The sequence below is a fragment of the Salvia miltiorrhiza genome, chromosome 7, assembly GCF_028751815.1.
Source record: "Salvia miltiorrhiza cultivar Shanhuang (shh) chromosome 7, IMPLAD_Smil_shh, whole genome shotgun sequence".
Taxonomy (NCBI): Eukaryota; Viridiplantae; Streptophyta; class Magnoliopsida; order Lamiales; family Lamiaceae; genus Salvia; species Salvia miltiorrhiza.
In genome coordinates, this window is record NC_080393.1 from 57,709,345 (window position 1) to 57,843,605 (window position 134,261).

Sequence of the window (134,261 nt, forward strand, 5' to 3'; positions counted from 1 at the left end):
TGAATTTAACTTTTCTACTTTTGGGATGCTAGAATTCATTACGAAGATTTGTTTGTGTTAGGAGGATGATTTTATTACACTAATGAAATTGATATCCATATATTGTATGAAAACACAGTTCTAACGGTAATATTTTCTGGCAATTTTTTTTACAATTTTCTTCCCAAAAATTTAGGCATGTTCAAAAGGACGTGTGTTTATTTTTTTGATGAATCGACACTTTCTCTCACTCTTCCAAACGTTCTCTCTCAATGCTTCTATAATTTTGATTTTCGGAGACTGAAAAATGGATGAAGATATTTTGATACAAACCTAATAGTTTGAGGGTTTTAAAAATATTTCTTATAGTTCATGACATTTTTGATAAAGCGGGTATAGTTTGAGGTATAATATGATATATATTTACCCTTAACTAAAAGGGAAGGATCAGAGGATTTCCAACTACTCTCCATGTTCTTTTATGCTTTCGACGGGTGCAAGGACAACATGGAAGGTGCAAATAGAGATGCGAATAACCGTAAAGAGGGAGATGAACAATTTTAGTGGGTGAAGAAGGAGAGATGACACTACAAGAAAAACGCTCATAAATAACGGATATTCTCCGTTATCTATACCTCGAAAAAATCGTTATATATAGTGGTATTGTCTATGATACGCTCATGCGTAACGGTAAAAAAACCGTTATCTATTATATTAGATAACAATAGGATAACGTCATATATAACGGTAAATTACCGTTATCTATAGCAGTATATATAACAGTTTAATTTGCTCATACGTAACGGTGGGGAACAGTTATCTATAGAAGTATATATAACAGTTTGATTTGCTGATACGTAACGGTGGGGAACCGTTATCTTTATTATAGAAGATAACGGTATGTTGAGCTATGCATAACGCTTACCACTGTTACCTATAGTGTAATAGATAACAGTTTCGTGCATAAATTCATAACGATTGAGTACCGTTGTCTATAATAGTGATAGATAACGGTTCTTTACGTTATCATAGATTATTTCTACTGTTATCGAATGTATTTCAATTATTAATATTTTATTATAGTTAATGGAATTTTTTTAAATATATAACGGTATATACTGTTATCTTTGTTATAATATGTAACGGTTCTTTGTTCTCATATATAACAATTTTATCGTTATATTTGTTAGAATACATAACGGTTTTTTATTATAAAATTCGTTGTTAATGATTTTAAAAATCGTTATGTATTCATAATATATATATATATATATATATATATATATATATATATATATATTACTCCCTCCGTCCCACTTCAATAGGCTCATTTTCCTTTTTGGGATGTCCCATTCCAATAGGCTCATTTTCCATTTTGGGTAAAAAAGTTGTACTTAATTGATGTGGACCACACCAATTTATTACCACTTTCCTACTAAAAAGTAATTTTTTTTAATCTCCGTGCCCAAAAGAAGTGAGTCTATTTGAGTGGGACGGAGGGAGTACAATTTTCGCTTTTTTTCTCTGAATTTCCTTAATATCCATGGCTAAAAAATAAATAAATAAATTTGAAATAACCAAAATAATATTAAAACCCATAACATACATTATATAACATTCAAGCATTCAAAATACCTATTCTTATAGATCTGGTGTAGGGATGTACTCAGATATTCGATATTAGATTTTTTTTTTGAACCATAAAAATTATTCGATTAATCTATCACACAATATATAATATCATATCATTTCATGATAAACACATACTAGCATACTTAAAATTCAATTAATCATACTTCATTTAATAAAGTTATCTAACATAAATAAATCTCTAACAAATTCATACTTAAAATTAATCATGCTTTATAATTAATCAAACTTTAATTTAAAATTAATCAAACTCCAACAATTATTAATTAGATTCTAATTAACAAAATAATAGTAAAAACAAATTTAAAATTAATCTAACTAATTAAAATTAATCATACTTCACATATTATAAATTAATTAAAATTAATCAAATTAACATTAATTAGATTCTAACAAAATAATAGTAAAAATAAATTTAAAATTAATCATACTTCACATATTATAAATTAATTAAAATTAATCTAATTAACATTAATTTTAATCTAACAAAATAATTAATAAATAAATAAAATAGCGAGAACGAAAGCGTACGGTAGTGGTCGGCGGTGGCGATGGCGGTGGCGGCAGCGGCGTCGTTGAACTGAAATGTTAGAGAAATAAAATGAGATGTGAAAGTGAGAGATAAAGAGAAAGAGAGAGAAATAAGACTTGCAGGGGTGGCTGGCCGGCGGCGGTGGACTGACGGCGGTGGTGGCTCGGCGGTGGCGGCTGGGGCTCGACGGCGACTGAGGGGTGGAGGCGTGGCAGGGAGCGGGGGGGGGGGGGGGGGGGTGAGGGGAAAGGGCTGTGATGTGCGTGAAAAGGGGATCTGGGTGAACTTTAATTACACACTTACCAACGGCAATGCCGTCGGTAATGTGTACCGGCGGCGACAATGCCGCCGGTAATGCTGTCGGTAAATGTCAAAAACGACCCGCCTTGTTTGCCGTCGTTGGGCCGCCGGTAATTACCGGCGGGAGCTCCGCCGCCGGTAATTCCACCGGTATTTCGGTGTTTTTTTGTAGTGAATTATTTCGAATATTCGGGTTCGATGTTTTTGTATGGGATTTGTATGAATTAGATAGAGAGAAAATAATTAAGAACTACAAAAAAGGATAAGAACTAGGCAAAGGAGGTGGTGGTTGGATAAACTGAAGGAGATCCCTTTAGAAGTTGGAGACCAACGTGAAATCAATTTATTTGGAAAGTTGCAGTGAATCAGCGGTAGAGTCAGCTAAAAAGATAGCAGAAGAACAAGAGGATTTATATGGAGACCAACTAGACCTTCATGTTCGAGCGAGCAAAACTTTGAGATTTTGTTGCTTCATTAGTGTAAGGTCTACAACTCTTTCTATTTAAATAACTCATTTAGTTTTTCTTCCTTTTGGAAAGTTTTGTGCTTAAACTTTCTTGCAGTAGATCATCAATTGTTGTTGCTTGCTCATTTGGATAGTGTTAATACAATTTTTTTTTGGAGTAAATGCATATTAATTATTAGTTAAGAATTGGAATAAAATTAAAGTAGAATTTATAGATAAATAAGATATAATATTAGTTCAAAAATAAAGTGAATTTTTTAGCGTAGACAAATAAAAAAGAGTAATTGGAACTCTTACATGGACGGAGAAATTAAATACAACATAATGTGTAATGTACTGAGTATTGGGAGTTTAAAAGATTGGTTATTTATTATATATTGGGTTAAATGCATATGTAAATTTATGAACTTTAGTCAAAATTCATTTTTAATACGAACTTTCAAAGATTCATTTGTATACACTATCTTCGGGACTCTATTCAATTTTAATAATGAATTCATTTCAGACGATTAAAAAACATACATGGCACGGGCGAGTAGACTCACTATTCTTTATCTTCCAACCTATCAGTCTTTCCGTGTGTTCTGGGGAGGGTAGTAAGCTTACCCAAAGTGTCACGTATGTTTTCTTCCGGAAACGGAACATTTCATTTAATTCCGAAAATTAATGGTTTGAAAAATTGAACATTGCCAATTTGCCGTGTTGAAAAATTGTGGGGCTTATTTAATTCTGGAGACCAATCCACATCGTTTCTTACTCATTATCAAGATTCTAGTTTATCAAGTCAATGAATTGATGAGTTGATTGAGAAGTGTAATTGACGCAAGTCCTTTTTAACAGAAGTTTAAATTCCGAAATTACAAAGAAGTTCTAAGTTACTGGCTACTGCGATGCTGCCTATGAATAAAGCAGAGAGGACTTTCTCAAGTCTTATCTTGAAGAGATCCCCTAAGCAGCCCTCGCGGTCTTCATACCAAGGTCTTAGGCTCTCTTCTCCAGATAGAGAATCTGGTCCCGAATTTCATCCTCATCATAAGGAAAGTAGTCAAAATTTTCTAGATTCTTAATTTTGAGCTTTTATTAGGTATTCTTTTTCCTCATTTGCAGAATTCTTACTTAATTATATATTTAATACTTTAAATTCCTTCGTCTACGAAAGATCTTTTTACTTTTCATTTTTTGCTACATCCATAAAAGAACTTTCTAACTATTTTTAGGCTATACCACACCACTTATAATATACTTTAATCTTATTTTTCACTTTTTAAATTACAATACATTTTCACCACTTCCAATATACTCAAAAAAAAAAATCTTAAAACTTGAGCCACTCCCTTTGAGAAAGTTCTTTCGTGGACGGATAGAATATTATTTTTGTTATGTTATTAAAATACAAACTACTATAATTTTTATTTAATACTCCCTCCGTCCGCGATATCGTTTCCACATTGTGGACGGCGCGGGTTTTAAGAAAAGTGGTGGATAGTAGTGAATATGTAGTGAGTGGAGTTTGGGTCCCACAATTGTTGTGAGTGAAAGTTTGTGGACCCTACTTCTATAAATGGAAGTGGAAACGATATCGCGGACGGACCGAAATGGCAAATGTGGAAACGATATTGCGGACGGAGGGAGTAAGTGTTATGCGTTGTGTATTATTATTATTATTATTATTATTATCATTATTATTATTATTATTATTGTTGTTGTTGTTGTTGTTGTTGTTGTTGTTAATTTTATTTAAAATAAATATAAGAAAATCTGAATTTAATTTTAGAATAATGAATCATATTATAATTAATCTCAATAATGTACATGTTGTAGCTAAAAAAAATTGATTAGAGAAATTTTTTATGCATGTTAATTAATTTAAGTTTCAAGTTAAAAAATATACTCTCTCGATCCACCAAATGAGTACTCATATTTTCGTTTTGGTCCGTCCACCAAATGAATATTAATTTTTATTTTTTTTTGGTAAATGTACCCCCACACAAGGGTAACTCTATTCATAGCCCCAAATTTCTCTTTATAGCCTCTTATTTAAAAATATATGTAAAATTACTGTTTTATTTGTGTAGCCCTAACTTAAATTCTTCACTTTCTAGTCCAAAAATCATGAACAGAATAAAACGTGTATAGCCTCCACAAAAACTCTAGGAATCGATGCTCCTCTATTGTAGAATTAATTGAACATTGCATTTAATTCCCACAACTAATCGATCTACAAACAATTAATGCTTTGGAGAATTAAATATTGCCGTGTTGAAAAATTGTGAGGTTGATTTAATTCTGGAGACCAATTGACATAATTGCTTACTCATGAAGCAAGATTCTAGTTTATCAAGTCAAAAAACACGAACTTGGGCTAAAAGAAATAAGTTTCTAAATTGAAAGAAATAAGTCTCTAAACAGAAGTTTAAATTCAAAAATTACAAAGAAGTTCGATGATGCTGCCTATGAATTAAATTGCAAGTATCAGTCAAGATCTGATCGTTTTTGATTCATTATTATAATGAAATAATTATAAAGAATAATCGTTGTTATAATACGATTTGAAATTTATGCATTCTTCATAATTCAATCTCCTACGTTGTTTTATTAGAAATTTTCATGTTTACTAGTATTTATTTGCAATTCTACATCGTCAAACTAAACATAGAAATTTCTCATAAATGATAATATTCACTACAAAAAAACGCGTGTTTACCGGCGTAAACTACCGGCGGCGCTTTTGCCGTCGGTACCTAACGGCGGCACGGCGGCGGCATTTCAGGCGACCCGAACCTTCGAAATTACCGGCCAGTTACCGACGGCAAACCCGCCGCCGTTAACTAGCGACGGCGTCGCCGCCGTTAAGTTTTGAATATTCAATAAAACATTATTTTAACACAATTACCGACGGCGTTTGTGCCGTCGCTAGCTAGCGGCGGCACTTGCCCTCGGTAATGTCTAATATTAGGGCACGCGTAACCTCCTTTTTTCAGTTCTGCGCAAAACAGATCCCCCCACCCCCCGCCGCTTCTGCTGCTGCCTGCTGCTGCCACCAGCCGACCACCGCCGCCGCCGACCGCCGCCGTGCCCAGCCGCCCGGTAACTCTCTTTCTCTCTCTCTCTCTCTGGATATCATTTAATTTTAATTATATATATATATATAATTTTTAAATTTAATTTGACTTATATTCTTTATTTTAGTTCGACGATTTCGTTTCGCCGCTTTCTTCACGACACCCGCCGGAAACCACCACCGTACGTACGCTTCTCTTGTTTAATTATTTATTTATGAATTTTTTTATGTATTTATATGTTAATTAAATAGATTTATTTGTTATATATAGTTAATAATTAATTTATAATTAGCTTTGTTTATAAATAAATTATATGAAGCATGAATAATTTTAAATTATATCAATTGAAGCATGATTAATTTTAAATTATATATATTAATCAATTAGTATATGTTGTTAGTTTAATTTTAAATTATGAAGCATGATTAATTTTAAATTATATTGTAAGTTGTTAATTTGTTAGAATAATTTATATATGTTGGATAATTTTGTTAAATTAAATGTTATGTGCTATGTGTTTATGAAATGTTATATTATTATATATATATATATTGTGGGATAGATTTAATCAATTTCTTAAGGATCTTCTCCCTTTGGGATAGAAATTGATTATTTCTTAAGGATCTTCTCCCTACAAATGATTGTTTTTAATTTAATTACCATGATTTTTATTGCTTTTATTTGTATTGTATTATTGCTTCGACATTGGGGGGTCGGGTAGACCTAGTATAGGCTTAGTAAATTAGGACCACTATGGTCACTATAGTTGCTGGTAGAGTCGAGCACTTGGTAGTTAGGATAGTGGGGTTATGCTGTCGAAATTTTGTTAGATTTCAAGTAATTTATTATGTTTTATTTGTTTTTTTCAATTAGAATTTGCAAGAATGAGTGATAATCGTACGTGGATGTACGCGAGATACAATGATCGTACCGCATTTGAAACGGGGCTTGAGTTTTTCCTTGAGTGGGCGTTCAATCAAACGGCGTACACAGATGGACAAGGTAACATTAGGTGCCCGTGTAAGAAGTGCAAGAATCAAGCGTATTTAGATGTACCTACGGTCAGAGAACATGTTAGTAGGCGTGGATTTGTCCTGAATTACAAAGTTTGGGTTTGTCACGGGGAAGCACCGCTGTCTATGCCGAGAGAACATGCTATAATGAATGAGGATGATGGATTATACAATAACTACGAAAGGATGGTGCATGACCATGCTGGACCTAGTAATTATCAAGATCCTCCAAATCTGGAGCAGCCGCCCAATAATGACGCTCAACAGATTTATAACATGTTGGATGCAGCAGATACTCCATTGTACGCAGGATGTGACACGTACTCACAATTAAGTTGGATGACTCAATTCATGAGCATAAAGACTGAAAGCCACATGTCAGAGAGGACTTACAATCAGATGTCTTCGATGATGAAAGCTGCTTTACCAGAGGGTAACAACTGTCCAGAAGACTTCTATAGTACGAAAAGAAATCTACGTGGTTTGGGTTTGCCAGTAGAGAAGATCGATTGCTGTGTTAATAACTGCATGTTGTATTGGGGGGAAACTAGTGAGCTACATAGTTGTATGTTCTGTGACCAATCACGATATAAGGACAGCTTGCGTGCATCTGGGAGTCGCAGAAAGAAACAAGTGCCCGCTAAACAGATGCACTATTTTCCCTTGACGCCCCGATTGCAGAGATTGTTTGCATCTCCTGCAACTGCTGAACATATGCGGTGGCATGCGACCTCCACAGACGATGGGATAATGCGCCACCCGGCCGACTCTCCGGCATGGAAACATTTGAATTCAGTCTTTCCTGGATTCGCCGATGAGATTAGAAATGTGAGGTTGGGCCTCTCTACAGATGGTTTTGCCCCATTTGCACAATCAGGGCGTCAATATTCTTCTTGGCCAGTTATTGTCACGCCGTATAACCTGCCTCCGTGGTTGTGCATGAAAGAACAATTCATGTTCCTCACAGTCCTCGTGCCTGGCCCATCAAACCCAAAGATGAAGTTGGACGTATTCTTACAGCCATTGATACACGAGTTAAAATCTCTGTGGGAGGTTGGTGTGAACACTTACGACATATCGTTGAAGCAAAATTTCCAGATGCGAGCAGCTCTGATATGGACTATCAGTGATTTTCCAGCGTACGCTATGTTGTCTGGGTGGGGTACAGCTGGGAAATTGGCATGTCCACATTGCATGGAGAATACAGAAGCATTCACTTTGCCGATGAGTGGAAAACAATCGTGGTTTGATAATCATCGGAAGTTCTTACCTCCTAACCATGTGTTTAGGAGAAACAAAACTTCATTCTTGAGGAATAAGACATGCAATGTTGGTCCACCAGAACAAAGATCAGGAATACAAATCTTGAATCAAATCGAGGGGTTAGGCTTCGTGAAGGTTACCGAAGACTTCGATGGCAGGAACGCTCAACTCGCCAAATATCAAGATGTAGGGTGGAAAAAGAAAAGCATATTTTGGGATCTACCCTATTGGAGATATCTTTTGATTCGACATAATCTGGATGTCATGCACATTGAGAAAAATGTGTTTGATAACGTGTTTAATACTGTCCTGAACTCGAGGGTATCCGAAAGCATGAAAGAGTTGAAGAAAGTGGATGGAACTCGAGGGTATCCGAAAGCATGTTATACGCTTGACAGGGAAGAGAAGAAGATCTTACTCCAATGGATCAAGAGTCTTAAGTTTCCCGATGGGTACGTGTCAAATATTAGTAGATGCGTTGACATGAACGCCCTGAAGATGCACAACATGAAAAGTCACGACTGTCACGTGTTCATGCAAATCCTTCTGCCTGTTGCATTTAAAGAACTTCTTCCTAAGAATGTTTGGGAGGCAATTACAGAGTTAAGTTTCTTCTTCAGAGAATTAACATCCCGCAACGTGGCCATATATGACATGAGAATACTGAGTGAGAAGATAGCTGTTACTCTTTGCAAACTTGAGCGTATCTTCCCGCCTAGTTTATTTGATTCAATGGAGCACCTACCAGTTGCATACAAAGTGGACAACTTTGCCTCGCAATATTGAGATGCCCGTTGCTGAAAATGATGATCCTCTTTGTCTCGCCATATTCAAACCTATTGGGCGTTCACTTGGCCGAGGGACGAAGAGATACATGGATGAGCGCGAATGGCATGCTGCACACATGTATATTTTGAGCAATTGTGCAGAGGTTACAGAGACATATAGCAAGTGAGTATTCTCGTTCAATTTACGTATAAGAAGTGTTCATCATATATAGGTGTTAACATATTTATTTGATTCTTTGTATCCAAGGATCTTCAAGGAGGAAAAACGATATGCAAATCCTTACATGACTGATGCAGAGTTTGAAGTCGCGTTTCACAACGAGTTTATTCTGTGGTTTAACCATTACGTAAGAGACGATAAATTTATGTTAAATATACATTTACTTACTCTAAAATTGGCTAGCAAACTTAAATGATATTTGTGTGAAACAGGTTTGTCGTCCTTGTAACGACGAGTTGAACCCTTATATTAGGTCGCTTGCAGCTGGACCATTAAGGGAGATTGAAACATACTCCGGCTATTTCGTGAATGGCTACAGGTTTCACACAACTGATCATGATAGAGAGAGTGCGACTGTGAACAGTGGCGTTTGCATAAAAGGTTCGGTCTATGGTAGTGATAGAGATGTGCTAGACTTTTATGGGCGTCTGCAAGAGGTTTGCGTGCTGGAGTATCCGGGGTATCCAATTAAGCAGACAGTCTTGTTCAACTGTGAATGGTTTGACTTGTCGGCTCAGGGAACTTCTATTGATACAGACTTCAAGTTAGTTTCACTGAACCACACACGAAGATATAAGAAGTATGATCCCTTTGTTTTGGCGAGTCAAGTAGTTCAAGTGTTTTACTGTCCCTATCCCAGTACGAACCAATCAAAGAAAAATTGGTGGTCAGCATGCAAAGTCAACGTAAGATCTAAGGTTGAAGTGTCTACTGCAGCATCTACATCAACATTAGATCAACCATTTCAAGAAGAAGTGGTTACTATTATGCCTACTCACACAAGTGTAGGCATTGAACAACCACTTCTCCTTCATCCCCTCGGTGGAGTCGTTGAGATTGAAGATGACGATGAAGCAGAAGACGATGATTCCCCGTTGACATCTAACGATAGTGATGATGATAGTAGTGATGCTTATGAATAAATGTAAATGCACATTTTGGTTGAATTTGATTGCAAATTTGTTATGTTTGTTAGTTACTGTTAATGTTACGTTTCGCTATATATTTGTTAATTTAATTGTATGCAACAGGCATCATGTCTACCTCTCGAGGTTTGTTGGGATTTGGGAGGCGATCTGGCGTTAATGCGCCAGAAGCTACAGCAGATACATCTGATGGGTCTGGGACGCATATTTCTAGGACTCCCGAGACTCCCAATGCTTCTAGTAGGTCACGGGCTAGAAGGCCTAGGGGCCCTACAGCTGCCGCTATCAGAGAGAGAGAGGTTAAGGCACCTGATGGGAGGACGGTATTTCAGAGGCATCCTGAGACTGAGTAAGTACATTAGTTAAAATTACTGTTTCTCGTACACCATGATTAAGTGACAAAATTACTTGTACACAGTGTTTTGTTGGAGCCCACTGGCCTGTCCAAAGCTTGCACGTGCACATTTAAGATGTTTGAAAACCCAGGCGGGTACACATGGAAGTTGACGCCCCCGGCGATGAAGGATAAATTTTTTGATGAATTACAGGTACAATTAAATTTATAATACATATAAATATATCATATTAAATTGTTAAAATGTTTGATATTAAATTAATTCTCTTTCTTTCAACAGAAAGAGTTTACGTGGAAGCCCGATGATGAGCATGACGTGAGGATCATGTGGGAGACAAAAGCCCGCAAAAGGTACTCCGACATGATGAGCGACTACAAGACAACTCTCAAGCAGTGTATCAGCCAAGGGAGAGAGATGTCTAGGCCCGTCTGGATGACTCCCGATTTCTGGACTGGACTCCGGGATTACTGGCATCAGCCCGAGGTTGAGGCTGTTTCAACTCGAGCTCGTGCCAACCGGATGTCCGAGCCCGATGGGGAGGGTACAGGGATCAGTAGGCACGTGGGCGGGTCCCAGTCGACTCGTATCCTGCAGCAGTATATGGTATGTAATTAACAAATAATTAAGTATATAAATTAAATTAATATATTGACTAATATAACTTATTTATCTTATATAAATGCATCTACAGAGCTTGGATCCTGGTACTCCCCAGGATGCACCGAACTATGCCACCTTCCTCCGCCTCCACACGTACGCCGACGGAAGTTATACGTCGGAGAGAGATGCTAGAATTGACGTAAGTGTTTAAGTTTATTCAAATATTTAGTGAATGTATTTATTTTCTAACAATTATGCATTGTTATGTATGTATTAGGTCGAGGTTCATCGACTGGCCGCTGCCACAGGACGACAGGAGCGGCTAGACGAGGTGTATTTGGAGGTGGTGCAAATTGATAGGTCACGGATCTACGGCGTCGGGAGTGCCGGGCAGAGTCAGGCTAGTAGGGGGTCTATCCGCAGCACGGGCAGTTCTGCGGTGTCTCAGCAGCTTTATGAGACACGGATCTCCACGCTGGAGGAGCAATTGGCGGCAGAGCAAGCACAACGCCAACAGATGCAGGACCGCATGGCTCAAATGGAGGCGTTTATGAGGATGTATAATACTCAGCCACCTCCACACCCTGATGCCGATGATGATGATGATGCTTAGACTTATGTTTATGTTTTCAAACAAAATTACATTTGCACTTTCTTTTCAAATTTATGTTTTTATTGAACTATATATTTCAAGTGCTTTAATTATTAAAACTATAAATGTTTTATATATTTATGGCAATGATGATGATGATTGCATTTAACATAAACAAATAAATTCAAATCACATTATAATAACCAAATTAAAACACTTTTGGTGTATTAATGTTAAAAAAAAAAATTAATTAATTAATTAATTAATTAATTAATTATTAAATATTAATTAAATATTTTACCGACGATAAAAATAAGGACCGAAACGAACTCGCTCACTAATTAACAACATATTTAAGGTATTATCTCCACATATTCAAAGATTATAATTATATGAGTGAGTATATAGCATTTAAATGAATTAATAGATGTAGATATATCAATAATACGAGTGTTCTGTACTGGTAATCACTCGAAAAGAATTTCAAAGTTAAGCGTGCTTGACACATAGCACAAGCAAGATGGGTGACCCACTGGGAAGTCGGGTCGCCGACTGGGAAGTTCGTCTAAAGTATGCAATACCGTATAAATACGGAAATAAATTGTGGATATACAATATACAATAAAATAAATAAATAAATAAATAAATAAAATAAAATAAAATAAAATAAAATAAAAAAATAAAAAAAAAACATTACCGTGGGCAAAACGCCGTCGCTAGTTACCGACGGCAATTTCCCCTCGGTAAATACCCGGCCATCCTCCGGCATGATCCACCGGCCGGCGGTAGCTTGTTACCGACGGCGACTCGCCGCCGCTGGTTAGCGGCGGTAAGCGCCGTCGGTAGTTTTCCGGCAGGGTCAGCCGGACTCCGGTGGCTCTCTATACCGACGGCAAAATAGCCCTCGGTAACTAGCGGCGGTGACTGCCGCCGCTAATTCTCCGGCTAGGCTCCGCCGTTTAACGGCGACAATTCCGGCGGCATCGCCGCCGTTAACTGCCGACGGCGGATGTTCGCCGCCGTTATTGTCGTTGCCGACGAACCGTTTAGCGGCGGGAGTTTGCCGCCGTTATCGCCGCCTCCACACCCTGATGCCGATGATGATGATGATGCTTAGACTTATGTTTATGTTTTCAAACAAAATTACATTTGCACTTTCTTTTCAAATTTATGTTTTATTGAACTATATATTTCAAGTGCTTTAATTATTAAAACTATAAATGTTTTATATATTTATGGCAATGATGATGATGATTGCATTTAACATAAACAAATAAATTCAAATCACATTATAATAACCAAATTAAAACACTTTTGGTGTATTAATGTTTAAAAAAAAAAATTAATTAATTAATTAATTAATTAATTAATTATTAAATATTAATTAAATATTTTACCGACGATAAAAATAAGGACCGAAACGAACTCGCTCACTAATTAACAACATATTTAAGGTATTATCTCCACATATTCAAAGATTATAATTATATGAGTGAGTATATAGCATTTAAATGAATTAATAGATGTAGATATATCAATAATACGAGTGTTCTGTACTGGTAATCACTCGAAAAGAATTTCAAAGTTAAGCGTGCTTGACACATAGCACAAGCAAGATGGGTGACCCACTGGGAAGTCGGGTCGCCGACTGGGAAGTTCGTCTAAAGTATGCAATACCGTATAAATACGGAAATAAATTGTGGATATACAATATACAATAAAATAAATAAATAAATAAATAAATAAAATAATAAAAAAAAAAACATTACCGTGGGCAAAACGCCGTCGCTAGTTACCGACGGCAATTTCCCCTCGGTAAATACCCGGCCATCCTCCGGCATGATCCACCGGCCGGCGGTAGCTTGTTACCGACGGCGACTCGCCGCCGCTAGTTAGCGGCGGTAAGCGCCGTCGGTAGTTTTCCGGCAGGGTCAGCCGGACTCCGGTGGCTCTCTATACCGACGGCAAAATAGCCCTCGGTAACTAGCGGCGGTGACTGCCGCCGCTAATTCTCCGGCTAGGCTCCGCCGTTTAACGGCGACAATTCCGGCGGCATCGCCGCCGTTAACTGCCGACGGCGGATGTTCGCCGCCGTTATTGTCGTTGCCGACGAACCGTTTAGCGGCGGGAGTTTGCCGCCGTTATCGCCGCCGGTAACACTATTTACCGGCGGCCGTCTTTTTTTACCGACGGCATTTAGCCGTCGGTAATCAACGCTTTTTTTGTAGTGATTTTCTTTATTTCTTTTTTTCCTTTTCTTTTTATTCTCATTTTTGTTCTTCTTTTTCTAAAAAATATGCATTTTAATTGATAATAAAATATTCAATATATATAGTAAATTAAAGATCGTTACAAGAGCTTCTATCTTTATAGTTTATATATAATATGTAAATAATAACAGATCTGATATAATATTTAAATAATAGATCTGAAATAAGAATGTTACATAAGATAGAAGTTTCAAAATAAAATATTTCTCTCTCTTACTTTACACAATATTGTTATTATTGCATTCGAAAAAATTGTATATACATGTAATTATTTAATCTATGGAATTTTAGGACTTGGTGAAAGTAAAATCAAGATAATTATTCAAAAAATAAACTAGGATTTAGTATTATAACTTTCTTTAAATGTATGCTATAACTTTTCTATTTCAACAATATTAACAATCTTAACCTTAAATTTAAAATAGAAAAACGATTATAGTATATGATATTTTTATAACTTGATATTCAAGCGTTTTAATTTGCACTTCTATCATTCTACGTTCCTTTCTCATATAGTATAATGGGTGGATGAAGCTCATAATTATCTTTAATAAATAAGTAGAATTTAATTTGTATGGCTTCCTAAGTTCCTATTATATTGTTTACATTATCATGACATTATATTATGCTGGATGATGCAAATAAATTATGTTTTAAAGAATTTCGTAGCACTTAAGTTAGTCAATATTTCTACGTGATATTTTCATTATTTATTAATGTTTTGATATTAATTTATAGTTTATTTAATTAAATTCAACCAACTAAATAGTTTTTTAATTTAATTTGATCAAATTGGTTATCCATAAATGGATCCAATAACATAATTGTATAAAATATATACCAATGAAATACAATTTGGAAACATGACCTCGACGTGGGGTGTAAATTCCTAGAAAATGAGCATATATGAATTATCTAACTTAAAAAAATGTAATTCTTATTTATCACACAATTGTGTACGTGCAAAAATAAATTAATTTTCAATTACATTTTCTTTTCAATTACTTAAATTTTATCTGGTCTTGTGCCTAAATTTTTGGATGATCAAGGCCACCAAAAATTACTATAATAAAATTTGTATTATTATTAAATTCAAAGTAAATTTGTAGAAATTATATATCCCTCCTGTTGGGAACTTTGCTACAAAATAAAATGGTTCCTATAAAACATCATTTGGAGTATCGAAGGCTCACCTTCGCTGCAATCTTCTTTGCTGGGATAACACAAGCAACACTTGGCATTCTTACTATGGGGTCTCACTGAAGCGCTCCCCTAATTTCCACTAGTTATATACGTGAAGACTAAAAAGGGCTATATGTGATAATTCCCACTATTTATAAAGGGGTTCTCTACAAATTATAATTTTATTAGAATTGATGACGTTTTTGAATTAGGCTATGTTCGAGACATGAGAAATTTATTAATTTATAGAGTATTATTTTAAAGAGGTTTTATTATAGTTGTAGAATTATATAAACCAAATTGCTAACTAAAAAAAATCAAATAATATATTTATTGATTTTTATTAAATAAAATAACATTAATTACAAGTGAACAAAAGGTCTTTTTGCTAATTATATTAGTGGTACGGACAATTGAATGCTGTACAGAAAAGTCTACATAAAACAACTGCAGCTTGTTTAATTGATTTCAAGTTTCAATAGTGCTGCATTTAACTTGTTCATCTATATCTGCTATAAAAAGTTTCAAATCTCAATTGTGGAATCATAATATATAGTACCAGATTGGTTGCCTTTTTTCACCTCTCAAATATTATCTCATATATTTTCAATCACACATTCACACTTCCCATAAATATATACATTATTCAAAGAGTTAATCACGGCGGCTTATGGAGCTCTGGTTTCTCTTATGCATATCATAGATCGCATCAAAAATCATCCTTCCCCTCCAATTTCTATCGATAAAAAGCAAGTTGAATCTCTCACTAAAAATGTTACCTTCTTGCAGGATTTTTTATGTTTTACAAAAATCACTTAACTATAATTTTTTATTTTCGTCATAGTTCATTATAATTTCATGTTTTTTCGATTTTCTCTCTCTAACAAAAATTTTCTCTCACTAACTAAAAATTCCATCTTTAACTTATAAACTCAATTACCCAAACACTTTGAAAACTTATAAGCTAATAAGAAACTACTACATCTTATAAGCTTTTGAAACATCATATAAGCTCCAAGAACTTATAAGCTCTTTTATAAGGTTAGCCAAACACCCTCTAAGTTTTTCTTCATATTTTTTTTAGCCCATAACTGAAATTATAAAGCTGCAAAATAAATGAAATATATTATCTCAAAAATAATAAAAATTGATAATATATATATTAAAAAGGTAACTTCTAATTTGAAATAAATTTCAAGATTAAGTGGCAATTTTTTAATTATAATAAATTGAAGATTTATTTGTAAAACTATAAATTTCTTTTTTATTTCCTTTTTATTTGTTTGTTTTATTTATTTCTAAAATTGTAAAATTCGACTAATTATGAAGTATGATAATTGAGTTGGTATCAATTTTATATAAATATAAAAATATTATATTTCTCCTGCTTTGCGCGGGGTGCACATGCTAACTTATTTTAATGAAGAAGACAAAATATATAAATAAAATCGGAAATTAAATAGAGTAAAATAACTCTAACAGTGACGGTTAGTTAGATCTTGGATGGAATTTTCTTTTGAATCAACCTTACTTATATACGGTTTTTTCTTTAACATTTGCGACGAAGTAGTGAGAAAATTAAGTAGAAGCTACGCAGAATTTTCTTTTGAGTCAACGTAATTAATATGTGATCCTTTCTTTAACAGTAGCGAGGAAATTAAGTAGAATCTTCATTCACAAAAGAAAAAGAAAGAAAAAAGAAAAAAGAAGAAAAAGGAAAAAGCATAAATAATAATATACCAGATTAGCTAATTGCCTTCTTCACGTCTCAAATATAATCTCATATATTTTCATTCTCACTTCCCATAAACATATACATTATTCAAGGAGTTAATCATGGCGGCTTATGGAGCTCTGGTTTCTCTTATGCATTTCATAGATCGGCTTGAAAAACATCCTTCCCCTCCAATTTCTATCCACAAACAGCAAGTTGAATCTCTTACTGAAATTGTTACCTTCTTGCAAGATTTTCTTGATGCTTATATTTCCCCAGTTGTGGATGACCATGAAGCAGATCCATTGGAGCGTCGCATTGCTGATGCAGTTTATGCAGCTGAGGATGTCATCGAATCCCAAATTGTGCTTCAAATTGAAAACCAATCCACAGTTATTGGAAGAAGTCCAGTTTATAACCGATCCACAATTCGTAGGAAGATGTCCAGTTTTATCAACTTGTTTCGAGATCTGTGTAAATGGGCAACTATTGTGGAGTGGGAAGATGTAAATGCAGCTGACGACTTCGTGGGAAGATGTCCAGTTGATAGAAATGAATTCTATCTCGATCTGCAACAAGTGATAGAAGAAATGAATTTGATCAAGAAGGAAGCCATGGAGATTGCTGCCGCTGCTCAACTGCAGAGAAAGGTCTCCTCACCTCATACTGCCTCCTCTTCCACTGTGAAGGAAATCGTGATGGTGGGCTTCAAGGAGGTGATAGTTGAAGTGCTGGATAAGCTCACCGGAGGCCAACGCAGTCGTCAAATCATCTCAATTATGGGTATGGGCGGCATTGGTAAGACCACTCTTGCCCGACATCTATTTGAACATGCGCTTGTTAAACATCGTTTTGATATTTGCGCTTGGACTACAATTTCTCAAACTTATAATGTGAAAGAAACACTTAGAGAAGTTCTTTTCCAAGCAAGTGGAAATTCAGGTAGTGATCTGAGTGAGGACGAATTGGGATTAAAACTATACCAGTATTTATGGGGTAGGAGGTATCTCATAATTATGGATGATATGTGGAGTGTAGAGCTATGGGATGAGATCAAGTTTTTCTTTCCTGATGGCAATGATGGGAGTCGAATAATTGTAACAACAAGGATGTCAAACTTGACTTCGCAGTTGGGTGAGTCTTATGGTGTTGATATGAAATTTCTAGATGAGGCTAGTAGTTGGGATTTGTTCACCCAGACTGTGTTTGGGGGAGAAAGTTTCCCTCATGAGTTGGAGGATATTGGAAAGAATATTGTAGCAAATTGTAAAGGGCTTCCTTTATCAATTGCTACAATTGGAGGTCTTTTGGCGAAATCTGAGCGCACTAGAGAATATTGGATGCATATAGAGCACAATTTAAATTCAATTGTCATTACGAATAATGATGAATTTTGCTTGAAAATTTTACGATTGAGCTATACCTATCTGCCCAACTATTTGAAGCCATGTTTTTTGTATATGGGTGTTTTTGAGGAAGATCGTTCAATTCGTGCCTCAGCTTTGAGGAAGCTATGGGTTTCAGAAGGATTTTTAAAACCCGTGAGTGGAAAATGTTTGGAAACAATAGCAAAAGAGTACTTAAAGGAGTTGGTAGATAGAAATCTGATTTTAGTTGATAAGTTGGGGTTTAGTGGAAATGTAAAGTTTTGTAAGATTCATGATTTGTTGAGGGACGTGTGCTTGAAAGAAGTTGAAAAGGACAGGTTTTATCGTATCATAGGAAAGCCTCCTTCAGTCATACAAAACGAACGTCGGGTTGTTTTTAAAAATGCTGGAAGTTGGGTAATAAGTGAAGTCTCGAGATCTTGGTCACATGCTCGTTCGATAATATGTGATGGCGAGGGGAGAAACTTTGAAAGGCCTCACAATCTTAGATTGTTGAGAACATTCAAATCATGTGCTAGAGATACAGCTGGAGTTTTTTCAAAAGAGGATACTGAGGGACATGGTTTTAATTTCCTAGACAATGTTTTTCAACTGGTGAACTCACGGCTCCTTGCTGTTAGACTTCATCAGGAGTCCAAATTCCCTTCTTCAATCAAATTGCTTTGGAATCTACATACGTTAATAGTTTATTGTTGGCATGAAGTTGTTGCACCGATTGAGATTTGGAAATTACATCAACTTAGGCATCTCAAGTTTAGGTTAGCAGGATTGATTCTACCAGATCCTCCGAGTGAGATGGTTGTCATGGAGAATCTACAAACGCTCGTAGGAGCGAAGAATTTGTGCTTGAATGAGGAGGTGGTTCAAAGAATTCCCAAACTCAAGAAATTGCATCTATTTTACAATTCCAAAGATATGGAGAGTTTGAGAAAATTGAAACAAATGGAGAGAGCAAACTGTTTGAGCTATCTTGAGTGTCTGAGTAAATTGGAAAACTTGTACTGCATATTTAGAGGTGGATGTGATGATGAGTATTTGCACAGGATTAGTTTCCCACACTCCCTCAAGAAGTTGAAGTTAACTCTCTCTACTGGTCATCTGGAGTTGGTAGAGATGTTGGAAAAGATAGGGACATTGCCCCTTCTTCAGAAGTTAGTATTACATCATGGTAGATTCAAAACAGGCAAATGGGACACTATTGAGGGCCAATTCCAGAGCCTCAAGCTACTACAATTGGATGAGTGTGAAGGTCTTAAAAATTGGACGATGGCAGACAGCTCCCACTTTCCACTTCTCCAGGAGCTTCGTCTTCAAGGTTTGCGACAATTGGAGGAGATCCCTTCCGAAGTTGGAGAGATAGCAACGCTGAAATCAATTACTTTGGAAGATTGCAGTGAATCAGCGGTAGAGTCAGCTAAAAAGATAGTAGAAGAACAGCAGGATATATATGGAGACCAACTAGACCTTCATGTTCGAGCTATACTTCGGTACAGAGACGAAAGACTGCAGAGCTTGGCCAATCCCAACTTTGAAGTTACAGTAAGAGGTTATTAGAATCATCCAAGATTTCTAGTTACAAGTTCAGTTGTTTTCTAAGCTTATAAAACTTTGAGCTTTTGTTACTTCATTCATTACTATAAGCTAGCTCCACAAGTCTTTCTATTATTCCTTTTGTTCTAATACATAAATGCTTTATCAATTGATGTTTTCTAATTCCAGTTTCTTTAATAACCTTAATTTTTGCTTTTGTAGGAATAACCTTATTAGAGAAACACTTAGAGAAGTTCTTTAATTTTCAAGCAAGTGGGGATTCAGATAGTGATGATTTGAGTGAGGGAGAATTGGGATTAAAACTACACCAGTATTTATGGGGTAGAAGGTATCTCATAATCATGGATGATATGTGGAGTATAGAGGTGTGGGACAAGATCAGGTTTTCCTTTCCTGGTTGCAAAAATGGGAGTCGAATAATTGTAACAACTAGGCAGTCAAACTTGAATTTGCAGTTGGATGAGTATTATGGCATTAGTATGAAATTTCTAGATGAGGCTAGTAGTTGGGATTTGTTTTGCAAGACTGTGTTTTGGGGAGAAAGTTTTTCTCATGAGTTGGGAGGATATTGGAAAGAATATTGTAGCAAATTGTAAAGGGCTCCCTTTATCAATTGCTACGATTGAAGGTCTTTTGGCAAAATCTAAGTGCACTAGGGAATATTGGCGCGTATAAAGCAAAATTTGAATTCAATTGTTATTACGAATAATGATGAATTTTGCTTGAAAATATTGCGAATGAACTATACATATCTGCCCAACTATTTGAAGCCATGGTTTTTGTATATGGGTGTTTTTGAGGAAGATGCAGAATTCGTGCCTCAATGTTGAATAAGCTATGAGTAAAGGTAATATTAAAAAAGAATGAAAAAATTTAAAAAGTATTGAAAATAATAAATTAAACAAAAAAATAAAGGAGCTAACAAAAAAAAAGTAAAAACGAAAAAGACAAAAAAGTTAAAATAAAAAAAAAGCAAAAAAACTGAAAATAAGCAAAAAGGAAGAAGAAACAAAAAAAACAAATAAAAGGAATAAAAAAAGAAGCAAAATGAAAAAGGAAACAAATAAAAGGAACAAAAAAAGAAGCAAAATGAAAAATAATAAGTGGGGAGCAAAGGGTTTGAACCCTGAACCTTTGAGAAAAGGGACATGCTTCAGCCAACTACACCACACGACATTTTCGTTTTATTTAGCGAAATATAGAATATGAATCATGAAAACTGTAGTATAAATGTGCACCACCGCATACTATGCGGTGCTCGCACACAAGACTAGCTCAATAAATAAAAGCAAACATAATTAATAATCGAATGAAACAAAAATAAATAAAACTGTCACCGAAAATTCAAACTGAAATCAAACGCTAATCCACTATCTCCAATCAAAATCAATCTAACAAATAACAGAAGTCCAAGGCATTATAAAGGTAACACCTAATCTAAGCCACAATGCGCATGGGCCAAAAATAAATCAATTAAAGCCCATTTATCCCAAGTTAAAATCATGGCAGACACTTATTAGGATTAGTAATTAAAGGGTAATTTTATAGCCTCCAAATTTATCACTACAGCCGCTCGTTAAAAAATATAACTAAACTATTAGCAAATATCCATTTTTACCCCACAGCCTCAAATTTAACTTTTAATACTCCCTCCGTCCACGAATTAAAGCCCTACTTGCACTTAAATTTTTGTCGACCAATTAAAGCCCTATTGTGCTTTATGTACCTTTTTACTTTTCTTCTTTTCCTATATTTACTACTCTTTGCCCCTAATGGACCCACCTTACAACAACTTTATCATTTTTATATTCTATATTTATTACACTTTATCACTAGTGGACCCACCACACAACACCTTTAACACTTTAGTCAACTACTTTATCATTTTAGTCAACTACCCTTATATTTCATCCACAACACCTTTTTCAGCTTTCTTAGTCTCCATGCCCACCCTCAAATGGGGCTTTAATTCGTGGACGGAGGGAGTAATTAATTCCAAAAATGTTAGGCAAACTACAGCATAAACGCTTTTCACAGGTTCGAGAACTCTCGGCCACAATAATCACTAGGTGGGGTGTGTGTGTGGTTTGTATTATTTATAATGTAATTTCATCAAAAAAAAAAATAATCCATGAGAAAAGAAAGAATAGAAAGAAAATTTGGGTGAATGGCTACTGCCGAGCCAGAGAGACGAAGGGGGGCGACTGGACGCCATCCTCGGGCGCTACATGTGCCACAGCGGTCGATGGAGAGGAAGCAGGAGCGACATCAACGCTAGATTAGGAAAAGGGAGACAGCGGTTGGGTGGTGCTGCTATCTACGCGTAGGCGGCGGTGGCGGCCGTTCCTGCCAGCCGAAAGAGAAAGGGTGAAGGGCGTTGACACGGCGGCTGCTCGCGGAGTAGCGAGGCGGTTCATGGCTGAGCGGCGAGGGGCGGTGAATTCCAACAGAGGGTCAAAAAGGGAGAGAGATATTAAGGGAGAAACATGGTGTCGACCTCCATCAACGGCGGCGCCGTCGATGCGACGACAGCGAAGAGGCTGAGAAAGAGAATGCATCTTAAGCTAACTACAACAAATGTATAGCCCCCTTCCAAAAAATTATGTATCGCCCAATTTTAGTAAAATAAGACACAAAGTTATAATTAATCGTAAACTTTTCTTTAAAAACGCTTAAAGAAAATCAGAAGTTATGAAAAAAAACTATAGTCCTTAACTCCTTATCCTTCCCAGATAGAAGAATCTCAGACATCTGCATAGCATTGCACTATCAAAATAATTCAGAATTAAGTGGATTCCCCGGCGACGATGGAGTATAACTGAAAGTGGCAAAGAACCTTATGCGATATTTGGAAAAACAGGCACTGCTATCAGACTTCGCCACGCTATCCTCCTTCTCCTTCTCCTTGCCAGTGGCGCCGCCTCCACCTCCCGACTATCTGATCTGACGATTAAGTTTTAAATCAAATTGAAGTCACAGCTTTTTTTTTTTTTTTTCTTTTGTTTCTCCCTTCATATGTGGGGGCTATACAATTTCTTTTAGGAAACGTGGCTATGCATATTTGCTGTAGTAATGTTTGTGGGATTAGTTATTGAAATTTTAAATTTAGAGATGTAGGGGTAAAAATGTATATTTATTAATATTTTAATTATATTTTTTAATAAGGGGCTATGATAAGAAATTTGGGGGCAATGTATAAAATTACCCGTAATTAAATTCATGCATCTTTTGGATCTTCATGTGAATTTGCATCAAAATCCCTTCACCTTTTATCTCCTTTCCCTCGACTCCATCAATAGCAATTTCTTTAATTTCTGCACAAAAAAAAAAAATCACCAAATTATATATATTAAATTTAATTAAAGCACGAAATAATTAAAGAATATGAACAAGTAAAATACATACATAGACACCAACTTGATGTATGAAATATTTTGAATGCTTGCAAAAGAAATAGTTGACAAACAAGTGGAATTACAAGGGAACGGTCTCTTTCATGTGGTGCACATATTAAGATATATTTATTTATTTTTAAAATTTTAAATTATATAAAATTATTAAAATATCATTATTTATGAGTTAGCTTAATTTGTAACAAAAAATTATATTAATTTAAATATTAGTATTTTATTTAAAAAAGTGTATAATGACAATATTACCAACTTAATGAGTATATATAATATTAAACTTAATTAGTATTGTATACTAATAATAATTAAATTTATATTTTAATATAACTATTAGCCCACTAAAGTATGACATCAACATCTCATATAAAATGAAAATTTGTTTCTATTTTGCAATCATAAAATATAAGCTTTTTTCTTCCAAACTTCCAAGGCTTTCTCCTGCAACTCTCAATTTTGCATTTATAAAAATCTTCGAAATTTCCATAAAAATTACGTATCTTCTGTTTTCTTCCATCCGCCTCCATCCATATTAGACTCTTCAATTCTTGCACCAAAGATTACTTAATTGTATTTATTAAATTTTATTGAAGTATAAAATAATCCAAGAATTAATATTAACAATTAAAATATATACACACATCAACGTCCTGGCCGGCCATGAGAGATTAATTAAACATTGCTTTACCCGATTAGTAAGAAATTAGTTAGAATTTTGTTTTGAGTTACCATTTCTTTAATGTGAGGTCCTTTCCTGAACAATGCGATCAAGTAGTGAGGAAATTAGGTAGAAACGTATTTGGGTCAACCTTGTCATGCGAGATCCTTTTTTAAACGTAGTTGGCTCTGTGTGAGTGTGAATATAAGAATAAGAAAAAGAAAAAGAAAAAGAAAAAGAGAAAGCAGAGAAAGAAATAAAGAAAAGAATTGGCTGCAGAAGCAGTAGAAAAGAAACTCTATGATGCTGTATCAAAAGGGGATGTAACAAAATTTCGAGAACTAGTTGAACAAGATCCATATCTTGTTGATGAAGCATCATTTTCATGTTCAAGAAATGTTCTACACATAGCAACCATGCGGGGACAGACAGCCATCGTGGAAGAGGTGCTGAAGATGAATCCGTCGCTTGCTCGGATTTTAGACTCCCAACAATCATCGCCTCTGCACATTGCAGCAGCGCAAGGGCACGTCGAGATCTCGAGAAAATTGTTATCAGTAGCCCCGGTGACTCGCTGGTGGCAAGACTGTCATGACATGAACCCGGTTCATATCGCGGCCATAAATGGGCATGTTGAGATGTTGGGACATCTCCTTGTAGAGAGTCTTTTGCCTGCTATGGAGAGGGTGGGTCGCGGACAGACTGTGTTGCACTTGTGCGTCAAGCACGGCCAGCTTACGACGTTGCAGGTTTTGGGGGAGAAGTTGTGGGAGCTTATGGATGAAGTCGATGAGGATGGGGAGACCCTATTGCATTTGGCTGTTAGGTCCAATCAACTTGAGGTAACAACCATACTTAATTTGATCAATTAGTCATATTGTACCACAATTTTGTATATGTCACTTTGTACTACCGTTTTTATGAAATGATTTTGAATTTTATCAACATACAACTCCCCCTGTCCCATTAAAGATGGCTTGTTTTTCATTTTGGGTTGTCCTACTTAACAGAAAAGAGAATTTTGCAGAAGGGAAAAACTTGCATTATATTCGGATGAAATGATTACAAGGCAAAGAAGCTATATTTATACTACAGCTGATAACAAACACACGCACAAAGTGTGATGCCAGCTCAGTAACAAAAAGCAAGTAAAACTAATTAATAAAGGAAAAAGCTATCTTATTATGTGTGCATACAACACGAGCATGTGTATCCACATCCTCTTTATTTCTTCATTCCAACACGCCCCCTCAAGATGGAAGATAGATGCTCTCAAATCCCATCTTGCTCATAATACTTCGCAAAGCTGGTGCTGGCAAGGCCTTAGTTAAAACATCCGCGAGCTGCAGAGTGTTTTTAACGTGAAGAGGTTTCACTATCCCTGCCAAATACTTGTCTCTAACTGTGTGACAATCAATCTCTATATGCTTTGTGCGCTCATGAAAAACTGGGTTGCAACAAATGTATACAGCAGCTTGATTGTCACAATACAACGGCGAAGCTCTTGTCTGCTCAATCCCAAATTCTAGTAACAAATTCCTGATCCAAGTAACCTCGCAACTTACTTGCGCCATGGCCCTATATTCTGCCTCGGCAGAGGATCGAGAGATGGTGCTTTGCTTCTTGGATTTCCATGAAATAAGAGAAGAACCAAGAAAAACAGCAAATCCTGTGACTGATCTTCGAGTAGTAGGACAAGATGCATAGTCCGCATCTGAAAAAGCTGATAGATGCAAGCTTGAATTTTTGTCAAAGAACAGGCCATGCCCAGCTGTGCCTTTCAAATATTTGAGTACCCGCTCTGCAGCAACCATATGTCCCTCGCAAGGTTTTGACACAAACTGACTTAAGTTGTTCACTGCAAAGGTTATGTCTGGCCTCGTTAAACTGAGATAAAGCAATCTCCCAATCAACCGTCTATAGGAAGTAGAATCAGTTAATGGAGAGCCTTCCTCAAGACTTAAATGTTTACCAGACTCCATTGGAGTAGCAGCTGGTCTGCAATTCATCAATCCAGTATCTTTAAGTAGATCTAGAACATACTTCCTTTGGCATAAGTAAATCCCTTTATCACTGCGGGCTATCTCCAAACCAAGAAAGTAAGATGGTTTGCCCAAGTCTTTATACTTGAAAGTTTTTCCCAAAAATTCCTTAAAAGATGAAACTAAACCATCATCATTACTGGCCAGTAGAATATCATCAACATACACCACTAAGCCAAGAAACTTACTCCCTTCCTTTTTATAGAAGAATGAGTGATCACAAGCAGACTGTTGTAAGGGGTATGATGGACTTTTACCAAACAATATCTCAAAAGGGGTAACACTATTAGGCAAAACAGAAGATGGTATGCGATTGATGAGATAGGAGGCAGTGTGTATACATTCCCCCCAATAAGAGATAGGTAAATGAGATTGAAACAGAAGGCTACGAGCAACATTCAGCAAATGCTGATGTTTCCTCTCAACTCGAGCATTCTGCTGTGGAGTGGACACACAAGAGTGATGGACTATAGTCCCATGCTGAGTCTCCTGCTCCTGTTGAGCTTCCCTTGCAACCTCCTTCTACTCTTCCTGTTGTTCCTCCGACAGACAACACTACTCAGGAAAGGTCAGTCCAACCTCCTCCTATTCCTCCTGCTCCTACCACTAAATCTGGCAGAACAGTTAAACCTCCTTCACATCTTTCTGACTATGTCTGTAATGCACTCACTTGTTCTCCTTATCCCATTCACCAATATATTTCTTATTCTAGACTATCCTCAGCCTATTTTAGGCTCATTTGTTCCCTCTCTTCTATTCCCGAACCTTCCTCTTATCACCAAGCTTCTAAGTATGCTGAATGGAGGAAGGCAATGCAGGCTGAATTAGAAGCACTCATTAAGAATAATACTTGGTTTGTTACACTCTTACCTCCTGATAAGATTGCCATAGGGTGTAAATGGGTCTTCAGGACCAAGTATTTTACCAATGGTACTCTGGACAGGTACAAGGCCAGGCTTGTAGCCAAGGGTTACACCCAACAGGCCGGTGTCGACTTTCTTGATACTTTCTCACCAGTTGCCAAGCTTGTTACTGTTAAGCTCATGTTGTCTTTGGCTGCTATATCTGGTTGGACTCTTACTCATCTCGACATCAACAACGCTTTTTTATATGGTGATCTAGAGGAGGATATCTATATGGAATTGCCTCCTGGCTTGCTTGATCAGGGGGGCAATGCTTATCCAGCTGGTTCAGTATGCAAGCTTACTAAGTCTCTGTATGGGCTCAAGCAAGCATCGCGGCAATGGTACTTAAAGTTTTCTGAGGCCTTGAGTGCTTTTGGCTGGTGAACAATCAATAAAAAGTGTGGAGTTGTTACAGACATGGTGTGTAGCACCTGTGTCCAGTAACCATAGGCAGGAACTCAAAGTAGAACAAACAAGGGGTTGGAGAGAAATAGTACCACTGAATGGAGGAGAGGCAATAACTGAAGGAGAAACACCTCCAAAATTGTAGACATCAGCTTTGGTAGGAGCAGAGATCTGCTGTGCAGGTGCTGGAGAAGAGGACACCTGCATTTGAGTTTGCAAATATGATATCATTTTAGCCATATCTGAAGTAGATAAAGCAGGAGATCCTTGAGGGAAAACCGCAGCTTCAGGAGCACTCATTTGATTAATGGATCTGTTTCCCTCAGTAGAATACCCTTGAGATTTTCCTCTACCTCTACCATATCCAGGAGGATAACCAATAAGCTCAAAACACTTATCTACAGTATGACTGGTTTTACCGCAATTTGTACAAAGGAATTTTCCTTTTCCTCCTCTACCACGAGCAGTACCAGTCGCATTGATCATAGATCCCTGAATTTCAGTACTTATCACAGGCGATTGTTGCTCAATAGACCTCTGTCTCTCTTCCTGTAACACTAACGCAAAGATCTTTTGCAAAGAAGGAAGAGGAGTAGTAGATATTATCTGAGATCTGATCTGCGAGTAAGAAGGATTCAAACCAATAAGGAATTGCATAGAACATTCCTGCATTTGAAATTCACTCCACTTGCGAGAGCTATGGCATCGGCAGCTATCACAAGTGCACCACCGTGCTGGTTGAAAATCTTTGTATTCATCCCATAGAATGCGCAATTTCGTAAAATAAGCGCCTACATCCTCTGATCCTTGCTTCAAAGTGAGCAATTGTTGTTTTAACTGGCAAATTCGAGCAAAATTGCCCTGAGAGAAACGATCTCTTAGATCGCTCCAAATAAGAGAAGCATCATCAATGTACATGATGCTCGAGCTGATCTCTGGTACAACAGAGTTGCGAAGCCACGAAACGACCATGCTGTTGCATCGAAGCCACTGAGCATACAGCAGATCGGAATGAAGAGGTCGCTGGATTGAACCGTCGACAAAAGCGAGCTTGTTCTTCGCCATAAGTGCTGTGATCATCGAGCGATTCCAGTTGATGTAGTTGGATCCATTTAGCTGCTGCGTAACCAGCTGAACGCCAGGATTATCGCTGCTAGGCAAAAAATAAGGGCTAGTCTGGTCCTCATAGGGAGGCGGAGAATGAAGTTTGGATGATGAAGGTGTGTGGGGTGCCATTGAAGGAGAAGAAAAAAAAAAATCAGCGGAAGATTATTGCTCTGGATACCATAACAGAAAAGAGAATTTTGCAGAAGGGAAAAACTTGCATTATATTCGGATGAAATGATTACAAGGCAAAGAAGCTATATTTATACTACAGCTGATAACAAACACACGCACAAAGTGTGATGCCAGCTCAGTAACAAAAAGCAAGTAAAACTAATTAATAAAGGAAAAAGCTATCTTATTATGTGTGCATACAACACGAGCATGTGTATCCACATCCTCTTTATTTCTTCATTCCAACACTACTAAAGATGACTCGCTCATTCCATAAAAAAACAATATTTAACTCTTGAAAATGTGTGAGTCCTATACCACGTACGTTTATTCAATTTACACCTTATCCTTAATCTCCGAACCGAAAAGAAATGAGTCGTCTTTAATGAGACAAATGGAGTATTAACTAATAAAAGTGTAATGAAATGATAAAATATAATCAAATACGAACGAAAATTATAGAAAGATCACACTTATCGTGGACGGGCATAGGTTAGATTGAAATTGATGAGGAGTAAATTAGATGTCTACGGTTGATTCGTAACCCTGTTGGATGAATTTGTGATCCTGAGTTCGAATCTCAAAGGTAACAAAAATTTATTTTTCGCAATTCGTAACTCTGTTGGATAAATTCATACGTGTTCTACATAAAATTCGTACATTAAGAAACGTTTATATTTTATACACTTAAGAGTGTTCTTATTCTAGCCCACCCCTATATAGATATATATATATATATATATATATATATATATATATATATATTAATAGAGTATATATATAAATCTCAGATTCTCCAATACTTGGGGGAAAGCAACAAAATAAGAAGGAGAAAGCGGAATTGCGTGGGCAAAACAGCGCTGCAAATCTTGAATCAGAGCCCTCCAGCTACAATTGCTAGCTATTCAGAAATGAGGAGAATCTTAAGAACTTTGTTAGGACCACCATCGGTCAAAATCCTGCCCAAGATCAACGACGCCGCCATGGTGGTGGTGGTCCTGATAGCAACAATGGCGTTCCAGAACACCGTCAACCCACCCGGCGGCGTGTGGCAGGACAACACATCCTCACACGAGGCTGGCAATGCTGTGATAGCATACACTCATCCCTACATCTACAAACATATGCTACGTGCTAACACCGTAGCATTTGTTTCATCTCTCGTCACAATCTTCCTCATCACCACCGGATTGCCATCCATGAGCTTCACCTTCTTGATGACCGCCTTGTGTGCTATGTGGGCGTCGATGACGGCTATTGCAGTGAGTTACGGAGCTTCGATACTGGCGATCACCCCCAACGCGGACACGGAATCACCCGCTGCCGGCGTTGTTGTTAGGATTGTAGTTTCTCTTTCCCTTTCCATCCTCGTACTCATATTCTTGTTTGCTCGAATAACACGGTGGTACTTCATGTGGATGAGAAGAACACGGCATCAGGAAGATCTTACAACTGACCCTCTACCCTTACGCCTCCTCTACTGGATTTTTCAACATTTAAGACGAACAGATGTTTCAGAGAACAATGTTAACCGTTGAGGAGGCGTTTAGTTTGAAAGACATGATTGATAAAATAACTCACTCTAATCAAGTGTTTGCAATAATTCAAATGAGTGATTATTTACCACTTTAAAATTGGCTAGATTAATTATTTTGTTGGAGTTGACTTATCTAACTCCATAAATATCTCACTTGTTAGTGTGTTTTTTGTAAATAATTAGCTCTTGAATCCAGTTTGTGTTTGTTAGTGAGAGTGTCTAGAGTTTAATACCTAGTTCATTGTAAAGGTATTGAACGTGAGTGTCATTCTCCCTTTAGTCATTTTGCCATAAGGCGTTCTTCAAGTTATTTTATAACTTGAAGAAATTTTTCCAAAAATTGTGTTCGTTTATTTCCGCTGCAAAGATTTACTCTGTGCTGTTTGGTGTGTTACTTTAACACAAGATTTCCGTTTGGTTTCGTGTGGAGCAACACTTTCATATTTAATCGCCCCTCTAATCCTATGAATCTTATCTATTTCATCCACCAAACCAAACGCCTCTCGAGTGATCTATATCTTTTTTATTTTTGAGTGAGATGAAAATATAATTACATAAACATTGTTCAATTTTAAATCTAATTTGTTCTTAATTCACCAAACTAAACGCCCGGCGTTGTTGTTAGGATTGTAGTTTCTCTGCCCCTTTTCATCTTTATATTCATGTTCTTGTTTGCTCGAATAACAGGCATCATGAGGAAGAGAATAACACGGCATCACGAAGATCTTACAACTGTGTCCCTCTATCCTTACGCCTCCTCTACTGGATTTTTCAACATTTAAGACGAAGGGATGTTGCGTCATCTCCCACGCTCTCTTCGTTAACTCCTTGATGAACACCTCACACGCCTTGGAGAAGACGATGGGGGCCTCGTATGAATTAAATGGAGGAAAAATTCCAGAATTCCAACGAGTTTGACAACCAGGGTCACCACTAAAAAATCATATTCCAAATCACCGCAAATCCCAATCCACGAAAAATCCAAGGAAATTCTAGCGATTCCTCGCAGTTCCCTGCGTCTCCCAGAAATTCTCCAAATCAGATCCAAAACTGCTATCTTCTTCCACAAAATTGGAAAAGTTCATATCCACAACTGCTATCATCGTCGTAGTAAAATCCGTGTGGTTATCTATTTTTCTCCGCACCGCTACCACTTGCAGCCGCCTCAAGGTCACCGACGACCAGCTAGTTTGGGAGATGGAGAAGATGCTGGTGAAGATGAGGGGTTCCACCTTTTGCAAAATAAAAAAATTTAAAAAATTAAAATAGTTAACGGTGTTAAACGGCCGCTAGGGTGGAGGGTGTAATTGCACCAAATTAAGGACTTCGGGGGTTTAGTTGAATCCAAATCAAGTATAAGGTGTTATACGTGATAAGGGTCTCTATGTTAGAAGCGTATTTGACACTTAACGCTTATTTTGAATTGATTTAACTATGGCATTTGGAACTTACTTATGAATGAAGTCAGCTTTTTGAAATTAGAATCTACTTTGGATCTTATCTATGAATCAAGTAATGAAGCTACTTCGGATCTTTTGTCACTCCGCTAAGAATGAAAACCAGGATACATATGACCATCAATTTCATACATGTTTACAATTATTTTTACTGATTTATTTGATAATCTTGCTGAAGATGTTAATGACGCTTCTTTGTGCTTCACTTGAATTGAATATTTTAGATAATCTTGGGGTTAAATGCTTCTTCTTGCAATTTATTTTAATTAGTTAATTGTTGATGTACCAACTTTGGGAAAATAATTTGCAATAATTTGATAAATGAGTTTACTTATAAATGTTTTTTTTTTTTTTGTGATACTCCCTCTGTCCCATGAATCTTGACACGTTTGGTTTCGGCACGGGAATTAAGAAGTTGTAGATTAGTGTTTTAAGTTTGTAATCAATAAAGTATAAAAGTGATAAAGTAGGAGAAAGAAGGTAATAAATTAAAGTAATAAAGTAAGAGATAGAAAGTGATAAAGGTGATAAAGTAGGAGAGAGAATGTAATAATTATTACCCAAAATAGAAATTTGTCAAGATTCGTGGGACGGCCCAAAAAGAAAAACGTGTCAAGATTCGTGGGACGGAGGGAGTATATTTAATTAGTTGATACCTATAATTTATACGTAGAAATAATTTGCTATAATTTATAATTTTGTCTTGCTATCATGACTCTGATTTACTTGAATATTATTTTAGTTAATCGAATGTTTTGAAATTTCATGTTTTTTTAGTTTTTTAGAGACACGATGAGGACGTATGCTGCTTTTGAGTCTAGAAGCTTTGTATGTGTATCTATTTCATGTATATATTTATTATGCAAAATTTACAGAATATATCAACATTTGTATATAGATATATATCTGTATATATCTATTTTTTTTTTAATATAAATCATCTAGTTACCTTTTTTTGTTTCAGTTGCTTTTTTCAGCTAATTCAACTTCTTTCTTTTTTCTCTAATAGAAAATTTTCTGCTAAAGAGATTTCTTCCTTCTTTCAGTTTCTTTGGTCTTCGACATCAAGAGACTTTACTTACCTGTAACCTTCAGTCTAGCTAAAAGATTGAACTCTAACAGTTGAGTTCAAACAAGAGTTCTAGTCTAGAGAAAGTAAAGCTAGGGATTTGGGGATCATCAAAACTGGGATAAAATATTTCTTCTATTTTCCAACATTCAATTTTGTACAAATGTGAAACCATTTTAGATTCGTTAGGTACATCACTAAAGACACTAAAGACATTTCCTATTTACGATTGATAATGTATGATTGAGTTTTTGTTATTTTAGTTATCAGGATTTTCTTCAATAATTATCTCTTTCGATTAAATATGTATAAATCAAATAAGCTAGCTTATATTATAAAAATTATAAAGGAATATTCCAAAATTACAGTTAATTTAAATAACATTAGATCTTGATCAGCTTATACTATATATCTTTTACTTGCTAATCTTTAATATTAAATTATATGCTAATGCAAAGCAGTCTTTATTCTTTAACAAAACAATTGATTAATGTGCGGTACAGATAGATAGAAGAACCATCTAATAAGCATTTGGTCCATAGAAATTGCCCCTCTCTCTCCGTCATTTTCCTTTTGTTTTTCTTTTCTTGACAAACCTATAGAATAGAGTCGACTTTTGTTTGATAGTGCATAGAAGTCAATATAAATTATGCAATATAATAATAATACTAGTCGGTAACCCGTCGAAAATCGACGGGAATAAATGAAAATATATAAATATTTGTAATTATTTATTACATTTTTTATTTGATGATTTTTTTCACTAAAATAAAGCATTAAATAAGTTTGTTTTAAAGTAAAAGATGTTAACTAAATATATTTTTAGTCAAACAATTCTCTGAACTCAGAAACTAATTTTAGACACTTCCACCAATCCAATCTGATTATGATGATTTTAGAATTTTTCGATGCTTAAAAATCAACTTCTGTCTCCTCCTCCAAACAAAAACAAAAAAAGAAGAAGCAAATACCAAAGTCTGAAGCCGAAACATGATACAGTAAAAGACGAAATATATCCATCCTCATGCTATTATGTATAAAAGAAAAGAAAAACCTAAGAAACCCTTGAATGTACAAAAGAAACAGACTACGGGCCGAGCCTCATTAAAACCCTTTTACGGAAAATCCGGTAGGAAAAATCGTAGAAGGAAAAAAGAGTACTCGTCTAAAACGAAAACAAAAAGGGTTGGAAAGAAGATTGAAAACTGGTTTCGGTAGGTATAATCCTACATTTGAAAGAGATTGTCCCTGGCTTTTATTTATTGTCATAGCAAAACAAACACTCACAGGAAATTGCCTTCTCTGAAACCGAATTGGAAATTTAGCGAAATCTGATGGACTCATAATCATTCTAGCTATGGGAAACTTCTTGCCCGAGCGCGATCTCCAAACCTCATAGCTACCTCGACTTTAAAGATACACTTTCTTTCCAACATGGTGCCAAGTAATTCAGGCGTGTCATTCCTACTATTTGTCTAATAACAAAAAAATGAATAATATTAATATTGTAATGCAAAACTTCAAAATAAATTAGATATTAAGTTAATAATCTGTTCTTCCATCTCTTCCATTACTTGGGCAGCAATTTTTTTAAGAAAATAAAGTGCAGTATCCTCAAAAAATGTAAAGTATATTTCCTCGTCTTCATCTTCTACAAGAACCTTCAGCAAAAATCTGAGTATAATAGGAAACCAAAAATATAATTAGTTGGATTTTATTTCTAACCAAAATACTATATGTAATATTTTTTATATATAGATTAAAATTTAGAAAACCAGTTACCTTATATTTATAGATCCAATCGGCTTTTTGCATTTTTTGCAATAATCTCCGATTTTGCTTCCTTTAGGAACACCTTTGTAGCATTTGTCATTTCCACATGACTCATAATACCATGATTCTTCAGGGTGAAAGTCAATTATTGTGCCCTTGCAGATATAGTTTCCACTCTATAAATTGAAAGATAATTAGTTTCTAATTCTGAATATATTTTAAAATATGTATAGCAAATTATAAATTACCTCAGAGTTTTTCATCTCTTTAATTGTTTTCACTAAAGCAGGTTTCAACCATTCTTCACTTTTTACTTCTCGGCTAACGTTGGAAATATTAGCTACTGTGTTATTGTTGGAATCTTTCGTAAGACCGCGCCTGAAATTATTATAAACATGAAGAATATGTGAGAAACGGGTTATTAACAAAAAAAAAAAAAATGACATCATAATTTTGACCTCAATATCCATGTGATATCGTTTTGGGACAAATACTATGTGACTTAGGACTTAAAAATAGATGTAATATGCTAGCATGGAAAAAAAATCATGTAGTAAAAAGTCGATGCATGAATAAATGTTTAATCAAAATTTGTTTGTAAATACATCTATATATAATATATATATATAAACCTTAATATAAAATCTTTAACTTCTTGAATATCAGGGCTGATAAAAAATCTGGTTGCGTGCTTCATTGTGGAAACTTTGGTTACACCTAAAATAACATTTAAATTATTAGTAACGCTGCTCAAAGTGTATTTAGTTATATTTTAATAAATGAGTATTGTAAATGATTAATAACATATGAACCTCTGAATGTTGATAACATAGCAAATTGTAAAGCTATCATTACTGGTTCTTTATCCTCGCTTGATCTGCTTTCCATGAATATTTTGAGTTCATCGGCATATGATTCCCACAATACGCAAATTACTTGTGTGCCACTGTTACATATATAATTAAAAACATAAATTAAAATAAAATTAGAAATATTAATCATTATTCAACGAAAATTTTAGAAACTTACTCTGCATCAGCCAATGTTATGTCACACTTCTTAGCTTTGCCATGCTTCATTTCAACACAATCTATGGTAATATTTTCAGTTTTTACCTCCCCAAGAATATCTACAAAAAAAATGTAATTTAAATACACAATCAAAACTAATATTAGGAAATTGTATAATAAAATATTTTTTTTCTATAATATGGTATACTTACCCAATACCAATTCTGGATCATGTGAATGAATATTTCGAAAATGGATGAAATCAAATCCATTTTCAGTAATATTCGGGCGTTCAGTTGATTCAGAAACAATTAATGGTTCTAAAGCTAAAACTGATTTTCCACTCATGATTGATTTTTGCACGCTGAAAGTTAGGATTGTTTTGCACTACTTGGAAGTTTTTAATAACTGTTATTTGTCCCTCTTTAAGTAACTCATGAAACTTTTTCTTGTTCCCTATTGAGACGGATGCTTGAATTTTGTTGCTCTACATAATAAAAAGGGTTAATTGCCGCTAAATTCAAAAGCTTTCTAAAATTTCGCGATATTCTCACCAACTTCAAAATCGGCGTATGAATACACGAATTGAGATTCCGTTCTTAATGTTCCCAAAATTAAAAAATCCCCAAAATTTGAAGCTGACATGGATGACCGTAGTTACAGCGTGGCATAGTCGGCGGCGTAAGGAAACGACGTCGTTTTTAAAAATCAAAACGACGTCGTTTTGATTTCCAACAACATTAAAAAAAAAGAAAAAAAAATGCAGAATTCTCTCTCTCTCTCGAACACCACCACCGCCGCCGAGATCTGAACTTCCAGCCATCGTCGCCGCCGAGTTCTGGACTTCCAGCCACCACCATCGCCGAGATCTGAACTTCCAACCACCAGACCGCCACCGCCGCCGAGCTCTGGACTCCCACCGTCTCCCTTACTCATCTCTGCCAGAGTTCTGGACTTCCACCAGACCACCACCACCGCCCATCTCCGCCTGCTCTCAACTGTCAACAACAACACACACACTCACCTACAACTGCCGCCGGTCCATCTCTCTCTCGCCTTTCACCGCCGCTCTGCAAATCGCCTCACCAAATCGAGGCCTCCCTCCTTCAAATCGTCACCCCAAATCCCTCTGCAAATCGCAGCTCTGGGTGTTTGGGGATGGGGTAGATGGAGGAGTCGAAGGGTGAGAAAATCTGTGTACTGATTTGGGCGGCCTTCTTCTTCTCGCGGTGTTGGTCGGGGTGGCGCCGGGGGTTTGGGAGGTGGTGGACGGGGTGGCGCCGAGGGTTTGGATTTGGGAGGTGGTGGTCGGGGGGTTGGGGAAGGGGGTGTTTGGGGTTGGGGGTAGGTATTTTCTATTTTTTTTTATAAATTAATTTATTAACATTTTATTAAAATAAGATTAATTAAAAAAATTAAAAAATGACATGTCATGTCTATTTGGCATTTAATTGACATGTCACATGTGTTTGCCATGTCAACTCGCCGGATTTTTTAATTTTGGGAACATTAAGAACGAATTCTCAATTCGTGTATTTATACGCCGATTTTGAAGTTGGTGAGAAAATCGCGAAATTTTAGAAAGCTTTTGAATTTAGCGGCAATTAACCCTAATAAAAATATGTTATTAGATAGCATAAATTGAAAATTAATAATTTTACAAAACTATTTATTAAATAAAATTGTGATAAGACTTACCCATTCATCAATCACGATCATTTCAAGTGCTTCCTTGCCCAATTTATCTTTTTGAACCCATAAGCGCAAAATTCTGACAACCACATATTTATTTCGTATTTTTTCCTTGATGGCATTAAAAGGAATAGCTTCATTATTCGTCGACATTTCCTATATTTAGAGTAAGTAAATAAATTATTATGCTATTATTCACATGATTGGCAAGAAAATTATTTTGCAAAGGAAAAAGACAGACATTGAAATAGGTAACACAGATAGAGACATTGATCTCACGCAACACAACCCTCAAACAGAAATACAGCAAAGATGAAACCTCCCTATTAAAAAAAGCGCCTTTCTTGATTTCTTTACATAGCCAATTTAAAAAAGAAAAGGAAAAAAGAATGTAGTGTACAGTACACTTTCTGGAGAGAGAGTAGGATACCTCTGCACGAACCTGAAATAAATGTCACTTAATGATGTAATTATACAATGTAAAATACTCCTATCTTTTAATACTGTATGTTCAAAAGGAGAAGTACAAAACCCAAAAACCACATATTTGCATGTTTTTACTGAAGACAGCAGATGTAAGATGCACGTAGCAAAACTAATACATTTCACACCCACAAATAAGGCAAGCATATACAATGAAAAATAACGTACGGGTTGTGACATTAATTATATCCCAATCATATATATCTAAAATCATATCATATATATCTAAAATGAGTATTACAGTCCAATGAACCAGAAAAGCACGCAGCACACCAAGTGCTCGACGGAAAGACTGAATCGAAACAATAATCTTTATCTCTTTCTCTTAATATCTCTTTCTCTTAATTTTAATTATTAATATGTATTTGATCAACATCACAATTATTAACAAATTATAGATAGATTCAAATTCTTAGATAAATCCTATCAAAGGTAGAATTCTTTGTCGACTTCACGATCAGAAACTTGCTGAGTCACCTCCTCGCGGCCTGAATTTTCACAATCAATACAATCACAAATTAAAACACATTATAAACTAATCAAAAATAAAGTGTTTACTATAAATATTGAAACTCTTAGCAAATAGGAAGTCCGGAGGGAGAACTAAGAGAAAGAGCTAACCCGTACTAATATAGATTATTCGATTCAATGAATACCATTACATATACTAATAAATAGATAATCTATATTAGTAAGAACAATAGATTTAGAGATATGTTGGTAGAAAAATGCAAGTAAAGAATAGCTCTGATTCATAAAAATATTTATATAATACGCAGCTCCTTATTTATAAAACCAATTCGATTGAATGAATATCATTACGTAGACTAATAAATAGATAATCTATATTAGTAAGAACAATAGATTTTGCTGCCTCCAGAAATCAACAAAATATACTTGTTTCCATTAAAACCAGATTCACACAATTCTACGCACTTTATAAATACATCAACGAATTTCGACGGGCTAAATAAATACCTCTACGTAGAAAGAGAGCAGAAACTTCAACTTACCAACCGGTAGAGCGGTGGAGAAAGAAAGCAGAACAGGAGAAAGAAAGCAGAACCGATCCTTTTTATAGATGAAATATAAGATTGTGAATTTGACAAAGAATTCTACCTTTGATAGGATTTATCTAAGAATTTGAATCTATCTATAATTTGTTAATAATTGTGATGTTGATCAAATACATATTAATAATTAAAATTAAGAGAAAGAGATATTAAGAGAAAGAGATAAAGATTATAGTTTCGATTCAGTCTTTCCGTCGAGCACTTGGTGTGCTGCGTGCTTTTCTGGTTCATTGGACTGTAATACTCATTTTAGATATATATGATATGATTTTAGATATATATGATTGGGATATAATTAATGTATAAGAAATTAGATATAGAAATTTGTTGATGATAGGTTTGAAATTAGATATATAGAAATTTAAATATCTTGTTCTTTTTTTGCTATATTTTTAATTAAAATATATCATGTTGTCATATATTCTAACGAAAATAGTTTTTCCTGTTTTAGTTTCACATTTTTAGTTAGAATATGTTGTCATATTTACAATTGTATGAATAAATATAGATTTTTAGTTAGAATATGTTGTCATATTTACAATTGTATGAATAAATATAGATTACATGTTTAAATTAATTGAGGAAAATATTAATATTAGTTTGTTTCATGTTTTTGGCAATAATTTCAGTTTCACATTTTTAGTTAGAATGTGTTGTTAAATAGCATTTACAATTGTACTCATATTTAGATTCCTTCTAACGAAGTAATATATAAATTTTCATGATTGGGATATAATTAATGTATAAGAAATTAGATATAGAAATTTGTTGATGATAGGTTTGAAATTAGATATATAGAAATTTATTGATTAAAAATTTAGAAAAAATAAGAATGAATGAGAATGGAGGAAAATTAGAATAAAGTGATTATATTACGCCACGTAGGATAGATCTTATATTACTTTTATATATATATAGATATGGTTGTTACAGTATAATGCATACAATAATTTATTATTTATGTGTTATGCAATATAAAGTATTATATGGTTGTTACAGAAAACATAGATCGAGTAACAGTACTATGATGAATATAATAATATATTATGCAATATAATAATAATATATGGTTGTTACAGTATAATGCATACAATAATTTAATATAAAGTATAATATATGGTTGTTACAGAAAATATAGCTCGAGTAACAGTACTATGATGAATATAATAATATATTATAAACAATATTGCACACTTTTTAGGATTTTTTTAATGGATGCAACTTTCCTATTGGACCGTGTATCTCCCGCCTCCTTCTTTCTCTTCTTCGTGCCTGTTAAACCATAAGCTAAACTCTATGAAGATATGAATTTGTGAATCTGAAACTATTTCATTGATATGTGTTTCTTCCTTTTATAAGGGAGTTACAAAGAGATTACAATCTACCGCTCTAATGCGGTTAATTTAACTTTTAACAGAAAGTTTAACTAACTTTGACTGAGCTAACAACTGTTGACTTTAACTAATTCTGTTTATATTTAATACAGCCCCAACACAAAAGGAACTACCCATGTTCCAGTGGAAATTTTGTAATAAGATACTGAAATCTGGATATAGAAAGAGGCTTGGTGAAAATGTCAGCGATCTGTTCTTCAGTTGGCACATATCGAACATCAAGTTCTTTCTTCAAGACGTTATCACGCACAAAATGAGTATCTATCTCGATATGCTTCGTGCGAACGTGTAACACTGGATTTGAAGCGATGGCAGCCGCGCTTTTATTATCACACCATATAATAGGTGTATGCGGAATGGGAAAACCAAGCTCATGAAGAAGAGATTGAATCCAAGTGACTTCAGCGGAGGAATTGGCAAGTGATCTGTACTCAGATTCAGTGGAACTTCTGAATACGACATTCTGTTTCTTGGAGCTCCAGGAGAGAAGGTTTGAGCCATGAAAAACAAAAAATCCTCCAGTGGATTTTCTATCTTCAATAGAACCGGCCCAGTCAGCATCTGAAAACACTTTAAGATGAAGATAAGATGATGGTGAGAATGTAAGGCTATAGTGTAGAGTTCCTTTGAGGTATCTGAGCAATCTTTTGCAAGCTTTCCACTGATTTTCAGTAGGAGTTTGCAAGTATTGGCTAAGTTTGTTAACCATGAAGGCGATATCTGGTCTGGTTAGGGTAAGATATTGGAGAGCGCCTACTGTGCTGCGGTATAAGGTAGGATTGGGAAAGGGAGGGCTGTCATTTAAGGAGAGTTTGGAACTGATATCATATGGGGAAGGTTGAGGTTTGCAATCTGCAAGATTAGTTTTGGTGAGGAGGTCATTTATGTATTTGGATTGATTGAGGAGATATGAATGAGAAGATGTTTTGAAGACATGAATTCCTAGGAAGAAATTTACTGTGCCAAGGGTTTTGAGAGCAAATTTTTGAGAGAGTGTGTGAATGATTTGGGTAATGAGAGTGGAGTCTTCTCCTGTGATGAGAATATCATCAACATAAACTAGGAACAAGATGAGCTTACCATTCTTTCGCATGTGGAATAGTGAGTGATCTGAAGTAGCACTACTAAAAAAAACGCTCATACGTAACGGTAAATTTCCGTTATGTATGTACCAAAACTACCGTTGTATATAGTGGTGTTATGTATGAGGGCACTCATACATAACGGTCATATACCGTTACCTATACTATGTATACATAACGGTAAATGAGATATACATAACACTTTAATTACCGTTCTATATAAATGTAATACATAACGGTAAAATCTGTTATAAAATGTATTTTTTCCATTATGTATTGTAACTATACATAACGGTTTTTTATATTTTACATAACGGTTAATTACCGTTTTCTTATGATAGCAAACATAACAATTTTTCACCGTTATAAAATTTATTTTTTCCGTTATAAAATATATTTCTTACGTATTGTGTGTAGTTGTTATACATAACGTTTTTTTGAATTTTACATAACGATCATTTCTGTTATCTTTTGTTATGAAACTTAACAGTTGTTTTTTTCACCTATTTTTATAATTTCCCAAATATAAATTATACAATAGCCTCAAACACAACAAATACTACAATCTAAAACATATATTATATAAATAATTAATCATCCAAACATTGTACTAAAATAAACATTGTAATAAAATTCTTATCCGAAGATAATCAAAATGCTAAGTACAATAGTTCTATCTAAAGTCAAAAGAAAACAAAAATAACATTTAAAAAAAAAAAAAAAACTACCATAAACCAATATGCCCATACAACACCTTACGAAACTAACTCTGTCCATGTCAACATCACTCAATAGATCCATGTACAGCAAGAGTACCTGAGATTGAGAGTCATTCACGATAGCTTTCAAGTTTCAACTAATAGCAAACATGAACAAACAAGCAGACAACATTATAATTTTATAATCCAGTTATGCCATCAATTTTGCTGTTGTAGGAAGAAACTTAGAACTTTTAACTCATATTAAAACACTAATAATTGATATCTTCAATAACTTACAAAGTAGGTGGATGTAAATAGACTTACTTAGGAGATTCTTGTACAGAAGGTTTTTATATCTGCAATCATCAATTTTTGACACTCAAAACCAAATGTACCAAAAAAGAATGAGCAAGATTTTGAAGGCCAATGTCGATCCATACCTAGCAACAAAATTGTCTGAGATTGAACCATAGCTTAATTGTGTGTCATAACACGAAAGCATAAATCCCACATGCCCATTCTGCACATCAAAAAATTACAAAAATCAGAAAAATGTTTACATCAAGAAAATTCCATACATAAGTTTTGAAAAATTACCCAATTTACCTCTCTGTTGAAAACCTGAGCTGGAAACCAGAATTTTCCACTTTCAAGAGCGAGATAGCAAGACATGAGTGAGTTATGTGGTAAAGAAGTATTTTTTTTATCCTTCATCTCTGATTTAGACCTAGACCTGAAAAGGGTTGAGAAGGGCAAGAATTTGCTTATTTTTTTAGTGAAATGCAAGAATTGAAGAGCCCTCTGTGAAGGAATCTGAGATTGCCATTCTCTGTAAGCAACATCACCAATGGCTTCACCCCATTTCCGTTTCAAGAGCTTCTGCCATAGATGGTCACTTGTGCACCTCCTAAACAAGCCTTTTTATCAGCAAGAATCTCCTTAACAAGCCTATTATGCAAGAATCTCTTAAACAAACCTTCTATACAAGAATCTCCTAAACAAGCTTATTATGGAAGAATCTCCTAGGTATGTCTATTATGTATACAAGAATCTCCAAATAGAATTTTAGTTGTTACACCCAAATAACATACTAATTAGTTTAGATTACATCGGGGGTACTGGAATAATAGTAATTCAACATTGAAACCATTTGTAATGCTTAACATATTGCTAGTCTAGATTACAAGTATGACAAGTCAATTATGACACAAAACCAGCTAGAGTAAACTTATTTAGTCTTCTTAAGAAAACAAATCCGACAAACCTGGTTTCACAAAATCTGATAATCCAAAATCTATGGCCTTCAATGTTGAGTCTTCTTCTTTGGATGTAAACAAGAAATTCTGATCAAGAGGCATGCAACAGTTAAATAATAATACTATAAATAATATCAGCAAATCAAACTGTTTCTTGACACACTAATTCGTGCTTTAACTAACACAAGACAAGGTGACTTAGGCTTCTAATAAACCATTTGTAACTCAAGACACGCCGTAGAAGCTCCTACCTCAGGTTTAAGATCCCGATGTACCACACCCTGGAGATGGCAGAACGAAACAACATTCAGTATTTGTATCATCACTAATTTCGCATCGTCTTCTGTATACTAGCCACCCCTGAACACATTAGGAAACATAAGCTATTATAGATTAGTTATGCATCTCACGTGACTATTCAAGCTTAAAATATCGAAAGATACAGGTTATCACCCTCTCAAAACACAAGAAAACAAAATCATACCGAAAAACCCCAAATTGATATACCTCGAAAGTATTTTGTCTAAAAGTTTGCCTCATTCGCATAGTCTGAGAAATGAAGTCAGAATCAATGGTTAGAAACTCAAGATCATGCCAATTTGTACAGATTATAAGCAAAAAAGGAGTTGGATCATAAGAGAACAATTCAAGAACAAAAAGGCAAGCAATGCATAACTTACTCCATGACTACATAAACATTGTCATGATCTTCATAAGCATCATAAAATTGGATGAGATTGGTGTGGCCTGTCAAAGCTCTCAATATCTTCACTTCCTTCCTTACATCTTCAATAGCTATAGCATTTGTCATCTAGTAACACAAACAGCGACCATAATCAGACAAAAACACATCGGAAAAAAGATCAATAACACTATCATAAAAGTCTCCGACAGATTGAACGGCAAGCAAGATCTGGACATTTATGTTTCAATGAGCATTTTTTTTGTCTCTATATTAGCAACCTACATAAAAAGAATCACATCATTCTCATGCTTGAATCTTAGTAATGAAAAAGCCATACAGTCAGTACTACCTGCACGTTTCCGTGAGGGTCTCTTTCCAGTAGCAATTGTGCCTGAATTGCTTGTGGTACAAGTTCAAAAAGCTGGAGAGATTGGCTACTGAGTTTCTTCTTCCACATTCCACTTTCATTGATAACATCAAAAATTAAGCAAATTCAGCCACTGCCACTAAGGCCTAATTCAACAAATAAATCAAGCCACAAATTTATATTTTCCAAAAACAGCAAGCTCAATTCAGCCATTACAAAACAAGGTTTGTTAACATTTTCTTTATAAAATGAATGATGCATCACAATTCACAAACTCAATTCAGCCATTACTCGAAATTTTCTGTTTCTACTTTTTCGAACATAGCCAGGTTGCCAGGTATGAGAACTTCAACAAGCTCCAATAAATCAGCAAAAACATATTTTCTGTTTTATGTGGGCAAACTCAAATAAATCAGCAAACTTAACCAATCAAAAACAACAAACTAGTCTAAATACTTACATTTTCTATTTTTCGAACATAGCCAGGTATGAGAACTCCAAAATTAAACAAACAAGGAAGAGAAATAGAGGACTCACCGAGGCTGGAGCGACGGCGAGGCAGCTTGGGCGACGTCGAGGGTCGGCTGGGCCTAGGCGACGGTGTCGCGACGCGGCTGGGAGCCTGGGACCTGGGGAGCGAGGAGGGGAGGGGAGGCGCGGAGGGCGGCTCGGCGCAGAGAAGCAGCATCGGCAGAGGGTGGCGAGTCTGCGACTGCGAGCGAGGATGTGAGGGAGGGGAGGCGCAGAGGGCGGCACCGGCAGGGGCCTCGGGGCGGCGGGTGTGGGTGGGGAATGGGGGATGAATGGCAGAATGGGTGGGAGCGGCGGGAAGTCTTAGGGGAGAACCAGAAACGCTAGGTCTAAATTCTAAATTTAGTTTGGAAAAATTGAAAAAAAAAATTTAGAAAAAAAAAAACTCATAGATAACAGTAGGGAATAACGGTTGGAACTACCGTTATAAATCACGCTTATATATAACGGTATTCTTAACACTCAAACAACCGTTGTTGTATAGATGCTCATACATAACGAATGGGTTAACGGTTCAGTAATACCGTTATATATATCACTAATAGATAACGCTAATGCGTAACGGTTAATTTGATACTGTTATAAATACATTTGGATAACAGTACATACATAACAGAGCTTTGTAAAACCGTTATGTATTATTAAAAGTGCGCTCATACATAACGGTTTTTGACCAAAACCGTTATGTATGAACCGTTATCCCTATTTTGGTTTTTAGTAGTGTAGAGTACTTAAAGCCACAATCAAGTAGATGAAGTTTGAGCTTTTCATACCAAGCTCTAGGTGCCTGCTTCAAGCCATATAAGGATTTGTTGAGCTTGCATACATGATGAGAATCGTAAAGTTGAGGCACTCAAATATTCTCATTTGTGAGAAGTTTTCATTTCGATGACAATGAAGGAGGAGATGTTGAACACCAAGATGTAGGAATAGCGTGTCCCCAGCCGTCAAAATACACATACTAATAAAATAAGATATTTATATTTGTAACCTTTGTAATTATCATAATAAATGCATATGTACAACTAATTATTATACTCATACAAGTATTAAATAAAGATAAAATAGGAAGAATGTCATAATTATACTCTCAAATTTTGAAATGAGACACTTATTAAGAAACAAGAAAATTTGTAAAATAGAACACTTAAAAAAAACGGAGGGAGTAACTTTTATCAGAAATTAATCAAAGGGAGTCTCAAGCGTGATCGATTGAGCTCGGGAGTTTCGTGTTCTCTTCTAACGTGATAGTAATACGAGGCGTATTAGATGTAGAGGTCTTTATATAGTATAGTTGTGCCTTCGTGCCATCTACGTAGTGACTTATTTAATTACATACTAGTATATAAATACATTTTGTAATTCAAAAAAAAAAAAAAAAAAAGAGGAGCAGACAACCAATCCGATATACTAATATTTATTTTATTTTATTAGCAATTTAGTCTACTTCTACAAACCTCTTTAAAATAATACTCTAAATTAATAAATTCTATAAACTGGTAAATGATTTCATATTTACTGATCATAAATTTGCGTGCCATCAAATTTAAGGCCCGTAGAATTGTTGGTTATAGATAGTGACCACTCAACTTTTTTTCTCGATCGAATTTATTTTTCCTGTCGAGCTATTTTAGGTTTTGCATAAATTAAACCGTATACAATTCAAGAGTCCCATCACGTGTGGTTGCATCTAACTTTCCATTTTAGAGTCTAGCACGTTGCTAGTCACCAAAACCAAAAGTCTTTGTAAAACAATGTTCTCTTATTTAGAGCATGAGTAACGGTATACTCGATGCCTTACTCGAACTCGAGTATTGCACTCGAGTAGGCGTTGCAAGTGAGTGCTACTCGAGTTATCGAGTATGCACGAGTAATTTTTTTTTTTTAATTCTCTTCTCCTCTTTAAAAATTTCTCTCTCATCTTTAAAAACTAAAAAAATCAAGTAGGCTATCAAGGAACCCCAATGCAGCACTACCTACTCAATAACACAACCACTATCAAGTAAGCTATCAAGGAACCCCATTGCGGATGCTCTTATACGAGTGGAGATGACATGTGTCCGCACATAAAATTGAATTATTTTAATGAATATTTTTTATGTGCGTAAATTTATATTTTATTTTATAATATTATCTCCGTCCACTGAAAATGGGGCATATTGTTTGGGAACGAGTTTTAATAAAATGAACTTTAGTAAAATGAACGGTTTCTGGAGAAAAAGAGTCCCACCATTATTTGAAATGAGTGGTTGATATTGAAATAAAGTTGGTTTTTTTTGCAAATAAGAGATATTTATAAAGATAAAATATAAAGAAAAGTGGTGGGACCATGTTCTAGAAGGGAAAGTGCAAAAATGGGGCACATTGTTTGGGCACGGGTTTTAATAAAATGAACGGTTTCTGGAGAAAAAGAGTCCCACCATTATTTGAAATGAGTGGTTGATATTATAATAAAGTTGGCTTTTTTTTTGCAAATAAGAGGTATTTATAAAGATAAAATATAAGGAAAAGTGGTGGGACCATGTTCTAGAAGGGAAAGTGTCACAGCCCGACCTAAGCTAACAACAGTTAAGCCGGGGAAAATGTGACTGGGGAAATGGAAAAAGAAAATGGAAAATAAAAGAGGTTTCAATAAAAATAATCATCTTGCTTAAACAATAATTTACCTAAATATTTGGTAATCATAAACAATCTTTTCTAAAACTCAAAGCAGACAACTCACAATACATAACGACAAGTTGTCAAATTTTCAAGTGACATAATTCTCAAAGCTATTGTTTTAAAATCTGTACAACACATCAATAAAGTAAAATACACTAAGTGTTGCAGCGGAATAACTTAAGTGGATTACATGTATGAAGACATGAAATCCTGAGCCTAATTTAATACTTATACTTCAAAAGCTTTGCTCTGCTCGCCTCCATCTGCATCACAGCTTAACCTGCACATTTAGAAACATATGCAGGGCTGAGTACTAAAAAGGTACTCAATGGTCACATGCCGAAATAACTTTAAAGTTTGCTCTTAGAGCTATATATTGAACTTGCCATCTCAAGCATCACACAGGAGTTTTATTTAAAAATAACCTGTGCACGCCAAAACTGTAAAACTTCTATATATATATATATATATCATCATAACATCATATACGTCTGCAGACAATTAACATGTATGTACCATAACTACGCATCATGTAACCTTGTGTTGAGAAGTAGGCCTCCTTCTCAAACACAGTGATCGGCCCGAAGGCTCCCGATCACAGTGACCGGCCAACCCGCTCGATGGCTCACGGTCACAACTATGTGCACAAACCCTTACTGACATCTCGCTTCAGCATAGGGCCGATATCGTCTATCTCTCGTAGATGGTAACATACAAGCTCATAAAAGTTTTGGCAAGTCAATAACTTTAATATAACATCATTCATATAATAAAACATAATTAAATAGTGTGCACTTCACATTTTGAGTTTAGAAAGCCCACCTGATACGCTTAACGGTGTAGGAACTCTTGCTCACTTATCTATCATTGCTACTGTCACCTTCATAATAGCAAGATTCTAAAATAAGATTGGATAACTAGATAAGAAGAATTAGCTATAAATAACATCCCAATAAACTGCTAGGGTTGCATCAACTAAACTAACCAATATACTAACTCTATGAACTTTAAGAAAGTATAAACTAATATTCCTATCTTATAGGAATTCCTCTACTTGAGAAAGTTTAGAAGTAAACAAATCCATTCCATAGAGATCAGTTTACAACTAATCATACATGTAAAACACAAAATTCTGAAGTAATTAATCATATAAGTATAATTATGTCCATCACTATCATATCAACAAGCTTTAGTAATCAATAATCCTCAATAGGTAATTAGAACAATAAAACCTCAATTCAAGTTTAGTAGTGTAGGATCTCAATTAACTACCAATCACAAGTTTAATCAAGACACATACACATTTGAATCCTAACTTTGGAAAATCATATAAAATCAATCACTTTAAGGAAAAATACGAGCTTTACCTTTTTAGAAAGCTATTAACGTCTATATTTCTCTGAAATTTACAAAAACACAATATCTCAAGTGTATAAGAAGTTATATGACCAAAGACAGAATCTGCAACTGAATTCTGCTGCTCTGTGCAGTACATTTCAGAAAATAATTTGACATGTCTATTGGTCTCGGATTTAGCTGAAATTTTGCAGAGAACGACTACACATGATGAAGTTATTACAGTAAAAATTTCAAGTTATTTAGACTACGAGAACACCATCAGAAGCACCTCGAAACATACTGCCCTGTCAAGCCGAAAACTGACAGCAAAGCCCCTTTGTTTCAACTTAACATATAATTCATACGTTTGCCAAATACAAACCATAGGAACTCAATTACATCATCTTACTACACATTAGCTTGCTTTAGCTTGAAATTTAACTCATGTTTAACTCATCAACATATAACAAGCATGCTTGATATCCTCCAATTATTATCATATAATCTCATTTTACAATTCAAGGAGTACAATTACACAAGCATCAAACATGATGCTAGCTTATTCCAAGAACTCCCAAATTCACTTAAACTAAACTATTAGGGAATCATGTTTTCTTGTGAATAAATACCCAAATACATCGTCTTCATATACCCAACAGAACACAAGATCAGTTATATAGAAATGCTGGATAAAGAGATAAATAGCATAATCGATTTACTTCCTATAAAATCAACAGACTATGATTACCACACTTCTTAATGCATGCCCAGTCGCATAGAAATGCAGAGGATCTGTACTTAATGTATCCATATTATCTATACAAAACTCTTAAATACACACAGCTTCATTTATAGGAAATTCGGATATGCAAACTTTGTTAAAGAAATTGGCAACCCTATGTTTCATATCACTTATGAACAAGCAAGGAGAACCACAACTCCACTAGGGTTAACTAGTACACCACAACATCATTCGAATTTATCCCATAGAAGAGAAATAGGAAAATAGGAAAAGGGCTTAGCTTTTAGGTAATTAAGGAAAGGCAGCGGTCCCTGTTCCATCGGTGTGAGCTGTGGATCGACGCCGAGCGACGAGAAGGTGGGAATTGCCAGGAATAGCGGCGGCGTAACCTTCGCTGCTAGAATCCAGAACACGGCGATGGCGATTAACGAGGAAGTGCAGCTAGGGCTCAGCTTAGAAGAAGACCCCACCCTCCCTTGGGGTTGTAAAGAGAGAGAACCGAGGAGGGAGTAACGCTGGCGCGTCGATTCCCGGCCAAGAAAGACGCAGCGTCATGGAACCAGAGCAACGGCAACTTCCGCTTTGCCGGGAGAGATGAGACGTCGCGGCACGTCGAGCAAGCTCCGAGCAGTGGCGTTATTGGATAACCTCTTGTATAATTGGAGTGCCTCTTGAAATCAAAGGAAATAAAAAAAAACAAACTAAGGGTTTTGCAGAGGAAAGGGGACGACTTGGTTGGAAGATAAGGAGGAGAAAATCTTCCTTCATAAGCTAACCTTGTAAATATCCCTTCACTATATAATACTAAACAAATAGCAGATAATGCAATACTCTATTTATATCAAATTCATAATAGAATCAAGTTGATAGAATTTAAACCCATCAACTCAAACGTAAATTGTGATAAAATCCCAAATAAATTTTCACTTAATACTAAAATGAGATTTTCATTCCTAATACTAGAAAATGAATCTGTTAATATAAAATTCTTGCTATTAAAAACATAATCTCAATAATTAAGAAATAATAATAAATCTCAATCTCATGGTTCAAAAATAAATCATCAATATTAAAATAAGAAAGCTCTTAGATAAATAATTAAATAACATCCATCACTTCAATTAGTCGAGCAATAAGTCGACTAATAAAATCTCGTATTTATCACCATTCTCATCTCCAAAAGAAAATAAAATAATCCCTTTAACTAGGAATTATAAACTTGCTTCCAAAAATAAAATTAATAAAAGATGCAAGAACACTTAATTATTCAAATTATGCAATCACTGAATTAAAAGCTCAGGGTATAATAATAATAATATCTCATCTCAGTGATTCTACTTCTCTTTCTTCTTTTAGATAATAGAAAATAGAAAATAATATTAATAATATATATATACTGTAGTCAAAATGCTGGGTGTTACATCCTCTCCCCCTTAAATAAATTTCGTCCTCGAAATTTGAAGTGTATGTCGCTCTTCAGGTTCCTTGAGCAGTTGTCGAATTTGTCGGATAAGCGTAATCATTTCTTCAAGTGCATCAGGTGCTATCACTTTCTTTCACCCACTTTGTGTCAATAAAGTGGAGATCGGTATTTCTTCCCACAAAGAGCTCCATATGATGCCATATCAACTGTTACTCGAAAACAAATATTGTAGGCAAAATCAATGAGTAGCAAAGCTTTTTCCCAATTCAATCTTGTGCATAATGCAGCTTCTGAGTACGCGTGATGCACCTTGAGATGGCCGTCTCCTGCCATGTTGGCGGGGAATTCGCTCCTTTTGAAAAGTCATTTTTGAAATGCGAGTTTTGGAACCCGAAATCACTCACGATTGCTAATGTTCCCACCGCTAAAGCAGCCACTTCTTCGCTCTAGTACAATAGTCTATATCATAGCTTCCAATGACTAAATAGTTCGTTCAGATTGCCCATCTATTTGTGGATGCATGAAAGGCTATTTTAAAATTTGGCTGAATTCCCAAAGTTGGAAGACCATATGAAATCGGTCCTGTGTATCAAAAATAGATGTGGTTGAGCATTGTTGCAAAGTGAAAGAATTATTGTTAATGGGTCATGAAAACTTAACCGCAAGAAATGAATTGCTCAACACAACTTGGAGCTAGCAACAATAGTATTCTGAAACGAGATGTGGAATTGATACACCTCATAAAAGTTTAAAACACTTATCCGAGCATAAAGATCTAAGTATAAGGCAAAGAATATAGCTCGAATTAATAAGGGACTATGATTGTAGAATAAATTATCACCCACAGAAAGCCAAAACAATAGTTGATGCTTTGAGTAGGAAAATCAACTTAGGATTTCTCCTTACCCATGAAGAAAAATTCATCGAGGTTTGAAAAGGTTGAATTTAGAAGTGGTTCTACCACCGCAAACCAGAGAAGCAGTAATTGCAATGTTAACAATAACTCATGATTTGAGAATCAAAATCCTTACAGTAACAAGAGAAGATGAAAGTTAGAAAAATTACGGGTAAGGAATAGAAGAGATTGATAATTACCAAGAAGCTCGGGGTAAAGCTATCTTGTTTGAGAAAAGATTATGTATACTCAACAAAGAATAGTTGAGAAATGAAATCATAAGTAAAGCTTATGTATGCTAGATACTGCATACCCAGGAAACACAAAAATATATCAAGTTCTCAAACAAAACTTTTGGTGGAAAGAAATGGAATTGAAATATAGCTTTAGTTGTAGAAAAATGTTTGGCTTGCCAACAAGTAAAGGTGCTACCCCGAAAACCTTATGAGAAGTTACAACTATTATCTATGGAATGTCTCCATGCATGTCTCGACTGCACCGTTGACGTTGCCGTTCAGGTTGAGCGAGAACAGAGGCGAGAGATCTTTCTGCACCACGACGTCATCATCGAGAAACACCATCTTCTTCAGAGCAGGAAAGACTTCAGGAATGTAGAACCTGAGGTGATTGAGCATAGATAAGTATTTAGGGTTCCTGAACTTGATCGGAGTCCGATTGTCGCCGCCGCTGCCGGAGAAGTAGTAGCTCTGGGTTTCGGAGTCTTGGAGCTGTTTGAGAACAGGAACGTAGGACGCGTTCAGCCAGCTGAAGTCTTCGATCTTCTGAACATCAACCGTCACTCCTCCGAAAGTATTCATGGTGAACCAGGCCTTCATTGCTGCGTAATTGACTTCATCGGTCACAAGGTGGAAGACGACCTCCTCGGGATTGTTGGAATTCAAAGATGTAGAATTCACGACGACTGAAGCCGCAATGATGTTGTCGGAGAAGACGCAAAAATGATACAAGCTGTTATCTTTGAGCTTCAAAGCAGTTTGTCTGTTCTCTTTGAGCTTCCTCTGCAAATTTGCATTCCTAAACCATTGACCGGTTAGTCGAACACCGAGACAATACAGACTCTTCAGGACTTCTTCAGCTGCTATTTGCCCATACTTTGCACTCTTCTCGTTGATCGAGCTCATTTGTTCTTCGAGACCTTGTATCTTGGCCTTCAGTCTCATGATCATATTCAGCTACGGTCTTCTTTCCTTGCTTTAAATTGCTAAATTTCGTCTTATTTTTACTAACGATAGCTTCTGGAAACAAATTCTTCAAAAATACCTCTGTGAACTAGCCCCAAAAATGATTATCTAATCGCCGAGAATATATATCTTCTGCTTCACCATCCACTACTAATAATTAGTCGATCCTTGGAGTTGAAATAACATACAAAGAGGGCATTCTTGATCATTGCATCTAAGAAAGCGAGACCCACGAAACTCTACTATAAATAAGGGAACTCTAACGATGAATAACTTCCGCAATTCTTCTTTCAAGTTGATGGGAAGGAGAAGGTCTCTAAATTAGCCTCATGGCAGATGACTGATTTTCATTTCCTCTTTGAGACATCATGTCGAGTAAATACATAATATCCCCAAAATTAAGCTTTCATCACATCAATAAGGTCAAACTACTACTTAACTATAAATCAACTAAGTTATAAAACTCATACACAAAAATTCAACCATCTAAGCAATTAAAGCTCAACGGCCTAGTAAATGACTACTTTGATCATTTCATATCATGGGAAAATTTGCCTCAATGAGTTCTCATACGAAAGATAGGAATATATGTTGCAAAAAGCTCTTAGTACTAATGTGGTGCCCTAACTGTATAACATCACTACTAGTACTAGGTTACATCGCGACTGATATACGTCATTATTGTATCATCAAACTTTCTATATCTCCATCCACATATCAAAACACAAATATTAAAATATGAATAACACTTTTATCCATTCAAATCTCAAAAGTTCGTATAGGCAGAGGATACTCATAAATAACTCATGTTGTCCATGCTCATTTTAAAATATATAAGTTTCCATCATACTAATACTTGCAAAACTGCAACTCATATCTCAAACTTGTTTAAAAATGTAACATGCTACTTCAAAACTCTGAAAATCCGTACCTGGCTAAGTTGGATGAGATGGAGAGCAGAGCTTTTACTATATTACTCACACTAGTCCAAAGATTCAAATTTAGACTAGACTCAAAGGAATATTTAGGCTCAGAGCAAACGACCTGCTCTGATACCACTCTGTCACAGCCCGACCTAAGCTAACAACAGTTAAGCCGGGGAAAATGTGACTGGGGAAATGGAAAAAGAAAATGGAAAATAAAAGAGGTTTCAATAAAAATAATCATCTTGCTTAAACAATAATTTACCTAAATATTTGGTAATCATAAACAATCTTTTCTAAAACTCAAAGCAGACAACTCACAATACATAACGACAAGTTGTCAAATTTTCAAGTGACATAATTCTCAAAGCTATTGTTTTAAAATCTGTACAACACATCAATAAAGTAAAATACACTAAGTGTTGCAGCGGAATAACTTAAGTGGATTACATGTATGAAGACATGAAATCCTGAGCCTAATTTAATACTTATACTTCAAAAGCTTTGCTCTGCTCGCCTCCATCTGCATCACAGCTTAACCTGCACATTTAGAAACATATGCAGGGCTGAGTACTAAAAAGGTACTCAATGGTCACATGCCGAAATAACTTTAAAGTTTGCTCTTAGAGCTATATATTGAACTTGCCATCTCAAGCATCACACAGGAGTTTTATTTAAAAATAACCTGTGCACGCCAAAACTGTAAAACTTCTATATATATATATATATATCATCATAACATCATATACGTCCGCAGACAATTAACATGTATGTACCATAACTACGCATCATGTAACCTTGTGTTGAGAAGTAGGCCTCCTTCTCAAACACAGTGATCGGCCCGAAGGCTCCCGATCACAGTGACCGGCCAACCCGCTCGATGGCTCACGGTCACAACTATGTGCACAAACCCTTACTGACATCTCGCTTCAGCATAGGGCCGATATCGTCTATCTCTCGTAGATGGTAACATACAAGCTCATAAAAGTTTTGGCAAGTCAATAACTTTAATATAACATCATTCATATAATAAAACATAATTAAATAGTGTGCACTTCACATTTTGAGTTTAGAAAGCCCACCTGATACGCTTAACGGTGTAGGAACTCTTGCTCACTTATCTATCATTGCTACTGTCACCTTCATAATAGCAAGATTCTAAAATAAGATTGGATAACTAGATAAGAAGAATTAGCTATAAATAACATCCCAATAAACTGCTAGGGTTGCATCAACTAAACTAACCAATATACTAACTCTATGAACTTTAAGAAAGTATAAACTAATATTCCTATCTTATAGGAATTCCTCTACTTGAGAAAGTTTAGAAGTAAACAAATCCATTCCATAGAGATCAGTTTACAACTAATCATACATGTAAAACACAAAATTCTGAAGTAATTAATCATATAAGTATAATTATGTCCATCACTATCATATCAACAAGCTTTAGTAATCAATAATCCTCAATAGGTAATTAGAACAATAAAACCTCAATTCAAGTTTAGTAGTGTAGGATCTCAATTAACTACCAATCACAAGTTTAATCAAGACACATACACATTTGAATCCTAACTTTGGAAAATCATATAAAATCAATCACTTTAAGGAAAAATACGAGCTTTACCTTTTTAGAAAGCTATTAACGTCTATATTTCTCTGAAATTTACAAAAACACAATATCTCAAGTGTATAAGAAGTTATATGACCAAAGACAGAATCTGCAACTGAATTCTGCTGCTCTGTGCAGTACATTTCAGAAAATAATTTGACATGTCTATTGGTCTCGGATTTAGCTGAAATTTTGCAGAGAACGACTACACATGATGAAGTTATTACAGTAAAAATTTCAAGTTATTTAGACTACGAGAACACCATCAGAAGCACCTCGAAACATACTGCCCTGTCAAGCCGAAAACTGACAGCAAAGCCCCTTTGTTTCAACTTAACATATAATTCATACGTTTGCCAAATACAAACCATAGGAACTCAATTACATCATCTTACTACACATTAGCTTGCTTTAGCTTGAAATTTAACTCATGTTTAACTCATCAACATATAACAAGCATGCTTGATATCCTCCAATTATTATCATATAATCTCATTTTACAATTCAAGGAGTACAATTACACAAGCATCAAACATGATGCTAGCTTATTCCAAGAACTCCCAAATTCACTTAAACTAAACTATTAGGGAATCATGTTTTCTTGTGAATAAATACCCAAATACATCGTCTTCATATACCCAACAGAACACAAGATCAGTTATATAGAAATGCTGGATAAAGAGATAAATAGCATAATCGATTTACTTCCTATAAAATCAACAGACTATGATTACCACACTTCTTAATGCATGCCCAGTCGCATAGAAATGCAGAGGATCTGTACTTAATGTATCCATATTATCTATACAAAACTCTTAAATACACACAGCTTCATTTATAGGAAATTCGGATATGCAAACTTTGTTAAAGAAATTGGCAACCCTATGTTTCATATCACTTATGAACAAGCAAGGAGAACCACAACTCCACTAGGGTTAACTAGTACACCACAACATCATTCGAATTTATCCCATAGAAGAGAAATAGGAAAATAGGAAAAGGGCTTAGCTTTTAGGTAATTAAGGAAAGGCAGCGGTCCCTGTTCCATCGGTGTGAGCTGTGGATCGACGCCGAGCGACGAGAAGGTGGGAATTGCCAGGAATAGCGGCGGCGTAACCTTCGCTGCTAGAATCCAGAACACGGCGATGGCGATTAACGAGGAAGTGCAGCTAGGGCTCAGCTTAGAAGAAGACCCCACCCTCCCTTGGGGTTGTAAAGAGAGAGAACCGAGGAGGGAGTAACGCTGGCGCGTCGATTCCCGGCCAAGAAAGACGCAGCGTCATGGAACCAGAGCAACGGCAACTTCCGCTTTGCCGGGAGAGATGAGACGTCGCGGCACGTCGAGCAAGCTCCGAGCAGTGGCGTTATTGGATAACCTCTTGTATAATTGGAGTGCCTCTTGAAATCAAAGGAAATAAAAAAAAACAAACTAAGGGTTTTGCAGAGGAAAGGGGACGACTTGGTTGGAAGATAAGGAGGAGAAAATCTTCCTTCATAAGCTAACCTTGTAAATATCCCTTCACTATATAATACTAAACAAATAGCAGATAATGCAATACTCTATTTATATCAAATTCATAATAGAATCAAGTTGATAGAATTTAAACCCATCAACTCAAACGTAAATTGTGATAAAATCCCAAATAAATTTTCACTTAATACTAAAATGAGATTTTCATTCCTAATACTAGAAAATGAATCTGTTAATATAAAATTCTTGCTATTAAAAACATAATCTCAATAATTAAGAAATAATAATAAATCTCAATCTCATGGTTCAAAAATAAATCATCAATATTAAAATAAGAAAGCTCTTAGATAAATAATTAAATAACATCCATCACTTCAATTAGTCGAGCAATAAGTCGACTAATAAAATCTCGTATTTATCACCATTCTCATCTCCAAAAGAAAATAAAATAATCCCTTTAACTAGGAATTATAAACTTGCTTCCAAAAATAAAATTAATAAAAGATGCAAGAACACTTAATTATTCAAATTATGCAATCACTGAATTAAAAGCTCAGGGTATAATAATAATAATATCTCATCTCAGTGATTCTACTTCTCTTTCTTCTTTTAGATAATAGAAAATAGAAAATAATATTAATAATATATATATATACTGTAGTCAAAATGCTGGGTGTTACAGAAAGTGCACCCATTTTTTTGTGGACGCTAAATATAGTAATTGTGTCCCATTTTTTGTGAACGGATGGAGTAATATTAATTTATATTTTAATATATTTTTTGAACTAAATATTGGAATTTTTTTTGAAAGTATAATTCTATAGAACTCATAAAATTGATAAAAGAAAATCATGTAAATTTAGTATAAAAACTAATTTTAATAATTAAATATCACCTAATTTTTTCGTCATGTTTATTTATAGGTTTCATCTTTACATAATTAATTTAAATTTCGGCAATTATTGCAAATTAACTTAAACTTTTAATAAACCTATTAAGTAATCATTTGTATTGTAATTCTAAATTATTAAATTACATAATAAAGAATAATAACTTATATGGATGAAGAGTATTAATGGATACTACAATTTAAATAACTCTATTAAAATATAAAAGATAAATCATAATATATTAAATTATATAATTGGCCTTAAATTAAGTAAACTCTATAAATTAGTAAATGATTTCATATTTACTGATCATAAATTTGGGTGCCAGCAGAATTGTTGGTTATAGATATTAGATAGTGACCACTCAACTTTTATTTTTCCTGTCCAGCAACTTTTGATTTTGCATAAAACCGTACACAAATTTAAGAGTTCCATCACGTGTTGTTGCATTTATTTTTCCATTTTACTACCTCGATCTTTTATTAAATGTCCTATTTTACTATTTTCCTTGTTTCTTAATAAATGTCCCATTTTAAAATTTGAGAGTATAATTATGACATTCTTCCTATTTTATTCTTATTTAATACTTGTATGAATATAATAATTAATTATACATATGCATTTATTATGATAATTACTAAGATTACAAATGTAAATATCTTATTTTATTCGTATGCGTATTTTGACGGCTGGGGACACTTAATAAAAAATGGAGGGTGTAGAATGTAGCAACTGGCGTTGCTGACCAAGACCAAAAGTCTTTGTAAAACAATGTTCTCTTATTTATACTAGTGCAGATGACATGCTTGTAAATTTATAACGTTTATTTGTTTTCAAATTGGATGTCTTATCACCTCGTAACTAAAAAATATGCATGAGATGTTTTACGACTCGATATCTATATATAAAGAGAGCACAATATTTGGCAACTAATTGAAAAAACACAAAATTTGGATATTTATTAGTACATGTTAAGACTGGTGGATCAGATTCGGGTCGAATTCGGGTTTGCGCACGGATAGTACCATATGTGGATCTTCAATGCATTTAACCTTTCACTGGTTCATATTTTTCCTTTTCGTCACATGGAAATTATTATTTTTTATTTTGTATTGTTTATGATTTGTCCACGTCATATTTCCGGCATTCCACGTCAGGTTAAATTTGGGCACAATTTGAAATTGTGGGAATAAAGTTCGTGTATTTTTTGACAACATACAAAGTTTGTGGGAAAAACCAAAATGGGCCTAAAGTTCATGTACTTAGGAGCTAATAACCCTTCAAAATATGACACTTGTTTATGGATGGAGGAAGTTTAGACACAACTTTTTAGATTAAATTTGAAAACTTATAATCAAATTTTAATTCAACAAATCATCCAAATCCCTAAATTTGAAGCCCTAACTTTCTTCTCTAATTGTGAATCACAATTGTTGAGATGTTGATTAGTATGGATTATTAAATAATTATTATCTTTATTAGTAAAATTAAAATTAAAACAAAAAAGGAAGAAACAAGCGAAAAATCGACAAACACTCAGTTCTTGATTTGGTTATGTTAGTTTCTCTTAATTATTTCAATTCAATAGTTTCCTTAATAGTTTGAGTGATAAGACATGATAAAATAACTCAGTTTAGTTAAATATTGGATTTGCATGATTCAAGCGGTGATGATTATTCATCACCTCAAAGTTAGATTAATTATTTAACCATCTTAATCCATAATGCAAAATTTCAAACATATTTTTTAGCAATTTTGGAGGATTGTAAAAAAGAACCCTAATTTTTATTGTAAACTCTCTCAGAGAGGGCCCATCATTTTCAGGGCCCAAAATTTTTTATATCCTCTTATATATACTACTCCCTCCGTCCACGATATCGTTTTCACATTGTGGACGGCGCGGGTTTTAAGAAAAGTACGTAGTGGATAGTAGTAGATAATGGTGGATATTGTAGTGAGTTGAGTTTGGGTCCCACTATTGTTGTGAGTGAAAGTTTGTGGACCATACTTCTATAAATGAAAGTGAAAACGATATCGCGGATGGACCAAAATGGCAAATGTGGAAATGATATCGCGGACGGAGGGAGTATTATTATTACAAGTCCAAAAAATTACATCCCAAAAGAATTTTGGAGCCCAAAACATTACATCCCTAAATATTTTTGGATAATAGTGTGATTGCGTGAAAATCTTTAATTATTTTTCTGTTGCGACTCTTCAATAGAATCATAGTCCCGCGTGCATTGCTACACAAAGAAGGTGTGAAATCATGTAAAAAAATCGAAACAGATCTCTACTAATTTTTACTGTAAACCGAATCGTTATCACCCCTTAATTTCGATAAATACAGTACATATATTGTAATTAGGTTTTTGAAATAGGTGTGACCAAGTCGTCGCTCTTGTGAAACAAATAAATCATGTATAAACAGGTTTTTGATTTTTGTACTTGTTCAGTTAAGTTATTCAATTTTACATTATATTCGAATAAAGTTTAATTATGAGTAGTCATTTAGTAATATGGTAATAGCATTGCAAAATTTCAGCATTTTTTTCTTTTTCAGAATTCAACAACTTAACTGAACCACACTAGAAAATTCAATTACAATATATGTACTGTATTTATCGAATTTTAGGGGCGATAAACGGTTTGGTTAACAATAAAAAATCAGTAGAAGTTTATTTCGATTTCTTGACATGATTTCCCACCTTCTTTGTATAGCAATGCATGCGCTACTATGATTCTATTGAAATCTTAAAAGGGGGAGAAGAAATCTCTTTTTTCCACCGAAATGTTATAATGTGATTTAAAAGAAAATGTTATCTTGTGTTTTAATAATGGTGGAATGGCGCCCCGAGCCCATTTTTGATCAAAAACGGCCCTGCTATGTCTACTCACATTTTAATCATAAATCTTTCAATTTATCCTACACCACAATCAATCAAACCAAATACTACTATACTAATTAAAATAATCCAAATAGTATATCTAATCCTACGTTATCACACCTCCCTTTCCAATATCATGTCCCAAAATAGACAAGAAATCGAAGAACTCCAAAGGGCAGACGCCACTAAAACTCCTCAAGCACATCATTTCCCACTCTGCAGGATCCGACAAAACAACCAAAAAAATCAAAGAAAATCCTCAAATCTCGATCCACCAACCAGTCCTCCCAAACCCCACCGGTGGAGTGGCTCACCATGGTGTTCCAGGCTGCCGTCAGCCCCGCCGGTGGCGTGTGGCAGGACTCCGGGGGGCCGTACGTGATGGCCTACGCTCCAACATGGTGGCGTTTGTGACGTCACTCAGCACGATATTGCTATTGATTAGTGGTTGGTGAGAAATGAAACTAGAATTCAATGAAGATAGTACATCAGATTGATTATATGATCAGAAAGTAGATAGTAGTTGAAATTAAATAGAGTTAGGTGATGTACTTTCTGATATAACTATGTGTTTGTTTCGATTATAAAACACCATATTTTTCATGTGGCCATTCAAACTATTTTAATAATCTTCTAAGCCAAGTTGCATGATAAACACTATATGTGGCAGCCACGTATTCAACTTCACATGGTGATAGCGTGAATATGAGTTGCTTCTTCGACATTCAGGTGAACGCAATATCTCCATATATAAACTTTTCTAATCATCATTACCTCTAGAGGTGAGCAGAAATCGAACCGACACTGAAAACCGAACCGAATTGGATTGGTGCGGTTCGGTCCCAATTCTATTAGTTCGGTTTTCGGTTCGGTTTTGAAAAGTAAAAATCGAAAATTTTCGGTTTTGTGTCAATTTTTATTTTTTGGTTCGGTTTTAAACTGAACCGAACCGATACATATTAATATTTTATTATATATAATTATTTTATAATATATAATTATTTTCTAATTTTTTAACCTAAAACTAAAACCCTAATTCACAATTATAATAGAGTAAAATTTTGAAGTAGCCAAAATGAAGCATAAAACACAATTTATGGCCACACATTGAAAAAACACAAATTTTGGTCATTTTTATTGATTTGGATGTTTTTACCCTTAATGAGGCGGACCGGGTAGGATCAGGCACGCGGGTCGCGTGCCGGGTCGGGTTAGGCACTTATGGCACTATTAGTGTCATAAGTGCCAAGATTTTACTTTGGTTTTATTTTGGATTTCCGTTGGCACTTATGGCACTAATAGTGCCATAAGTGCCAACGGAAATCCAAAATAAAACCAAGTAAAATAATCATTTTGGGCACTTATGGCACTAATAGTGCCATAAGTGTCATACGTGCAGCACAAATACATAAACAACATCATTTAAACCCTAAATGGAACATTTAAACCCTAAATGGATAATCTAAACCTCAAATAGATAATCTAAACCCTAAATGGAATATCTAAACCCTAGGGGGAAGTGTGCACTTATGGCACTAATAGTGCCATAAGTGCCATACGTGCAGCACACAGATCAGATCAGATCTGCCATGGCTGAAATCGAAGGAGGCGGAGATCAGATCTGCCGATGGAGAAGGCGGCGCAACGATCAGATCAGATCCACCGCCGCCGCCTCATCAGACCAGATCTGCCGCCGCCGCGCGCTGGAGAGAGAGAGAGAGAGGGAGATGAGAAAGAGAGAGGAGAGAGCGGCAGCCGCTGGAGAGAGAGAGAGGGAGGATCTCCTCCATCACCGCCGCGAGAGCTCCGACGAATTCTCCAAGCTCAGCGGCGCTGCCGCGCAGCCGTTGGAGAGAGAGAGAGAGGGAGATGAGAAAGAGAGAGGAGAGAGAGAAGGGTAGAATAGTCATGACATACAAAAAATTGCCAAAATTTATGTTTTTTCAAATGGTGGACAAAATTTGATGTTGTATGTTGAATAGGGTCATTCGGCCCTATTGTTTCATTATAATATATAATTATTTATCATGTTCATGTTGTGGGGATTTGACATTTAAAATTTGTGTATTTTACATTATTTTACAATTTTTAATTGGTATTTTCGAAAAAAATAAAATAAAAAAAATTACATTGTTCGGTTCGGTGAACCGAACCGAAACCAATGGTTTTATTGATTCGGTTCCGAACCCCTAATTGGTGCGATTCGGTTCCAATTTTAACCATCGGTTGTGTGAGGATATGCTTCTATCCAACTCTTCACACGTGCATGCATGGGAGTGCTCTTCTACGGTTAAGCTTACTAGTCTTTATTTGATTAGTTAATGCGTGTAATCTGAGCCGTTGATGTATGTTGGTTGTGGTTAGAGATAGATAGATGTATTGGCTGTTTTCTCCTAGAATTCAGTTAGAAGCTTTCTCATTCCAAGATAGAGTCTGAGAGAGGCGTGAGATACTTTTTGCGTGAGTTAAGCGTAGCTGAGAGGAGTGGAGCTCGAAGCTCACTACTGTATCATCTTCTCTACTTTCTTCATCAATAATACATTGCTCTTGATCTGCCGTGGACGTAGGTGTTATCACCGAACCACGTAAACATCGTGTCATTCTTCTTGTTTGGTTTTCTTGATTCTAAAATTGTTGCGAGAGAGATAAGTGTGCGCGATTTCCGGCGACAATCTTACAATTGGCGCCGTCTGTGGGAACCTGTTGATCGCGAGGATTCGGACGCACACAATCGCAACTGATCGGAATTCTCTCATCGATCGATCGGAGCAGATTTCGATTGGAGCAGATTCAATTCGCAGATATGAATTCTGCGAGATTTGAAACAGAGAAGTTTAATGGCAAAAATGATTTTGCCTTATGGCAAATCAAGATGGAAGCGCTGCTCATTCAGCAAGGCCTCGATGATGCGTTGGCATCAAGATCAAAGGCGAAGTTTGAAGATCTGAAGGATGATGAGAAAGTCAAGATCGAGCAACTTGACAGAAAGGCGCGGAGCGCAATCCTTCTGAATCTTGGAGATAAGGTCCTAAGGGAAGTCTCCAAAGAAAGGACTGCAGCAGCGGTTTGGCAGAAGCTTGAGTCATTGTATATGACTAAGTCCCTAGCAAACAGATTGTACATGAAGCAAAAGGTTTACTCCATGAGATTCAATGAGGAGAAAGATCTTGATGAACAGATGGATGATTTCTGCAAATCTGTTGATGATTTGGAAAATGTTGATGAACCAATCAGAGATGAAGATAAGGCAATTCTCCTCCTGAATGCCTTACCAAAGAACTATGAGCACATGAAAGATGCTATAATCTTTGGTAGAGAAACCCCCATTTCCCTTGAAGAAGTACTCACTGCTCTGAGGGCAAAACAACTCCAGAAGAAAAGTGATGGAAAGACTGATTCCATCTCTGAAAGTCTCCACATCAAGAAGGCAAAGGGAAAGGGGAAGAAACCACACGATGAATCCAAGAAGGGTAATCAACCAAAGGGAAAGGGTGCTGATGGAAAAGAGACCAGAAAGTGTTTTGAATGTCAGAAACCAGGACATTTGAAGAAGAACTGCTATATCTGGAAGAAGAAAATGCAAGAGTTGAAGGGGCAGCAGAAAACAGCTGACAATGTTCAAGAAAATCCAGATGCAGAGGTCCTAAATGTCATGCAACAAAAGGCTGGAGATCAGTGGATTCTTGACTCGGCCTGCACTTTCCACATGTGCCCAAGAAAGGATTGGTTCCAAGATTTGAAGTTTGAGGCAGGAGGATCTGTGCTATTAGGGAATGATCATGTCTGCCAAGTGAAAGGGATTGGTACAATCAAATTAAGGATGTTTGATGGATCTATGAAAGTTATATCTGATGTCAGATATATACCAGACCTAAAGAGAAATTTGATCTCTCTAGGTACTCTGGAGTCAAAAGGGTGCAGCTGGAAATCTGAGAATGGGGAACTTTTTGTTATGAAAAATGGAAAGGTGGTCATGAAAGCAACGAGGAAGCACAGTCTCTACTACTTGAATGCAGAACTTATGACTGGAAGCAGCCATGTCAGCCAACAGGATCAATCAATGCAGTGGCATGCCAGATTGGGCCACATAGGAGAGAAAGCTATGAATGAGCTGTTGAAACGAGATATCCTGAGAAATCCCAGTAAGTTCTCAATCCCACATTGTGAAACTTGTATTTTGGGAAAGTGTACAAAATTACCTTATCCCAAAGGCATCCATACATCCAAAGCAACATTGGATTATGCACATGCTGACCTATGGGGACCTGCAAGCTCACCAACTATGGGTGGAGCTAGATATTTTCTCAGCATTATTGATGATTTCAGCAGGAAGGTCTGGGTGTACCTGCTAAAGAATAAATCAGATGCCTTCTCACAATTCAAAATCTGGTGCACTGAGGTAGAGAATCAGAAAAGGGTTACTCTCAAGTGTTTGAGGACAGATAATGGGTTAGAATTTTTGTCAAATGAGTTTGATCAGTTCTGCAAGAGTAAGGGCATTAAGAGACATAGGACTGTTGCTTCCAATCCACAACAAAATGGAGTTGTGGAGAGGATGAACAGGACTTTACTGGAAAGGATGAGATGCATGATGATCAGTTCAGGAGTTTCAGAGAAGTTCTGGGGAGAAGCTCTGTCCACTGCAGCCTTCTTGATCAACAAAGCCCCTTCATCAGCTATTGAGTTCAAAACTCCTGATGAGGTTTGGAATGGGTATATCTCTGATTACTCAGTTATTAAAACTTTTGGATGCCAAGCTTATACCCATGTCAAACAAGACAAGTTGGCACCAAGAGCTTTCAAATGCATTATGCTTGGATATCCTGTTGGAATAAAAGGGTATAGGTTATGGTGCACTGAAAAGGGTATGAACAAGATTATTATCAGCAGAGATGTTGTTTTCAGAGAAGATATTATGCCATTCAAGAAAGAAAAAGGCCAACCAGACACTGAGCAGAAGGACATCAGTAATGAGAGTATCACAGAGGTTGAGGTGGAGCCACAATTTTCAGAAGCTGATTCAGAATCTGAAGATGAAGAGCAAGCTCAGGGTGTTGATACTTCTCAAAGCTCAGACACTGGATGGATCCAAGATTATCAACTAACACGAGACAGGGAAAAGAGAACCATCAGGGCTCCTACAAGATATGGTCAAGCTGACTTGATTGCTTATGCTCTCAATGTGGCTGAAGATATTGAGTATCAGGAACCATCCAATTACAAGGAAGCTGTTGCAAGTAAGGAAAGAGTATTTTGGATGCAGGCCATGAAGGAGGAGCTTGAATCACTACACAAAAACAGAACCTGGGTGTTAGTTGACAGACCAAAGCATCAAAAGCCTGTGGGATGCAAGTGGATATTCAAAAGGAAATTTGAAATAATAGCAGGTGAGGAAACTATAAGATACAAAGCAAGATTGGTGGCTAAGGGTTTTACTCAGAAAGAGGGAATAGACTTTAATGAAGTCTTTTCTCCAGTGGTGAAGCATGTATCCATAAGAATTCTTCTATCACTGGTGGTACAGCAGGATATGTACCTTGAGCAACTGGATGTTAAAACGGCTTTCTTGAATGGAAGCCTAGAGGAGACTATATATATGGAGCAACCAGAGGGTTTTCAGGAGCTGGGACAAGGAGATAAAGTCTGCTTGTTGAAGAGATCTCTATACGGTCTAAAACAGAGTTCTAGACAATGGTACATCAGATTTGATCAGTTTATGGATAAGTCTGGTTTTATTAAGTCAAGGCATGACAGCTGTGTCTACTTCAAGGGAGATGGAAGAAAGCCTGATGTATATCTACTGCTCTATGTAGATGACATCCTAATTGCTAGCAGAGATGAGAGGCAGATCAGACTGATGAAACTTAAGTTGAAATCTGCATTTGAGATGAAAGAATTGGGTGAAGCCAGGAGGATCTTGGGGATGGATATCATAAGAAATAAAAAAAAAGGAAGCTTGTGTTTGCTGCAGAAGGATTATATCCTCAAGGTTTTGAAGAGATTCAATATGAATAACTCCAATCCTGAAGCTATTCCTATGGTTCAACAACTCAAGCTAAATGCTAAGCAGGCTCCACAAACCAGTGAAGATATTAAGAACATGAAGGTTATACCATACTCCAATGCCATAGGGAGCATCATGTACTTAATGATCTGTACCAGACCTGATTTAGCATATTCTATTAGTGTGTTAAGTAGATTTATGGCAAACCCGGGGAGGCCTCATTGGGAGGCATTAAAGCATGTTTTCAAATACCTTAAAGGGTCAGCTAATTTGGGAATCTTATTTGAAAGGAAGCATGGATATGAGGGAAATCCTTTAATAGGATATGTGGATGCTGGATATGCTGCGAACACAGATTGTAGAAGATCACAATCAGGTTATATTTTCACTATCTATGGTTCTGCAGTATCATGGAAATCTATGCTGCAACATGTTGTTACTTTATCCACCACAGAGGCGGAGTATATGGCGATGACAGAAGCTGTAAAGGAGGGTGTTTGGCTGAAAGGAATTTTGTGTGATTTTGGGATATCACAGAAACAGGTGGAGATATTTTGTGACAATCAAAGTGCCTTGCACCTTGCAAAGCACCAAGTTTTTCACGAACGTTCAAAGCACATAGATGTGCGCTATCATTTTGTTCGTGACTTGGTTAATAAAGGTGTAATTCAAATGTCAAAGGTACCTACTGAAGAGAATGCAGCTGATAGTTTAACTAAGGCTTTACCAAGGTTGAAGTTCGAGCATTGCCTCGAGCTGGTAAAGCTGTTGTGACTGTTAAAGTGGTGGTGAGCAGATTGCTATGTTTGAGTTGATGAAGCAAGGTGGAGATTTGTGAGGATATGCTTCTATCCAACTCTTCACACGTGCATGCATGGGAGTGCTCTTCTACGGTTAAGCTTACTAGTCTTTATTTGATTAGTTAATGCGTGTAATCTGAGCCGTTGATGTATGTTGGTTGTGGTTAGAGATAGATAGATGTATTGGCTGTTTTCTCCTAGAATTCAGTTAGAAGCTTTCTCATTCCAAGATAGAGTCTGAGAGAGGCGTGAGATACTTTTTGCGTGAGTTAAGCGTAGCTGAGAGGAGTGGAGCTCGAAGCTCACTACTGTATCATCTTCTCTACTTTCTTCATCAATAATACATTGCTCTTGATCTGCCGTGGACGTAGGTGTTATCACCGAACCACGTAAACATCGTGTCATTCTTCTTGTTTGGTTTTCTTGATTCTAAAATTGTTGCGAGAGAGATAAGTGTGCGCGATTTCCGGCGACAATCTTACAGGTTGGGTTTTTGATTTTGAGTTTTTGGTTCGGTTTTGCACCGAACCGAACCGAACCGATGCTCACCCCTACATTCTTCAGATTATAAAGATTAGTTTCTTTTCTTTCCCTTTCATTTGTTTTTTTGTTAGATTAAAAATGAAGAATATATATCCGGATTCCATTGATCCGGTCGTGTAATGAAAGTCAACCTTAATAGTGAGTCATTTTTTAAACATTTCCAGTCTGTCTTAACAAGGGTCGTCTAGTGTGTGTGTGTGTCAATATACGTATATAATTATATATATGTGTGTGTGAGAGTTCACAAAATCACAAGCTTGTGTGGAAATTAAAAAAGGCATTAGTTGAATAGGAAATCAAGAATGGCTGGAGAATCAGCGGAAAAGAAACTGTATGATGCTGCAACAATTGGGGATGTAGCAGCGTTCCAACAACTGCTCCAAGTAAACCCACATCTCCTTGATGTAGTTTCATTTCCATGTCATAGAAATGTATTACACATAGCAATAAAGCAGGGACAAGAAAGCATCATGGAAGAGGTGTTGCAGATCAACCAAGAGCTAGCTCGAGATCTGGACTCCAAGAATTCTTCATCTCTTCACCTTGCAGCTGCGAAAGGGAACGTCGGAATTGCCAAAAGATTGTTACCAATAGCCCCAGAGATGTGCTGGTGGAGAGACTGCCATGATATGAACCCAATTCATGTTGCAGCCATGAAAGGGCATGATGAGGTGTTGAAGGAGCTGCTTCAAATGGATTTATTTCCTGCTATGGAGAGACTGCATCGCGGCCAGACCGCGCTGCACTTGTGTGTGAAACATCGTCAGCTTAGCACATTGAAGCTTTTGGTGGAGAAGTTGGGCCACCTTGTTAATGCACAGGATGATGATGGGGAGACAATCTTGCATTTTGCTGTGAAGTCCAGTCAAGTTGAGGTAATTAACCACCAACTCTTTTTGTTTGTGTTCTCCATTTGATCAATATAATAAAGGTCAATTGTAGTTCATAGTCAGGAACTTTTAGCATATTTCAGTATATAGTTTTGACTTTGATTTTTTTTTTTTTTTGGTATATCTTGAACCTTCAGAAATTGTTACAATTATACAATCATAGCATTAGTTGTCCTTTAGTGAAACTACACACTAAACAATGAGCAAGCGTCATAAATCATAGTCTAATGAATTTTACACTGAAGGAGATTTCTATTAATGACCACTAGTGTAGTCAGAATCGTGCCTGCTGAAAGTTAATGCAACATCGTCAACTTTCCGACTACACCAATATTGGACATTGGTTGATGAGGATGGAAACAAGAGAAATTGATGAAATGAGATAGTATGCCTAATTCGACTTCTAAGTTGAAAAAAACAAGAAATTGAGAACTGTATTCTCAAACTTTATATAATCAAATTATCATAAACTCAAGTCTCCCTATTATCTTTATAGGACAATCTATTTATAGATCTCAAAACTTAAACAAGTTCATAAATGAAAAAGACTCTTAGATATAGAAACATTAATTAAAACAAAGAATCTTCAACTTAAGTGCCCACTGAAACTTTCATAACTCTTTGAATATTTAGAATCTGAAGTTCCATAATATATCGATGGAAAGGTAATTGAACTGGCTTTCCAATGCCACGGGCCGTTCATCATTTGGAGTTGAAATTCGAAAATTATGACTGAAACATTGAAGGATGGTCAAGCTGGCAGACTCATCATTGGTGGTGCAACGATGATGAACTAACTACAGTTGTAAGTTGTAAAGTTTCTGTAGTGGTATGGCGATTGGTCATTGTTTTAGGTTTATGTTTTGGTGTGATTTGACTAAAATTAAACAATTCCTCAAAATTCAAGCTACAAAAAAAAAAAGCATAGTTAACGCTATAAATTAAAATTAAATTAGCTGAAAGTTCATACTATAAATTGATAATCAAAGTAATTATTAGGTCCAACTAATGAAGCTAATTGTATCAAAATTTCAGATTGTACGGTACTTGGTGGAAAGCAACTGTACACGACGAATTCCATGGGCAAAACAGCACTTGATATCTTAGATGAGAGCTTTCAAGACACAGCTACATATTCAGAAATTAGAAAAATCTTGCCAAGCGGAGATCGGTCAATATTCGAAAGCATGGCCAAGTATACCGACATGATGATGGTGGTGTCGGTCCTGATAGCAACGATGGCATTCCAGGCAGCGGTCAGCCCTCCGGGTGGCATGTGGCAGGACGACACGCCATCACACAGTGCCGGCAGAGCAGTGATGGCATCTGCTCATCCTAAGATATACAAACACTTCCTTCGTGCTAACAACACAGCTTTCATTTCATCTCTCCTCACAATCTTCCTCATCACCATCCTAGGGCTATTCGAGAACCGCAGCTCAATCGCGATCGGTATATATGGAACGTGGGTGTCGCTGACATCTATTTCAGTGAGTTATGGAGCTTCGTTAATGATGACTAATCCCATGGAAACACTATCAATTGGCCATTTTGCTGCCATAGTAGTATCTGTGTTCTTCATGGTCTTTGTATTTGTAGCCGTCTTCAATCAGTACGTAGAGCTTCAAGAATGGAAGCAAAACAATTATCTTGCCAGCTTGGACGAATCTGAGTCTAGAACAAGGCTTAAGTACTTGCTCAAGTTGTTAGTAAGGTCGGACTCAGTTCCGTCACGAGACACCAGCGGCACCGTACAGGCTGCTTGAACTCGGAAGGTTGCAAATCAGCAGCAGAATGTTACAAACACAATCACCTTTGTTTTTGCGATCATAAGTCTATACTTATACAAATTGGTGTTAGATTATCAATGAAGAATTGTGTTTCATTACTTTGTATCGTGGATTTTGTTGTCTATTTTCGTGTTTCAACTACTATGGTTGATTGTAATTTACAATTATTTTTACTGATTTATTTGATAATCTTGCTGAAGATGTTAATGACGCTTCTTTAATTTGTGCTTCACTTGAATTGAATATTTTAGATAATCTTGGTGTTAAATGCTTCTTCTTGCAATTTATTTTAATTAGTTAATCGTTGATGTACCAACTTTGAGAAAATAATTTGCAATAATTTGATAAAAGAGTTTGCTTATAAATGATTTTTTTTTTTTTGTGATACTCCCTTCGTCCCATGAATCTTGACACGTTTGGTTTCGGCACGGGAATTAATTAAGAAGTTGTAGATTAGTGTTTTAAGTGTGTAATTAATAAAATATAAAAGTGATAAAATAAGAGAAAGAAGGTAATAAAAGTAATAAAGTAAGAGAGATAAGGTACTAAAGGTGATAAAGTAGGAGAGATAATATAATTATTACCCAAAATAGAAACGTGTCAAGATTCGTGAGACGGTCCAAAAAGGAAAACGTGTCAAGATTCGTGGGACGGAGGTAGTATATTTAATTAGTTGATACCTATAATTTATACGTATTGCTATAATTTATAAGTTTGTCTTGCTATCATGAATCTGATTCACTTGAATATTATTTTAGTTAATCGAATGTTTTGAAATTTCATGTTTTTTTTAGTTTTTTAGAGACACGATGAGGACGCATGTTGCTTTTGAGTCTAGAAGCTTTGTGTGTATCTATTTCATGTGTATATTTATTCTGTAAAATTTACAGAACATATCAACATTTGTATGCAGATATATATTTGTATATATCTATTTTTTTAATATAAATCACCTGGTTACCTTTTTTTGATTCAGTTGCTTTTTTCGGCTGATTCAACTTCTTTCTTTTTTTCTCTAATAGAAAATTTTCTGCTAAAGAGACTTCTTTCTTCTTTTAGTTTCTTTGGTCTTCGACATCAAGAGACTTCACTTACCTGTAACCTTCAGTCTAGCTAGAAAATTGAACTCTAACAGTTGAGTTCAAACAAGAGTTCTAGTCTAGAGAAAGTAAAGCTAGGGGTTTGGGGATCATCAAAACTGGGATAAAATATTTCTTCTATTTTCCAACATTCAATTTTGTACAAATGTGAAACCATTTTAGATTCGTTAGGTACATCACTAAAGACATTTCCTATTTACGATTGATAATGTACACTACAAGAAAACTGGTCGGACACCGACGGATATCACCGACGGACTATTTTCCGTCGGTATTTACCGACGGATCACCGACGGACCGTCATCCGGCAACATCGCCGGATCCGGCATCTATTTCCGATGAAAATACCGACGGAATACCGACGGACAATATCCGTCGGTAAATTCGATATTTTCGATTTTAATAATTATTTTTATTTTTTACCGACGGAATATCTATCGACGGATTAAACTCCGTCGGAAAATTGGGTAATTTCGAATTTAATAATTATTTTTATGTTTTACCGACGGATTACCGACGGAATTTTCCGTCGGTAATTTCAATAAAAATTTATTTGTTTTTTTATTTGTTTTTTTTATTTTTTATTTATTTTAAATTATTTTTAAAATTAGTACCAACGGATAAAGTCCGTCGGTAAATTATTTTATTATTATTTTTTTATTTTATTTTTTATTATTTTTTATTTATTTATTTTATTTATTTTAAATTATTTTTAATTAATTTTCTATATTATTATTATATTTAAATTATTAAAAATATTTTAAAATTGATAGTTATTTTTAGCAATAATAAACGATAATATTAATTTTTTTTATTATCTTAAATTCGATCATATATTTACCGTCATTCTTTCGCCGGCACCATAAGTCTTAGATATCATCTCGACATATTATAAGGTTATGAATAAATGATATTGAAATAGAGTTTAAATGAATTAATAGGTGCTAGTTATATCAATAATACGCGTGTTCTCTACTGGCGACCACTCGAAAGAAACTTCAAGGTTAAGCGTGCTTGACTCAGAGCACTAGTAAGATGGGTGACCCACTGGGAAGTTGGCCAAATCATATGCAATTAAGTTCAAAATACATTAGAAATACGAAATACTTGTAGAATATGAAGATAGGTTGATAAAAAAAATGAAAATTAATAATTAAAAATAATAATTAATTTACCGACGGAATTTTCCGTCGGTAAACGCGCCACCTACCACGGCCAACGCCGGCGTCGGAGACTTACCGACGGAATTTTCCGTCGGTACTCACCGACGGACAGAAAAAATCCGTCGGTAAATCATTTACCGACGAGCGTTTCAACGACGGGTAAAATCCGTCGGTAATCCGTCGGTATCTCCATTTACCGACGGAATTTTGATGATTACCAACGGAATTTTCCGTCGGTGTTCGGCCAGATTCTGGTTGTGGTATGATTCAGTTTTTGTTATTTTAGTTATCAGGATTTTCTTCATTATCTCTTTCGATTAAATATGTATAAATCAAATAAGCTAGCTTATATTATAAAAATTATAAAGGAATATTCCAAAATTACAGTTCATTTAATTAACATTAGATCTTGATCAGCTTATACTATATATCTTTTACTTGCTAATCTTTAATATTAAATTATATGCTAATGCAAAGCCGTCTTTATTCTTTAACAAAACAATTGATTAATGTGCTGTTAGTCAAAAAGAGGTAGGTAGCCACCTACGACCTCCACCATTTGCCTATAAATGATCATCGCAGCAACATCCCAAGATACACCCAACACAACCATCAAAGCATTCTCTAGAGAGAGAGATAGAGAGAAAAATCTTGTGAGAGAAAACTTCAGTGTGGAAGTTATACACGAGTGATAAAAGTGAGTCGAGAGATAGCCTCTGTGTAGGCAAGATACAAAATACAGTGTGGTATTGTTGTACTCCTCATTTTGTGAGATTCTCTAATATATTGGGGTGGGTCCGTGGACGTAGGCAGTTTGGCCGAACCACGTTAAATATCGGTGTCATTATTTTTCCCATCTTAGATAATTTATATCTTTGATATTGCTTTCGATTTGATAATGGGCGGAAGTATTTGTGTATATTTCTTGTGCTGTTACTATTAATCGTGAATAGTGATTTCGTTGTGAACAGTGATTGTTCTTTTGTAATTCTTAGTATGCTCTGTGGTTGCAGTAATTACTGAACCTCCACACCAGAAAAGAATTACTTTGAGAAAATTATCTTGTTTATCAATTGGGAGCAGTTACGATGGGCGACGGAAAGATTACGATTGAGAAGTTCGATGGTGCGGATTTCGGTTTCTGGAAGATGCAGATCGAGGATTACCTTTATGGAAAAGATCTACATCAGCCCCTCAAAGAAAAACCAGATAAGATGGATCCGGACGAGTGGGAGCTGCTGGACAGAAAGGCGATGAGTGCAATACGTTTATCGTTGTCCAGGAACGTTGCCTACCACACGACTGGAGCAAAGTCAAGAAAGGAGATGTTGGCGATTCTGGCAGAAATGTACCAGAAACCATCAACTGCAAACAAAGTACATTTGATGAGACGATTGTTCAATCTAAAAATGTCCGAGAGCACACCAGTGCAGAATCATTTGAACGAGTTCAACATGATCACCACACAGCTGAGCTCGGTGGAGATCGAGTTTGATGATGAAGTTCGTGCCCTAATAATGTTATCTTCTTTGCCAGAAAGTTGGGCCGGAACAGTGACAGCAGTTAGCGCTTCATCGGCAAAGGCAAAGTTGCGCTTTGACGAAGTAAGAGATCTGATGATCAGCGAGGAGATTCGCAGGAAAGAATCTCCATCTATTTCAGGGTCAGGGTCTGCATTGAACACGGAAGATCGAAAGGAAAGCAGAACAGGGGAAGGTCAAAGTCCAGAGGAAAGAGCCAATCCAGGACGGATAAGGGTTCAATCCAGTGCTGGAACTGTGAAGAGTTCGGGCACTTTAAGAATCAGTGTAAAGCGCCACCGAAGAAAAAGGATCACAAAAAGACAGCGAACGCAGCCACAACAGAAGATGTAGGCGAGGCGTTGGTCCTGAGCGTGACCAGTCCGATGGAGTCGTGGGTGCTGGATTCTGGAGCGTCTTTCCATTCATGCAGTAATGAAGATATAATTCAAAATTATGTCTCTGGCGATTTTGGACAGGTGTATCTTGCTGATGATGAGCCCCTGAAAATCGTGGGAAAGGGAGACGTGCGAGTTGTGACATCCAACGGATCCGAGTTGAAGCTGAATCAAGTCAGACATATTCCTGGACTGAAAAGGAACTTACTTTCAATTGGGCAGCTTGATGCAGAAGGCTACACAGTGACATTTGGCTGCAGTAATTGGAAGATAATCAAGGGAGCTATGATTGAAGCTCGTGGAAAGAAGGAGGGCACGTTGTATATGACAACTAACTCCAAAGATTGCATTGATCTTGCAGGAGGAGTGAACAATGCAGATTTGTGGCATTGTCGGCTTGGCCACATGAGCGAAAAGGGAATGAAGATAATGTGTTCGAAGGGTAGGCTGCCTGGCCTGGAAACTGTTGAAGTTGGCCTGTGCGAGGATTGCGTGTTCGGAAAGCAGAAAAGGGTAAGCTTCTCGAGAGGCGGCAGAACCTTGAAGACGCAGAAGCTGGAGCTGGTCCATATTGATCTATGGGGACCGACGCCTGTAAAATCCATTGGTGGCTCAGAATACTACATAACCTTCATTGATGATTCCACTCGAAAGGTATAAGTTTATTTTCTTAAAAATAAATCCGATGCATTTGATACTTTCAGGAAGTGGAAAGCCCTTGTAGAAACTGAAACAGGGCTGAAAGTAAAGTGTCTACGATCCGACAATGGAGGAGAATATGAACTTAAGGAGTTCAAAGACTATTGTGCTGAGAATGGGATTCGCATGGAGAAAACCGTGAGAGGAACTCCCCAGCAGAATGGTGTAGCAAAACGGATGAACAGAACACTAAATGAGCGAGCAAGATGCATGAGGCTGAAAAGTGGGTTGCCTAAGATGTTTTGGGCAGATGCAGTTAACACAGCTGCATTCCTAATCAATAGAGGTCCATCAGTTCCATTGGAGTTTCGGATACCTGAGGAAGAATGGACAGGAAAAGAGGTAAACCTATCTTTTCTACGCATCTTTGGATGTGTTGCTTATGCTCATATTGATCATGTTAATAGAAGCAAGTTAGATGCTAAATCTCTTAAGTGTACGTTCATTGGTTATGGTGGAGATGAGTTCGGTTATAGGCTCTGGGATGAGCAGAACCGAAAGGTTATTCGAAGTAGAGATGTGGTTTTCAATGAACAGGTGTTGTACAAGGAAAGAGTGAAAGCATCTAGCCCTGGCAATTCTGATTCCCAAGTAGTCGAGTTAGACATCTCAAACTCGAGTGGGAGCAAGGAGAGCCAGAATTTTGAAGAGGTTCCAGATGAGGAGCCAAGAACCCCACCACCAAACAATCCGCTGCCAAGACCGGTTAGAGAGCGACGTGCACCTGATAGGTACTCGCCCTCTAACTTTTATTTACTACTTACTGATGGTGGTGAGCCTGAATGCTATGCAGAGGCAGATACTGGTAGTAATAAGTGGATGTGGAGAGTTGCTATGGATGATGAGATTGCATCTCTTATCCTAAACGGCACTTGGGAACTTGTAGAGCTCCCGAAGGGGAAGAAGGCATTGCATTGCAAGTGGATCTATCGAATCAAGATTGAAGCTGATGGTAGCAAACGCTACAAGGCAAGGCTGGTTGTCAAAGGGTTTGAGCAACGATACGGTATTGATTATACCGATGTGTTTACTCCTATTGTGAAACTGACCACTATTCGTTTAGTGTTGAGCATGGTAGTTGCAGAAAACTTGTTGTTACATCAGATGGATGTAAAGACAGCGTTCCTTCATGGTGATTTGGAGGAAAACTTGTACATGACACAGCCCGAGGGATTCGTGGTGAAAGGAAAAGAAAATCTTGTGTGCAAGTTGAAAAAGAGCTTGTATGGCCTGAAGCAAGCTCCGAAGCAGTGGTATAAGAAGTTTGACAGTTTTATGTTGGAGATTGGCTACGCGAGATGCCACGTTGATCATTGTTGCTACTACAAGAGGTTCGACAAAAGTTATCTTATTCTTTTGCTATACGTTGACGATATGTTGATCGCAGGAGCTGATGCAAAGGAAATGGATAAGTTGAAGAAGCAATTGTCTGAACGATTCTCCATGAAAGATCTTGGAGAGGCCAATCAGATTCTTGGCATGAGGATAAAAAGAGACAAGGCGGCAGAAAAGTTGTATCTTTCACAAGCCAACTACATTGAGAAGGTATTGGAAAGATTTAACATGCAGAATTCGAAGCCGGTGAACATCCCGTTGGGTTGTCACTTCAAGCTGTCGAAGAAGGAGTCGCCATGTACAAAGGAGGAACGTGCCGAGATGATAAAAGTTCCTTATGCATCGGCAATAGGCAGCATTATGTACGCCATGGTGTGTACAAGGCCAGATATTGCGCATGCAGTGGGAGTAGTGAGCCGATTCATGGGTGATCCGGGCAAGCAACATTGGGAAGCAGTCAAGTGGATTCTTCGTTACTTAAAAGGTACCACGGACAAGGCTTTATGTTTTGATGGCAAGAGTGCCAAGTTGGTTGGCTATGTTGATGCAGATTTGGCATCAAATGACCTGGAAGGTCGGAAGAGTACAACCGGGTATGTATTTACTTTTGGTGGTACTGCTATTTCTTGGTCTTCTAAGTTGCAGAAGATTGTCACGTTGTCTACTACGGAAGCTGAGTATGTAGCCGTGACGGAAGCAAGCAAGGAGATGGTATGGTTGCAGAATTTCTTGGGAGAACTTGGGAAGAAGCATGAGAATAGTACACTCTTTAGTGACAGTCAAAGTGCTATTTTCTTGGCTAAGAATCCAGCGTTTCACTCAAGGACAAAGCACATTGAGTTGAAGTATCACTACATCCGTCACCTGCTGGAGATGAAGATCTTACAACTTGAGAAGATCCAGGGAAGCAAGAACTGTTACAAAGGCAGTAACCATTGATAAATTGAAGTTGTGCTCAGCTTCAATTGGTTTGCTAGAATAACAAAGACAGAAAGGCTGCTGCGTTGATCGAGGTGTGAAGACAGATTGAAATCAGTCTTCAAGTGGGAGATTGTTAGTCAAAAAGAGGTAGGTAGCCACCTACCACCTCCACCATTTGCCACCTACCACCTCCACCATTTGCCTATAAATGATCCTCGCAGCAACATCTCCCAAGATACACCCAACACAACCATCAAAGCATTCTCTAGAGAGAGAGATAGAGAGAGAGATAGAGAGAAAAATCTTGTGAGAGAAAACTTGAGTGTGGAAGTTATACACGAGTGATAAAAGTGAGTCGAGAGATAGCCTCTGTGTAGGCAAGATACAAAATACAGTGTGGTATTGTTGTACTCCTCATTTTGTGAGATTCTCTAATATATTGGGGTGGGTCCGTGGACGTAGGCAGTTTGGCCGAACCACGTTAAATATCGGTGTCATTATTTTTCCGTCTTAGATAATTTATATCTTTGATATTGCTTTCGATTTGATAATGTAATACGAGTTGTATTAATAATCACGTTAATGAGAACGTGAAACTCCCAAACAAACTCTCACGATCACGCAAGAATCAGTTCACAACTAAAATATTCATAACATAACTTCAAAGACAAACCCTAGCCTTATATATAAGGCGACGCAACAATTGAAGAAAAAAGGAAATATGAAATAATAAGAAAACCTAATTCTAATGGGCTTCAAGTATTGAAGCGAGTGGGCCTCTTAATCTCCCGACGTGTCCGGCGTTGGGCCAAGCTCGACTCCTCTTCTTCATGTATCTCATCCTGCTCTTCCTCTACTATGCTGGTACTGGCTGGGGTCATATCAACTCCCCCATCCTCAAGAACCACCTTGTCCTCAAGGTGAAAAGTCGGAAAAGAAGCGCGAAAAGAATCAAGAGATTCCCAAGTGGCAGCATCCGGTGGAAGGCCCTTCCATTGGACCAAGACTTGGGGAATAGGGCTGCCGTTCTGGAAAATAGTCCGGGACGAGACGATGACGACAAGCACTAATGAAGGCAAACCAGACGAGTCAATAGGAATCGGATTGACTGGACCCGCGGTTGTTCCGACGAATGGCTTGAGTAGAGAGATGTGAAAAACTGGGTGGATACGACTACCCGCAGGTAAGTCCAAGCGATAAGCTACAGCTCCGATTTTCTCCACAATCGGATAAGGCCCAAAATAACGCTTGGCAAGTTTAGGGGAAGGGCGACGAGCAACAGAAGCTTGGCGGTATAATTGTAACTTGACCCACACCAAGTCACCAACTTCAAACGTGAGATCACGGCGATGTTTGTTGGCTTGCTGCTGCATGCGGTGTTGCGCCGAAGACAAAGCTGTTTTCAAGACCTGCAAAATACGATCACGTTCCACTGGCATCGCATCCAAGGCGTCTACCGAAGTGTCACCTGGAATATAGCGAGGAATAACAGCCGGAAGACGACCATAAACGGCCTGGAAAGGACTCATAGAGATACTGGAATGATAAGATGTGTTGTAATGAAATTCAGCCCACCCTAAATAGTCGGCCCAGCGATTGGGGTGGTCAGATGTCATAGCACGTAAATACTGTTCCAAGCAGCGATTCACAACTTCGGATTGGCCATCCGTTTGAGGGTGATACGCCGAACTATGCTTGAGAGTCGTCCCACTAAGCTTGAAGAGTTCTTCCCAAAAGCGGCTCATGAAAATCGGGTCGCGGTCAGAGATTATTGATGATGGAAAACCATGTAACTTAACCACCATGTCAGTAAAAAGGCGGGCCACTTTACTGGCCGTAAAACCCGCGGACAGAGGGCCAAAGTGAGCGGCCTTGGTGAGGCGATCCACGACGACGAGAATAACGGAATGGCCGTGAGAGATGGGAAGGTGGGTGATAAAATCCATAGTGAGCTCATTCCATACCAAAGCAGGGATAGGTAACGGTTGTAGAAGACCGGCAGGAGCGGTAGTCAAAGTCTTGACTTGTTGGCAGGTCGTGCAAGCGCGCACGAAATCTTCTACATCACGTCGCATGCGAGGCCAGTGAAAGAGAGTTGAAAGGCCAACCAAGGTCTTTTTTATGCCGCCATGACCGCCGACGGGGGAACAATGGTACTCCTGGAGCAGTTGTTGCTTGAAGGGGGATGAAGGAGTAATGAAATACTTGTGCTGATAAGTGAGAAAACCATTAACCACATCATAATCGGGGGAGAGTTCCCCATTCTGAAAACGCTGATGATAGGAGATGAAGTCGACATCTGCTGAATTGGCAAGGCGTAACTGATCAAGAAAAGTGGAGATCGGTGTACTCTGAATGGTGAAGCACGAAGGTGTGAGCACAGTATCTTCGTCTGATGGCTCGGGTGCGTGGTGGGGAAGACGCGAAAGGGCGTCGGCAACAACATTATGCTTTCCGGGTTTGTACTTAATGGAAAAGTCGTAGCCTAAGAGCTTTCGGATGTACCGATGTTGATCAGGAGTGTGAAGTTGCTGGCGAAGGAGCTCCTTTAGGCTATGATGGTCAGTGCGGATGACAAATCGGCGACCGAGGAGATATTGTCGCCATTTACCAATGGCTTCACTAATAGCATGAAGTTCCTTGACGTAGGTAGAGGCACCACGGAGACGGACACCAATCTTGCGACTGTGATAAGCAATGGGAAGATTCTCTTGAAGGAGCACTGCACCGAAACCCACATCCGACGCATCTGTCTCGACGGTGAAGGTTTTGGAGAAATCGGGTAACCTTAGGACAGGTGCGGAAACCATGGCTTGTTTGAGCGCATCAAATGCCGAGGAGGCAGCGGCGGTCCATGTGAAATTATCTTTGCGGAGAAGCAATAGAAGCATAATCGCGAACGAACTTGCGATAATATCCTGTTAAACCGAGGAACCCACGAAGCTGCGTGACAGTAGTAGGCTGCGGCCAAGCAAGCATGGCGGCGATTTTTGCTGGGTCAGCGCGGAGCTCGCCTGTACTGACGATATGTCCCAAGTATTCGACTGACGGCGTGCCGAAGGTGCACTTAGAGAACTTAACGGAGAGGCAGTTATCCTTGAGGCATTGGAGAACTTCTCGTAGATGAGCAATATGCTCCGTTTCATTGCGGCTGTAGATGAGGATGTCGTCGAAAAATACGACAACAAAGCGGCGCAGGAAAGTTTTGAGAAGATAATTCATGGTCGCTTGGAAGGTGGACGGTGCATTCGTCAATCCGAAGGGCATGACGAGAAACTCATAATGGCCGTCATGAGTTCGAAAGGCTGTCTTGAAGATATCCTTCTCATGGAGGCGAATTTGGTGAAAACCCGCGCGCAGATCGAGCTTAGAGAAGAGTCGGGAGCAGCCAAGTTCATCAATGAGTTCGTCCACCGTAGGGATAGGGAACTTATCTTTGATAGTAACCGCGTTCAAAGCACGGTAGTCAACACAGAATCGATAAGTACCGTCCTTCTTCTTAACCAGGAGCACCGGAGAGGAGAACGGGCTATGGCTAGGGCGGATTATGCCTTGCTCAAGCATGTCGCGAACCAATCGTTCCATTTCGGTTTTCTGAAAATGAGGATAACGGTATGGCCGAACATTGACGGGTTTAGCACCCTGTTCTAGATGAATGCGGTGATCAAATAGGCGACGGGGAGGGAGGTCGCAGGGCTCGGCAAAAACATCAGAGAATTGGAGTAGCACACTGTGGAATGGCGAAGGAACACCGGTCAGATCAAGTGGAGCGGCGGTAGTGTCAGCAAGGACCAGCCATATCTCAAAAATAGAGTCAACTTCTGAGGAGTGAAGGAACGATTGAAGCATTGATAAGTTGAGTTGGCGACAATCCAGGGAAGCATCACCTTCCAAAATAACTTGTTTGCCGTGCCAAGTAAATTCCATGCTGCTGCGACTATAGTCATGAGTGACGCGGCCCAACTCTTGGAGCCATTGAACGCCCAGAATGATATCCGGTCCTTTGATAGATAATACGAATAAATCCAGCGTGAAAGGAGTTCCTTGAAGATCAATTGTGACACCCGTGCACTTGTGTTGGCATACAATGGAGTCGCCGTTACCAATAGAGACTCGGAACTTTGGAATTGGCGTGAGAGGAAGCTGTAGGCGTTCTGCAAGAGCGGGGTTAATAAAATTATGAGTACTGCCGTTGTCGATCATTACCTGAAACCGGTGATGATTCATGTGGCCCCAAAGGCGAAGAGAACGAGGCTGAGTGATGCCAAATAGTGAGTGGAGGCTGGAGATATCGCCCATAATAAGACTCGTGTCTGGATCGGAGTCCGGGGAAATAGGATTGTCGTCGTCAGATGGGGAATCATCGCCCTCAAGAAGCATGACCGTGCCTTTATTCTTGCAACGATGGGATGGATTCCATTTTTGGTCGCAATGGAAGCATAATCCGCGCTCGCGTTTCTCACGAGTTTCAGCAGGAGTGAGCCGCCGAACTGGAAGTGGTGTAGTACCCTCGCGCCGAGGAACGGACGCGGATGCAGCCGCTGGTACGTGGGTCGAGCCTGAGAAGGGAGACGGCGGCGTCGTGGATGATTGTGGCACCACAGGCGGCGTGGATGTAGGGCGAGAGAAGGACCGAGAAAAGCTACGAGTCTCCGTGTGTTTGCTCTCAAAAATACGGGCGAGAGAAAAAGTCTCGTCCAAAGTATGAGGGCGGTTCATCTGTAACTCTCTACGGATTGATGGTTGAAGACCCGAAATATAGAAGGAGATCAATAAGGGCTCTGAGATGCCGTGAGTGCGGCCCATAAGAGCCTCGAATGAGGACTGGTAGTCCGCGACAGATCCGTGCTGTGACAGCTTGGCGAGCATACCCTCGGGGTCCTCAAACTGAGAAGGCCCGAAACGAGAGCGAACGCGAGATAAAAAATCCGACCATGAGGAGAGAATACCTTGGGATTTCAGCCACTGAAACCATGTGGAAGCTCGGCCATCCAGATGAAAGGCAATAATTTGAAGGCGTTGGGCGTCCGGAATATTGTGATATTGAAAATATTCTTCGATTTTGAAAATCCAGGAGTGAGGATCGTCGCCGTCGAAGCGAGGAACATCGAGGCGGAGCAGTGGACCGCGAGGTGGATGAGAGTCGCCGGGGTTGGAAGAGTGCGACTGGTGGGATATCTTGAATAGGGCGACCAGTTCATCGATCTGTTTTTGCACAGCGGTGAGCGGCGCTTGCCATTCGGGAACGTCGGGGGCCATGAGAACGGCAATGAAAGCACCAATTAATACGAGTTGTATTAATAATCACGTTAATGAGAACGTGAAACTCCCAAACAAACTCTCACGATCACGCAAGAATCAGTTCACAACTAAAATATTCATAACATAACTTCAAAGACAAACCCTAGCCTTATATATAAGGCGACGCAGCAACTGAAGAAAAAAGGAAATATGAAATAATAAGAAAACCTAATTCTAATGGGCTTCAAGTATTGAAGCGAGTGGGCCTCTTAATCTCCCGACGTGTCCGGCGTTGGGCCAAGCTCGACTCCTCTTCTTCATGTATCTCATCCTGCTCTTCCTCTACTATGCTGGTACTGGCTGGGGTCATATCATAATGGGCGGAAGCATTTGTGTATATTTCCCAACAATGTGCTGTACAGATAGATACAAGAACCATATAATAAGCATTTGGTCCATAGAAATTGCCCCTCTCTCTCCGTACGTCATTTTCCTTTTGTTTTTCTTTTCTTGACGAACCTATAGAATAGAGTCGACTTTTGTTTGATAGTGCATAGAAGTCAATATAAATTATGCAATATAATAATAATATATGGTTGTTACAGTATAATGCATACAATAATTTGATATAAAGTATAATATATGGTTGTTACAGAAAATATAGCTCGAGTAACAGTACTATGACGAATATAATAATATATTATGCAATATAAACAATATTGCAGACTTTTCAGGATTTTTTTAATGGATGCAACTTTCCTATTGGACCGTGTATCTCCCGCCTCCTTCTTTCTCCTCTTCGTGCCTGGCGCGCCAAATCTCGCCGCATTATTGGAGATCGTAATGATGATCAAGTTGAAGTTGATTTGACAATAAATTCATATTTTAACAAGTTATCATAATATTCATAATTATTATATTATTTTAATAATTATTATTCTATTCGTCCCAATGAAAGCGATGCACTTCTTTTCAGCACGAGATTTAAGGATAATAAGATTATAGTGTAAAAGTGTGTAAAGGTGTGTGAGGCCACATTGTTTGTAGTGTAAAATTATTATCAAAAAAGGAAATGCACCACTTTTGTTGGGATGACTCAAAAATGAATACGTACCGCTTTCGTTGGGACGGAGGGAGCAATTTATAATATTAAAAAGACCTATATATTATAATAGAATTCTTTAAAAAATATTATTTTATTAAAATTGATGATTTTTTAAAACTGACCTAAGTTTAGGGCCAAAGAAATTTATTAATTTATAATTAATTTATTTGAGTATCATTTTAAAGAGGTTTTTCTATAGTTACAGAATCAAATAGTCCAAATTTCTAATTAAAAATTTAAATATAATTAATACATATTTATATTCTTTGCTTTTATCAAATAGAATAATATTGATTATATGTACAATGTAGGCTCTTTCTGCTAGCATGTAGAAAAATTAATAGGATGAGCTGGTATATTAGCGATTGAAATATTAATAAAAGTTACCCAGCTATGATCTCACGTCATGTTTCTATTTACCTAACCATTCTTCAGATTATAAAGATTAGTTTCTTTTCTTTCCCTTTCATTTGTTTTTTTGTTAGATTAAAAATGAAGAATATATATCCGGACTCCATGGATCCGGTCGTGTAATGTTAAAGTCAACCTTAATAGTTAGTCATTTTTTAAACATTTCCAGTCTGTCTTAACAAGGCTCGTCTAGTGTGTGTGTGTGTGTCAATATACGTATATAATTATATATATATATGTGTGTGTGAGAGTTCACAAAATCACAAGCTTGTGTGGAAATTAAAAAAGGCATTAGTTGAATAGGAAATTAAGAATGGCTGGAGAATCAGCGGAAAAGAAACTGTATGATGCTGCAACAATTGGGGATGTAGCAACGTTCCAACAACTGCTCCAAGAAAACCCACATCTTCTTGATGTAGTTTCATTTCCATGTCTCAGAAATGTATTACACATAGCAATAAAGCAGGGACAAGAAAGCATCATGGAAGAGGTGTTGCAGATCAACCAAGAGCTAGCTCGAGATCTGGACTCCAAGAATTCTTCATCTCTTCACCTTGCAGCTGCGAAAGGGAACGTCGGAATTGCCAAAAGATTGTTAGCAATAGCCCCAGAGATGTGCTGGTGGAGAGACTGCCATGATATGAACCCAATTCATGTTGCAGCCATAAAAGGGCATGATGAGGTGTTGAAGGAGCTGCTTCAAATGGATTTATTTCCTGCTATGGAGAGACATCGCGGCCAGACCGTGCTGCACTTGTGCGTGAAACATCGTCAGCTTACCACATTGAAGGTTTTGGCGGAGAAGTTGGGAGACCTTGTGAATGCAAAGGATGATGATGGGGAGACGCTCTTGCATTTGGCTGTGAGGTCCAATCAAGATCAGGTAATTAACATCCAACTCTTTTTGTTTGTGTTCGTCATTTGATCAATATTATAATTAGGGTTGTCGATCGGTTCGGGTTCGGTTATCCATACCCGAATTTTCGGTTACCCGAACCCGAAATTGCCATATTTCACTAACCGTTCCCGAACCGTTTTAGGTGTTCGGTTACCCAATATCCGCTTCGGTTACCCGATTCGGTTATTTGGGTATCCGAAATCTATATAATATATAAAAGATGAGTTTTCTCCCTCCATTTTCTCTCTCTCTTCTCCGCCCATCAATTTTTTAAATAATTTTTTATATATTTTTTTATATATAATTTTAATTATTTTCTAAATATCGCCAAATTCGATTTATGAAGATATATTCAATATGCATATTAAGTTTAAGTTCGTAACAAGATCTTTAATATAGTATAAAAATAATCAAAAATGAATATAAAATGAATATGTTATTAAAATTTTAAAATAATTTATTTTCTTTCCCTTCCTTAAAATTTTACAATTTTTTTTATTTATGTTTGTCTATAAAAATATTATTTATTTATTATTATGTGGAATAATCTATAATAATAATTATCATTACATTTTATACATAGTTGAAAATTATATTTTTAAATTTGGGATTTTATTGAGCAATTGATATTTTATGTTTAAATCATATTTTGCATTTATTTATATTTTGATTCTGTTTAATATTTATATTCATTTATTTAAAATATTATTTAATTTTAATTTCACCGTGCATAGCAGGGATGGTCGTACTAGTACCCATTTAAAAAATTAAAATTCAAATAATTTGCTAGATAGAGGATTTGAACCTTTAGTCTCTAGAAAATACACAAAGCAACTTATCCACCAGACTAAAGCTTATTCTTAAACTTTAAACATACCATAATTTTATTTTAGCTACGACTAAATAAAAAATAAATAAATTAATGAATTAATAATTAAAAAATATATAATATATATATTAAATAATTTATTAAATAATTTTTGGTTATTTCGGTTAACCCGTTTCGGTTATTGGGTTAACCGATACCCAAAATTTTTCTAAAAATGATACTCGAAACCGAACCGATACCCAAAAAATTCGATTATTGGATACCCAACCGGAAATTTCGATTCGGTTAACGGATTATCCAAAACCCGATAACCAATTAGACAACCCTAATTATAATAAGGGTTAATTGTTAGCCGGGAACCTTTCAGTGAATTTCAATTTTTAGCGTTGATTGTAATTTGATTTATTTTTTTGTATATATAGCATGAACATTGAATTATTTAATTATAAATACAATCACATCAATAGTTATCCTTTATCGAAACTACACCTAAAACTATATTTTACATTGAAGGAGATTTCTAATGGTATGTAGCCCTTGTGATCGGACCATTAGTGTGGTCAGAATCATCCTGAAAGTTAATGCAACATCGCCAACTTTCAAACTACTTTGGTGGTCCGATGACGATAGGCTAACTACTATTGTAATTCTCCTTTAGTGTACGTAGAATACATGATTCTCTGGTTTGGTGACCATTGGTCATCATTTCAGGTTTAATTTTAATAATTTTGATCATGTGATTGTGACTATAATTAAACAATTCCTCAAAATTCAGACTAAAAAAACAAAATCAAAGTAAAGACTATAAACTGAAATTCACTGAAGGTTCAGACTATAAACTATAATTAACCCATATAATAAATCATATCAATTTGGAAGCGTAATTGTTTGATAATCAAAATAATTAGTTCCAACTAATGAAGCTAATTGTATCAAAATTTCAGGTTGTACGGTACTTGGTGGAAAGTAATAAAATGAAGAAGTTATCTATGAATTCCATGGGCAAAACAGCACTTGATATCTTAAATGAGAGCTTTCGAGACACAGCTACATATTCAGAAATTAAAGAATTCTTGAGAAGTTTATCTGATCAGTCAATGCTCGAAGTCTTCCCCAAGTTGACCGACGTCACAATGGTGGTGGTGGTCCTGATTGTTGAAAATACTCAATAACAAAGTCAAGAAAAACCACAAGTAAAGTCAAAAGAAATATATTGTAGGACTTTAGTACCTTAATTATAGGGATTTGCATGACTTTGATCATTCTTAAACCTATAAATTGAGTATCATTGTAATACGGAAATATTAAGCAATACAATAACAATCATTTGCTTCTCTTTACTTTTCTCTGCATTATGATATGCATTATGATAATACCATATTTTAACATGGTATCAGAGCAAGTTCAATCCTAGCAACTTCAATCCTAGGAACTCAGAAACAAATCATCATCGTTCATAATCCCAAACCAAAACCTTTCTTAGCCAATTCACCAAATCAAGGCAGCCTCTGTTCTTCATTTCCTGAAAAAAAAAATGCCAGGAGAGATTGAAACCATAAACCAAACAGATTCAAATAACCCAAATCCAAACAGAATCCACAGAATGGGTCGAAGAGACCCAAATCCAATCAACTGCAATGAAGAAGGGATTAATAAGCACCGAAAATTAATCGGAAATTGCCGATTATTTCAGTTCCTCCCTGGATTAGATGGCAGATATGATAAACTTTGTCGGGACATTCTCAAGAAAGTTCCCGTTACCTCAGTCGAGTCGGCGTTCTCAAAAGTGAAAAGGGAGGCCGCCCGACTACAAAACTTGCAGCCGGCAACCAATCGCTCCGACATCGACGCCTCATCATCGGGAGGGGTCGGAGCCGGAATCACCGCCACCCACCGCCCTACTCAGCGGCCTGAGGTCCGACCGCCACACACCGCCACCGGCAGAGGCAACCCACCAGAGTGGTGGGAAAACAATTCCAAGGTTGCGAAAGGGAAAATGGCGGACGGAAGTGGAGGAAATTCGGAACAGATCGGAGCAACACCGACTGGATCGGCGGTGGCCGAGAACCGACCGGCGTGGGCCGCAAGAGCGGCGGCCATGGCTGTCGACCGACTGGCAGCCTCTAGACCGTGGGGTGCGAGGGAGATGTCGGCGGCTGGAGATCAGTCGCCGCTGACCGTGGGGGCGGCGGCACCGACCGTGATGCGACCAGCGGCGGCGGAGGCGGCTGAAGAACGTCCGGCTGTGCAAGGGGGTAAAAAAAATCGTGGAGGAGAAGGCGCCTATGAAGGAGGCGCAGGTATTGGAGGTGAAATTAAAGGGTTTGGTGGTATTTTGCAACATAAACACCTAAATTTCAATAAAACACAAAGGCTACCCCGAGGTTTTGTTAAATTGCAGAACTTACCCCATCTTATGCAAACAGCCCCCCTAAGTTCTCGAAAATTTCAGAAAAACCCCAATCTTCTACATAATACTAAAATCACTTCCCAATTATGTAGAGAGTCCCTAAATTTTTCCGCTGCATATCAAACCTCTTGTGATAATAGGGATAGAGAGGAAGGGTGGATTTTTGATTGTGGAGCTACCGATTCGATGACCTTTGATAAAACTGATATTATTAAGTCATCAATATCCCACCGAACACATGTTCAAACTGCAAGTGGTGATTTGACTCGTGTTGAAGGAGCCGGAACTATAGAAATTTCTCCTACACTACGTCTCTCAAATTGTCTATATGTTCCATCTCTTTCCCATAAACTGTTATCTATTAGCCATGTTACAAAAGAGCTCAATTGTAGCATGATAATTCATCCCCACTTTTGTTTTCTTCAGGATATCAGGACGGGGAAGATTATTGGACGTGGCACTGAGCGGGATGGATTGTACTATGTGGATGAGATAGCTCAGCAAGGCAAGGTGATGCTGGCTCACGGAACTGCTGACCGGGAAGCCTGGCTTTGGCACCGTCGGTTAGGGCATCCATCCACGGGGTATCTTAAGCTTTTATTTCCTAAATTAGTAAAAAATGAGACTCTATCTTGTGAGACTTGTGTTTTAGCTAAAAGCCACCGAAAAACTTTTAAGCCTAATGACACACAAGTGAACTCCATATTTTCTCTTGTTCATTCTGATGTTTGGGGTCCTTCACCTGTTGTGGGGGGTCAAGGTTTTAGATATTTTCTACTTTTTATTGATGATTGCACTAGGATGACATGGGTGTATTTTCTCAAAAATAAATCTCAAGTTTTTGAAAAGTTCACTCATTTCTTTAAAATGATTCAAACTCAATTTCAAAAACATATCCAGACCCTTAGAACCGATAATGGGGGGGAGTTTGTCAATCGATCCATGCAAGACTTCTGTCAACAAAGAGGGATAATTCATCAAACCACTTGTTCCCATACTCCCGAACAAAACGGTGTTGCTGAACGAAAAAATCGAATTCTCCTTGAAATGACCCGTGCTATGATGCTTGAGTCTAAGGTACCCACCCACTTCTGGCCTGAAGCTGTCGCCACTTCTGCTTACCTTATAAATCGCCTTCCCACCAGAACCCTCCAACTTCAAACTCCTTTACAGAAATTATCCACTGTTTCTAATATACCCACTGCCCTTACGCTGCAACCACGAATATTTGGTTGTTCCGTATTCGTTCATGTTCCCAAACATGAGCGGACAAAACTCTCTCCGTGCGCTATCAAGTGTGTGTTTGTGGGCTATGGGGTCAATCAAAAAGGGTATAGATGTTACAAACCCTCAAAACCGTCAAATTGTGACCACTATGAACTGTGACTTTCTCGAAACTGAGTATTTTTACAGTAACCACCCTAACAGTCAGGGGGAGAGTGAAAGTGAGAATAAGAGTGAGATCGACTTGTTAAGTTGGTTACCAATGCCAGTCCCGGAAGCAGATCCAACAGAAAAAGTTAACCTAACCACCGAGCATGTTTCATCCACTCCAGAACAATCTAGTCCGCTGCATGAGCCTATATCTTCTCCGCCACTGATATCTGAGGTAAGATCTTCTGAACCTACTATTGTGGCTTCTGATTCTGCTGATAATATTTCTCAAGTCATTGAAGAAGAACAGGAGGATAATACAGTAGATGGAGATACTGGGAGATATGTGCTACCACCCAGGAGTAATCGGGGTGTACCTCCTAAACGGTATACCCCAGAGAAAATTGTGAGGAATTCGCGATACTCAATTGGGAATATCGCCAAGGGAAACTTGTCCAAAAATGCCACAGCCTATGAAGCGGCCTTATATGATGAGGAGATTCCACAAACAGCAGAGCAAGCCCTGAAGATCGAGCATTGGAGAAATGCTATGAAGAAAGAGATAGGAGCCCTAAACCGGAATCACACATGGGAGAAGTGTCGGTTGCCAAAAGGGAAGAAAACTGTGGGATGCAGATGGGTTTTCACAATCAAACGAAAACCCGATGGATCTATTGAGCGATACAAAGCTCGGCTGGTTGCAAAAGGCTACACACAAACATATGGGATCGACTATGCAGAAACTTTCTCGCCTGTGGCAAAGATGAACACTGTCAGGGTGCTCCTCTCCATTGCTGCAAACAAGGATTGGGATCTTCATCAGTTTGATGTTACAAATGCCTTCCTTCATGGTGAGCTTGAAGAAGAACGGGAGGTATACATGGATGCACCCCAAGGTTTTTCAGATGAGTTCGAGGAAGGGAAGGTATGCAAATTGAAAAAGACTTTATATGGGCTCAAACAATCTCCCAGAGCTTGGTTTGGAAGATTCACCACAGCTATGAAGAAGTTCGGGTACCAGCAAAGCAATTCAGACCACACCTTATTCTTGAAGAAACGAGGTGATCTTATTTCTTGCTTAGTCATTTACGTTGATGACATGATCATAACAGGGGATGACTTAGAAGAAATCCAGAAGTTGAAAGCAAATCTTTTCAAGGAGTTCGAAATGAAGGACCTTGGGAGACTAAAGTACTTCCTCGGGATCGAAGTACTCAGATCGAGGAAAGGGATTTTTATCAATCAGAAGAAGTATACTCTTGACCTTCTTGCAGAAACTGGGATGCTAGATTGCAAGCCAGCTGAGACGCCTATGGCTGTCAATCATGGGCTACAGATTGTGAAGGGAGCTGAATTGGCGGATCGAGGAAAATATCAACGTTTGGTAGGGAAACTTATATATCTTTCTCATACTCGGCCTGATATTGCATATGCTGTTGGAGTTGTGAGTCAGTTTATGCACCAACCACAAGCTGACCATATGGAAGCAGCACTCAGAATTGTGAGATACTTGAAAGGAACCTTTGATTATGGAGTACTGTTCAGGAAGACTGGACATCTCGAGATACAGGCATACACTGATGCTGACTGGGCTGGAAATCCCGTCGACCGAAAGTCAACAGCAGGATACTTCACCTTTATTGGAGGCAACCTTGTCTCATGGAGGAGTAAGAAACAGAAAGTGGTAGCACTCTCTAGTGCAGAAGCCGAGTTCAGGGGAATCAAGAGTGGACTAACCGAAGTCCTGTGGCTAAGAAGATTGTTGACTGAATTGGGTCTTCAACCGACAAAGACGTGTCAAATGTTCTGTGACAATAAAGCAGCCATCAGCATATCAGAAAATCCTGTTCAACACGACAGAACAAAGCATGTAGAAGTTGATAGGCACTTTATCAAGGAAAAAATTGAAGGAGGTATTGTGACGCTCCCATTCGTAAGATCTGAAGACCAACTCGCAGACATCCTAACCAAAGCTGTGAACTCCAAGAATTTTTCAGAAGTTCTTGGCAAGTTGAATATCGGGAATCCCGTTACTCAACTTGAGGGGGAGTGTTGAAAATACTCAATAACAAAGTCAAGAAAAACCACAAGTAAAGTCAAAAGAAATATATTGTAGGACTTTAGTACCTTAATTATAGGGATTTGCATGACTTTGATCATTCTTAAACCTATAAATTGAGTATCATTGTAATACGGAAATATTAAGCAATACAATAACAATCATTTGCTTCTCTTTACTTTTCTCTGCATTATGATATGCATTATGATAATACCATATTTTAACACTGATCGCCACCATGGCATTCCAGGCCGCCGTCAGCCCCCCCGGCGGCGTGTGGCAGGATGACACATCATCGCACAGTGCCGGCAAAGCAGTGATGGCGTCTACTCATCCCAAAATATACAAACACTTCGTTCGTGCTAACACCACAGCTTTCATTTCATCTGTCATCACAATCCTCCTCATCACCACCGGAGGGCCATCGGAGAGCTTCTTCTTCCTGGCTATCGCCACGTATGCAATGTGGGTGTCGTTGACATCTATTGGAGTGAGCTATGGAGCTTCCTTGATGATGACCAATCCCATGGAAACACTATCGATTGGCCATATTGCTGCCGTAGTTGTCTCTGTGTTTCTCATCATCTTTGTGTTACTATTCGCCTACGGTCCCATACATGAGTTTTACTCGTCGTTGGAGAGAAAAATACGAAGAGAGCACCAAAATAGTTTTTCATTCGGATACGCATATGGTTATAGACTAGGGCATAATTGCGGACGACGCTGCTTGAGGATTTTGTGCGGAAGGTCGGACTCAGCCCAGTCGCGAGACACTGGCCGCACCGTACAGGCTGCGTGAAATCGGAAAGTTGCAGATCAGCAGCAGAATATTACAAACGCAATCACCTTTGTTTTGCGATCATAAGTTACTGGTATTGGACTATCGTTGAAGAATTGTGCTCCATAAGTCTCTACTTTGTGTTGAATTCTGGATGTAGATCGTTTTTTGTAGAATTTTTCCTACTGATGGGATCCTTTTGATGGGGATGCAAACAAGAAAAATGGATGAAATAAAATAGTATGCTTAATTTATTCGACTTTTAAGCTGTAAAGAAAAGGAAATTGAGAACTCTATTCTCAAACTCTATATAATCAAATTATCAAAAATTTAATTCTATATAGGCTATTATAGGCTCTAATACAAAGAAATCTTGATGGAGGAAATAAATAAAGAAGTATCTAGAAATCACCAATATTAAAGAAAATACTCTTTAGGTTTCGTGCTAATTGGAACGTGCATAACTTTTTGGCTATTTGGAATATAAAGTCAACAATATGTTGATGGAAAGGTATCTGAACTAGCTTTTCAATAGCGTGGACCAATATGTTGATGGACCAATATGTTGATGGAAAGGTATCCATCAACAGCAATAGCTTTTCAATAGCGTGGACCAATATCTGAACTAGCTTTTCAATAGCAATCATCATAGCGTGGACCAATATGTTGATGGAAAGGTATCCGACCGATTGGATTCACGCCTACGGTTTTACTTGGGGAACTCCACGCTATGATGATTGCTATTGGCTTTTGCCTTGAACAAGATATTGGTCCAGTCTTTCTTTTCTCCGACTCCCTTCTTGCTATCCATGTGCTTCAGGATGAGAGGGGAGGGTCTGATTCTCTCTGTGATGATTTGTGGGAGGTCTTTGAGCATGCGCGCAAGTACGTGGTGTTGGAGTTTTGTCATGCTCGAAGAAGTGCAAATAAAGCGGCTCATGCTTTAGCTGCTTCTGCTGTGGTTTCTCAGGGTGAGCAAACGTGGACGTCAAACTTTCCTGTTTGGCTTCTTGATATTGTAAACTCTGATTTGGTTTGATTTATATGATATGCCTTTTATCTCAAAAAAAAAATAAATATTGCAACTGATAGTTCATTATTTAGAGTTAAATTAAAAAAGTTATGATCGAAACATTGAAGTGTGGCTAATTAAACAGGCAGATTCCACGAATTTGAACCACATCAATTCAACAATTTATTATTGTAATGGCCCATCATATTCTACAATTAAATTTCATTATTATTTTATAATGCCATCAAGTAGTGAATGGCAGATTTTATAAAACTTGGCAATGTATTTTGGTGGGAATTTTGAAAGATGTTGATTTAATGAAAAATTTCAGATTTTTACTCAACTTTTCCCTCTTCTTTTTTCATTTCAATTTTTACTAACACTCCAACTTTTGGAGGGGAGAATTCTGCTGCCTACTAACTTAAACAATGGAAGTGTTTAATTTTAATTTTTGGCAGTTTTTAAAATTGAATTAAAATTAAAAGATGAATTTGAAATTAGATTAAATTTTTAATTTTAAAAAAAGTCGGTCAACATTTTATTAAAGTCAAACACAAGAATAATTAAGTTATACTTACTTTTTGTTAAACATGTGGGCCTTTTACTTTACAACACTAATCTAACACTCCTTAATCTCTGTGCTCAAAAGAAATGGGACAAGTTTATTGGGACGGATGGAGTAATTGATATGAAAAATGTAGTCTTTCAAAATTATTATATTAGTTGTAATTATTGTTATAATAAAATGTAACTATTATTATGAAGAAATATAATGTTTTTGAAACATTACATTTCTTCACAATAATGTTTATTTTTGTTCATAAGAACTTTTAATTTTAGTTATGTTCTTAAGTATTTATTTTTATAAGTAAAAATAATTATTGATGTAAAAAAAGTAATGTTATTTTCACTCGCTAGTACTTTTATTCTTAAATATTTTGACAAGTAATTATAGTCGTATAAAAAAATAACCATTGATATGAATAAAGATAATATTAAGAAAAGCAAAAATAAATGGAAAAAAGAAAAAAAAAATTAATTATTGTCTTAATAAAAGTAATTATTCATATGAAGAAATGTAATGTTTCAAAATTATGTTTTCACGAAAATTATTATTTTTACTCACGAAAACTTATAATTTTAATTATTTGGTTAAGTAATTATAGTTGTAAGAAAAAATAGCTATTAATGTGAATAAAGGTAATATTAAAAAAAAGAAATAAATGAAAAAAATAGAAAAAAGTTAAAAAAGTGTTGATTTTTTTTTTACTTTCTTAACAAGTCATGTTCAAGTTTGGCCTTATCAGATCGTATCGATATCAGATCGACCCGATATCGATCCGACACACACGATTTGCCAGCCCAAAATATAAGCACAAAACAATCATCAAACACTCAATTCTCTATAAAATTAACATCATAAAAATATTAAAAACCATGGAAAAGTGAGTGTTATAAAATTGCCAATTGAATCAAAGTAAAAGCTCATTTCTCGATATCCGAATTTCAATTGCGTGATTATGAATCCACATCACCATTTCAACTTAAGCATCTTACATAATCTTTTTTAGTTAGTTCAATTGCGTAAATGCTTTATCAAATGATTTTTTCTAATTCCTGTTTCTTTTATATAAAACTAGAATGGGTATTGTGAGTATAATATATACACTCACTTTGTTCCACTAAGTATGACTTCCTATTTTTAGGCATAATTACTAAGATAAAGAGTGATTAAAGTATAAAACTGATGGATAATAGTGGAGCCCACAATTTTTTGTAAAAAATAGTAGTTTTCAGTTTTGGAATGTGCCATTATTAGAGTGATGCTAAATAGCCACATTGTGGCCACCCACAATTCACTTAAATTGAAAAAAAAAATTTAACTTATTTTTTAAAATAAAAAGAAGATTTATTTATTTATTTTATTTTAACTTATAATTTTTTTGTATTTTTTATTTTTATTAAAAAATAAATTAAAAATAAAATATGCAAAAAAAATTATAAAAAAAATAACTAGAATGTAGAGAATACAATAAAATAACTAAATCTTATTTTTATTTTAAAAAATAAATTAAATAAATTTAAATTTTCCCTATTAAACTAAATTGTGGGTGGCTACAATGTGGCTACACAGTTTTATTGCCATTATTAATGGGACAAATGAAAAAGAAAAGTGAGCCATTATTAATAGGACAGAGGGATCCCTTAATTTACTTTTGTTTTTGTAGGAGTAACCTTTATTGAGAGAGAGAGAGAGAGAGAGATTTTTTGAAAATGTGTAGTGTGTTTGTTAGGATGAATTTGTGGATAACTTTTTAATTTTAATCTTAGGGGTAATTTTATATTTTTACATAATTTTTATATGATAGGCTAATTTCTAAATTTACTAAATAAAAGTGGCTAATTCATATAATCACTATATTTTTCCAACATTTTTTCCTCAATTTTTTCTCACTTTTGCCACTATTTTTCTTTCTCTTAAACAAAAATTCAATTCACAACAAGTATTTTTTGTTGTGAACACAACCGGTCGAATTCACAACCATAATTTAATTCACAACCAGAATTGTTTGATTGTGAATTCACAATCAGAATTTATTTTGGTTGTGAATTCAAGTAGTTGTGAATTTGAGTTTTTAAAGTTTAAATTCATAACTAAAATTAGAATTTATTTTTGTTGTGAATTCGAGTTTTAGTTGTGAATTCATAGATTTGGTTTTGAATTCATCGAACTGGTTGTGAATTTAAAGATATGAATGTGAATTCATGAACAAAATTTATAGATCTGGTAAAGTCAACAACCAGATTTATTTTAGTTTCTTCATTCTTCATATCACAATAAAATTCGAGTTCTCGATGAAGTTTGACGATGAGATCTTTTTCTTCTTGTTTGAATTCCCATCTTTTTACGAGTTTAAATTTATTTAAATCCATTATCTTAGGGCTATTTGCAAAAATAGGCCACTATTTTTCGGACTTGTAAAAATAAGCCAATTATTTTAGTTTTTGGTATTTTTAGGCCACATGTGTACCCAATCAAGCTATTTTGGGCCACATTTTGACTCCAAAAAATGGCCTATAAATGCTGAATTGAGCTCAAATATGGCCTAAAAATGCCAAAAACTAAAATAATTGGCCTATTTTTGCAAGTCCGGAAAATAGTAGCCTATTTTTGCAAATAGCCCTAAGATAATGGCCTTAAATAATTTTAAACTCTCTTTTTACACCAGGTTTCAGAACCTCAGGTAATTTATCCGACGAAACCCTAATCTTCATCGGTGTCAAGAAATTGAACGGCACCACGACCTCCTCCTCTTCCACCTCCTAATCCTCCACCAGCTCCAAAACCTCCACCAACACAGAGAGAAACTATAAAATTAGAAAGAAACGCAGAGAGAGATCTGTCGAGAGAGAGAGCGAGAGAGAGAGATAATTGAGAGAGAGATCTGCCTGAATCTGGATGGCCGGCGAATCTGGCTTCTCTTCGCCGAACATAACTCAGATGAAACTTGAGGAGATCGACTTGTCTCCTGCAAAACTGTGCGACACTGCTACTGTGCGTCACGGTGGTGGTGGCTATGCGACCCTGCCGCTGCCGTTCAGCCACGGACGGAGAAAGATAAGGGTAGGGGTGAGGGCGCCTGGATTTGGGGGAGCTAAGGCTCAGGCGTCGAAGCTCGAGCAGAGAGGAAAAATTGTTGAGGGCGGCGGTTGTAGCAGGAGCTGTCGTCGCCGGAGGAGATGAGAAAGAGGGAGAACGACGGTAGTCGACGGCGGGACCTTGAGGAGAGGGAGTCCGATAGATTTGAGTGGTGTGTGTGTTTCGATTTGGATTTGTGTGTGTGTGTGTGTGTGTGTGAGAGAGAGATAGAGAGAGAGAGAGAGGATCAAGTGACTTGTGACCGGCCATTTTTTTAAATTTTAAAGTAAGGGGTAATTTTGTACTTTTACATAAAAATTGGTCAATTTTTAATATTTTTATTTCATAGGCCAAATTTTAATTTTACTATATGAAAGTGGCCATATCTATATATTAACTCATAAATTTAAGCTCGTGACATGATCTTTAAAATGGTATAAAAATTATCAAAAATAAATTTAAAATGAATAAATTATAAAAAAATTAAAAATTAAAGCTCGTGACATGATCTCTCTTCATTAAAATTTTTAAACTTTTTATTTTCTCTCTTCTTCTTATTAATGCTGAACATAATTTTTTTTCTCTTTGTTTCTTTTTTTATATTAATTTTATTTCATTTCCTATATTTTTTAGATATCAATTTTTGTGCTTTGTATTAATATATATATTTTAATTATAATAATATTAATTTAATGCAACTAAGAAGAGTGATATTCATTCATTTCTTTAGTACTTTTAAATTTTAAAAATAAAAGTAAAATATATATTATTTTAATATAAATTTATAGTTGAATAGTTAGTTATAATCTAAGTAGAATTTCTTATTGATTTAAATATACTATTTGTAGTTATTTTTTTTTATCATAAATTGTTTATTTATATAAACAATTTTTTAGTATTATTTTTTCTTATAATTGAATTAGTAAAAATATTTTCCATGGAAATGCTAGTATATATAAAACCTAACTTCAAAATTGATTTTTACATGATAAATCAAGTTTCCTAAAAAATAATAGAAGAAATAAGTAATTAAATAATGCACATAACGTATACAATTCCTCTTAATGTAATTGAAGAAGTCAAATTGAAATTACGACCAATACACGACTGTAAGACTCTTGTACCTACCATACAATTTGCATTGAAATGCGGAATCGCTTTTCAACCTAAGCAGCCCACAATCGATTTCAGTTGTGTTAAAGAATTAAATGATGCACGATTTCAGTTGTGTTAAAGAATTAAATGATGCAATTGAATTATTTCAAAAAATGAAGAGTATGCAGCTGGAGCCTTCTGTTCTCGTGTATAATAAACTTATGAGTGTTAGTGTAAAGATAATTGAGCAGAAAACTGAAAAATCAATTAAAATAAAACCAGCAACAAAGGAATTTTGTAACGAAACACATACTCACTACGTACAGAATGTTGGCGGCAGATTTTCTCTACTTCTTTTCGATGAATTTGATTGCGTCCATCCAAATTCTCTCACTTATTCCTAATATTCAACACACACCAGAAGAACAACGCGCCCTCGGTCGGAGGATTCCAGCAGAGGAGATCTGATTTCGGAGGCGCTCTATATATGAATCACGATCAAGCTAATTACATCGTACGTGTTATCATGTGTTTTGTTAAGCTTATAGAATACATGGACGTCCTTATGTATCGTTTGATACAACAACTACCGAAACTATATGATATACGTGACCTGATCGGAGCGCAGCGGCGAGGGAGGAGAACAACAAAATCTTGCTTACGAATGCACGGCACTGGTGTAGACGGGAGGAGAACGACGAAATCAAACTTACGAATGCACGACGCTGGTGTAGAAACACGTTGGTGAATGGTGATGTGGAAGAGGAGCGTGTGGTGGAGAAGGAGAAGTCAGATAAATGCCAAAACCATAGGAACTTCTCCTGCAGCCCTGCTTAGCATTTGTTATGCATAGGTCTAGACTCTCAAAATATCATGGAAAATAATAAATTATGACATAGTATTGATACATAATCCAATGAGATCACCCTCAATAATATTGTTATTTTGATTTAGGGATGAATGGTTTGGTTTGCTTGTATGATTTTTTTTTTTTTATATATATATTTAATGATAAGTATTGATCTCATTAGATTTGATACAATTACAAAAACTTTATATAATACTCCCTCCGTCCATGAAAGAACTTCCCTAGGAAGGAGTGACATGAGTTTTAAGAAAAAATATTGTTGAGTGTATGGAGAGTGTATTGGGAGTGATGAAAAAGTGTTATAATTAATATTGAGAGTTGTGAAAAGTGAAAAATAAGAGTAATTACAAGTGGTGGGATATAGTCCAAAATTAGGTGGGAAGTTTTTTTGTGGACGTCCAAAAAGGAAAGATAGGAAGTTCTTTCATGGACAGAGAGAGTATAAAATATATTACAAGGGTAAAATAGGCAATCCACAAGTTGTGCCTTATTAGGCTCCTTAGGCTCTTTTTATATTAGTACTAGCAGACAGAACGTGCGTTGCACGTTTAACTAATGTCATTTTAATTTTTATTACTATTATTTTAATTTAGGGACGAACATCTAGACGTGTGTAATTTTAATCTATAATATATGTGATGCGTGGCGACTTCATAGCTATGTATATGCGTGTGCAGATTCTAATCCAACTTCGAATCAGGCGTATACTTCTTATAAATAAAAGTATTAGTATTTATTATGAATTAAATTATAATTTTTAACAAAAGTTTTAAGTTCAAATGGATTGTCACGCGATGTTTTCAAATGTAATAACGAATTAACAATCATACTAAAAAATGTATATTAAAATCAACAAATATTTTAAAAATTAAAAATGCATATATATTGCTATCTCCAAAAACAACAACAAAAAAAATTAAATTTTGAAATTCCAACCGCATGTCGAGTGTCTTCAACACAATGCGAATCAATTGCATCTTTCTGATTCTTCATGATTTTGTTGTCGTGTTAAACATGTAAATATACTTTTATCGATGCATAATAACAATATATAAAATATTTTTAAAATTTAAAAATTACCTGCGATCAAAACTTGAGTGTAGACAACATTTTTTGTCTTGTATCTGTTGTGGTCGGCTTAATCAACACTTTAGTAGTAGACATTGAAGTTCCTCGTGATAGAGCAACATATAATTGTCCATGAGAAAGCTTCTTGTGCAGATACTCATCGTGCGTCTTGAAATTGTTTGATTTCATCAACTTGATGCGGCTCATCATCTTGGGTTATATGAATTGCCACCTTATCATGTCCCTTATAGATATATTTATACAAATACTTAACAGCTGTGATACCAGAGCATACCTTGACATTAATATGGCAGTTGTATCTGGACAATAGATGTGCATTATATGGTACAACCCTTTGGTTGTCTAAGTCAGCATTCCGAACACGTACAGTTGATCCATTTTTTCTTCTTCTGTAAATTGGATATCCATCTTTACCTTGTTGTGTGCTTTCACAATATGGTCGTGGATAATGGCATTTGCATTTTTCTTTCACCATACAAGGATTATTTAGATTTTGCTCTCCACAAGGTCCATGCATCATATGTTTTTTCACCAATTTAAACAATTCAGAATTGTTTTCTTCATCGGGAAGTTCGGCACTTACAAACTTATCTATTTTACTTGTCGTATTCAACTTATAGTCGGACTTGAAAATTATCAACATGTGGATATGTGGTAACCCTCTCTTTTGAAATTCAACTACATCAACATGTGCATCAACATATGGATATGTGGTAACCCTCTCTTTTGAAATTCAACTACATCAACATGTGCAGCTACATGTCCAAAAATTTTCCTCTTGAATAATTGATCTTTCAAGTCTTGCAGTTTTGCTCGAAATACTCGTGTAGTTAAGTCTGGACGATCTTGAACTGTTTGACCATCATATAATGCTTCTTGTATTTCTTTCCACTCTGGATTGCAAGTCATTGTAATGAATAGATATGGTTTTCCAAATTTTTGTACTAATGTCAATGCATTAAGATATCTACGACGCATATCTCTAGGTCCTCCTGTAAATGTTGCTGGTAGAACAATTCTTTTGCCAATTTCATTCCCTCTTAATTCTCCATCAAATACACTATCCACAATTCCTTGATACAATTCTGCTCTCATACTTGATTGGTTTTGACGAAAAAAATCCAATCTTGTTGTCTCCAATTTTATGTACATATCCACTATATATTGTTGTAATAATCTTCCAGCTAATAAGAGTATAGATTGTCTTGGATTTCTAATCTGTATCTTATAACAAATATATTCTCGGCATGATACCTTCTTAACGTTTTGTCTTCTAACACCTAAAAATATAGAAAAATACAATATAAAAATAAAAAAAGTTACTCCCTCCGTCCGCCAAGATTATGTCACAATTACTATATCGGGCGTCCGCCAAGATTATGTCACTTTCCTTTTATGGCAATGGTCCCACCATCCTCTTTAATATTTTATCCTTACTAACACTCTTTATTTACAAAAAAACCACTCAAAATTCAATCTCAACCACTCATCTCATAAAGTGGTGGGACCCTTTCTCCACTACATCAAAATCATCACCAATTTTATTAAATCTCGTGCCCAAGCAAATTGCCATAATCTTGGCGGACGGAGGGAGTATATTATAGTGATTAGTGAAATGAAATAAATACAACAATATACAAAATAAATATATATGTCAACAATTGCTTAATTATATAAAAGAATCTCAAACCAATTAACAACTAAAAGATTTTCAATTCAATTTATGTTAAAAAAAATTAATTAAATATATTCATTATCACCTAAACACTCTAAATACAAATCAACACTTTATCGATTCAGCTCATTCATAGGTAGGATTTATAGATTATGATTAAGTAGGGATTTTATTAAGACATATGCATAATGAGATAAGTAAATAGCCTTAAGCTAAGGTGGAGCATAATTATTTGCAATTTGTAATTGTAAAATTCTGAAAATCAATTTATATTATTGTTTATATGATTAATATGCTAAAGTTAATTAATGGGTGGGAATGAAAAGAATGTTCTTTACTCATAGCGAATTATAATGTCATGATTGGAATAATAGAACTTTAGAAGAATAAAATTATCCAAAAGTTTAATACTACAATTTATCAAATTAGTAAAATCAATTATAAACATTATAAAAATATAAAATATGATACTTAACTAATTTAATCATCAATCAATTTATAAAAAGTTAATAGACATACCTTGTTCTTCATTGGAAATAATATCGCTTGCAGTTATGGTTCTTGCTAATGAAGTAGAATCAGTGGTTCTTGCTAATGAAGTAGAAGTAAAATTATATGTAATTAACCAATAATTAATTATGTGATAAAATTACAAGTAAAAAAAAATGTGTGATAAAATTAATGATCAAATTGTCTAAGAAATAATAAATTAAATATAATACTCTTAATTATTTTGTCTCATTTAAATTCTAATATGATGTCTCAATATTTTAAAAAATAAAAACAAAAATAATATCTTAATATATTCGATTACACCAAGCTGTGTTAGCCGTTGGATCAATCTATGGATGTTCGGATGTCTATCCCAAACTTACATTTATTGAATCCCAAAATATTTTGTAAATATGGTTAGGATAAGAATAAAATAATTTAATAGATCAAAGACTTGTGATATATAGAAATCCACAATATTAGAATTAGAATTGTAATAGAAATCCACAACATATCCGCCTCTGATTTTCTTTCTCTGTTGCGTTTTTCTTTATCTTCTGCGTTTGAACAGAATTGAAGCTCGGAAATATTGAGATGACATTTTTGTATTGCTAAACCTCATTTAGTTGAGGTTTAGCAACAATTTAGACATGCCTTCATTCTGCAAAAATTTGCATATAACTTATAAATCAGACTAAATGACCAAAACAAAAATTTGAGGACATAACTGAACATTCGGAACCTTTGGATACATGTGTCGTAGTTTCAACTTTCAAGTGCAAAGTCATAGATCTATTCATAGTAAATTTAAATTGATAGTAACACTAAAACATACTCATTATTATTAAAATAAAAATTTTATAGAAGAAAAGGAAAGAAAAAACTTAGAACCCTTGAGAGCACAAAAGAGCAAACTAAGGACCGAGCCTAAAACATACTCATAATAATGCATAAATTAGAAAAAACGCCAACTACTTTTATAGATTCCTTACAAACAATTAATCTCTACTTTTATTTTAGCTGCAGGTCACCAAAATAAGACTAACACTTCAAAAATTTAAACTTAGTATAGTCATTTTAAAATTAATATTAATGATTAATTGTTAAAAACATATTAACAAGTTCAATTTTTATTAGTAAAATAACGTTCATTTTTTTTCGATGAATGACATGATTTTTTTTTGCATTTTAATAGAAAATTTGATGTGTAATGATCAGAGATATCACTCAAAGAATAATGCATAAGATTGTGAGCATTGGAATGTAATATGGTTGAAGTATCTAAACATGCCTGCTTACAAATTGGAAAGTGACGTTAATTAGCATTGCAATAATTTATAACAGACGGAGCGAGAATCAAAACTAACCTAAAACGGCCTTCGAAGAGGGGAGGCGGCAACCGGAGAAAGACTAAGAGCGGAGGTGAAGCACGAAAGAGAGCACGGTAGACTGGAGGCTCAGAGCAGCGAGTGAGGAGAACCTGATCGGAGCTGGTGTAGACGGGAGGAGAACAACAAAATCTTATTGCTTACGAATGCACGACGCTGGTAGACCAGGCAAGAAATTGCTGATCGGAGCGCAGCGCCGACGGAGCGAAGCACGAAAGAGAGCAAGATGTTGAAGAGGAAAAGAAGTGACGATGAGGTTAGATTAGGAGTAATCTAATAGAATATGATAAGAATGAAAAAGAAATTTAAGTAGAATATTATATTAGGAGTAATCTAATAGAAACTTCCGTCACTACTTCCATGTTTGAGTTGAATTAGGATTCTTTTATAATTAATTCCAATAAACATAAAGGAACGTGCTTAATCTAATATTAAATACTTTATAACTATACATAATATAAAATATGGAGAGGGGTAAAATAGGCAATCCACAAGTTGTCCAATAGAATACTTAGGCTCTTTTTCTATTAAGTATAGATATAGATATAGATAGATATAGATATATTACAGCTAATGATGTATATGGACAAAGAGAACTACAAAAGCAAAAGAAACGTAACGATGACTACTGTTGAGAAAAAAAATCAAAGGAACAAGCATTTGTATTAATTATAAGGGATTCCTTTGTAAGTCAAAGCTAGCTTGTTTACTTTTTGGAATGAGATGAATGTGATAATGTATAATTTGATTGATCGTATTATCTACTTCAAATAGTAATTGAATGGTTAAAAACATGTTTTTATCTTATATCTTTGTTAGTTTTTTCATTGCCCCAAGATCAACCTAAAGCAATCTGTTAGAGTATTTTCATACTCTATTTAATTGTCATTGAGTAGACAATAAGTGTATAAAGATTTCATGATCTAGATTGAACTGTTTCTTCGAGAGTTGCTTCAAGAGTTCTACAGTCTGTTCCTTGTTGGGTTGCTTCTTCGGTCTCATGTTTCTGGCAGCCTCTTTCCCTGCGGGATTTTGAAGGAGTTTCTCTTGGATCTATTTATGGATATATATCTACTAGATCTTTTGTTGGCTTGGGAGTCCTCATTCATAGGGTTTCATTGAACCCTAATTTGTGCCGCTGCAACTGGATCACTTTATGGGCCGTCGCCTGGAGCCCGACTAGAGCCCAAACTTCTTCTAGGGTTTGGCTATATATACTTGATGAAGGGAATTCGTTTTTGCTGGGGATTTTCGTTCAGATCAGTTCTCACGATGTAGACATGAATTATTATTCCTGCAAGGTGTCCCCCCGGACTTGGTACCGTCTGTAGTACTTTTCTTGATATTGTACTTTTCTTTTCTCCTAGCAGAAGAGTGTTTGTGAGTTATACACTTGAGCGTACATTGTATAAGAGTTATTTACTCTTCTTTATTGTTGATTCTTATTTCTCGAGGGATTAGGTGCGCCTAGAAAGTTAGTCGTTGTCTAGCTTTCAGTTATTCACCGTTGATGAGGTTTTGGGAAGATGTAGAGGCTAAGTAAGAGGGTGTCTTATTGTGTAAGTCCTTTGTACATCTTAACTTCATATAGTGGATGATTTTCCCTAGCGAGGCCCCCCAGACGTAGGTTGTTTAACCGAACTGGGTTATCATTCGTTGTGTTCTATCTTTCGTACTCACACTCATTGTTACAACACATCTCACCACATATTTTATGGATTAGTTATTTTTTCATTTGGTATCAGAGCAGGTCACCTAAGTTACCGGTGTTAGATCTTGGTGACACTAATCCATGTGGTATTTTTGGAGATGTTTTTGTTTTTGAAGTTGTTCGCCCCAAGTTTGAAGTTCTTCTATGTCAACGGGGAGAAGTCGAGATGAAAGGATGGTTGTTTCTGCTACTGCTACATCGAATTCAGGGGGAGAAGATTGTAAAGGAGAAGACTGTTCCTTGGTCAGTCGCCAATACTGTACCTCCAGAAGTTTCTGCTTGTGTCACCTGGTGTTGTTTCCCGTGTTTTTCGAAGTGTTGCAACAGATATTGATTCTCCTGCTGCTATTGCTGGTTTGTTTATCTATTTGCTCTTGATTTGAGGGGGAGTTCATCATATCTCAGTTTATGATTTTGAGATTACTCTTGTTGCGATTTATTCATGAGTTGAGCAGATGTTGGTTTTGTCTACACCAATGACAAAGGGGGAGATTGTTAGAGTATTTTCATACTCTATTTAATTGTCATTGAGTAGACAATAAGTGTATAAAGATTTCATGATCTGGATTGAACTGTTTCTTCGAGAGTTACTTCAAGAGTTTGACAAACATGGTTTTCGTACCTCAATTCCACATGTTTTGTTGTCATTTCCCTTCATGTTTTGCTTGTGAATGCTTGTTTGTGCCCGAATATTTAGTTTTATAAAGATTTGATCTTTTGGTGTAGTTTTGGAGCAATTTCAGGAAACCTCAATGATTAATTGGAGGATTTTGAAGATATGAGATTGAAGTACGTCTCGAGAGGAATCCGTGAGCGCAAACGGCGACCAAATCCGAGTCCGGACGAGGGAGAACGGAGCAAAACGAGCGGACTGCGCAATACGCCCAGTACCCCGCGGTCACCACCCGCGGCCGCGGGGTGGGACCGCGGGTCAGCTGTTCCCAATTCCAGGGGTGTACCGCGGTCACCACCCGCGGCCGCGGGGCGGGACCGCGGGTTCCCTGAGTTTTGCCCACGTTTGATCACCACGGGCGCGGGCCATGACCGCGGGAAAAGAGCGGAGTCGCGTTTTTCAGCCCTTAAACCCCTTTCTCCCCCTTTTCCTCACATTATTCATCTTCCCCAACCTCATACTCACCCATATTCATCATCCCCAACATCACACACCCACTCCATCTTCCCCAATTCTCTCCAATTCCAAACCCTAGCCTCCATTCTCTACCATTTTTTCTCTCTTCCACACACAAAAACAACACCAAAATCAAATAAAGAAGGGGAATACTTGGAAAGGAGCTCATCAAGACTACATGATTGAAGATCAAGATTATAGGATTTGTCTATGAATCTCTATCTCTCTATATCTTTATTTATGTTTTCTTATGACTTGAGATTTGCTTTTATTATGAATATGCTTGGCTAAAATCTCTTATCTTAGGGATTAGATTAGATGGATTTGTAATGGATTGATTTCTTTGTTCAATATATATCTTGATTGTGCTTATTGTTATCTTTTCAAGTCCTAGATTTATCTCTTGTATGATTGGTTGGCCACCTTTTGTGCATTTCTAATTTGTGATTTGAATCGGGAGAGGATAATTACAATAGATTAGGAGTTTGATACATATCATCTCAATAAACCGGGAGGTTGAGAGGTGGGTGAGGGCTTGTTGATCTTTTGTGCTCTTGGGAGTTATAGGTTAGAAATTGACCGGGGACGGCAATTATGACCCGTAATCTACTGTTTTAGTCGTCCGGGAGGGGGCTAAAACTAGTGGGGAGATCGCCCTAGATAAGTAGGCCATATCAAGATTTATATTGATTTAGATTGAAGTTCATTACGATCCATCGAAATCTAGTCCCTAGGATAACTTTCCTTCGAGTCATTCCCCAATTTATTAACTAAGTTTATGTTATTGTTATTTACTTTGCTTGCTTTAATTTAGCTTTGTTTTAGTTTTCAATACCTCTTGAACTTTGGTTGTCTAAATAGATTGAAAACAACTTATTAATAATATTTAGAAGTTTAAATTCACCAATCCTTGTGGAATACGACCTTGCTTCCCTTATATTGCAACTACACCGTATACTTGCGGCGTGGTGAAAATAATAGCGAACAAGTCTTTGGCGCCGTTGCCGGGGATTGGTTGAATTTTTACTTTTGTTATTATGAAAAGTTGTTTTTGTCTAATTTAGATTTTTTTATGTTTGTTTATTTATATGTTTATTTATTTTTGTTAGAGAAAATTGCTCCACAACCGTAAAAGCGGCACCAAAAATGGATGATGGAAGGAATGAGTTGGTTGAGCAACTCCAACTACAATTGGCGTTGATGCAACTTAAGTTGCGTGTTTTGGAAGCCAAAAGAAATTGTAGGCAACCAATGATCCAAAAAGCCTTTCAACCAACACCTTCATATGGTGACTTTTATGACATGGGGTGCAATGCCATGGAGTGGCAATCACCATTGGAGTATGAGGACCATTTCAATAGTTGGAATTATGAAATTTCTTATTCCACTCAAGAAGGCTTCCAAGGGGGAAATCGATACTATCAAGAGGAGAAATCAAATTCAAAAGACGATCTCCTTCAATGCTTCATAGCTACACAAGCTTGGATAGAAAAAAGTCTAGCAAAATCGGAGGTTATGCTAGAAGAGCAAAGAAGGTCTTTGGCTACCACTATGGAAAATCAAAAGCGAATTGATGATTTGTGCATGGCCATTAGCCTTCAAAATGGAACCTTGTATGAGGAACCAATGCCAATGCTAAGTGAAGAGCCTCAAGAAGTTGAAGAAGAGTATGAAGAAAATGAGGATCAATTCTCCAAACCCCTTGAAGTCGAGAGCCCAACTTTTCCGACACAACCTCTACAATTTCAAAAAGATGAAGATTTCACAAGCTTTAAAGAAAGCAAAGTCAAAAATTTTGTCGATCCTTACCTCGCCACAGGCGATTCTATGAAGGCTTGCTTCTTTCACTTTTATTTATCTTCATCTTTTGATTTTCACTTTGATTTGTCTAATAAGGAATTGTTTGAGTGTGGTGGTACTCTAGATGGTGAACGAGATTACCATGACGCCCGGGATGTCTCAAGAATTGCAAAGCCACCATATTTTTGGGTCGCAGTGGATGGAGCATGCAAATTTGATGAGAAATGGCCACCACCTAAGCCTCCACCTCGTTTGTGAGTACGAGACAAGTAACCATTTTCTCCTTCATCCAAACTTATTTCTCCTTTGTGTGAAATAAGTTTGGGGGGAGGGTGAAGATGGGTTACTTATCTCGTTTATCCGTTGTTTATTTATTTAGTTAGTTTAGTTTTCGAATAATGAGATTTTGTCTCTGTTTTTGAGCTTTTCCTTGTCTTTTGTTTTTGAGCTTGATTGTTGAAAAACATGAGTTGGATGAAATGTGTGTTGGGCTTATGATATGAATGTTGCTTTTGAAAAGAAATTGTGTGTATCACTTGTGGATTATGCATGAAAAGTTTGAACTTGTGACAAGTGAGTTAAATGTTTTGCCTCCAAGAACTTGATAATGAGCTTGTAAGATTTGAGCCATTGATTGTCATATTATCACAATCTCATTTTGTTCTTGAGTGTAAATCGATTGAGCATGTATGTTGGTCTCTAGAACTTGCCATGAGTCCTCTCTTGAAAATAAAAGTAGATGTGTTGTTAATATTGAAGTGATTTAAGGCCATCTTTGTTAGCCACTTGACCCCAATTGTGCCAAATTCTCATATGATCCTAGTTTACCCCTTTTGTGCCTTGTAGCCTTTCTTTGAATGAACCAATGATAAAGGGGTAGAACTTAGAGTGTTAGTGGTTGCTTTGATGAAGAAAAAAGTTTGGGAAATGATTGAAATTGCTTATCAAGCTTTGATTGTGTGAAAATCACTAATCCCCTATGAGCTCAAAAAGAAAAAGAAATGAAAATGAATGTGAATAAAAGAGCATAAAGGGGAGTGATTTGCCTTTTGAATCATAGCCATGATAGATATCACTAAGGATGAAAAGATGAAATGTAGGGATTTTGGTTTTTGATTGATAAGAGAAATAGTGAAGTCGATTTGTTCATTATGATTATTTGATCGTGGGATGAGTCACTTTGCCTAAAAACTACTCACCTTACCAAAGAACCCTCATTACAACCCAAAGAAAGCCCTTTTTGATCTTTATTTATAACACATTGAAGTATAGAGAGTTAGGATAAATGGCAAGCTTATGGTAGATTGCATACTTGTTTCAATTTGAGTGCAAACACGTCCATTCTAAACACTTGAGAGTTGAGTGCGTCATTGAAACATCCACTTTGTTAGGATTCAAGCTTGGAGGTTATAATATTGAACTCATTATCACTTGTGACTTCTTGGAATGCATTTATACTTGTGATGCACTTTTGAAAGATTTTTTGTAAAAATTTGAAGCCCTTGAAATGACACCAATTCATGCTCACATGTTTGTTTACTTTTATTTCTCTTCTCTTCGTCGTTTGGGGACAAACAACACTTTAAGTTTTGTCTACAGTCTGTTCCTTGTTGGGTTGCTTCTTCGGTCTCATGTTTCTGGCAGCCTCTTTCCCTGCGGGATTTTGAAGGAGATTCTCTTGGATCTATTTATGGATATATATCTACTAGATCTTTTGTTGGCTTGGGAGTCCTCATTCATAGGGTTTCATTGAACCCTAATTTGTGCCGCTGCAACTGGATCGCTTTATGGGCCGTCGCCTGGAGCCCGACAAGAGCCCAAACTTCTTCTAGGGTTTGGCTATATATACTTGATGAAGGGAATTCGTTTTTGCTGGGGATTTTCGTTCAGATCAGTTATCACGATGTAGACGTGAATTATTATTCCTGCTAGGTGTCCCCCCGTACTTGGTACCGTCCGTAGTACTTTTCTTGATATTGTACTTTTCTTTTCTCCTAGCAGAAGAGTGTTTGTGAGTTATACACTTGAGCGTACATTGTATAAGAGTTATTTACTCTTCTTTATTGTTGGTTCTTATTACTCGAGGGATTAGGTGCGCCTAGAAAGTTAGTCGTTGTCTAGCTTTCAGTTATTCACCGTTGATGAGGTTTTGGGAAGATGTAGAGGCTAAGTAAGAGGGTGTCTTATTGTGTAAGTCCTTTATACATCTTAACTTCATATAGTGGATGATTTTCCCTGGGCGAGGCCCCCCAGATGTAGGTTGTTTAACCGAACTGGGTTATCATTCGTTGTGTTCTATCTTTCGTACTCACACTCATTGTTACAACACATCTCACCACATATTTTATGGATTAGTTATTTTTTCAATTCCATGCATAATAATACTACACTCCTCAATATCACCAATATCAGATAGTGTATTTGATTTCCTACCTTGGTTGTGACTTCTTACAACCCAGAAATATCCTTCTTGATACCTTTGTGTCTAGCTGAAGGACTTGAAAGTTCAATTTAACATTACGGAAAAATCAACCAGCTGCACCTTGAAAGAGAGAAGGCCCCTTTATAGAAAAAGGACTTGAACTACCATCATGTTTTCTACATTGACTGAGTGGAACGAACCAGGTTATCCACCTTCTCCGCCACAATGTTGGATTGGTTCTTTCACCTGGAAAAAAAAAAAAAAAAAAAAAAACTTCGATCTGTAAGATTCGCAAGATCATGAAATCTTACATGGAACATTCAAGTTTGATCACCAAAAATCATGCGAAATATACGGAAACCATGGCCATGCTTATTTTCAACACTACAAAGAACCGGGCATACCAATAATTGTCGGCAACGGAGGATGGAGGGCAGGCACGACTCGATACACTCACAGATTCAATTATCACCGGCAGCGGAGGATGACAAACATCAGAATGCGGCGAGGATAGAGCCATTCGTAGCTATTATTTATAAACACTCTTTAAATAGTATTAGATTAAAGTTTAGATTTTCGAAAAAAAAGAGTGATTCCAATCATATTTAGAATTCAATTAGTACACAATATGTATGATAATAATATATATTTATTAGCATCGGTTAATAATACAAAGAATTGTGATTAGTGTGGGCTTCTTCCATAATAATAATAATAATAATAATAACAACAACAATAATCATAATAAAATGATATTACATTATTGCCCTTAAAATAAATTAAAAAATAGGGACATAATAGGTAAATCAAATTTTGTAAAACAAGACTCTTTTATAATAATTATCACCGGCAACGGAGGATGACAAACATCAGAACGAGCAAATATAAACACGTATACATATTTATTCTGCTATGCTAGTTAATAATTCTCTAGTGCATAATATGCTATAAACAACCAAGAAACAATCAACATTGCAGTAACCAATCTAGATTTCTTCCTATAATTTTTTTGAATCTTCTTTCAGCATTTCAATGACATTCCAAATCTTGGCAAATTCAATCTCCATATCCATCTGTTCCGAGCTTGAGCTTGCCTTATTCTTCATGACCTTCAACTCATTGATAACGTCTTTATCTCTTTCACTGATTGGTTCGTCAAGCCAATCAAAATAACCACAATTCTTCGTCTAAAACAAGAAACGGGATTTAATGGCCTAAAGTTCAACAAATACACAACTAATGGAACTCACAAACATACCTTACAATTTCGGCATCCATAAAATCTCCTACCAGGATTTTCGTCCATCCATGATGTCATTATCATAGCCCTCAACCTTCTTCCATCAGTTTAGCGCTCACAAAACCTTGGATTTTGATGGTCTTGAAACGGACGTCCACTGCACGAAGACCCGATCCACAACCACCGGAGACGGAATTGAAACTCATGGGTCCTCACGAAATGCAAGCACACGGTGAATCCCTATGCTAATTTCGCAAAACTTTGTAAGATATTCTCCAATTTGAAGGCAAGCATTGCGATTTAGGGTTCTTCAAACTAACGAATATCCCCAAATAAAAAGGGAGATTTAAGTTAGTTACTGGTGGGCCCCACAGAATAAAAAAAAAAGAAAAGGGTTAAGGTGCAGATAGGCCCCTCAAGTGGAGGCCCTTAGAGCGTTTCAGTCCCCTTACTAACTGTGTGTGCAAATTGGCCCCCGAACTCAAAAAAACGGTGCAGATCGGCCCCTCTGACTTAACACCGTTATGGGCCGTTAGTCAAGGGGGCGATCTGCACCGTTTTTTCGGAGTTCAGGGGCTAATCTGCACCTTTTAACTTTTTAATTAATTCATCTCTCTCGCTCAAAATTTGATCGTCGTTGTCGCTGATTAAAGCTCAGGCGAGGCCGGCGGAGGGTGACGCCCCTTTCTTTCTCTCTTGGGCCCTAAACCTCGGAGCTCGCTCGACTGCACACGCTTAGCGTCAAGGACGAGCCCTAATTCTCCCATTCCGTCGGAAATCGCCGCTGCAATATCCGATGAACCCGCCGCCTGGCTTTTCTCGATGAGGAGTCGCCTAGCTTTTCTCGATAAGGAGTCACCTCTTTCTCTCAAATCCGGCGAAATCCGGTGATAAAGGCCGACGATGCCCGTCGCCATCTACACTATCGGCGTGCTGTTGAAGAAGGACGCCTCCAAATCAGAGACCATGGCCAACATGATCTCGATCTCGATTGGGGTCACGATCACCGCCTACGGCGAGGCGAAGTTCGATTCGTTGGGGGTGATTCTGCAATTGGAGGGCGGTGACGTTCGAGGGAGAATTCGAGTTTCCATTTCGATTATGTGATTTTCGGGAGCAATGACGCCGATTTGGAATTCCCGATTTGGGGCTTGGGAACTTGATTTCGTGATTTTCCTCATCTGACGGCGATTGACGCCGGAAAAGTTGGTCGAAAAAGATGAGATGTGATTTTTTTAATGAACGGTGTGCAGATTAGCCCCCGAACTCCAAAAAGGGAAAAGGTGCAGATTAGCCCCTGAACTCCAAAAAAACGGTGCAGATCGCCCCCTCTGACTAACGACCCATAACGGTGTTAAGTCAGAGGGGGCGATCTGCACCATTTTTTTGAGTTCGAGGGCCAATCTGCACACACAGTTAGTAAGTGGACTGAAACGCTCTAAGGGCCTCCACTTGAGGGGCCTATCTGCACCTTAACCCAAAAGAAAAATAAAATCTGATACGGACGGCGTTAGGAAGAATTGAGTAAGCAGGAATATGCCATCAATTTTGAATAGAGAGAAGAGATTTTGCAGTATGGCAGATTTGCAAGCAAGGAAGAATTGAGTAAGCAGGAATATCTAAAGATATTTAAAGACATTTTTCTTGTGAAGAAAACCTGATGGCATATTTTTTTATAATTTATTCTTCTTATTAAATGTAAAAAAGAAATAATACATGTCTTTTGACATTATAATGAACGTATATATGTAGCTTTCTTTTAGGATATTAAATTAATTAAGATAAAACAAATATAATTGTTAATTTTCCTAAAAAAATATAACTGTTAATTGTTAAAACGAGAATACAAAAAAGAAACAAAAAATTTTTTTGCAAAAAAGTTGACAATATGGCAGTCCACGTCAGCAACGGGCTCTACGTGGCATCAAAAGCCCGAACAATTAATTTTGGGCCCGAAAAAAGAGTGTAAATGTTAAAAAAAAATTATAGTCCTTATTTTCAAAATCCGTAACTTATAGTCCTTTTTTCTAAAAATCCTAGAAGTTACGGTCCTATTTTTACCATTAGGTCCTTATAAGTGGTGGCTAAGGAATTTTGATTGGGGCCCAAGAGAGGCCTAATTAACCATCATCATCACTTCTTGATTCAATGTTGATAACTATAGATAAAAGAGTAAATTACAATTTTAACCTTATATTTAAATAAGTAAACTAAACAAATAAAAAATATAAAAATAATTATCCCAACCCCAACACCAGTACCTCCAACCCACGCCCCTTTCTTCTTATCTAGGTAAAGAGATAAGTTATCCCACCACTTTGGTGTAATTAGTAATCTCATAGTAACAGTGAAAAACATGCGGGCCTGACCTTTATTGCGGGCTTGGACTACTACATAAAATGCCTATCTAATAGCCCCTATCAAACGGACCCTTAGTGTACACCGAAGGCAACTATTGTAGTATAACAAAAGAAAAGGACAACAAGGGGTGGGACATGGCATGTAAGACTTGGGCGTAGACTTTCTTGTTTATTTTGTGATTAATTGTCTATTACAAGTCTAACAACAGTCATAAGATGAAAATACAAGTCAATTTAACAATAATGTATTACTATATATGGTCGTAGATGTGTTCATTAACCATGTCATATTCGTAAGTAGGGTATATGTTGAAATAAAAAAAGTTGATATTATTTTTTTAAATTCATATGTATCATGTTCAGACTTGATTTGTTCGTTATCAAGCCAAACTGAGACGAGGGCTAACAAGTTATATTTAATCGAGTCCAAATGAGCTTTCTAAATTTATATTTAATAGTACAAAATATTAATTATTTAAAAAAATATTTAAATTACAATATTGTGATATATTTTTTTTCCTTGTAACAATACAATTATTACTAATTTTAATATAAAAGTATAAGTTGTATTTAATTTATAATTATATATTTTTAATCTACATCACTTAACAATAATGTTTAGGGTGCGTTCTCTTTGGTTGTAAATTTATCATGGGAAAATGAAGAATAAACAAAATTCCACCCTTTAAATACTTCTTTTCTTTTCCCACATTTCCTACTTGACCCTTACTCATTCCTCATTTATACTACAAAGGAGAGATAATATTATCCCTCCAAAAATGGTGTGATAATATTATCCCTCTTTTGTAGTGTAAATGAGAAATGAGTAAGGGTCAAGTAGAAAATGTGGGAAAAGAAATGAAGGATTTAAAGGCTGAAATTTTGTTTATCCTTCCTTTTCCTATGATAAATTTACAACCGAAGAGAACGCAGCCTTAAGAGATAACGAGCTCGAATAAAGTTTTATCAAATCGGAGTTGGAATTGCTTAGCGCATTTGCAGTCTTTGCTAATGTACTCCCTCCGTCCCATGAAGCATGACACAGTTCTTTTCGGTACGAGAATTAAAAAATTGATATTTTGTGTGTTAAGTGTGATAGGTGAAAAAGTGAAAATGTGAATAAACGGTAAATTTTTTGCCATTTTTAGAAACGTGTCATACTTCGTTGGACAAACCAAAAAGGAAACTGTGTCATGCTTTGTGGGATGGAGGGAGTATTATATACATATGATTTTCAAACAATTTAAAAGTAGAATATCAACACAAGATCGACAAATCTTTCTTGGATGCTAAGTTTCTTTTTAGTGCTTTGATTTTAGGTTATCCGATCCCACACTGTCGGCCATATATATAATAAATTTCGTGACCTAAATTTTTAATTTTATATATAGGTTATGCCTATATACGTCATAAATATGACGTAGTACATGATTTTACGCGTGAAAGGCATCCATGATTCATGCTAAATTACTATATTAATAATTAAAGACCAAATGAATCAGTTCACATTTGGATAAAGTACATTAAAGCTTATTCAAAAACAATAATGAAAGCAAGTTAAAGAAAGAGATAAAATAATAAAAGGTGACTACCTAAATCATGGTAGTATTTTTTATAATATGTCTTATATATAATAGGCAAGATTGAGAATGTGATGCCTATTTGGGTAAAAATGTCCATTTTCCAATTTTTTATTATTATACGTACGTGTTTCACACACATTATTTAAACTTTTTTAGCCTTAAAAATATTAGATAATTATTTGTCACTTAATTTTAAAATTAAGTGACAATTTTTTAATTACAATAAATTAAAGATTTATTTGTAAAACCATACATTTTCTTTTTTATTTCCTTTTTCTTTATCTTTTTATTTGTTTGTTTTATTTATTTCTAAAATTATGAAATTCGACTAATTATGAAGTATATAATATGATGATTGAGTTGGTATCAATTTTACATAAATATAAAAATATAAAAAACGTTTCCCGTACTTTGCACGGGGTGCATATGCTAGTTTATTTTAATGAAGACCACAAAATATATAAATAAAATAAAAAATTAAATAGAGTAAAATATCTCTAACAGTGACGATTAGTATGATATTAGGTGGAATTTTCTTTTGAATCAACCTTACTTATGTATGGTTTTTTCTTTGATATTGGGACGAAGTAGTGAGGAAATTAAGTAGAAGCTATGGCAATGGATCCTGGACTAAGTTCAGATCCGCAGATCCGATCATTTTTATAAGATTTGGACCTTGTAAAAAAATAGATCAAATGGATTTGGACCGAATCTGGATTATTTATAAAATTTGCGGATTTCAATCTAGATCAAAAGTTTTGAGACCCAAATCCGGTTCAGATCCGATCCGTGAATCCAGTTATATATATAAAAAAATAATTTTACTTTACTTTTATCGAACTATACCTTAAAGATCTATTACTAATCTATACATCTCTTTTCATAAATAATGTATATATACAATTCTATTAAAGATACTCCCCCGTCCCACGAATCTTGACACATTTTCAAATAAGGTAATTAATTAGTCCAAAAATAAGGGGTCTTAATTACATTCTCTCTTCTAGACTCCTACTTTATCACTTTATTATCTTCTCTCTCATACGTTATACTTTATTACCTACACACTCAAAACACTAATCTACAACTCCTTAATTCCCATGACGAAACCAAACGTGTCAAGATTCGTGGGACAAAGGGAGTAATATTTTATTTTTATCTTAATTTAAATTATTATTATTATTATATCTTTTATTTGTATGTATAATATCATTTTTATCTTCTTCAATGTAAAAATAGAAGACATAATATTCCACGGTTACTGAATATTGTGATGAAGATAGAGATAAAATCAACTTTAATGATATGATAATTAATTTCCATCGCTTTTTTACATATAAAATTAAAATAATTGTGTATCTCATTATTCTACTACTAATATATTTAGTACTTCATTATCATATTTTTACTTATTATGAAATTTTATAATTTTTTTTATAAGTTATGATTTAATTATTTATTTTTTAATAATTGTTGATAATCTAGACAAAATTGGATTTTATTTTTAGTTAATTTAAAATTTATAAATATTTTAAAAAAAGAAAAAAAATATGAATTTGGGTCTGGACTCGAGACACTGTGGATCTTATGAATCCGGGTCTGGATCTTATTTGTTTGGATCCAATGAATTTGGAGCGAATCTGAATTTAAGTAAAAAGTAAAAAAAATTCGAATCTAAATCTAAATCAAGCAAAATCCGGTCCAGATCCAACCCATTGCCATCTCTTGAAAGCTACGCAGAATTTTCTTCAGAGTCAACGTATTTAATACGTGGTCCTCTCTTTAACACTAGCGAGGAAATTAAGTAGAATCTTCATTCACAACAGAAGAAAAAGAAAAAGAAAAAGAAAGAAAAAAGAAAAAAGAGAAAAGAAGAAAAAGAACAAGGGATAAATAAAGTAGAACCTTATCACTTATCATGCCCATGGCCTTATATATTGCCAGAGTGGTTGGGGACTATATCTCCTATAAAAACTTTCAAATCTCATTTGTGGAATCATAATATATACCAGATTGCTTGCCTTCTTTTCATTCACATTTCCCATAAATATATACATTAATTAAAGAGTTAATCATGGCAGCTTATGGAGCTCTGGTTTCTCTTATGAATATCATAGATCGGCTTGAAAATCATCCTTCTCCTCCAATTTCTATCCACAAACAGCAAGTTGAATCTCTCACTCAAAATGTTACCTTCTTGCAGGAATTTCTTGATGCTTATATTTCCCCAGTTGTGGATGACCATGAAGCAGATCCATTGGAGCGTCGCATTGCTGATGCAGTTTATGCAGCTGAGGATGTCATCGAATCCCAAATTGTGCTTCAAATTCATAACCGATCCACAATTCGTGGGAAGATATCCAGTTTTATCAAATTGTTTCGAGCTCGGTGCAAATGCGCAACAAATGATAGAAATGCAGCTGAGGACTTCTATCACGATCTACAACAAGTGATTGAAGAAATGAATTTGATCAAGAATGAAGCCATGGAGATTGCAACCGCAGCTGATCAACTGCAGAGAAAGGTCTCGTCAAGTACTCATGCTGGTTCCACTTCCACTGTGAAGGAAATCATGATGGTGGGCTTCGACGAGGTGTTACTTGAAGTGCTGGATAAGCTCACCGGAGGCCAACGCAGTCGCCAAATCATCCCAATAATGGGGATGGGCGGCATAGGTAAGACCACTCTTGCCCGACATGTATTTGAGCATGCACTTGTTAAACAACATTTTGATACTTGTGCTTGGACTACAATTTCTCAAACTTATAATGTGAGAGAAACACTTAGAGAAGTTCTTTTTCAAGCAAGTGGGGATCCGGATTGTGATCTGAGTGAGAACCAATTGGGGCAAAAATCACAAATCAGTGAGGACGAATTGGGAATAAAACTATACCGGTATTTATGGGGTAGAAGGTATCTCATAATTATGGATGATATATGGAGTGTAGAGGCGTGGGATAAGATCAGGTCTTCTTTTCCTGATTGCAATGATGGGAGTCGAATAATTATAACAACAAGGATGTCAAACTTGACTTCGCAGTTGAGAGAGTCTTATGGCGTCGGTATGAAATTTCTAGATGAGGCTAGTAGTTGGGATTTGTTCACCAAGACTGTGTTTGGGGGCGAATGTTTCCCTCATGAATTGGAGGACATTGGAAAGAATATTGTAGCAAATTGTAAAGGGCTTCCTTTGTCAATTGCTACAATTGGAGGTCTTTTGGCAAAATCTGAGCACACTACAGAATATTGGATGCGTATAGAGCAAAATTTAAATTCAATTGTCATTACGAATAATGATGAATTTTGCTTGAAAATATTGCGATTGAGCTATACCTATCTGCCCAACTATTTGAAGCCATGTTTTTTGTATATGGGTGTTTTTGAGGAAGATCGTAGAATTTGTGTCTCAATGTTGAAGAAGCTATGGGTTTCTGAAGGATTTTTAAAACCCGTGAATGGAAAATGTTTGGAAACAATAGCAAAAGAGTACTTGAAGGAGTTGGTAGATAGAAATCTGATTTTAGTTGATGAGTTGGGATTTAGGGGAAATGTAAAGTTTTGTAAGATTCATGATTTGTTGAGGGATTTATGCTTGAAAGAAGTTGAAAAGGAGAGGTTTTATCATATCATAGAAAAGACTCCTTCAGTCATAGATAACGAATGTCGTCGGGTTGTTTTTAAAAATGCTAGAAGAAGGATAATACGTGAAGTCTCAAGATCTTTGTCGCATGCTCGTTCTATAATATGTGATGAGAAGGGGAAAAACTTTGCAATGCCTCACAATCTTAGATTGTTGAGAACATTCAAAGCATATGATAGAGATATTTCAAATCGATTTGCAAGTGGAAGTGGTCATTTCCTAGGCGATGTTTTTCAATTGGTGAACTCACGGCACCTTGCTGTTACAGTTCATTGGAAGTCCAAATTCCCATCTTCGATCAATTTCCTTTGGAATCTATATACGTTAATAGTTGATACTCGTTTTACAGTCATTGTGTCCTGGGATATGAAAAGATGTAGTAATGTTCGTCGTTTGCATGATCATGTTATTGCACCGATTGAGATTTGGAAATTGCATCAACTTAGGCATCTCGAGTTTGTGGGTACAACACAATTGATGCTACCAGATCCTCCGAGTGAGACGGTTATCATGGAGAATCTACAAACGCTCAAAGGAGTAATGAATTTGTATTTGAATGAGGAGGTGGTTCAAAGAATTCCCAATGTCAAGAAATTGCATCTAACTTTCAAGCCCGAAGATATGGAGGGTTTGAGTGAATTGAAACAAATGGAGAGAGCAAAATGTTTCAGCTATCTTGAGTGTCTGAGTAAATTGGAAAACTTCTACTGCGGCATCTATCATGGATATGATGATGAGTATTTGCAGAGCATTAGTTTCCCACACTCCCTCAAAAAGTTGAATTTGATTGTCAATAATGTGGAGTTGGAAGAGATATTGCAGAAGATAGGGTGTTTGCCCCTTCTTCACAAGTTGGTATTATATGGTGGTACCTTCCAAACAGGCAAGTGGTGTTAGGAAATTAGACGCAACATTTTGGATATCGACCGATATGAAACGAGAAAAATAAATGACACCGATATTTTTAACGTGGTTCGGCCAAACTGCCTACGTCCACGGACCCACACCAATATATTAGAGAATCTCAAAAGGAGGAGTACAACAAAATTACCACACTGTATTTTGTATCTGCCTACGCAGAGGCTATCTCTCAACTCACTTTTATCACTCGTGTATAACTTCCACACTGAAGTTTTCTCTCACAAGATTTTTCTCTCTCTATTTCTCTCTCTATCTTTCTTAGCTTGAAAGCTTTGTTTGATAGTTGTTTGGTGTGTTGTGTTGCTGCTGCGAGGAAGGATTTTATAGGGGATGAGAGGTGGTAGGTGGCAGATGGTGGTAGGTGGCAAATGGTGGAGGTGGTAGGTGGCTTACCTACTCCCATTTTTTACTAACAATCTCCCACTTGAAGACTGATTTCAATCTGTCTTCACACCTCGATCAACGCAACAGCCCTTTCTGTCTTTGTCATTCTAGCAAACCAATTGAAGCTGAGCACAACTTCAATTTATCAATGGTTACTGCCTTTGTAAGCATGTCGGCTGGATTTTGAGCTCCTTGGATCTTTTCAAGTATTAACACCTCATCCTCCAACAGAGATCTGATGAAATGATAACGAAGTCCAATATGCTTCGTTCTAGAATGAAATGCTGAATTCTTTGCCAGATGTATCGCACTCTGACTATCGCTGTGCAAGACATTCTTCGTCTGATCAAAACCCAATTCTGCCAACAACCCTTGTAACCAGATCATTTCTTTGCTAGCCTCGGTGATTGCCACGTACTCTGCTTCTGTAGTGGATAAAGCAACAATCTTTTGTATCTGCGAGATCCAACTAACAGCAGTCGTGCCAACAGTAAAGACATAACCGGTAGTGCTTCTCCTGCGATCTACCTCACCGGCAAAATCTGCATCTACAAAACCTTGTAGTGCTACATCACCTCGTCGAAAGCATAAGCATCTATCAGTAGATCCACGTAGATATCTCAATATCCATTTTACTGCTTCCCAATGCTGCTTTCCTGGATTTGCCATAAATCTGCTCACAACTCCCACTGCATGAGCGATATCTGGTCTAGTACAGACCATGGCATACATCAGACTTCCAATGGCTGAGGCGTAAGGAATTTTAGCCATGAAGTCTCTTTCCTCCTTAGTTTTTGGAGAATGCTCTTTGGATAGGCGGAAATGGTTAGCTAATGCTGAGCTAACCGGTTTAGCACTGCTCATGTTGAATCTTTGCAAGATTCGATTGACGTAGTTGGCCTGAGACAACTGCAAAACACCTTTTTGCTTGTCTCTGTAAATTCTCATCCCGAGAATTTGCTTTGCTTCTCCTAAGTCCTTCATCTCGAACTCCGCTGAAAGCTGCCTTTTCAACTTCTTGATTTCGTTCAAGTCTGAGCCGGCTACTAACATGTCATCAACATAAAGTAGCAAGATGATATAGCTGGACTCGAACCTCTTGAAGTAACAACAATGGTCAGCATTGCACTTCATGTAGCCATTTTTCTGCATGAATCCATCAAACTTCTTGTACCATTGCTTCGGAGCTTGCTTCAAGCCATACAGGCTCTTTTTCAACTTGCACACCAGCTTCTCCTTTCCTTTGACAGAGAATCCATCTGGTTGTTGCATGTATATTTCCTCCTCTAAGTCACCATTGAGGAAAGCAGTTTTCACATCTAACTGCTCTAGATGCAAGTCCTCCGTTGCAACAATACTCAGGACCGATCGGATTGTTGTCAACTTTACAACCGGAGCAAAGATATCTGTGTAGTCAATTCCTTCTTCTTGTTGGAAACCTTTGACTACCAATCTTGCCTTATATCGCTTTGAACCATCATGCTCTTCTTTGATTCTGTACACCCATTTGTTGTGTAGAGCTTTCTTTCCTTTGGGCAACTCAACTAGTTCCCACGTCATATTAGAGATAAGAGATTTTATCTCTTCTTTCATTGCAAGCTCCCACTTGACAGAATCTCCGACTTGACATGCTTCTTCATAGAATTCAGGTTCACCAGCATCGGTCAGTAACATTTGATTCATGTACTTCCTGTTTGGAACATGAGGTCGAGATGACCTCCTGGGTATAGGAGTTGGAGCTGGAACTGGAGACTGTGGTGGATCAGCCTCAGAGTTGGGCTCCTCCGTCTGCAAACCTTCATCTGTTTGCTTTGATGTACTGCACTCTTCAGTATCATCTGGATCAACGTATGTTGGATCGTCACTTGTTGTGTCGGTGGACTGCACTGCATTCCTGTCCTTGTACATCACATTTTCATTGAATATGACATTCCTGCTTCGAATGACCTTCCTGTTTTTGTCATCCCAAAAACGGTACCCGAACTCATCTCCACCATATCCAATGAAAGTACATTTTAGTGATTTGGAGTCGAGCTTACTCCTGGCATTATCACTAATGTGTACATACGCGACACAACCAAATACTTTCAAGTGAGAAAGTTTAATTTCTTTGCCGCTCCAAACTTCCTCAGGTATTCTGTACTCCAATGGTACAGATGGCCCATGGTTAACGAGATATGCCGCTGTGTTGACAGCTTCTGCCCAAAATTGTGTTGGCAGCCTTCATGTATCCTCATGCTCCTAGCTCTTTCTGTCAACGTCCGGTTCATGCGTTCTGCAACTCCATTTTGTTGTGGTGTCCCTGGCAACGTCCTTTCTAACTTGATGCCATCCTGGTAACAAAATTTCTTGAACGCCATATCTTCGTATTCTCCACCATTATCGGATCTCAACTTCTTTATTCGTAAGCCAGTTTCATTTTCCACCATGGCCTTCCACTTCTTGAACGCCTCGAACACCTCTGACTTGTGTCTCAAGAAGTAAACCCACACCTTTCTCGAGTGGTCATCGATGAAAGTCACAAAGTAAGACTTTCCGCCATTGGATGAAACTGCTGCTGGGCCCCAAACATCTGTGTGGACTAACTCAAGCTTTACTTGCTTCGGAGTTCTACCACTGGTATTGAAACTCACCCTCTTCTGCTTCCCGTAGATACAACTTTCGCAAAAGTCTATATCAACAGACTGAAGCTCTGGTAGTTTCCCTTTCGAATGCATATACTTGAGCCCTTTCTGGCTCATGTGCCCAAGTCTTTGGTGCCACAAATTTGCATTCTTCTTGCTATCAGCAACTGCAATTGTCACACACGCATTCATCGTTGTGTATAGGCTTCCAGTATCCTTGCCACGTGCAAGAATCATTGCGCCCTTAGTGATTTTCCAATAATCACCTGAGAAGTGTGTATCACATCCTTCTCTTGACAATTGCTTGACGGAGATCAAGTTCTTCCTCAACTCTGGAATGTGTCTCACGTCCTTCAATTTCCATACAGATCCATTGAGTTTGATCTGTACTTCTCCTATGCCCACCACGCTGCATGGGTGATCATCTCCGAGATATACTTCTCCGAAATTTCCCGACATGTAATTTATGAAGGAATTTCGATTCGAGGTGGCATGGAAAGATGCTCCAGAGTCTATGACCCAATACTCGGCCCTTTTCTCCATGGAACATATCAAGGCATCGCCTTCTTCTTCAGCCACAACATTGGCTTCGGTCTTTGTCTCGTTTCCCTTTGAAGGTACTTTACACTGCGTTCTGTAGTGTCCGACCTGACCACAGTTCCAACATTCAACAGACTTTGATTTGTTGGAATTCTTGTGGATCCTGGAGCTCTGCCTGCCATTCCTTGACTTGCTCCGTCCACGCCCTTGACTTCTGTTTGAGTTTCTGCCTCTGCTTTCTGCATTTAAAGCGGCACCTGAAGTGGAGACTACATCTGACTGCCTCCGGATCTCCTCGGTTAAGATCATGCTCACGACATCATCGAACTTCATTTTGGACTTACCGGCAGAGCTGCTAATGGCCGTGACTGTGCCATTCCAGCTCTCAGGTAACTGCCCAAGAATTAACAAAGCCCGGACCTCATCATCGAATTTGATGTCCACCGTGGTAAGTTGGTCCGTCACTTCGTTGAACTCGTTCAAATGTTCTCCAAATCTTCCGCTCTCCGTCATTTTCATATTGAACAATTTCTTGATCAAATGAACTTTATTTGCTGCAGACGGCTGCTCGTACATGCTGGATAAAGCTTTCATGAGAGACGCTGTTGTCTTCTCATGCTTTATGTTGAAGGCGACTGACTTTGACAAGGTCAGTCTGATTGCGCCGAGTGCTTTTCGATCAAGCACCTCCCACTCGTCGTCCTTCATATCCACTGGCTTTTCCTTCAAGGGCTTATACAGGTCCTTCTGGTACAAGTAATCCTCCATTTGCATTTTCCAAAATCCAAAATTCACACCATTGAATTTCTCCATTTTGGAAATTTTATCGTCTGTCGACATTGCTCCCACTCGATCAAAAAACACGATAATTTTCTCAAAAAATTCGTTTCTGATGTGGAGGTTCAGTTTACACTGCAACCACAGAGCATACTAAGAATTTTAAAAGAATAATTACCGTTGCGCACGAAACACTGTTCGCAAAATTTACTATTCACGAATTCACTATTCACGTGAATAGTACCAGCGCAAGAAAAAAAATTTCGCCACCAACGTGGCTCTGATACCAGTTGTTAGGAAATTAGACGCAACATTTTGGATATCGACCGATATGAAACGAGAAAAATAAATGACACCGATATTTTTAACGTGGTTCGGCCAAACTGCCTACGTCCACGGACCCACACCAATATATTAGAGAATCTCAAAAGGAGGAGTACAACAAAATTACCACACTGTATTTTGTATCTGCCTACGCAGAGGCTATCTCTCAACTCACTTTTATCACTCGTGTATAACTTCCACACTGAAGTTTTCTCTCACAAGATTTTTCTCTCTCTATTTCTCTCTCTATCTTTCTTAGCTTGAAAGCTTTGTTTGATAGTTGTTTGGTGTGTTGTGTTGCTGCTGCGAGGAAGGATTTTATAGGGGATGAGAGGTGGTAGGTGGCAGATGGTGGTAGGTGGCAAATGGTGGAGGTGGTAGGTGGCTTACCTACTCCCATTTTTTACTAACAAGTGGGACACTATTGAGGGCCAATTCCGGAGCCTCAAGTTACTAGAAATGAGAAGTTCTCGTGGTCTAAAAAATTGGACGATGGCAGAGAGCTCCCACTTTCCAGTTCTCCAGGAGCTTCGTCTTCGAGGTTTGGATGAATTGGAGGAGATCCCTTCCGAAGTTGGAGAAATAGCAACGCTGAAATCAATTACTTTGGAAGGTTGCAGTGAATCAGCGGTAGTGTCAGCTAAAAAGATAGTAGAAGAACAAGAGGATTTATATGGAGACCAACTTGACCTTCATGTTTGAGCTATACTTTGGTACAGAGACGAAAGACTACAGAGCTTAGCAAGTCCCAACTTTGAAGTTACAGTGTTATTAGAATAATCCAGCATCCAAGATTGTTAGTTAGAAGTTGAGACTTTTTGTTTTGTAAGCTTAATTATAAAAATTTGAGCTTTTGTTGCTTCATTACTGTAAGCTCCACGTACAAGTCTTTCTATTTAAATAACTCATTTAGTTTCTCTTCCTTTAGGGAAAGTTATGTGCTTAAACTTTCTTGCTGTTGCTGCTCATTTCTGACCACAAACAATGACATGCACGTTGAGAAACGTAAATTAAATGCTTTATCAATTGATGTTTTCTATTTCTTGTTTCTTTGGAGTATAAAACTAGAACTAGTGTACCACCCGCGCTATGCGCGATGATTGTGATTTTAAACTCATGTAAATTGTCACTACAAATGTATCACTATTATTTATAAAATATTATTTGCATATAATCATTTGCATTTAAGAAAAGTATTAGTTTTTGTTACTAAAAATGTCATTTGCATGCATTAAAGTATTATTTATTTTTTATCTACAATTTATCATTTATTTTTGTAAAAAATCGCACAGGGTACGCCGCACAATATATATGAAACACTTTATAATTAATAATTTAATATAATAATATTAAAATTTAAATTTAATATTTATAGATTTAAAATAATAATAAACAACAAAATACAAACATATAGATTTAAAATAATAATAAACAAATTCAATCATGTATGATTCTCCATATTTCCTATAACTTTTCATTCAGCTACAAAAATTTTATTAGCGAATACTGAATTGATTTTTTTTACATTTGAAAATTAAAATTAAAATTTAAAAAATTTACAATAATGAGTTTTTAGATTTTTGTAATATACATAGCTTACGTATAACTTTCTATATTTCGTTTTCAATTTTACTCACATTCAACATTCTTTGAAAAACTAACTATTGGATAATTAATCACTGTCTTCCGTGTTTTGAAAAGTTAAATGTTTGTAATTATTTTTACTAACATACTAACTTATAGACTTATAGTGATTTCAATATTAATTTATTTAAACAAATTATTAATGAATTCAATAAAAATGTATCAAGTATTATTAAGATTTAATAATTAATTACTTGGTTGATAGTCCCAAGAAAGTACATGTATACAATTTTTTATAGATAATTTGAAGAATAATTTAATATTCAATAATTAGATGAGAGTTTGAGAAGTCCACGTAAATAATAGAAGTATTCAATTGAATAGATAAAATTATTGAATTAGTGTTTCTTAAAATTAATTATTATAATATGCTAACATTTTATGATAATTATATAGTATACTATTAATAACTTTTTAATAATAAAATAAATATAAATATATAATATGATTAATTAAAAAAATTAGAATTTGAAAAAAATTGAAATACAATTTATAGCTTCAAACAAAATTTAGTATATTAAAACAATAGTAAATGAATGGTAAATTTACCAACCACCAATATTGTATTTACTATTAATCCGTAAGAATATTAAATATTCAGCTTAATTGCATCATTAATTAATGTAGCAGTTTTTTTTTGTTAATCAAATGGTGTCCACGTTTTTTGGTTGTGGATAATATATTTTTCACTCTAATTCCTAGGGGTGGAGCAAAATACCGAAAAATCGGTATACCGCACTTACCGTACCGAAAAAATACCGAAAATACCGAAATTTCGGTATACCGAAAATTTCGGTACGGTATTGTACCGTACCGAAAATTTTCGGTACGGCAACGGTATCAATTTTCTCATACCGCGGTATACCGATATATACCGATACCGCGGTATATGCCGAAAAATCGGTATATACCGTGCTACGGTATATACCGCTGTTTCGGTATATACCGAAAAAACCTGTATACCGTCAAAATAAATTTTATATATATTTAATCAGTGGTAAATTATTAAAAAGTTTTTTTCATAATTATTAAAAAATTAATGCCAACTTATAAAATATATATATTAATAATTAAAAACATGTAAATAAATTTAATAAATATAAAATAAATTGCATCTATGTTATTTAACTAAAGGACTTTGAAAAGTATACAAGTATATTATATAACTATACAAGTATGAGCTACATATATATCTATACTTATATGTCTACATACTATAATTCTAAATCTATAATAACTATATCTCTAGAATAAGTTACATTCATGTTATAAAAAAAATAAACTAATAGATAATAATAAGTCATAAGTAAATTTTGAAAAGTAAATAAATTGATTAAATATAAAACTCAAACAATAATTACAAGATCTACTAGGTTATTGATGAAACTAGAATATCAATATATAGTAAATTAGAATATATAACGTATATGTGTGAGCTATATAGTTATATTATATGTGTAGACTATAACTATAATTTTAGAATAAGTTAATTCTACGGATGTAAAGTAAACAAATCGAATTGAAGCGAATATTATTGGATTCGATTCACATTCGTAAAAATAATTGCATATTCCAATGGTTACTCGAATTTCTTTTAAATTTTATTTGCTATTCATATTCGATTCGTACACTGATTCGCGAATATTCGAATCGAATCAAATATCCGTTTCAATTTTTTACAAGTATATTTTAAACAATATAAATCGAAATACTTCCTACTATTTCATTTGACTTCTTACTATTTAACTCAAAATATGAAATACTTTCGTATAAATTGAATTTTAAATCAATGATTTTAATGCTTTGATTAATATTATTTTTTATCTAAGTTAATATTACTTTATATCTATTTTATTCTTTATTTTTAAATACTGAATCGAGCATTATGATTTTCAAATAATATTTGATAACTAATCAAATCAAACAAATATTCATATTTGTATTCGAATATAAAAACTTTGAATTGAATACCAAACTGAACCAAAAATATTTGATTCATTTAATTAAGGGAAAAAATATATAATTATGTTATTTTCCTAATATAAATAAAAGCAATTAATATCAAACAATGAAATACTTACTATATTTTCATTAAATTATTATTCAATACTCATTAAATCCTTGAATATAAATAAAAATAATATAATGCATTATTTAACAATATATCTCATAAAAAGATAAATAATAATATAACTATTTATTAAGTGCAATATTAGATACATAATATATATAATTTCATTGTTATCTAATTTGATAATTTAATTTAATTATAGTGTACTAAAATAATTTTAAAAGTTATAGGGTTACATATATATTATGTTATATATAATAAAAAACTATATACATATTATATATTACATATATTGATATTAATATACTAATAATTTCAATATACCGTAAGGTATGGTATACCGACTTTCGGTATGGTATACCGCACTATCGGTACGACAACGGTATGGAAATTCTCATACCGAAATTTGCGGTATACCGATCTTCGGTATACTGAAAAGTACGGTATGGCAACGGTATGAAAATTCTTATACCGCAATTTACGGTATGGTATACGATATGATGGAAAATTTTCGGCATACCGTACCGATCCACCCCTACTAATTCCAATTATATCCTTGCAATTGAATAAAATTACATTTACTTTGCTTTTTATATATACTAGTGTATCTCCCACGCTATACGCGGTGATTGTGATGTTAGACTCGCATAAATTGTGTATAGTCTTAGAAAAAGATTATACAAATTTTAATAAAAATGGTTAGTGTATTGCGAGTGAATAAAGGATCACACTTAAAAAATAGTATAAATAATGGCAATTAATTATATTGTGAGTGAAGAAAAATATCCATCAGATCCATAATGTGATGCAAACTTTTCAAAACTATAATAAAGCTAATTTTTGTGGACATCCTTAAATGACAAAATAGACTATTTTTGTGGGCGTAGAGAGTAATTATCAGTATAATCTAAAAAAAATTAATTTTAATATCAAATTTATTATTTGCAAATTGATCTAATATTTTAATATAACCAATGTAATTTATGCAAAAATATAACATTTGTTTATATATAGATATAGTATCACTTATATAATAAGTTGCAAATGATATAAACCAGATTAAAAAAACTACTTTTGGATTTAAAATTATAATTAATAGTCAAATCAATTAATATATATATATATACCTATATATATATATATATATATATATATATATATAAGGAAAATATAAAAAATTATTTCATTCAAATAATATGTTGAAAATTATGCATAATCTGTAAATACACTTCAAATATTATAGTTAAAGGAATTTGATAGTGTATTAATCAATAATTAAATATTTAATACTCAATTAAATTAGCAAAAATATTATTTAGTATTGAATTAATTAGCTTATTTGGAGATATAACAGGCTAACAACATAGTAAAGAGGTTCAATTATTTCATATTTATACTTATATTTATTTATTTATTTATCTTTTTGAAAGAGACAATAATTTTTTTTCCCCACATTTAAGATTGGGTTTTTGCTGCCGAACTCATTTTGTTTCCCTTGAATGTTAGTTAGAAAATTTCAATTGTTTTGTAGTACAATAGTAATTATCGGCAGTTTATGCATATAAACATTTTATTGTCAGTTTTTTTTCCAATATTTTCGGCAATTGGAATTTAAAGTAGTGGGAATTTTTTTTTCCAATTCCAATTATGTCCTTCAAATTGAAAGAAATTACATTTACTTTGCTCTTTATATATACTAGTGTACCTCCCGCGCTATGCGCGGTGAATATGATTTTAGATTCGCGCAAAATATGTGTATATATATATGTTTTATAATATTAATATAAATTAATACAATTAAATTTTGATATCAAATTTATTTTTTTGCAAAGTGATCTAATATTTTAATATAACCAATGTAATTCAAATAAAAGTATAACATATGTCTATATATAGATATTGTATCACTTATATAAGGAGTTCTATAATTATACAAATTAAATCAAATTTATCGTATAAAATAAGTTGTGTATGAATTTTGTATGTAACATTATGAATTTGATGTGAAAAATAATGAATTAAAAAAATCAACCTATGAAATTGAAATTTTGGACCAAAAAATCATTCAGCAAAACTATAATTTCACCAAAGATCTTCATAATTCAAGGGATTAAAGACATACCATGTCTCAACACATATTTTTGAAAAATTAATAAACATGTAAAGATATCCGAGCTTAATTTAATACCTATCAAATATAATTGTATGGATACAAAAAAATATAATACATTAATTAAAAATAAAAAAGTTGTCATATTTTGAAAGAAACACTTATTTTAAACAAATTAATTAAAACATAAAATCTTTTTTGGTCTCTTATAACTTTTAATTCAATAAAAATTGAATTATTTAATCTTGAATTTAATTAAAGTTGATATGAAAAATATAAATATATTTAATTTGATTATGTTAAATATTAGGGGGTTGTAACCCACCACCAGTAGTATTATTATTATTATTATTATTATTATTATTATTATTATTATTATTATTATTATTATTATTATTATTATTATTATTATTATATAAAGAGAGAGGGAGAGAGTAGTGATTATTATCCAAAACATAATTTAGTGAAAATGGGAAAAATGTGTTTCATCCACAAAATGAGAAAAAAAAATAATAGGAAGAACAACAATTAATAACATTAAATGGTGCGTAGTTTTTGTTTTTGTTGTTAGTTAACATTCTCGGTAGATTTTATGAAATAGATATTGTGTTTATACCAAAAATGTGTTTTATCCACAATATGAGAAAAAAAATAAAAAATAAAAAAATAAAAGAGGAAGAACAACAATTAATTACCTCAAATTGTAGGCAGTTTTTTTTGTTAGTTAACATTCTCGGTAGTTTTGATAGTTTTTAAATAGATCATGCAATTTTTTCAATTCCAAAATTACCCTTCAAATTGAAATTATTGACATTTACTTTGCTTTTTATATATATAAAGATAAAGATGTGTGATGTGAGTCATGTGACTATTGTTTTATAAAATTTGATTTGTCAATTTTTTTTTTTTTTTTTTTTTTTTGGTCGGTCAAAGTCATGTTAGATGTTAGTAGTTAGTTCCCCCATCCACTCCAAGAACCACCTTATCTCTCCATTCACCAAACTCCAACCTTATATCTCCAATCACCAATTCGTTCCCAAGAGGGATCGAACCCGGGTCACTTCACTTAAGTGAGGACCCGGTGGCCAGTGGGCTAAGCCCCCTGGTTAATTTGATTTGTCAAATATGTCCCTACTTTTAATCTATTTCCAGGTCAATGTTTGGTCAAACCGGTATTCTCCTTCAACAAATTGGAAATAAATAGATTAATTATAACACACAATATCATACACGCACATGCACATTAAGTTTGGATTTTATTTATTTATTTATTATTTTTTTTAAAGTAGTCGATCCTTAACATAGATTTGCGAGAGCAAATCAAACAAACTAGATCATTTTTTTTTTCTTTTCTTTATGTAATTATTTATTTTCAAACACTTCAAAACATGTTATAAGGCGCTTAATTTATAAGCTTCAAATGTCTTATAAAATGTTACTAAATTTTATTTGAACACAAAAATTGTGACCCTAAAATGAAGAATACCATTTTAGGGCCTTAAGTCCGAGAGAAGTTGAAAGTTATATTTTTTAATTATTTTTTGTATTTTTTGTTAAGGAATGTATTTAATTCAAAATTTAAATTTTTTTGACAAAATTTTTATAATATGTGGATTCTACCAAATTTCATGGATTGTTTAATTCTATTTAGGGTGCAGTTCTCTTTGGTTGTAAATTTATCATAGGAAAAATAGGGATAAACAAAATTTTACCCTTTGAATCCTTCTTTTCTTTTTCCTCATTTCCTACTTGACCCTTACTACTTCCTCATTTTCACTATAAATGAGGGATAATATTATCACACTATTTTTGGAGGGATAATATTTTTGTAGTGAAAATGAGGAATTAGTAGGGGTCAAGTAGGAAATGAGAAAAAGAAAAAAATGATTTGAAGGGTGAAATTTTAGTTTATCCCTCATTTTTTCATGATAAATTAACAACCAAAGAAAACACTAGAGTTTAAGAAATTCTGTTAATTTGATTTATCTATATTTTCATAGACTTTATAAGTCTATAGATTGTTATAGTAGTAAAAATATCTAAAAAAGACATATGATATAATAAATAACTACAAATTACGTTCTTTGAAAGTTTTTATTTTTATTTTTATTTTGAGAAGAGTTCTTTCAAAGTTTTTAATTGGGTTAGATTTCAGACTAATATTTGGATCCTTTCAATTTACCGAACTCTTAATTAAAATGGTTTTGTTGAGTTGAGATGTCGAAAGAATGAAGCACCAACGCGAAAAACTGTGTTGCTATACGTAGAAGATCTTGAACATTAACACTTTCGACATGATATGGATCTTGTTAAAGTTTTGTTACATCCCCTTTTAGTACAGCATCATAAACTTCTTTTTCTATTGCTTCTCCAACAGTTCTTTCAAATTGTATTAATGGCGCTTTTTCTGTATTTCTTTTCAAAGCCTTCTTTCTACACAGGTATATCTACATGTATATAGGGTCTCCCTCTCCGCAGTTGACATTTATATGCATTATATAGGGAAATTAAAGTATAAAGCTTGTGGCTAATTTACTAATCACTAAATTACTAGCACTAATTAAATACTATAATTAACACAATGTAATTGATAGCGACCAGTGCGCAGAGTATCGTATCTGCAGAGACTGACAATCGAAAATACTATGAATAATCCTAACAATTACTAAATCAATATACATACACTCCCTCCGTCCACGATCAATGTTCCCCAACTTTTTGGGTGTAGGTTTTAAGAAAGGGTTAAGGTGCA

The 134,261-nt window shown here is 35.9% G+C and overlaps 10 protein-coding genes and 2 long non-coding RNA genes across 15 annotated transcripts; 6 read left to right on the forward strand and 6 right to left on the reverse strand.

The window, feature by feature from the left end:
* Positions 1-17,035: 17,035 nt before the first annotated feature.
* On the forward strand, positions 17,036-22,799 carry LOC130994489 (putative late blight resistance protein homolog R1C-3). The gene is made up of 3 exons (XM_057919532.1): positions 17,036-19,847; positions 20,054-20,349; positions 22,713-22,799. The coding sequence occupies exons 1-3, from the start codon at positions 17,036-17,038 to the stop codon at positions 22,797-22,799; spliced, it is 3,195 nt and encodes a 1,064-aa protein (XP_057775515.1).
* An 818-nt stretch (positions 22,800-23,617) lies between these two features.
* On the forward strand, positions 23,618-30,133 carry LOC130995107 (ankyrin repeat-containing protein NPR4-like). Its single transcript, XM_057920255.1, has 2 exons — positions 23,618-24,759; positions 29,339-30,133. Exons 1-2 carry the CDS (start codon positions 24,334-24,336, stop codon positions 30,083-30,085), a joined length of 1,173 nt encoding a protein of 390 aa, XP_057776238.1. The 5' UTR covers positions 23,618-24,333; the 3' UTR covers positions 30,086-30,133.
* A 3,854-nt stretch (positions 30,134-33,987) lies between these two features.
* On the reverse strand, positions 33,988-35,741 carry LOC130994490 (uncharacterized). The gene is made up of 7 exons (XM_057919533.1): positions 35,606-35,741; positions 35,413-35,512; positions 35,196-35,329; positions 35,016-35,100; positions 34,632-34,761; positions 34,393-34,559; positions 33,988-34,085 (listed from the first exon to the last, which is right to left on the reverse strand). The coding sequence occupies exons 1-7, from the start codon at positions 35,739-35,741 to the stop codon at positions 34,010-34,012; spliced, it is 828 nt and encodes a 275-aa protein (XP_057775516.1). The 3' UTR covers positions 33,988-34,009.
* Positions 35,742-40,144: 4,403 nt separating this feature from the next.
* Positions 40,145-41,128, reverse strand: LOC130994491 (uncharacterized mitochondrial protein AtMg00810-like). The gene has a single exon (XM_057919534.1). The coding sequence runs from the start codon at positions 41,126-41,128 to the stop codon at positions 40,145-40,147; it is 984 nt and encodes a 327-aa protein (XP_057775517.1).
* A 549-nt stretch (positions 41,129-41,677) lies between these two features.
* Positions 41,678-43,045, reverse strand: LOC130995108 (F-box protein At2g32560-like). 2 transcript variants are annotated; one of them, XM_057920257.1, is made up of 4 exons: positions 42,425-43,045; positions 42,259-42,338; positions 42,143-42,174; positions 41,678-41,933 (listed from the first exon to the last, which is right to left on the reverse strand). In XM_057920257.1, the coding sequence occupies exons 1-4, from the start codon at positions 42,530-42,532 to the stop codon at positions 41,902-41,904; spliced, it is 252 nt and encodes an 83-aa protein (XP_057776240.1). In that variant the 5' UTR covers positions 42,533-43,045; the 3' UTR covers positions 41,678-41,901. The 2 variants fall into 2 exon arrangements, with proteins under 2 accessions (XP_057776240.1, XP_057776239.1); XM_057920256.1 differs by having other exon boundaries at positions 42,416-43,045.
* Positions 43,046-43,062: 17 nt separating this feature from the next.
* LOC130995109 (uncharacterized) lies at positions 43,063-43,956 on the reverse strand. 2 transcript variants are annotated; one of them, XR_009092053.1, is made up of 3 exons: positions 43,755-43,956; positions 43,326-43,623; positions 43,063-43,161 (listed from the first exon to the last, which is right to left on the reverse strand). It is a non-coding gene; the product is annotated as an uncharacterized LOC130995109 (long non-coding RNA). The 2 variants fall into 2 exon arrangements; XR_009092052.1 differs by having other exon boundaries at positions 43,326-43,434; positions 43,559-43,956.
* Positions 43,957-47,267: 3,311 nt separating this feature from the next.
* LOC130995110 (probable galacturonosyltransferase 10) lies at positions 47,268-57,193 on the reverse strand. The gene is made up of 3 exons (XM_057920258.1): positions 54,924-57,193; positions 48,141-54,381; positions 47,268-47,598 (listed from the first exon to the last, which is right to left on the reverse strand). Exon 2 carries the CDS (start codon positions 52,901-52,903, stop codon positions 52,178-52,180), a length of 726 nt encoding a protein of 241 aa, XP_057776241.1. The 5' UTR covers positions 52,904-54,381; positions 54,924-57,193; the 3' UTR covers positions 47,268-47,598; positions 48,141-52,177.
* Positions 57,194-68,180: 10,987 nt separating this feature from the next.
* LOC130995111 (ankyrin repeat-containing protein At2g01680-like) lies at positions 68,181-70,948 on the forward strand. 2 transcript variants are annotated; one of them, XM_057920259.1, is made up of 2 exons: positions 68,181-68,924; positions 69,975-70,948. In XM_057920259.1, exons 1-2 carry the CDS (start codon positions 68,352-68,354, stop codon positions 70,044-70,046), a joined length of 645 nt encoding a protein of 214 aa, XP_057776242.1. In that variant the 5' UTR covers positions 68,181-68,351; the 3' UTR covers positions 70,047-70,948. The 2 variants fall into 2 exon arrangements, with proteins under 2 accessions (XP_057776242.1, XP_057776243.1); XM_057920260.1 differs by lacking the exon at positions 69,975-70,948 and having other exon boundaries at positions 68,181-68,432; positions 68,505-69,884.
* A 13,903-nt stretch (positions 70,949-84,851) lies between these two features.
* On the forward strand, positions 84,852-87,521 carry LOC130994493 (ankyrin repeat-containing protein At5g02620-like). Its single transcript, XM_057919535.1, has 2 exons — positions 84,852-85,505; positions 87,294-87,521. The coding sequence occupies exons 1-2, from the start codon at positions 84,936-84,938 to the stop codon at positions 87,519-87,521; spliced, it is 798 nt and encodes a 265-aa protein (XP_057775518.1). The 5' UTR covers positions 84,852-84,935.
* Positions 87,522-87,952: 431 nt separating this feature from the next.
* LOC130994494 (uncharacterized) lies at positions 87,953-89,478 on the forward strand. The gene is made up of 2 exons (XM_057919536.1): positions 87,953-88,649; positions 89,186-89,478. The coding sequence occupies exons 1-2, from the start codon at positions 87,953-87,955 to the stop codon at positions 89,221-89,223; spliced, it is 735 nt and encodes a 244-aa protein (XP_057775519.1). The 3' UTR covers positions 89,224-89,478.
* Positions 89,479-103,264: 13,786 nt separating this feature from the next.
* Positions 103,265-104,732, reverse strand: LOC130995112 (uncharacterized). The gene is made up of 2 exons (XR_009092054.1): positions 104,209-104,732; positions 103,265-103,502 (listed from the first exon to the last, which is right to left on the reverse strand). It is a non-coding gene; the product is annotated as an uncharacterized LOC130995112 (long non-coding RNA).
* A 13,816-nt stretch (positions 104,733-118,548) lies between these two features.
* On the forward strand, positions 118,549-121,011 carry LOC130994495 (putative late blight resistance protein homolog R1A-10). Its single transcript, XM_057919538.1, has one exon. It carries the CDS (start codon positions 118,549-118,551, stop codon positions 121,009-121,011), a length of 2,463 nt encoding a protein of 820 aa, XP_057775521.1.
* Positions 121,012-134,261: the final 13,250 nt, after the last annotated feature.

What these genes read in the sequence shown, in the direction of transcription:
- LOC130994494 (XM_057919536.1), top strand. Translation starts at nt 87,953, where the DNA reads ATGGGTCGAAGAGACCCAAATCCAATCAACTGCAATGAAGAAGGGATT. An exon ending in CGCCTATGAAGGAGGCGCAG is followed by an intron (nt 88,650 to 89,185) that starts GTATTGGAGGTG and finishes TGTTTTCTTCAG; the next exon opens with GATATCAGGACGGGGAAGAT.
- LOC130995107 (XM_057920255.1), top strand. Translation starts at nt 24,334, where the DNA reads ATGCGGGGACAGACAGCCATCGTGGAAGAGGTGCTGAAGATGAATCCG. An exon ending in TTAGGTCCAATCAACTTGAG is followed by an intron (nt 24,760 to 29,338) that starts GTAACAACCATA and finishes TATAAATCTCAG; the next exon opens with ATTCTCCAATACTTGGGGGA.
- LOC130995108 (XM_057920256.1), bottom strand. Translation starts at nt 42,532, where the DNA reads ATGAAGGATAAAAAAAATACTTCTTTACCACATAACTCACTCATGTCT. An exon ending in TCAACAGAGAGGTAAATTGG is followed by an intron (nt 42,339 to 42,415) that starts GTAATTTTTCAA and finishes TTTGATGTGCAG; the next exon opens with AATGGGCATGTGGGATTTAT. An exon ending in TCAGACAATTTTGTTGCTAG is followed by an intron (nt 42,175 to 42,258) that starts GTATGGATCGAC and finishes TGATGATTGCAG; the next exon opens with ATATAAAAACCTTCTGTACA.
- LOC130994490 (XM_057919533.1), bottom strand. Translation starts at nt 35,741, where the DNA reads ATGAGTGGAAAATCAGTTTTAGCTTTAGAACCATTAATTGTTTCTGAA. An exon ending in ATAACATTGGCTGATGCAGA is followed by an intron (nt 35,330 to 35,412) that starts GTAAGTTTCTAA and finishes TATATGTAACAG; the next exon opens with TGGCACACAAGTAATTTGCG. An exon ending in AAGAGATGAAAAACTCTGAG is followed by an intron (nt 34,560 to 34,631) that starts GTAATTTATAAT and finishes TTCAATTTATAG; the next exon opens with AGTGGAAACTATATCTGCAA.
- LOC130994493 (XM_057919535.1), top strand. Translation starts at nt 84,936, where the DNA reads ATGGCTGGAGAATCAGCGGAAAAGAAACTGTATGATGCTGCAACAATT. An exon ending in TGAGGTCCAATCAAGATCAG is followed by an intron (nt 85,506 to 87,293) that starts GTAATTAACATC and finishes TCAAAATTTCAG; the next exon opens with GTTGTACGGTACTTGGTGGA.
- LOC130995111 (XM_057920259.1), top strand. Translation starts at nt 68,352, where the DNA reads ATGGCTGGAGAATCAGCGGAAAAGAAACTGTATGATGCTGCAACAATT. An exon ending in TGAAGTCCAGTCAAGTTGAG is followed by an intron (nt 68,925 to 69,974) that starts GTAATTAACCAC and finishes TCAAAATTTCAG; the next exon opens with ATTGTACGGTACTTGGTGGA.
- LOC130994495 (XM_057919538.1), top strand. Translation starts at nt 118,549, where the DNA reads ATGGCAGCTTATGGAGCTCTGGTTTCTCTTATGAATATCATAGATCGG.
- LOC130994489 (XM_057919532.1), top strand. Translation starts at nt 17,036, where the DNA reads ATGGCGGCTTATGGAGCTCTGGTTTCTCTTATGCATTTCATAGATCGG. An exon ending in CTTTGAAGTTACAGTAAGAG is followed by an intron (nt 19,848 to 20,053) that starts GTTATTAGAATC and finishes TTGCTTTTGTAG; the next exon opens with GAATAACCTTATTAGAGAAA. An exon ending in GTATGAAATTTCTAGATGAG is followed by an intron (nt 20,350 to 22,712) that starts GCTAGTAGTTGG and finishes TTGGAAAAACAG; the next exon opens with GCACTGCTATCAGACTTCGC.
- LOC130995110 (XM_057920258.1), bottom strand. Translation starts at nt 52,903, where the DNA reads ATGATCATGAGACTGAAGGCCAAGATACAAGGTCTCGAAGAACAAATG.
- LOC130994491 (XM_057919534.1), bottom strand. Translation starts at nt 41,128, where the DNA reads ATGCGAAAGAATGGTAAGCTCATCTTGTTCCTAGTTTATGTTGATGAT.